The sequence below is a fragment of the Calypte anna genome, chromosome 4 (genome assembly GCF_003957555.1).
Source record: "Calypte anna isolate BGI_N300 chromosome 4, bCalAnn1_v1.p, whole genome shotgun sequence".
NCBI classification, from domain to species: Eukaryota; Metazoa; Chordata; class Aves; order Apodiformes; family Trochilidae; genus Calypte; species Calypte anna.
The window spans coordinates 11187673-11309568 of record NC_044247.1 but is presented as its reverse complement, the minus strand read 5'-3'; the positions used below and the strand labels follow the sequence as shown (position 1 = coordinate 11309568).

General features: G+C 44.8%; 4 protein-coding genes across 5 annotated transcripts; all 4 read left to right on the top strand.

Moving 5' to 3' along the window:
• The first annotated feature begins 250 nt into the window (after positions 1-250).
• On the top strand, positions 251-32028 carry SH3BGRL (SH3 domain binding glutamate rich protein like). Its single transcript, XM_030449159.1, has 4 exons — positions 251-505; positions 21905-22090; positions 25402-25482; positions 29380-32028. The coding sequence occupies exons 1-4, from the start codon at positions 461-463 to the stop codon at positions 29410-29412; spliced, it is 345 nt and encodes a 114-aa protein (XP_030305019.1). The 5' UTR covers positions 251-460; the 3' UTR covers positions 29413-32028.
• A 3546-nt stretch (positions 32029-35574) lies between these two features.
• LOC103528410 (uncharacterized protein CXorf21 homolog) lies at positions 35575-39017 on the top strand. Of its 2 annotated transcripts, none has more exons than XM_008493742.2 (2): positions 35575-35746; positions 37365-39017. In XM_008493742.2, exon 2 carries the CDS (start codon positions 37413-37415, stop codon positions 38328-38330), a length of 918 nt encoding a protein of 305 aa, XP_008491964.1. In that variant the 5' UTR covers positions 35575-35746; positions 37365-37412; the 3' UTR covers positions 38331-39017. The 2 variants fall into 2 exon arrangements, with proteins under 2 accessions (XP_008491964.1, XP_030305015.1); XM_030449155.1 differs by lacking the exon at positions 35575-35746 and adding an exon at positions 37161-37211.
• Positions 39018-47451: 8434 nt separating this feature from the next.
• Positions 47452-67032, top strand: LOC103528411 (sodium/hydrogen exchanger 2). Its single transcript, XM_030449400.1, has 12 exons — positions 47452-47728; positions 48821-49284; positions 49682-49932; positions 52999-53216; positions 54910-55106; positions 57237-57326; positions 58512-58582; positions 60002-60166; positions 60846-60960; positions 62109-62243; positions 66278-66344; positions 66890-67032. The coding sequence occupies exons 1-12, from the start codon at positions 47452-47454 to the stop codon at positions 67030-67032; spliced, it is 2193 nt and encodes a 730-aa protein (XP_030305260.1).
• A 7458-nt stretch (positions 67033-74490) lies between these two features.
• Positions 74491-88189, top strand: LOC103528339 (transmembrane protein 182). Its single transcript, XM_008493655.2, has 5 exons — positions 74491-74760; positions 77252-77369; positions 79577-79675; positions 82004-82141; positions 87158-88189. The coding sequence occupies exons 1-5, from the start codon at positions 74608-74610 to the stop codon at positions 87385-87387; spliced, it is 738 nt and encodes a 245-aa protein (XP_008491877.1). The 5' UTR covers positions 74491-74607; the 3' UTR covers positions 87388-88189.
• Positions 88190-121896: the final 33707 nt, after the last annotated feature.

The window sequence follows — 121896 nt, the reverse complement described above, 5'->3', positions numbered from 1 at the left end:
CCTCCCCGCAGGGCCTGGGGGCCACCGCGCTTCCCCGCACCCCCCCTCCCCGCACCCCCGTTCCCTCAGGCGGCGGCCCCGCCCGGACCCCCGCGTCGCCTCAGCGGGGCTTCCCGCCGCCATGGCGCTGCCGCCCCTTTCCCCCGCACCTCTCGCGTGGTTCGTCGAGAACTCGCCTCGCCCCTTTCTTTATTCCTTTATTATTTATTTATTTTTTATTAATTTTTTTTTCTTTAACCATTTTTTCCCCTCTTCCGGGAGGCGGTGACGGCTGGGCCGGCAGCCCAGTGAGCGCGGCGAGGCGGAGCGAGGCCTCCCACAGCCTCCCTCCTTCCCTCCCCTCCCTCCTTCCCTCCCGCCGCTTCAGCCCCAGCCCTGCTCCTCGCCGTGCCGCCCGCACACACCCACCCTGCCCGGCTCAGCATCCCGCTGCTCCCGCCGCCGCCTCGTCCCCCCCAACATGGTCATCAAGGTCTACATCGCCTCCTCCTCCGGCTCCACGGCGGTAAGGGAAGCTCCGGGAAAGTTGTACCGGGCTGGGGGCAAGGGTGGGTGCGGGTTTCCTTCGCCCGGGGATGGCGGGCTGCGGCCGGGCTGCCTGAGGAGATGTTTGGGGGCAGCCTGAGGAGATGTTTTGGGCTGCCCGAGGAGAGGTTTTGGGGCTGCCCGAGGAGAGGTTTTGGGGCTGCCCGAGGAGAGGTTTGGGGACAGCCCGAGGAGAGGTTTTGGGGCTGCTTGAAGAGAGGTTTGGGGGTGCCTGAGGAGAGGTTTGGGGCTGCCAGGCTTCTCCCCCCTTGTTGGACACAGACAGAAGCAGCCAGCGCTTGCAGGGAGCTGTGTGCTGCAGCTGGCCGTCGAGAATAAAATGTAATTTCTAGGGTGATTTCTTAGCTTGTTCGTGAGTTCTGTGAGCTGCTCCCACACCCGGGATGGCTTCAGCAGCTCCCGAGTGGGTGGTAGGCGTTTGCACCCCTCATCCTGTAAGGGGAAGGCAAATCCAGCAATGTTTGTGGGGTGTTCTTTTGTTTGCTTTTTTTGTTCTGTTATTCTTGAAGTTTATTTCTGGATTGTGTGTTCCCCCCCCCTCCATCTCGGTGTTGGGTTTGGATGAGTTTAGTTGGTGGCAGGCGTGTGTGGCCACTGGCCGAGTAGCTGCAGTTTTTGGCCATGTGGGAATGCTGAGTTTTGCTTCTCCTGGCCCCAGCGAGTTGTGGGCAGAGCTCAGACAGAAGATTGTGCTTTCCCGAAGCAAAATGATAAATGGAACAAAAAACCTGGGGGTTTGTGCTTAGGTTCAGATGTAGATCAGAGCTCTAGTGTCCTCAAGATTCTCCAGTTTGTTTTGGATCTGTGTGAAAGATGCTTGGAGTCTAAAACCCAAGGGATGTTGTCACGCTTGGGATGAATGTACTGGAGACCTACAGAATGCCAGAGATGCAGAAAATGCCACCAATTGCAGTTAATGGTGAGTGACTTTTACTGTAAGTGGGTAAAGAGCCTGAGCTGTGGCTCTGTGATGATCTTTCACGTAGCTCGGGGCTGCGTGCTTCAGGTGCAGGTTCCCAAACTTTCAGAGGAAAGTGATATATAGAAGATAAAAAAAAAAACCACAAAACAACCCACACTGAATTCTTCTCTGTTGGAAGTCTACGGTCTTCAGCAGATAAAATGCCCCGTTGGGAAGCTTTTCTGGTGATGCTGTAACCCCTCGTTTAGCTCTAATGACAGAGACTGAGCCCTGCAGTGACAGAGTGCAGATGGCACAGGAGCCTGCGCCTTGGGTGGTCCTGCTGTCCCTCTCTTCCTCTGTCACTTTTGTTAATCTTGATGTCAAGGCTGACACCGACGTGCTGCTGCTGGTTGTGAAGAGCAGATGATTTATCTGATGCTGCTCTGGAGAGTTGTCTTCAACTACTCTGGAGGGTGATTTCATCTACAAGGGGGGTCCAACGGGTTTTTTCTGCTGGGTTTATGCAAAATGATGATCTGGAAGGAAAGAACCAGCCAGTAGCAGATTGAAAAAGTAATTTTTCCTTTCTAATACAACTGTGAATAGGTTTCAAGTCGACTGATTCTGTTGCTATAGATTTTTATCTGTGACCTCTTAATGGCAGCTATTGATTTCTGCCTCTCTGGTGATACCAAGCTCCAGGGTTGCAAGCAGTGATCTCAACCCTGACTGTGTTTTCCTGTTTCTGAATTTAGGCTTTTAATTATTAGCTTAGTGGTTTCTGTGCTGCTGTCTCATCCTTGTGGGGATTGCAAGGCTCCATTCTGACTAAGTGCTGCCTTTCAGGCTTCTTTGTGCATCCTTGCCTCTGGAATTGGCACATAGCATTGGCATAGTCTGTTTGTGTGGAATTCGAGTGTAACGCTCACATAATTGCCAGTTTTATGACATATATATACATATACACACTCATGCCTGTGTCTAAAGCTAGTACAGCTCAAGTAATCTTGTAATGAGCAGGAATTGCACATTCTCAGTTTACTGAGTACATCGAGGGTGTTTCTGTTGGCAGGCAGCAGCTGAGTACCTCACTGAGTAGCTGTTTTCTTTCTGGTATAAGAATTTAAATTGGTGTTTCAACCTGAAGGAAGGCAGAGAGGCACTGATCTGGAGGGAAATGTGCTTGGTGGGAATAGGTTGGGGGGGGTGTCTTAAGCCACTGGTGAGGGCTTTGCTTGGTAGACCAAGCTTTTCTGTGTGCTGAATTTGAAATAAACCACTTGGGGAATGGAAAACTGAGAGCAGAGGAGGTTGCTGCAGAGAGATGGAGTGGAGTCAAAGCTGTTTCCAGCAAAGTAACTGAGCTGTTTAACATCAGCCCTGTAAACAGGGCTTTCACTCCTGCTAAGTCAGTGTTGCAACTGCCAGTGACACCAGCACTGTGTTTATTTTGGTTTCTTAAAGGCTAATTTGCTTGAGTAGAAGCAAACCAGAAATAAGTATGAAATCTCCTCCTTCCTAGAAAACAACCACCCTGTTTCTGTAAGTTGGCAAAGCTTTTGTGAGACTCTGGAAAGCATCATCTCCCACTGAAGGGAAAAGGGGTTGAGCTTGCTTCACACCTCCCAGCCTGGGGCTGTAAGTCTTGGAGGGTGCCCAAATTTTGTGGTCTTTTATTGGCAAAGTCACACTTTGTTATGCAGTATTATTTGCCACATCACAGTGTTTAAAATGTTCCCCTGAGGCACAGTTCTCCATGGAGTTTATACTCAGTAGTATGTATCTGTGAGGAAAAAATACCTTATGGAGCAAAGGCATTTTTACAAGGAAGTTTCAAAGGATTTTTGGTGAAGTTGACTTAATTCTCATGTATGTGTCAGTCAGAGTTGGGGCATGGGTGTTTCAGTGACTGCTGAGCTGCCCCTTGATAGGTTTTCCAGCATGAGGAGTTAATGCTCAGCATTATCTCTGGTTTGTGTTATTGGTTGGGAACTCCTCTGTTTATTTGTACTTGATCCTAGGGTTGGCTTTATAGTCTGTGTGGTAAAGGTAAAAGGTGATGTTGGCTTGGGGTGGTTCATTGCCATGGTTCTCATAAACAGAGATAACTGAATAAACTGGAAGTTTATAGTTAAGGGCTCACCCAAAATATGATGATTGCAGTCTTGGTCTGGCCTCTTATTTGAAAACCACCCTGAAAATCTCAGTTCCATCCTTCCAGCACTGGTTCCTGCTGCATTTGGGAGTCTTGAATGGAAAATTGCCTCTACTCTTTAATCTTTCTCAGTCTGAGTGTTGTGCCAGTGAGCTGTGCGCTGGAGCACAGGGAGATGCAGGGGATTGTAATTATGAAGATGAGCTGTAGGTATCAAACATGGGAATATCCAGGTGTAGTTTCTGCCCGGGAGCCTTTCAGCATGCTGTACAGCTGAGTGCACGCTTTGCCTTCCTGGGAGACAGCGTTGGGGGCTACAAACCTAAAATGACAGATCATGTTCAGGAGCACCCAAGCATTGACTGGAGCAGGGGCTGCAGAAGCTGGGAGAGTGGTGACTGCAGACTTCTACTGGAATCCTTCAGGAGAGAAAACGAGGAGAGGCCACAGGGTAATTAGACTCTTGCTCCTGGAAGGAAAAGAATAGAAGGAGGGAAGAAGCTGAGACGCACAAATCCAGTCTGTGATTTTCTCCCTTAGCATTCAGGTATTGGATCCTTCTCTGGGTAAGAGGTTGCCTCGGTTTTCCTGCAGCACCAGAAGCACTTGGTGTGTGTCTTCCTGCAGGCAGTTGGATTACCAGTTTTATTGATCCCGTGTGGAAAGGAGCCAGCTGTTTAAATTCTTCTCAGCCTTACTAATGTGCATTTGTTGCCAACAACCACACCGGGCTTGCCTACGGACTTTGTCCAAGAGAATTGTGTCTGATCACCCCACATCTCCTTGCAAGCTCAGGGAGAGCATGGATGAAACCTGGAGGCTGTGGCTATGGAAATGCCAGCACTGGAGATGGTGAGCCGAGCTCTCCCGTGGGCTGCTGCCAGTGCTGGGGGCTATGGAAACTGCTGCATCAAACCTCTGGTGTCCAGACTGCTCCTCAGAGCCAGGCATTTCATGTTTGTGGTTGTCAGCCCATGCTTCCATCTCTCCAGGCTCTCTCCCCTCACTCGTTTTGATGGCTGCAGGGGTGGTTTTCCTTCCCCACCTCCTGCTGTAACTGCAGACATGGCAAAAAATAGGAGATGATCTCCAGAATCTGTGTCAGAGACCCATGCTACACATCTGGCTCACTGCTGTTTAGGGATGGGGGTAGAGAGGAAAGGAAACTTCAGTTTATTTTTTTATTCCCAAAGTTAGGGATGTGGGGAGGTTCATGTTTTTGTTGTATTGTTTTCTTGCTTGGGAAAGGATCTAGGTCTTCTCCTCCCCACCTACTAGGAAATGAAAAGGAAAGTGGCCTGTGGTCTGCAGAGTAAATGTTTTCTTGCAATTACTCTCTTGTTTTTCCCCATAGAACCCAGTAAGGCACAGGACCACTTTCTGGTGCTTCTGATGATATAAAGCCAGTGAAAAGTACTTTTTGGAGGCTTACAGGTTGCAGCTGAGGGAGAAGAGCAACTGGGAACTGTGTAGTCACTAGCTTTGTTTCTGTCTCCCAGCTCTGGGAAGGCTGGAGCTGCTTCATCCTTCTGAAGCAGTCGCAAGTGAAGTAATACATGGAGAGATAGAGATTGTACAAAAAGAACCCCTTATATTTTGCATTTAAGTTTATCCAGAGCCTTCTCCTCTGCTAATCACAACAAATGCAAATATTGCCATCTTCAGAGAGGCTGAGAAACTCTGGGAGCTTTCTGTTCGCGGTGGCTTTGAGGTTTGTGAGCAGCGTTTGCTTTGCCGTGCACACAGACCGGTGGTGCAGGGCTGGAGCCTGGCCCAGGGCAACCACAGCCACAGCAGGAGGGGCTTCTTGGCAGCCAGCATTTTTTTATCAGCCTGTATCTCAAGTGTGCTTTGGTTCTGCAGCTCCCTTCAAGGTTGCAAATGTGTTGTCAAAGCCCGGATGCGTGCGGTTACAGCTGGGGTGGCGGAAGCCCCGAGCAGTGGCAAGCAAAGCGTTTTGGTGCTGCCGAGACATTTCCCTCGGTCCTGATGGCTCTGCCTCTCACTGCGGGAAATCCTAATATGAATCTTTTAGAAATAGTCCTTCTAATATGATGCAAGTTTAGGTAAAGGCACGTAGTATGGGGAGAACAAGCTGCATCTGTAGTTTAAAAACCAAATCATGCATGTGGATGTGGTTTTGGGATACTTAGCTCATTCAGTTTATATATTCTAGGTGAGAACTGACTTGTTGGTAGGCTTGGTATTGGATTTTTAAAACCCGTCTCTTGTGTAAACACAATGCACATGAAGTGCTTCTTGGATACCCAGGTGTCAGCCAAACTTCTCTCAGCAAATGGTAGAATTGTTCTGAATAGAGCTCTCAGGGTGGAAGACAAAAACACGTAACGTGAATCTTGTGAGGCAGTCAGCTAGGATGTGTTCCATCTGCCTCCTGGTTTTTGTTTTCTTAAAGCCATTGCTCAAAACCCTAGAGAAGTCAAATGTTTTTCTTAAAATATTACACTCAAATATTTGATAGCAGCAGAGATAAAATTTGCTGCAGTTGTTGCATAGTTTTAGTATGTCAAAAAAAAAAAACCCAAAACATTCTGCTGTGCTTAAATATAAAGAGTTTTCTGACAGCACGAGAGAGATGGTTTCCCAGTTAAGGCTGGAGAGGCTTTTTGCTGAGAATATTTGTAGATTATATACACAGGTATGGTAATGTTTATTTTGAGATGGTGTATTGAGATTGTGTCTTCTTCATGTGCTTCTTGGGGGGAAAAAGGCAGACTTTGGGTAGAAGCTGAATGCCATCAGCTTGCACTCACTTGCTTGAACCCTGAACTGCTCAAGGTATGATCCTTACAGTGCTGTGTCAATGCTAAGTGCCTCTGCTTTTTTAGTAAATACTTGTAGAGTTGAGCAAGTAATTTTTCTTTTCCTTCAAGGCATTAAAGTAACACATGGAAAATTCCTTGAGAAGTCAGTGAATTGGGGGGAGTGTAACGTGGATGCCAAAACTCAGACAAATGTCAGTAAACAAACAGTGATAGATTTCATCTGTTCACGCTCAAACAGAAACTGAACTATTCCTGTATATGATAAAAAGGAGAGCTAAGGTGCATCTGTCATAGCCAGAGATGGATGAGCTCTGCATTACCCAGCTGTTCTTCATCCAGGAAGTTCTCCAACTCCTGAGCTGCTGCCCTGGAACTGCTGATCTGGCCCTGATCACTGATCTGGAAACCCAAACCAAGTCACCAACGTGTATCAATATTGCCCTATTCAAGAATGTTTCTCCTCAAACAGGAAAACAGTGTTAGCAATGTTTGTTTAGCCCCAATCTCATTCAGGGGGGACCCTTGGTTTATGATGAAAAGGATTTTAACTGTAATGCCTATCTACTCTTGTCCCAGAAAAAAGCCTTTGTCCAGGAGCATGTCCTTTCCAGGGCAGCACCTCCAGCTGACTGTCAAGCCCTGATTTCTGAACTTTGGAGGTTGTAAAGGGGTTAAAGTTCCCAGGAGCCAACATGAAGGGTTAACATCACCCTGGGGCCTGACTAACCTTAGTGCTTGCTGCCTGGATGCAGCTGAAGGAGTCTTTGCATCCTGACTTACAACCCTTCCTGGTGGGCTTGGTTTCCCAGTGAGCAGTGGCTGTGTTGATTGGAGTTCTTTAATTACCTACCTAAAGTTTAGGGGTTTTGAGCTCTTTTTTCCATGCATCAACTCTGCCCCCTTTAAAGGTGCTCAAGTATAAAATTTTAACTACAACTTGTTGAGAGACTCAGGGTTTGACTTGCTAAGGTGTCAGAGTGAAGAAAGGAACCGAAGGCAGCAGTGGTTTAGAAAAGGATCTCAGGGAAATCTGGAAGCTACAAGCTCTCTTCCTGGGCTGGACAAATTGATGTTATTCCTTGTTAGACTTTCCCAGCTGACATGTGGCCAGAGAGAGAACCAGACAAGAATCCCAGGGCTGTTGGGAGCAGAAAGCTGTGCCTCACAGTTGGGTTATCTGGAGCAACCACTGAGTACATGAATCATGGGGAGCCCTTCATACTGAATCCCTGCACTCCACAAAGTTTTGGACAAGCTTTGGCCAGGTTAATTTTTTCCCCCCCATAAAGAAGCTAAGCCACTGTAGGGGGTAAAAGGAAAGGACTACTTTATTTTTTTCCTTTTGGCTTCCATACTTGATTACACACCAGTTATAGGAACCAGATAACAATCAAGACTTTGGAATTTATAGGTAGCTTTGGCAATAAGCAGAAGTGTCCAGGTCTAGGCCCAGTTATCAGGAGATCCTGCAGATATGTGAGCTCTAACCTGGGAGATCTGGAAAAAAGGGGAGGTGACCAGGCTGCTGGTGAAGTGGGGTTGCAGAGTTGTGCAGGGACACAGCTGCTTGCTGTAGCTGTCCCAGGTGGAAAAGTGGGAAGAAATAATCATTGTCCTGTGCAAGAGTAAGGTTTAAGCTCAGTGTTTGGCAAAGAGGTCTTGGAGCAGGAAGAGGTAATTCTACAAAAATATCCTATGAGCGATCATAGACCCCCAGATGTCAGGAATTTTTGGGGTGAGAGAGGGCAAATGGAAATAAAATACCATTGTATAAGTCTGCATCTTTAATAGGCTGGAAGTGTTGTCTTTAAATGATATAAAAAAGAGAGGAAAATACTAAGTAGGGTGAGGTGATCACTTTAGTGGGAAATGGGATTCTGTAGCTGAGCAAGAAAGAGCTGAAAAAGTAGGAAAAGTGATAAAATCAAGTCAGGCCTGGGTGAAGAAATAGGAAGTGATTGTTCATAACTTTTCTTAATGTAACAAGGGGGGGAGAGCAAGTGAGCCTGGCAGGTGGCAGGTTCAGAATAAATGAAGCACTTTGTTTGACAACATGGAGTTTAATGGAGAAACTCCTGCCAGAGAGCCTTGTGAATGGCAGAAAAATGCCTGAGCTCAGGAAGCAGTGAGACAAATTAAGGAGGAAAGTCTATTAAAGTCTATTACACATAATCACTACACCTCTGACTCAAACCTGCAGATTATTGGAGTCTGAGAAATGCTCACGTGGTGTGAACTTCAACCTGCTGGCTTGCTCTTCCCTGGGATCTCTGGCCACTGGAAACAGGTAGACAAGTGTTGGATCTGACCCAGTGAAGCTGTTGTTCTCTTCTGGGCTGAAATTTGGCTCTGCTCCTAAAACTACATTAGCATTTTACATTGAAAAATGTGAGAACATGCCCAAGAAAAAAAAGTTTAATGGAAAAGAGTAAAGAATGTAGGTGTTTTGGGGTGTGCTGGTTTGGTTTTAAGTTGGTAGTTGTTACAAGTAAGACTCTGGATGTTGAGGTGTACTATGACATCTTATCTGTTTTATAACTAATGTGACTGAAAATCTAACCTCTCTCTGCTTTCAACTCAGAGATGCTGTGAGAGACTGTAGATACGGGAGAACTTTCAACTATGTGCCCTGCATCTGAGAGACCAGAAAAAAAGAAAAAAAGAATAATATTCCCCTCTTGATTTCCTTCTGAATAACTGCAGTTTGGTTCACTCTGTTTTCTCTTGGGTGGACAGGGAGGTGTCAGTGAGAGCTTGCAGGAGGGAGCATGGCTGCTCTGCATGCAGCTCCTCATCAGTGTTTCTTACATTCAAAACATCAGTGTTAGGTGACAGGGACAGCAGGTGACTCCAAACCAACAGCATTTTGCAGCATGAACAGCAGATGCTGGCATAATGCTGACCTAGGGAATAAGGTAGGTGTATCAGAGCCCCTGCTGCCTTAGGCATAGGCCAGAAGATGCTGGCAAAGCTCCATGTCAACAGCAAACAGGCAGCCCCTGGGGAAAATCAACAGTTTTCACATAAACCCCCATTTTTATGGGCAGTGGTTTGCAGGTTCAAACAGCACATCTGTATTCACCTCCTGGGATCAACCTTTGGCTGTGCTAATGTCACCAGGAGGTTTGCCATGGACTGCAGCAGGACAAGATTTTACTCCTTAGGAAATACTTAATGCCTCTCATCCCAGATCATTCCTCTGCACGGGGTGCAAATGGACTCAGACAGAGCAGCAGCTGCAGAGCAACTGGCAGAATGGAGAGCAGCAAAATAGCTCTGGGAATGAATTTAAATACATCCTAAACCTTTTCTCCGTGGACACAGATAGAAGTGAAGTTCAAATGAAGCTGATTTATGGATAATGGATGTAGGGTGTTAATTTTTTTTGTCCCTAGGCAGGAAACAGTGTTTGTGAGGAGAAAAAAAAGGGGACAATTTACTTGTTGGTGACCTGATAATCCTGATTAAGATATAGAAATTCTGCCCTGTAATGCAGATAAGCAAGTCTCCTGGTTCTGGTGGCTCAGTCCAATAAACTTGGGTACTTTAGCAATCTTTCTTTAAATTTCTGCCTCCTTTCATGCCATGGAAATGCACCAGCAGGCAGCTGTGAGAGCCTTCCTTCCACTCACAGAAGACTGAGTCTTGGGTCATGGGTGCTGCGAAGAGATCCAAGTAGGTCCATAAAGCTGCCTTGGGGAATGTTCCTTCCAGGAATTGCCACCTGGATAAACTCAGGAGCAGCTGGTCAGCCTGCCCAGGTCTTCCATGTGATGATTTGGGACCAAAATTAGCAGCTTGGAAGGTGTCAGGGTAGCTGTCAGCTCCCACTGCCAGCCATGGAGCATCAGGCTGGGACTGAAGAACATCAGGGGAATGAGGCTATTTTGGCTCTTTACCAGGAGGCCTGGAGAACTCCATCTGACAGTGAATAAACAGCTGGGGGCCTTAATCCTTTAAAAAATAAAAGGCAATGTGGATTTGCCTTGGTTTCTGATTGTGGTATGCAGATGCTGGGGCTTGCATGGAGGCAGAAGGAAGTCACCAGTTTAGAAAAAGACAAAACCAAGATAGCACAAGTGATCTAAAAAATTTAGTGTGGGGGTTGCAAGGTGCCCTCCAGGTCATGGCTGTGTCAGTGGCCATGCCTGCCACCAGGGCTTGGGCATCATCCAGATTGTGGAATGTAAGGTTGGAAGAGAGTCCAAGGGTCAGCTGGTGCAACCCTTCAGGTTGGTTTGGTGCTGTTGGTCTGGGCTGGAAGGTGGCACTTCCCTTCTGGCTGCATCAAAACACTGGCTAAGAGCAGCTTCCTGATGGATAGGGCCTTGCTGTGCTGGAAAATGCTCTGGTTTTTTAAATTCCTGTAAAAAAATGCCTTCAGGATGTCTCCTGAGAACTCCTCTTGAGAGCAAGCCCCCAGGCCTTGGCCTTCCTGTCTTATTTGCAAGCAGAAGTTGGCCATCTCCTGTATTGCTTCAGCTACTGAAAACATTTGAAACTGCGATGTGGCCACTTCCTGGGAGGTTTCAGTTCTTCTCCCCCTTAAAGACACATTTTCTGCAGTTAAAATATTTTGGCCAGGTCTGCATTAAAATAAAGAGGAGATGTAGGGCCCCCAGGGGGACAGGAACTTGAAGTCTTACCCAGGGAAATTAACTGGTGAGAAGACTGATGCCAGTACAGACTGTTGTTCCCTGTAGTTTTAAACAGAAGTCATCAAAAAGACATTTTTTGCTAAATAATGTCTGTGGTGTATGAGTTCTTTGAGGATAGAAACTAATACAGAACAGCAGCACCTGGATTGGGCGTGGGATCCTGGTAGTTATATTCCATTTCTTCTTAAAGTAGTTTTTTATTTAAAGCTAATGAATGCTGGCAGTATAAAGCAGTGAAACAACAATTAATGCTGTAAACCTTTAGGCTTGTCAGTTAATGAGTCTCTCTGTGTGCTAAACAGACAGGAAATAACCTTCCTTTCATTGCAAACCACAGGAGCCTCCTGCAATGCTTGCCCATGCATTTAACTCCTTTCCTAACCAAAGTTCAGCTCCTGTTGGCCAAACAAACAAAAAAATGTTTTCCCTCTCTACTCTCTTTGCTGTGCTGGCTCCTCAGCACCACCATAAATCCACAGATTTTGGGAAAATCATTACAACAGCAGCTGTGTCAGTGAAGCCCCTGAACTGGAAGCTTCTGCTGAGCTGTCTGTGGTGTGTGGTAATCCCAGGCTCTTTCCTCAAGCTGCTTCCCCAGGAAGTGTTGGCCAAGTGCTGTTCAGACCATGGAGCTGGGAGGTGGCAGGGTGGGAGCTGTTGGAGCTGACACAACACCACAGCCACCTGTGTGTAGTTGCTGCCAACATTACATGGACAACAGAGACCTGTCCTGGAGCCCTCTATGTAGTAACAGCCAGAAATGATCCCTAAGCCAAACAAAGTAAATAAGCAGTGATTTGGAAAAAAAAAAATATTCCTGCCAACTAACATCTTAGGAAAGGAAGCTCTGAGGGGCAAAATTGTCCAAGGAGTCTGTGACAGAGTTAGCTTAGACTTAAAAACTTGTTTTTTTTTAACTTCCATATAGCAAAAGCTTCCATTTCCCAAAACTTTTTCATGCCTCAGGTAAGAGAGCAGAGTGAGGTGCTGGGGCTGGAGGGACACCAGCAGCACATCCAACAGTGGTGCCAGGAAGAGAGGTGTTGCTGGAGCCTGCCCTCTGCTCAGCTCCTCTCCCAGTTGCCCATGGAGCACCCCAGGGCTGAAGGAAGGAAGCAAATCCCCTTTGGCACAGCTCACCCGGCTGGCACTGCTGGGAAAAGGGACACAGAGTGGTGGCAGGGAGCCCCCTGATGAGTGATGGGGAGGGGGAGCTGGTGGCTGTGGGGCTGCTCCAGGTTGGGGGTGGTGGTTGGACATTTCCCAATGGGAATGGAGGAGTTTCAGGCACTTGGTACCAGATCCGAGCCCGGGGATGGCATCGGGGGGGCAAATGGGAAGAGGTTGCAGGAGGTTTCTTGAAGCTCAGTCCTCTGCCCTCCCAGCAGACAGCTTGAACACCACCGGTGATTAATGAGGCAAATTCGTGCCAACAGGTTTGTTGTCAGAGTTCTGCTGTCCTGCAGCAAACATTGCTCGGATAGGAGGAGTCACTTGAGCTGCTCTGGCTGATCCAATCACGAGTTCATTCCAGCCCCGGGGCAGATTTGTTGAGCAGGCGTTGGGCTTTGTGGCTTCTTCTCCCAGGTAGAGAAGCCTCGGAAACCTGGTGCTGCCTGCAGGGCACTGCAGCCTCTACTTCCCTCCTTTGTCAGCTTTCCCTGCATCAGGAGTGATGGAGTTTTATCCTGGCTCTTGGAAAGGTGGATCTCTCCGATTTTCTTTAACCCTTCTCAGAGTTGGGATGCAGGGAAGCCCAGCCCCGCTGCCAAGCTCCACGGCTGCTGCAGAGAGAACTGCCTGGGGTAAAGGAGGAGTTGGTGTTCTGCTGCTGCTTTGTGCTTTGTTAGGGATAACCCAGATAATGGAGCCTGTATTCCAGCACTAGGAAGCTGTCTCTCTGTTGGTTTTGGACCAGCCCAGCAGTTTTCAGGCTTATGAAAGTCAAATGCCACGAAATTGGCTTAGAAAATTGCCAAGGGTCAGATTTATTTTGTATTGTAAGGGGGGTGTTTTCCCCCTGATTGTGATGGGTCTGGGGGTCTGTGGGGTGGTTACAGCTTTGGCTTTGCATCACATCAGTGTTTCTGTGCCTCGTCATCTAAAGCAAGATAAGAGGAGGCTTAGGTCTGGAAGCTTGATTTTTTGCAAGATCCGTTTATTTTGGCTGCCTTCAATAGTGTAGTCATAAAAGAAACTAGAAAACAAATAACCCTGAGGTGGGAGTTATTTGCACTTGCAAATCCTTCCTGATGCTGAATGGAGCAGAGGCCTGAGACAGGAGCAGCTTGAGGCCATGGTTAGAGACAGTATTGCTGGGGAGAGGCAGTCCTGCATCCCCTGCTTCCCTCCCAGCCTTGTGCCTTTCCCTGTGCTGGCACAAATGTCTCCTTCTCAGCAAGGGGAGCTGGCTTGAACACCCCAAAACACAGCTCTGTGTGACTGGAGGAGTTTCTCCATCTTTGACTTCCATGCACCCACCCCAAGTCATACATATGCTGGTGCAAGAAGGGGCCAGCACATGCTCAGAGAGCAGCCTTTGGAGCTCAAGAAAGTGCTTGTCCATACCCCTAATTCACCCAGCTGGAATGTACATGGGCCCAGTTATGAGCTGGTCTTCCCTAGTGGTCCCTCTGGTGGTTCCCCAGAGGAGGAGGTGAGGTTGGAGCAGCCTGGGCTGAGTCCCTGCATCTGGAGGATGGGCAGGGTTTGATGTTTGAGGGAGCTGGGGGTCAAGCTGGTGCCCAAAGACACCAGGCTGCTTTAGGAGCAAAGTTGCTCCTTAATCCAGCAGGGCTCCCTGTGGGGCTGTTTGCAGAAATCCCGAGAAGGGAGGAGGGAATTCTGCTTCTCCTGGAGCCCCGGGGCCCTAGAGCAGAGCACTTGGGGGGTAGTCAGCCAGCTCGGTGTTAGATCAAGCTCAGCTCCTTGGTTTTGAGAGAGGACACGTGTAAGTCTGACACTCCTGAAGGCAAACACCTCACCCAGTGCTCAGCAGCTGGAAACTTTATTTGCATTGAGTGTTTTTTTCCCTGCTCAGGCTGTTAGGTTGGCTCCAAAAAAGAACTGAGTGAGGTTTGGTGCCTCTTCTGGCAACAGCTCTGGTGCTGCCATCCCCTTCTTTTGACTTCTTGAGGTTTAACTCCTCCCCTGCCCCTCTGCTGGGGGTCTTGTGTGTGGAAATGCAGAGTGGAAGAAGTCTTGCTGCTACCCCATAAGCAAATGTCTTTATTTTTTGACTGATGGGGGAAGCAGTATCTTAAAAATCCTGGATTAAGATCTCTGAAAAGAAAGTTGTGACTGTGTAGATATTGTTTGCTTTGGAGACCCAGACAAATAATCCTGTTGGGCATCGCTGTCACTTTTCACAGAGCTTTAAAAAAAGAAAAATCCCAAACAAACAAACAGAAGCTAAACTCTTGATGTCTGGATGGGATCTGTGTTTGCAGAAGGGACTGATGGTCCCCCACAGGCTCTGTTCATCAGCCAGTGCAGTACCCTGCTGAGGGGTATTGTGATAAAACCTTGAAATAATGTGGGGTTTTTTGATTACTTCTGGACTTCTAACAGGTCAGTGCTGCTCTGGAGAAGAGCCTTGGCACCCTGACTTCTGCCTAACTCTGTTTTGGCATTAGAGGTTTGGACTTTTTTTTTTTCTTTTTTCAGCACTTTACGGACTTGATAGAAGCACATATTCAAACAGTAGAAGAATGTTTGATTTCTTTTTTTGTTTTTTTTTAATGTGAGAACACAGATACCCTGGCCACATGCATGTTGCATCTGATCTGCATGGCCATCCAGAATGCTCCTGTGAGTTTCTTGCTTGTGGCTGAGCTGGGCTCTGGGCAAAACAAGGAGGATGCTGCTGATATGGTACAGGAGCCTTATCAGGCCAGGAAAAGCTAAATGAGTGACTGAAAAAAGATAAATACTGGGGAGCAGCCAGTAAGGAGGAGAGGTAAAGGAGCATGCACATTGTCCCCATCCTTTCTTTGAAGCCAAAAGAGAAAGATTTGCAGAATTTGGTGGCTCTAGTAGGAAAAGAGGTGTGTTTTCAGCTGACACAAAACCATCTTGATGTACTGGAACAAAATCTGGAGTATATCATATGGTACTTTTACATGTTGTCTGTAGGTGTTAAACCTGGTAGGAGCACAACAAGTCCTTGAGGAGCAGGTATGAAAGGATGGACTCACCCCCTCCATTCCCTCCCTGCTTGGATATTAATTATTAAGAGCAGAATTTGAGGAAAGCTGTGATAATATGTTGATCTTTAGGGTGTCTTCATAGAAAGCAAACTTCAAGCACATTGAAAAGAAATCAAACCTTCATTAGGCAGTGCTGCTACTGCTGGCTGCCAGAAGCTGGGAAGATATAAATAAGGAAATGTTACTTGTCCTCATACTTGACTAATGGGTAAAGGAATCTGCTTTTGGCCACTGTGTGGAGAAAAGTAGCTCAACAGACATTCAATGTGATGTGGCAAGCCAGTTCTGACCTATTTATGGCCTTTTAGTGTCTTTCTTATTAAAATTTGACTGTAATAGAGCTTCAGTAGGCTTGGCCATCTTGCATGGCTGGCAGAAGAGCAGCATCATTCAGCAATCCTGCTGCAGCACTGACCTCCAGTCCTGTGTGGGCTTCAGTGAAAAGAGTCCCATACCACTGGAGTCCAAGTATTTTTCACTTCATATCATGCAACATTATAAAGATGAACTTCTTATAGATCTGCTGCTGTCAATTGCTCATGTGGTTATGCCCCCAGCATGATTAAAGGGCTACTCCAGCCTCAAGGTTTGCTGGCAGGTGGCTGCTTTGGTAGGTACCAAGTGACAACCCCTCCAAATCACCACCCAGTGTAGCTGCAAAGAGCCTTTGGCATCCTCTTTCTCAGCAGTTGCTTTTCCCTGGTCACTAGGAGCCAAACCTCCACTGGGGATCTTATTTTTTTTCTTTTTTTTTCTGTCTGTGTCAAAGTGTAAATAAAAGTGAGTGGATGCTGAGTCTGTAAGAGTCTCGGGCTCTGTTGAGAATCCCAATCCCCAGGTCTTTAGTAGCCAGAGGTGAAATCAACCTTTATGTTTGGTTCTTCTGGTAGGAAAAAACCTGTTGACCTCACTTTTGGGTTGGGTTTTATTGGTGTGGGGCTGAACATTTTTTAGCCTTTGGGTAGTTGACTGAGTGTGCTTACAATGGCATTTTAATCCATAAGGGAAGCTTTGCTTTTTCTTCCCACAAATCAGCTTTTCCATTTATGTAACTTTCTGCCGTTTTCTGGAGTGGGTTGTGGTCTTGTTTTAGACTTTGCCCTTTGTTCCAGCCATATCCTTGGCTTGTGCTGCAAAGTCTGATCCATGGTGTGGTACCTTGTCCCTGGATAATACCCCACTGCAGGCAGCCCATGTGCTTCCAGACCTGGTGCAACCTCCAGGTTATGATGCAAAAAGCTTTTACAAGCCTGGATTTGCCCTCCAGCCCTGCTCTGAGTGGTAGATTTGTAGCTTTTCACCCCAGGACTTTTTTCTGCTTTTAAAAAGTGTCTTCCAGAACCTCACATAAGGAATGGGAATGGAGTTGGTTCTCCCTCCTCTTACCTCCTGGCCTGGCACAGAGTGCCCAGGGTTGGTGGGTGGCAAGAACCATGGCCAAATAAACAAATTTTTAAGCTATTGGGGGGCAAACCACAGCAAGGGTACATGTTGGTATGCCAGCAGCTTTCCCAAAAGGCCCTGGAGGGAGAGAGTAAGTACATATGGAGCCCATCTGGCTGCTGCCTAATTTCTGCAAAAAAAAACCCAACAAAAAACCCCAAAAAAGCAGCACAAGTACAGTGTGAGCTTTTCCAGCCTTCTGTGTTTGATTTAGGTCACATAAGTTCACGGTGGTTTGGCTCTATTTGTCCTCAGTCTCATTCCTCACAGACAGGAGGGAGAATGATGGGGTTACTACATGTAAAGCTGGGCTGAAAATATCCAGAACAAAGAAGTGGTTTGAGTTCTGTAATGATAATTACCCAGACCTAAAAATAGGTAAATGTTCTACCCAGCAGAGAGAAGGAAAAGTGAGGCAAGAATCTCTGGGAGGCTCCTCAGAGTCAGGCTGCAAAGCTGAGATCAAGCAGCTCGTAGCTGTAGGTACCTACATGTGTCCCACTCCTTGGCTACCATTCCCAGGAGCTGGTGGCCACCAGCACCACCAGAACTGGCACCTCTGAATTTTAAGGTAATATAGGGGGGGAAACACCATACTGGCTTGTTCAAACAAATAAAAACATATAAAAATTGGCCTTTTGGGTGTTACAATAAAACCAGAGAAAACTCTGGGGGAGCTCAGGGCCAGGCCTGTTTGGAGGTGGTTTATTGAAGTGTTCTGGGGATGGAGACCAAGCTTAGGGGCCTCTCAGGAATTTGTGACATTTAAATGCCCAGCTCAGCTGCTTTGCTGCTTCACCCCTACCAATTATGCTGGTTGGTTGGTTTTTGTTTGGTTTTTTTTTTTTCCCCAGTGAGTAAAGATTGGGAGTAAAAGAAAAGAATGAAACTTTGGAAACACAGAGGGTGAAATGATGCAGGATTTTCTATCAAGTTTTCTGCCCACTTTGGGATTCAAGCTCCATTTCTGGTGGACTGCCACTTGTTGGCCAAGTAGCTCAGCTCTTGGCAGCTGTGACGTGGTTTCTCCTCCATTTCTGATGTCATCCACTGGTGGGAGTCTGAGCACTAAATTTAACTTCTGGTCTGTGTTCAAGCAAGGGACTCTACTTGTTCATAATTTTAAACTGTTCATTTTCATAATCTTATTCTGTGCATATGCTGGGTTGAAAATTTTGTGTTTCATGGTTGGCTTGGAACTGGAAAGGCAGGGAATCTTGATACACAAGGATATTTTTTTGAAAAAAAAAAAAGTGCTGGAAGAATCAGTCTCTTAAGGTTTGTGTAGGTTTTGTGTGCAGGAGGTGACAACTTAGTGGTGAGGTTGCCCTGAACCACCAGCCACTTGCCATAGATTTCTGTCTCTGGGTCATAACCAAGTGCCAACAGATTCCACTTGGTTCAGTCTTTCCCTTCAGTGTTACCTTAGGAATGTCAGCACACAGGATAACATTCCCACTCACCTGGGTGCTTTGAGCTGCTTTTCCCCACTCTGCGGGGTGAAGCCACCTCTGAGGCCAGTGTTCCCCCAAGCAGGGCAGTGCTGAGCTCCAGCAGAATGCAGCCCTCCCCCCTGGAAATCCCAACTCCTCCCATCCCTCTGTCTCCATCCCATCTCCACCCCTTCCTCTCTCCATCCTCTTTTCCTCACTCCCATCCTACCCGCAGCCTCTCGCAGGTGGCTCCCCATCCCTGCCCTTCATTTCTCTGCTCTTCTGGTCTTTTCATGGCCATCCACAAGTCCTCCTGCCCCTCCAGTGCTGGACTCTCAGCTCCATCCTCTCATTCCCAGCTCCCCATCCTGCAAAACGTGTCAGGAACGCTCAGGATAAACAAGGATTTGGTCTTTGCCAGCTGCGAGGAGCTGCAGCTCCTTGGCCAAAATAGCTTCAGACGCGAGGGCTGCTTGTGTAGGATGAGGTGTGGGATCTGGAAAGGAGCTGCATGGTGTCCATGCCCCATTTAGACAACTGGGAGAGAGGGTTGGTTGTTTTTTTTTTTTGGAATTAAGTGCTGACATGCACATCCTGAAGAAAAGCTCCTTTTCCCAAACATGGGCAGCAGGAACCATCTCCCAGGCTCTTGTCCTGAGGAGTGTGTCTGCCCTTTTGAGTAAGACAAAATCCCCTGAAGCGGGCGGCTCCTGCTCTATTTTAAGCACTTCCCTCCCAGTGGATTCCACTGCAGGAGATTCAAAAAAGTTTTCTAAATAAAATCCCATAAAATAACACAATCTGGCAGCTTGTTGTCTGTTCTGCCATGTTTCTCTGGAGCATTGGAGGCTTTTGTGTCAGTGATTTTTAGGATGATCGGAAAACTTATCTGAGGAGTTGGGGGAAAGAAATCACCTCTTTATCTTCCAACTTGCTTTTTAAATTTGGCCAGAAAACTGAGATTTCAAGCTAATATTACTCATGCATCAACACCAACTCTTTGCTTTTCTTTCCAACTCTCTGGAGAATTACCTCCTTTGACCACAGATGGACTGAGAGAGCTCAGCTTCCACACGCTGCTTTTTCTAGCAGGAAAAAGATCACATTTCCAGCTTTGCAAGCTCTTCAGATGCAAGCAGAAAGGGTTATCTGCTGCAATAGCCCTTTGATCATGAGCTTGGGATCCATTTGTAGCTGAAAAAACAACCCAGACACTGTCCTTGCTCCATAAAGTTGGGAGAAGGAGTGAAAACAGGCAAAGTGGCAATGTATAGCGAGGTGGTTTCCATATGTGTGTCTGAGAGGAAACCTGCATTTAAGTTCTTCATATGAAATAATGGCAACATTGGGTGGTCAGGGACATCTTCATGTTGAGGAGCACCTTAATGGCTGAGGTAGTCCACCTCCATCAGCCTGGGTGCTGCAGGAAGGACTGGGCATGTGGAATCTGCCCTGGAAGGGTCTGTGCTGGAGATGCTGTGAGGATGTGTGTATGGGTAAGGAGGCAAACTAATAGTAAAAATTATTTAAAAAATAAAGAGAGGTCTCAGGAGATCAAAATGCTAATTGCTGTGTAACTTAAGAGTTCTTGTTTTGGGTGGCAGAGTGTATGGTTTAATAGTACATTGGGAAAATACTATTTTATTTTTTTTTTTTTAAACTGTGATGTCTCAGTGTATTGTCACTAAGCAGCAGGTTTTGGAATAAGTTAAGGCTAAAAAACCCTATCTGGAACTGCAATTCTAAAGTGGTGGGAAGTGGTTAATTAAAATACAACTAGTTTTCTTGGAAAAAAATTAAATCTATTCCCAGGTCAGTGTGTTGCCTTAGATACTGACCCCAGGCAGAGGGGGTTACAATTACCAAGACCTTTCCCTTATTTGACTCCCACAGAATAGTTCCTGAAGGAAGTGCTCACTTTTGCTTTTTATTTTCCCAGAGCTGTGTGTCATGAGGGAGAAAAACTTCCCTAGACTGCTCCCTCCTGCTGAGACTTCTGTTGTTAAAGGCAGGTGAAGAAATCTCTTACCTGCTGAGGGATGTTTTGTGACACAGCCTGCAACACAAATCGTTTCCTCGGGGTGGCATTGGCTTGTCCATTTTCAGTTATTTTTAGCTGTGATGAAAACCAGCTGATGGCCAGCAGAGTTCTGCTGTCTGAGGGTACAGGGCTACCTGGTGGTTGGGTTTGCCAGCTCAGCTGCTGACTTTTGAGGAGGAATTGCCGTGGGTTTTGCAAGCCCTTGGGCTGGCAGCTTCTTTTATCTCCCTCAGGAGAGCAGGGCTGGTCCCTTTGCACTGAGCTGAGATAGAGGCAGATTTATTTATCCAGGTTTTGTTTTTCCTTTTGTTAAATCACCCCACCCAAGGTTCCTTTGGCCTGGTTCCCTCTGGGCCATGGTGGTGCAGCCAAGACCCCAGAGGAGCTGCAAAAGGATGAGTCGATGGATGCTGCAGGACTCCAAGCATCTTCTTCAGCTCTGCTCACCCACACCCCTCCCCACACTAACACCTCACACTCTCCTGAGACTCAGGGTCCAGCTCTGTGCCTGGGGGTGTGAGCCAGGGGTGCAGGCTCCATATTTGGCTCTCGGCTGGCTGTGCCCTGCCCTTGGGAGGCTGCTGGAGCTGCCTGGTTTCCCCTGGCCATATATGGAAAGGCTGCTCGGGGGAGCTGACCTGAATTAGAAGCAGTGCAGCATCTGTATGAGATGGTGCTTTTGTTGCTCTAAGCTAATTAGCTTAAAGCCAGGCCTTGGACTGGCTTTGTAGCCAAGAGAGTAATTTGAAAAGAACAGATTTCCTATTAAATCCCATTTAAAAATACAAAACAAACAAACAAACAAAAACGTTTGCCAGGATGTGCATGGTTATGATTTCCTTTATGGTGGTAAAGTTGTGCAGAGGAAGAGCAGAGCATAAGCAGAGGACCTCTCTATCAGGAAGTCAGTAACTTGTATTTGACAGTAATAAACACCACCTTTCCCAGAAGAAGCCAGCACTGCACAGATCCTGCTTTTCACTGGGGTGTTGGACACTGGGGCTGGGCAGCATCAGGGGTGGGATCTCACTCAGTGCAGTCAACCCCCCCAAGACCACTTCTTCAGACCAGCAGGGACTGGGGGTGTCACAGCTCTCCAGAGACCATGCCTGCCCCTACAAAACCCCAGAGCAGAGCAGAAGAGGGGATGGATTATTTTTTTTTCCCAAAGAAACATGAGCCAAATTTTTTTGGGGTTTTACTGCTACTGATGACTTCATATGATCTCTGTCAAGAAGTCCCCACAGGGAGGTGTGTGGCCTCATGAGAAGGACAAAAACCTGGACTCTGGGGAGGATGGGTTTAGCTGTCCCATAGCACCCATAGCACCCATAGCTGCTGGAGGGACATCTGTCCCTCCAGCAAACTTGACTGCACCTGAAAAAATTCAGTGCCCTGAATTCCTTGTCAGGGCTGGAGAACACAGCCAGCCCCTGCGAGGGCACTGCTCACACCTTTGCTTCTGGTTCGAAACCTTTAAGGTTCACAACAGTCCCATGTGCACAGGGACAGTGACTTTAGATTTCAGCCTCCTCATTTAGATAGGAGCCAAGTCAAGGCTCAGAGATCTGATTCTTTTAGAAGCTGCTTTATTATTCTCAGAATTTTCTTACTGCTTCCATTTTCACTCCCTTGTTTCTGCATTGAGATGCATTATCAGGAAGAGACAGTTTGACGGAGCTTCTTTGCTTTCTCTCCCCTCCCCACCCCCATTTCCTCTTTTGTAACAGATCAAAAAGCAGCAGCAAGACGTCCTAGGTTTCTTGGAAGCCAACAAAATCGAGTTTGAGGAGAAGGACATTGCTGCCAACGAGGAGAATCGGAAATGGATGCGGGAGAACGTCCCCGAGGAGAGCCGTCCGGCCAGCGGGAACCCTCTGCCACCCCGGCTCTTCAACGACAGCCGCTACCTCGGGGTAAGAGGGACAGGTCCCTAGCTCCATCTCTCCTTCTCCCAGCCCTCTCTGCAGTCTGTGCTTTGCAAGAAGGGACTTGGCCAGCTGTAGGTTCCAGTGTGCAGGGTGAAGGGTGTGGAAGGTGTTGGGTGTTCACTCCGCCTCTTGGATATTCTCGGAGAGGAGAGATATTTCAGTTTTGCCACAGAGGAGAGGTCAAAAGCTGGACTTCCAGATCATAGAATCATAGAATAAGAGGTTGGAAGGGACCTCAAGGATCATCTAGCCCAACCCTTTTAATAGTATTGTTCATAGGATATGTCTCAATTCAGAGAATCATAGAATCTTTCAGGTTGGAGAAGAACCTTGGACAACAATTGTCCCTACTCTGTAAAGTTCTCCTCTCAACACCACAACCAAATGGCCCTTAAATTCATTGTATTACTTACTGGAATGAGCCTACCATCACCTTGCAGTGCACACATGATTTTTTACCCCTTCTTATGCCTCTGAAAGGTGACAGGTTTTTTATTCTGATGTCCCCCAGGATTGTGAACTCCATTCACAGAAACCTGGCACTGTTGCATCAGCCTTGTGTTCTGGAGCAACTTCAGAGATCTGTCCTGGCTGCATGGGCTTTGCCAATATTTGTAGATCCCAGATTGCTCTGTAACCTGTTCATCTTCCAGAATAAGTGTGTTCATCTGCAGATGTCTGCCATGACCATAAATCAGTTTTCTTATCCTTCTTGGGATCAGTTTTTGTGTACTGCTTGCAGAACGTTGTGCTCCACTTATTCCAGTGCCCTGAACAGATAAAAACTTGTGTTGCAAATATGATTCCTACTTGTAATTATTTCAATGCTTGATCAAAAGTAAGTTGCCCTGCAGCACTTCTACTCAGCAGACCATGCTTGAGTGATTATTAGATTAACTGTTAATTTTATTTTTAAAGCTTAATATCTTCTGAAAAGGGCTCATAGTCTGCATTCCTCCAGTACTGTGCGTTGGTTTCTAAGTTGTTTTGCAGTCTGGTCCTGACCTGTGAAGTCTGTAAGTCAGAATCTGCCAGTTCTGGACCTTTGTGAGGTGATTCTGTGCCTCATGAAAGAAATTATTGTGCCAGGATTTTTTTTTCTTGCTTGTAATAAAAGCAGAATTTGAAACAATATCCACAGTGAGCTTGGGTACCATTTGGCTCTTCAAAATTTTTACTGACTGTGGCTGTGACATGGAAAGAGGTTGGTTTGGAGTGATCAATAGTTGTCTGCAGCTGGAAGCTGGGAAGGGGGCAGTCACAGAGAGCTGGAAATCTCTGTTCAGTTTTGCTTTAAAAACAAACAAACAAAAAATAGAGTAAATATTTTTGTACCGGGAGGAAGTTGCAACAGTATCACCTTTCTCCCTTGGTGTTCCGGTGCATTAGGGATACCAAGAGTTCACTGGGCACTTGTCCTTTCTCAGTGAACTGTTGCCAAATTTCTGCTGCAGCTGTGCACAGCAGGATGGGGCTTTCCTCTGCAGCACCCTGGGACAGGAGGAGGAAAAGCTGCAGGCACCTAGGTCTGGGTGCTTGCTTGTCAGAAATGCTTCCAGTGGCCCCCCAGCTGCCACCCGTGGCAGTTGTTCCTGCCCTTATTTTGAGGAGAGAGATGCTTCAGAGCAGCTGTGGGTTTATTTCATCCCCTGAATTTTGATTGGTGTCACTTGGAACTTTGGAAGTTGGGCCAATGTGTGCAGCTGGGTTCAAGTTACTCCAGCTTTGATTCCAGGAAGGGAAAAGTTAATTCCGTGTCCACATGCTTGAGTCTCTTTATGTCTTTATCTGATCCACCTCAAGCACGGCCTTCCCTGTGTGTTGCAGCTTTTCTGGCAGGGGGATCAGCAAACTGAGTTTCCTTGGCCTGTGCAGAGCAGAGAGGCTGTAACTGGAGCTGCTGTGCAGGCTGGCCTGAGCCCTGCTCCTCAGCCCCAGGCATTCCTTTCCTGGTAGATGCTTCGAAGCAGGCTGCTGGACTATGCACTAGCAAGATAAACACCCCCTTTGTTATCAAGCAGCCCCAGCACTGTCAACAGAAGGGCTTCAGGGAGGATTTAACATCATCAAACACATTTTTATCAAGCCAGCACCCCAATGCTACATGTACAATAATTTGACATCCTGGATCTCTAGGCTGTCTGAATCCTCTGCTCCCTCTACTTCTCTTCCAGCTGCAATGGGCTCTTAGAGCTGCCTCTGCTCTGCTTGTGGACTCTTCTCAGAGCTGTCTCTGCTCTGCTGTTTTCAAGCAGCTTTTATTATTTCTTAGGCTTTTGCTTACCAGACAGACAGGCATGAGAAGCAGCACTCCCTCCCTGACTTCAGCCTGAGCCTGCTCCCAGCTGCTGCCCTGCCTTGCTTTCCTCAGCCAGGGCATCAAAACATGCCCCACAAAGCTGGAGGAAGCTGGGACTGTTGCTTCAGTTAAAAGGGAGAGAAGGAAAGTCATCAGAAAGTCATCAGACAGATATGTGCTGAGTTTGGAGATGGGAGGGAGAGAAGAATGTGGTAACTGGGACAACGGGGGGGACTTGAACAAACCTCCTGGGTCCATTTGGCAACTGTTGTTGCTGAGCCACGAGGTGGGCTTTGTGCCTGCTCTTCCTAACTGAGCAGACAACTAAGCTGGGGTGTTTGTCCAGCACTGAATTCTGCCTCACCTGTAACAAAGGGCAGAGAAGGAAGCAGTGTTTTATTGGGTTCACCTTCATTTTCCTGGGAGCTGGCTGGGTGTATGTTCAGAGCAGCTGCAGTGCACTCTGTGTGCAACCAACAGTCCCACCTGATTTTCCTTCATTTGCATCAACTATTCATTAATGGGAAGCATGATAGGGAAGGATGCATTCTCAGTTTATCAGTTCAATTTAAACTTTCAGCAGGTGTAAGGGTTACACAGCTGCCATTACTGATCAGTAGTTGGTAGCAGTGTTTCTGATGACGGTGCCTGCTCCTGTGGGAGGGACATCCCTGCCAGACCAGTGACAACTGCCTTGCTATGGAGGCTGTCCTGTCCCTCTGGGGGACACCTCACAGCAGCATCTTGTTTTCTGCAGATACTGCAAATACCTGACACAGATACTGGAACTCCCAGCTCACCACTTTCCAGACAGCACCAACCCTGTGCTATCACTGCTAACAGTAAATACCTGGGGCCATGCTCAGAAGTTTTCATTTACCCACAGGAAAGGGTTTGCTCGAGGTGGGCTGGGGAACACACCAAACTGAGCTATGATCCTTGCTGACAATTCATCTTTGTGTCTTTTATTTCCCTCTCCCTGGCTCCTGGGGTGCAGGACTACGAAGCTTTCTTCGAAGCTCGCGAGAACAACGCTGTCTACGCCTTCTTAGGCTTGACTGCCCCACCTGGTTCAAAGGTAGGTGTGTACCTCCCTCACAGGAAACTACCACCTGTGTTTTACACCTTGTTTTTCTCTGCTCACAGTCATGTCTTCTTACCTGTTCTGTGGTTGCTCCAGTCAGTCCACGCATTGTGCTGGTTTATTTGGAGGATGCTGTGCTATCTTCTAGCAGAAAATCTCAGTGTTGAGCACAAATGGTCTTTTGGTATCCTCGCTGCAGAGCTACCTGACTCTTTCTTAAGTCAATGGAACAGCTTTTGTGGCTTTAGAAAGAAGAGCTGGGTCAAGTTCTTCACTAGTAATAACTGTCTCTTGCCACTGGAATTATTTTTGTTGTACTGTCTGGGAGCAGGTGGAAGAATTGTTCATATTTGCACTGAAGAAGGCACAAGATGTCTAGATGGAAAAAAATTGCTACAAACCCAAAGAATTATTTCAGTTCAGTGAAGAAACAATTCATGTGAGGTTTTGATGAGATTTTTGTACTAGAGCATACCTTGACACCAGAGTCCTTGTTTTTAAAATAATGTTCTCTTGCTTTGGAGAGATTTTTTCCTCTAGCTCGTTATCTGAAGCCTTATTTTCCTTCGCCAATTACAAACTGGGTTGCTGCTTTGTGGATGCATTGGGCTGGAATTCTCCTTTTGATTTTGATAGGATAGGACAAGCTGCTTTATACGTTTCATTTGACAGCAGCAGGATCCTCCAGGTCACTTCCAGCTTTCGTGTTCCGATGGATAAACACGCAGCTTCCTTTCAACTTTATTCATGTAGGAGTTAAAGGTCAGGCTGTGCACAGCACTAAGAGACCTAATTTTAAAGGTGGATGGTGATCTGTCAGGGATGATCATTACAAATTGTGGGTCAGACTGAAGCAGTTTTGGGAGCCAAATTAATTTCTGGCAGTTTCACTGATGTGGGTGGGGTAGTGAGGTAAAATTCAGCCTGGTACAGAGACCTGCAGAGAGGGAAAGCAGTGATACGTGCCCAGCTGCACACACTAAGTCTTGTTTCGGTTTTTTGGAACATCTGCACAGTCCTGCACAAATGAGTGTGCAGGGTGGAGCCAAGGAGGGAGCCCTGAAACCACAGGATGCAGGAAAGCCTGAACGTGTTCCCCACAGCCCAGGTCTGGGAAGGGCAGTGGAGCTGGAGAGCAGTCATTGCTGTCAGGAATCAGATCATCTGTCTCTGTAACCTTTATGAACATCACTGCTTGCTTATCCTGCCAGACTGCAGAAGCAGCCTGCACAGCTATCAGTTGCTCTGATGCTCTCCTCAGCTAAGGGAAAAGGTGAGTTTTAAAAGGGAGGAACATAATGCAGTGCTGCTCTGCTGCAGCACGGAGAGATGCAGATCAAACCTTTGCCCAAGTGACCTCGTACCCAGTGAGTTCTGCTGTGCTCTGATTTCTGGTTTCCATCCTGCAATTACATGATGTCAAGTCAAGCTGATTGCCTGCTACCAAGGAGGAGAAACTGATTTGTAGATGCTGAAATTGGCATTTAGGGCATAGCTGCCTGCAGCTTGGCTGTGATCTCATAGTTAATGACTTTACCTCTGCCTGTGTTGCTACATCAAATAGAAAGAACCTGAGATCCACCCGTGTGCAATTGCACAGAGATGACCTTGTCAGCAAACCTCATTAAATATCATCAGGAGAGATTTGGAAAGTGGCTTGATTCTGGACACAAAGGTCCAATGTTAATGCTGAACAAGAGGCTCAGAAGTGAGCATGGGAAATGCAAATAACTGTTTAGTGAGCCCTGGTGGGTTGATTTGTGCTTTGGGCACTCAGTGTGTGAGTGACTGACAAACCCTGGGGAAGGGGAGGCAATTGGTTTGTCTTAAATATCCCTTCTTCTTCCCTTACTTGTTGAAGGACTGAGAGCATGCTCAGGGAGGGGGCTTGAGGGAGAAATAAGAAAAAGTGTGAAAGGGGACTAGTGTCAGATCTGAAAAGCTGAGCCAGGTAACTTGCAGGACCATGCCCAGGGAAGTGGAGTTTGACCTTCAAGACAAACAGGGTAGCATGTTTTTGGAGTTATTTGTACCCTCTTCCCTGGAGATGAGGGAAATACCTCTGCAGCTTACCACTGCCTGTTTTGAAGGTAAATGCTTTGTCCTGCATTTTCTATCAGAAAAATAACACAAGACCAAGCTAGATGTGACTTCAGTAGTGGCATTGTTCTAAAGCCAGGGAACCATCTCCTCTTTGTCATGACTCAAAGAACCACTCACCTTTTAGAGAATATCAGACATCCTTTTTTCTTTTTCTTTTCCCCAGGCTTTGTAGTCCTCTCTAACCTTTCCTTCACTCTTCACCTGTCTTTTCTACCCTGCTGCCCTTGCACGAGCAGCCTGGGTGCTGTGGCCTCCTGGCTCTGGGTGCTGTGGCCTCCTGGCCCTGCTCTCTGCCCCATGACAGAGGAAGGAGCAGCAGCAGACCTGAGCTGCTGTCCCATCAGGGCTGTTCCCACGCCCTGGAGTTAAAAGGCAGCAGGATGGAGAAGTGCTTGGGCTGGGAGCCAGGAAAACCCCAGTGATCCACCACATCTGAGATAAGGGAGATATTCGTGGTACTTCCTGCCCCCCGGGCTGGGCTCACCCCCTGTGTCCTCCCTCTTAAAGGCTTCTTGCAAATTCTCTGCTTGGTCTTTCCTCCTCTTGTTCTTTATTTGTTTAGCATCCTGGCTCAGGTTCACAATGATGTTGTTGTCTTCAGTATTTTTCTGCAAACAAAAGCCAAAGCAAACAACTGTTAACATAAAAGCTGAGTTTAGCCAATGTCAAATGTTTTCCTTTAAAAAGCCAAAAGCCACGCTGATCAACTTGCAGTGCTGCTGGGAGTGCTCTGGGTCTAGGTTTTCAGGCCATCTTGCTGCTAACAGGTAATGAAATTAATGTTCAGTCCTAAGGACACTTGTAGAAACCATCAGCTGAATGAAATGACTTTTGTATTTTTTATCTTGTCCTTCTGTTCCCACTGATCATCTTCCAAAGGCTGAAAGATGCAGACTCTTTGTTTTTAATGTTTCTTCTGAAACACACATATTTTTCATGTTCACTCTGAAACATTCAGCAGCTCCTTCAGCCCAGAAGCTCCATGGGAATGTTTTCATGTAGCCAGAGGCATGGGATCTGTCCCAGTCCTTGTGGTTTGGGACCCTGGGCCTGGCTGGTAGGAGCAGCTCTGTCCCTGCTGCCATATGTAAGGGGTGAGTGTCAAGGAGATGGAGTTAGGCTCTTCTCAGTGGTGACCAGTGATAGGACAAGGGGTAATGGGTGTAAATTGGAGCACAGGAGGTTCAAGTTGAATATCTGGAAAAATTTTTTTACTGTAAGGGTGACAGAGCCCTGGAACAGGCTGCCCAGGGGGGTCGTGGAGTCTCCTTCACTGGAGACATTCAAAACCTGCCTGGACACGTTCCTGCACGATGTACTCTAGGTGGCCCTGCTCTGGCAGGGGGGGTTGGACTAGATGATCTTTCGAGGTCCCTTCCAACCCCTAGGATTCTATGAATCTGTGATCCCCAGGACCCAGCTCATGGACAGGTCCTCTCCTGGAGCATCTCCCAGCTGTGTGTGTGGCTAGGGACTTTTTTTTTTTTTTTTTTTTTTTTTTCCTTTTTTTTTTTGATGGAAAGATTTCTATTAAATAAGAATTCCTTTTCCTTGGAACCATAGTTTTCAGATAATCTCTGAGCTCAAAATAGTTCTTGTGGCCTAACATGAAGTGAGGGATAACTCGTTACATCTGATCTTCTTTTGTTTAAAATTTTTATGGTCAAAACTGTCTGTGAGCAGAGGGTGGAATATTCCTACAGGTCCTACTTGGGTGCCTGGCACGAGTATGTGTAAATTGCCACATTTCACCAAGCAGTAACGTGTCATTCTCCCCTGTTTTTCCAGGAAGCTGAAGCACTGGCGAAGCAGCAAGCGTGAATTTCAACTGCCTTAAATGTTCTGTAAAGGGAATTTTCCACAGCTTTTTATACAACAGTACAATTGTCTCTGCTTCAAGAATTGTAGATGTGATTTCTAACAATCAATTGGTGCTTGCAGCATTCACCCGACGTCAGACAAATTTGAACACAGGATGAAAATGTGAACATAAAGGTAGAGAGCACAGAGTGTTTTACTCCAGAGTTGTCAGCATAGGAAACGGAAGCAATTAGACATGAATGGTTTTCACATAGTTTAAACTGTCTTGGCAATTTGTCCATTTTCTGTAAACTTAAGAAACTATTTTAATACTAATACCACAGACTGGGTTATACATACAGAACCAACTTATTTAAAACAAGCAACAGCATCTAAAACCTTGTCAGATACTGTAATGCCTGAGCTGCCTCAGAGCTGTGACTGAGTCACACAGTAATTTTTCAGTGTCTTTTCTGGTTCCAGATGAACCCGTAGGTGGGATCGTGTCGTAAAGTCATTGTAGTCACTTCTGAAAGTTACATTTGTTCTTTTTGTAGAATGGATATTTAAGATTTGTGTTGTAACACACTGACTGTACAGATGATAAAAGCAAAAAAAAAAAAAAAAAAAAAAAAAAGCCGTGTATTTCTCACTGAAGGGATCCGTGTGGGATCTTTTGACAAAGAGAAAGGGATTTGGGCAGTGGGCAGCCTCTCCCTTGGCAGGTTGGTGATGGCAGGAGCTGTGTGCAGGGTTCAGTGCACACACCAGTTCCCAGGTAATGTTGCAAAGAAGCCAAACTGGCCAGAAATGGCATTTCCTTACCTGTGTAAGGGTGAAAGCCTTTAATGTATTTCTCTACAAAAATACCAGTTCACACTGCTTAGAGCATTAGGCATCCTTTTGCATGTTTGAGTAGTTGCTAGATTCATACACTATTTTTTCAAAAGAGGAAATAAATGTTTGAATAGCAAGAACTGCTGTAATTACACAAGACTTTTTTTTTTTTAAGGTTTAAAACCTTTTAACTTTTTCCTTTGTTATTGCCATATCATCAAGCCAGCACAGGAACTGCAGATCCATGAAAGTGTCTCACATTTGTGAATTTACCACGTGCAACATGAACCTGTTTTTTCTCCCTGTGCTCATGAAATAGTCTGTATTTCTTGGCCATATTCTGCCAAAATACAAATAATTACAAGTGCCCTGGAGCACGAGAAGCAGGTTTTAAAAGTGTAGGGGTAAATTATGCACCACATAATGTACTTATTCCCCCAAAGCATCAAAAGACAGTAGGATAATTAGTCTTTGCAGTAGTTAGAGGATCATTCTAACAATAGCTCTGCACACTTTTGATTTTATTTGCTTTCTGGCCCTGTCTGTTTCCTAGATTTGAAGTCTGGAATTAGGAACAGGGTAAAACTTAAATTTTCAAAGATATTGTAAAGCATGGTAATTAAATACTGTCCTCACCAGTTTTTCTTTGAGGCTTTTGCCCTGGTCATTGCAGCTCAAGATTTTGTCATCGTTGTCTGCAAGAGAAACCACAGCCACCTGCTGAGCTTCTCCAGAGCTTGGGGGGAAACTTCCACAGAGTGAGTAGGATAGAGCATGGGGACAAATTGGTTAAAATGACTTTTAATTGATGTTTTAGCTGCTCTGATTTGGGAGCTGGGGAGTCAGTTTGAAGCTCATCCTTATAGAAGCATCAGAAAGGGTAGGGGTAGGTGGATGTTGCCTTCCCTCCAAGACTCACACATCTGTGCTTTTGCATTAACAAGTTTTTTTCAGGAATTACTGAACTCGGGTGAAATGTAACATCTTTTGGGGATGGAAGATATGTCAGGTTTGATTTCTGTTGTTCACTCTGATTCCCTCTTTCTGAAGTGATTTTTCTTTCTTAACATTGGTGTCATCTTTCCCTGTGTCTAAACCAAGGGTCAAGGTTTTGAGAAAAGTCTATAAAAAAGTCTACACTTCCGTGTATACTTTGTGGGATTTGACACACAAGCCACTGTACTCGTGCCAATTTGCTGTGTTTCCTGTGTAAGGAAAGGAGGGTGTGAGTTTTCTGAATTAGAGTCATTATTTTGGTGAAGCTGGAATTGAAAGTTGCTGCCAAATTCTGTCAGTTCAGCGACCTGAAACATTCTGAAACGAGGTCAATCCCTGGTTCAGACGGTCAAGAAAATTGCCACGTTTAAGAAAGCAAAATCACTCCCCTTGTCTGGTCCCCCACCCTTTCCATATGGTAGCTTTCAAACTGTATCAGCATTCCTGAGGGAGCTCTGTTGAGACAGACTGAATTATTTCTTTGTCTGGGGAACAAGACACCAACACAAACTGAAAAATACCCCAAATATCTCTTTGTTGTGGGACTGCGTGGAAAACTTGCATTCATTTTGATGCAGATATCTTGCATGAACTTAGGGGTGCTAGGAATGTGTTGCTTATATGCTATTTTTCTATTTCTGAAACCTGTGTTGGGTTAATGATGGGTGCAAGAACCACGTTTGTTCATTTCTTTATGGTTTTTTTTTCTCCTATGTAGAAGGTGAGCGTTGAGAGGATTTAACCTGTATATTAACCATTCCTGTATCATTCCAATAAAGTTGTTTTAGAAGCTTTCTCACACCACTGACTTGTTTGCATGATTTGTTCACAGTTTGAAGTGGAAAGAAGTGGATTTTCCAGGGGGAAAACACTGCTTTATTTTAAACCTACAGGATCTGGACAAGGAAGGGAGTATAATGCATGTCACCCCTCCTGGGCTGGAGCTCTCACCTCCACCAACTAATGAGTTTTAATTACTTAGGATCCACCTACACCAAATCGACTTTGGAGTGTGAGGAGAGCACTGAATGTACCTCCTAATTAACCTGCTTTCCCAGCCTTCCCCATGATGGTTCCAAAAGGGAAGCAGGCAGAGCAGCTCAGCCTCACCCTGCACCTGCAGAGCTCGCCTGACAATCTCAGTTGCTTTTTTTTTTAATGTGTAATTAATTAGCTTTATGCTTCTCACAGCAAGGGAACTGTGTAATTTAATATTCGTGTTGCCAGAGGGCGGTGTAGGATACATTTTTCAACTAAAAGTATTCATTGTTCCCATCTCCATTTGCCTGGGAGACCCAGCAGGGACATTTTTTTCAGCTTCACATGCTGGTTTTGCACCACCTAGAAGATCTGGGGAGCTGCAGAAGATGCTTTCCCAGCCCCTAAACTGCAGGAGGATTTCCCTCAACCCCAGACTTCAGTTCCCATCCTCTGAAGTAACTTCATTCTTAACTTAATTCTTCCAAGTGGGGTTTGTGAGAAGGCTGCTTGCTCACCAAGCATCAACCACGGTGAGCAACCAAGGTTGGAGCATCAACCTTTTTCTGTTTGTTTGTTTTTTGGTTGGTTTTTTTTTTTGAGCTTTCAGTCCCATTGCTGCCTTTTAATGGTGTTTCCCGCTGTCTTGCAAACTTGCCCTTCTTTAGTGTCTTAAAAATGGTCCCTGATGTGATATAAAAAGGTTTCGGATGCTGTTCCTCATTAGAATGAATCCCATTCACTTTCCCTTACTTTCACCGGGCTCTGACTGACGGACACACCGCACACCCGCTCCCGCAGTCCCTTAACGCCCACCCTCCGGTTCCAGCAGCTTCTCCCTTCCCCATCCGCCGTGCGGGAGGGCGGGAGGCAGCCGAGGAGCCGCCACCGGCCCCGGGGCTCAGCCCGATCCCCGGCCCCGCCACACTCATGGCGCCCGCGGCTCCTCAGCGACCGCCGCCTCGCGCCGTTGCCGCGGCAACCAGCAGCCACTCAGCGACAGGCCCGAGCCCGCCCCGTCCTTTCCATTGGCTGATCTTCTTGTCAGTCAACCCGAAGGCCCGCCCCCTCCGGTATTTAATCCTCGGCGGGGCCGGGCGCGGCGCAGTAATGGAGCGGAGCGGTTCGGGGGGAGCGGTTCCGTTTTCATCGGCATCTGTCACGGCCCCACCGCCAGGAACCTCACTCGGAGCACCCTCCCGCCCCCCTTCCCCAGCTTCCTCTCCACAACCTCTTCCTCGGAACGGCGCGGCCGAGCCCTGGCAGCCTCTGCCCCTCTCGGTATTGAGTTGCAGCCCCGGGCTCCTGAGCTCGCTACGATGGTACCGCCCGGCAGCTCTGGTTCGGGGGTCCGCTTGGGTGTCTTCCCTAATCCCCCCCTCCCCTTGAGCCCTCCCCTTATCCCTCCCTTCCCCTTACCCCGTTGCCTCTGCCCGCCCCTCCCCTCCGCCGCTGTGTAGCGGAATTCGGCTGCTTCCAAAACAACCTAAAAACCCCACCAAAACCATAAAAAACAAAGCCCCAAACTGTGTGAGCTCCTCGGGTAGGTGGGTGCCTTCCAGTTGTACCCAAAAACCCTCCTCGAGACGGTTAGAGGGGGGTCCTGGGGAGCCGGGGGGTGGCAGTGGGGTTTGGGGCTGAATGGTACCAAATGGGTCCAAGGAGGAACCACTGGCCCAGGAGGCGATGAGGAACTGCGAGAGGTGGTGAAAAGTGCTTTAAGCTGATGGTTTAAATGGGAAACAGGAGCCTTGCAATGGTTGTGCTTAAAAAACAACAACAAACAAACCATCCCCACAGCAGTTAATGCAGGCAGTCCCCATCCCACTCCATCTGAGCGTAAAGCCTCCGGTTTGGGCTGAAATCAGGGATTTTGGTGGCATGCTGCATGGTGATTATGTACAGGAGTCCACAAGGATGTATTATTATTTTTTTTTTTTTTCCTTATATAAATAGTTAAATTTTTTTTTCTTTGTGGTAAGCAGTCCTGCTGCTGTTCCTTCTGACTGCACTCTGTGTTCAGCTTCTGAAATAACTTTGGGTTTGTCTTGTTCTGGTTTAATTTTTGTAAATATATAATATTTTTATTTTTTTTTTTGCTAAGAGTTTATTGATCCAAAGTTTCTAATTTCCTTGGATATCAATGCATTTGCCTCCTGAGCATGACTGAAATAAAAGGCGATTTGTTTCTAGTAACTCAAAACTAATCATCGAACTTAATTTCTCCCTCTCTCTGTTGCTCTTGTGTTTTGGTGAAGCAGCCACACATAAACCACGGCTGCAGCTGGGACTGATTAGGAGCTCGGTGAAGGTTTAAACTGCACGGAATTTGAACCCCTCTGCATCCTCTGAGCTTTGGTCCCTTCCCAGAGCCAGGGGCAGGAGTGCTCTGGTGAAGTCCCACCCACATCCATCACGTCAGATGATGAAAAACGAAACAGCCTTTAAGTATGGAATTAGTTTTTGTATCAGTTCGGTGGGATTTCATTCTGCCTTCGTGAAAGCTGAAATCTTTTGTGGAATAGAGGAGGGAAGAGGAATAAAAAGTCTGTACTGAGCGTGCATGGTCATAGTTATTTCAAGCCTTGCATTAATCAATTTCTAAGGGGTATCATTATTTTACTGCCAAAACTCGTTGAATGATGGGTTGCAATCAATATGTTGCTGTAATGTTATCTGTACACTCTAGTTTTATTTTACATTTGTCTCTCACTCCTATCATTACACTAAGCCACTAAGCAGTGTCTGTTTGAGAGCTTTTGTCTAGTACTTGGAGGAGATTCAGCTTCTGAGGTTGTTTTTTAATTAAAAAAGAAACAACATGGTAATTTAGAAAAGAAATAATCAGAAATCTCTTCCACTGGCTCTGTGGATGAGCTGAGATTCAGCCTCGGGGGGAAGGATGCCTCTGACATGAGCCAGGGTCATTCCTGAGCCCAGAGAAAGTGTCCGGGATGGGTGACACCGAGCCTGGCCACAGCTGCTTTCACTGAGCCAGCTTCTCACGTTTGGGCTTTAGAAGCAAACGCTGTTTCCTCAGGACCTTGATGAAATGAAGGTGCCAGAGGAAGGTCAGGAGACTTTAAATGCAGCTCTTTGCTTCAAAAGGTGAGGGGGATAAATTGCATCTGTAAGGCGGGTGGACAAGAGCCCAAAACTGGAGTTCTGCAGCTGGAAGTCTTTGGTGGGATTCAGTTTCTCTTCTGAGCAGCCTGGTGAAGTTGAGGCACACTTGAGAAGCTTTTGTTGTTTGTAGATGAGGTATTACTGCCCTTAGGGAGCCATCAGCCTTGCCCCAAGTCAGAAACGTCTCCATTCACTTTTTTTACATCCTCTTTTACATCAGCTGTCACGTTGTATCCAAAACCCACGCAATTTTCCAGGAGGGTCACTTCTGTTTTTAAAGGGAAACAAACAAACAAAAAGAGGAACTAAATCATGTGCACATCAGGTTTTTTCCACACTGCCAGCAGTGAAGGAGGAGTATGTAAGGACACATCTCTTGCAGCTGCTGTGCTGGGAGAGTTCTGGGCTACTAGGACTGGTAAGTCTGGGCTTTTTTTGCCTTTTTTTTTCTCCCTCTGTGTCCTGTTTTTCAGAAGAAGATCCAGCAAAATCTTAGGCTGCCAAGTGCTCCCTTTCAGAAGTGACACTTGGTTTCTCAAGTCCATTAAGTGCTTAAGAAAATGCTGCCCTGCTTTGCAGGTATCCCAGTTCCAGTGTTAGCCTCAGCTTCAGGGAGAGAAAGGTGCAATTCAAGCTGAAAAAGGATCCCTCAGAATTAAAAAAAAAAAAACCCAACCCAAGCTGTCGTGCTATGAAGGTGTGTAAATTTAGGAGGAAAGTAGGAAATTTCCATCTCTCAAGCAACTGAGTTTGAGGATAGCTTTCAGGAAGGAGTCCTGAGATTAAAAAAGTGACCCAGTGTATTGTGTTTCATTGCAGAAGGAGGCAGCCAGAGCGTGTGGTTTGGTTGCTGAGAGATGGAATGAAATGAGTCGAGTGAGGAGGATCTTTCCTGTGATATATCAAATATCATATTAAATTTGCAGAGGTTTAGTTTGTGGGGTGAGCTATCTAGTGACTTGTGTGGTATTATTACTGATGGAGAGTGGCAGCACTGTGAGAAATATTGAGCTTTAATTGCCTGTGATAAAAGCAGAGGTTTTGGGGTGTTTCCAGCTGCATACCAGTGTGTTCTGTTCTTTGGGAGATTTACTATGCATCCCTCAGGAAATCTGCCCCATGCCTTGCCTCCCAACTGTTCCAAACCATGTGTGGAGGTACCTGAAGTATGCAGAGATTAAATAAGTTTTTTGAAGCACAGAGGAGTTTTCTTTCTCATTCCTCCATAAGAGGGTGTAGATGCTATTTTCCTCAGTGAGTTTAGGTCAGACATGTCTGTAAATGGAAAGATTTCCATTGATTTTTAGCAGTAGGTGACTTGGAAAGGAAAGCTAAGGAATCACTGAACTCAGGGGATCATTTTGAGGCATATTGGCTAACCTGTAAGTATTCATGTGCATTCAGTAAAACTGTGGAGCCTCTGGACACCCAATCATACTGCTCACTGCTTCACCACTGGGGAAGACAAATTCACTATTTATGTCTCTTAAAATAATCATTCAGAGGGATTCCAAAAACATTTGTATATGTGAACTGCATTTTGGGTCTGGTCCTGAAGAGCTATCAGCATCTTCTGAAGCTCCTTGACACCTCATAGGAGGGCTCAGGTTACTTCAGGTTCTACCTCTAAGTCTGAATTTGATTTTTATTTCCTTCCTATGTCACCTCTTTACTTATTGTTGCCTTTCAACAGAAAAAAAGTTGATTTGCAGCTGGTGGTAATGATATAGACAATTTACAATAATTTTGCTGCTTTTTACAGTGTGTATGAGCTACCTCAACTAACCACAGGGCAGGAGAGAGCCAGGAACAGAAGTGATATTGCAGCTGAAGAACCCAGAACTGGTTGAATTCTTGACAGTCTATAGAGGTTAAAATTATAGGTAAGCATCTAGGTTACTGTTTACTGAAAAAAAAATTATAGAGAAAAAGAAAAATCTAGAAAAAAAAAGCCTTATGAAAAGTGCAGTATTTATTTTGAATTATTATTCCTCATTGTCCAAATATGTTTGAGCAACTCTGCCTTTCACTGACAGGACTAGATGGAGCCCTGGTGATCAGCCTCTTACACACATTTTATCATCATGTTGGCAGAAGGCATCTTAGCTCAACTCATATATCAAGAAAGCTGTCGTCAAGATAAGCCTCCCAAGTCTCAGCCATCCAAAAGGGATCAAGAGGGAATCTGGAGAGAGAAACTTGTCGACAACCCCAAAATTAAAGGGTTTGCTGATGGACCTGAGAAGCAGGATGAGTTCTCTGCCGGAAGTAGCAAAATGGAGCCTGGGCACGGCGCTCAGTGGAGAGGCACAGAGGAGGCACCTGCAGAAGATCAGAAAGTGCCAGTTAAAGGAACCATTTCAACACCTTTGCACATCCCCAAACGAGAGCAAAGTCTTCAGCAGATGGATTTGTACAGATCCTGCTCGTGCATCAGCATTTATCAGAACTATCCTGACCTGCACATCAGGGGAGACCGGGTGGGGGATTCAGGTTGTGTTTTGGACCACGTCTGTGATGAGCTTGCTGAAGGTCCTGTTTTGCTGTCTGCAGATATCCCTCCAGGTGAATCCCCCCTGTGTGAGCATCCCCAAAAGCCACCTGTAAAGTCCCTGTCTGGAGAGGAAGCTGGAGAAAAGAGCATCATGCTCTGGGAGGAGCCTCTCTCAAACTCCATGCTCAACAAGTACATGGAAACTAAAGTGGCAGAGCTTTATAAGCAGCTTTTTGAAGAAAACTTGGCCAGGTGTGGTTCTGTCACAAACCTCCTTGGGTGCAGTTGGATAAGGAATAACCTGAACCAGATCAGCTTTCAGCTCTCCCAGGAGCAGAACATAGAAGCATCAAAAGCCAGAGAAGTGCTCTTGCACTCTTTAGCTTTGTTCAGTTTGTGTAAAACTGGTAATAATAATAGAAACAGCTCTGAGTTCAGTACTCCAGACTTACAGATCTCCAACCCAGCCTGTGTGAGGAGGAGCTGCAGGATGCAGCTGCCATCCTGACTGATCTGCTGAGCTGGGGAGGTGAATCACATCTGGGTACAAATTATTTCCTCCAAGGATTAAGCAGGGAAGTGGAAATATTTACACACTACAGACTTTTTCAAATAAATATTTTAAGGCTTAAACCATGCTTTGTTAGCAGAGGAAGTCAAGTCAGTGTTTCCTTTTTTTCTAATATGGAATTTGAAGGAATTTCTCTCAAAACTGCTAGTGAGCTCTGGTTTTATAATGCACCTGTCCTCCTCCTAAGACTTAAGCTTTAGGAATAATTGCACTCAAATCCCATCAGATTTCCTCCTGCAAGAAAAATCAGTCCAGGTGTATGCTGGTAAAACTTTCCTCTAAGACACTGATCAACCCTCCAGCCCCTCAGGAAAAAAACCAAATTGTCTTTGATGGACTTTGGATTGGGCTGCATGCTTGAAGCCAAACTTTTGGACATCCAAGGTCAGATTTTGCTCCAGCAAAGCTTGAACACATTGGCTAAGGAATCAGCAGATGGAGATGTTCAGGACTCTGGATTCTTTTGTATATCCCTCATCTCTGATCCCTGCATGCAGACTCTGCTATTGCAGATGTGCTCCTTACTGCACCATGAAAAGACAGGTGAAGGAGCTGATCAAGACTGTCCAAGCATTTAATTTTCTGTGAAAAGATGGTTTCCTTTTAAATAAATCTTTACCTCTTTGATGAAATCCATTCAGCTTTCTGCCAAGATGCTGCTGTTTTATGTTCCATTTGTGTTTTTAGTGAATGAACTTTGCCTTTATTTCCTTGGAAGTGAGGCACCTGCAGCCCCAGCAAGTTGAGGTGGTTACACCATTCCTGAACAGGTAGTGCAAGCTTTCCTATTTTTATTTTCCTATTTTTTATTTTTATTCCTATTTCCTATTTTTTTTTAAATTGAAATGCAGATTTTGAGACGAAAAGCTTGTAACTTATAAACCCTTTTTCATTCCTTTTCTGTTCCAACTTCTGCAAGTAAAACTGTTGTAAGTATTGCAACAGGAAACAAATTCCTGTGTTACCACCGTGAACTGATAAATGAATCAGACTGTTGCCTGGGCTGCAGAATTTTCCTCCTAGGAAGGACACCTCTTTCCTGCTGCCATTCCATGTATAGGATGAGTTAAACAGCAGGGCTTCTGGGTGTAACTTGCTATGAAACAACTCAAGTTGAACCAAATTCTGCTTTTTGAGACACAGCTCTTAAGCTCTGGTGTGTAATGTGTGTTTTACAAACCTTTGTCAAGGCTCTAAGAGAATATGAAGCATCTTGTGATCTCTGGGTAATAACACATCAAATGCAAAGGTATTTATTTGTCTTTGTAAATCAGGCCCTTGAGGTCTGATCAGTCCTTTGAAGAGATCAAAGTTGTTTGGGTTCTGTGGTTGTTTTTTTCTTTTTATTAAAATCCAGCATCTTTAGTTGTTGGGCTTTTAAAAAAATCATCTCTGAGCTGGCATTTGTAATGAAAATCTCAGTAGGCTTGCAAGAATACTTCTAAATATTGAGAAGATCTTAGTTCATAAGGAATTAATCTTGAAGTTCCTAATTCATTTAGCTTATTAACGAGTTGAATTGACTGTAATCTAAATGCTGGGGTTTAGAGTTAGAAATGTGTCTGCTTTGGCCTTTGCCAAGAGGGAAATCTGTAGAAAAAAAAGTGTGTTGGACCTAAATAAACTGTACCTCTGTAGAGACTGCACCTTCCTGGCCGGGGCTTATTTTGGAGGAGGAGGAAGAGGAGGATGCTGCAGTTTGGTGACTGGTGGGAGCATTGAGCATCTGCTCCTGAGGGAAAAGTGATCTGGGTGGTCAAAAAAACTTTCTCCTCCTAAAAATGATTGTGAAAATATAGAGACATCTACCCAAGTAACTAAGACCTAAAGTTAGGATCTCATGCCCCAGCCCGTTAACTGGGGTGGGGTATAGAAGGTGACTGAATCTACTGGGCTGTGTAATGGGGATCTTTACATGCCAGGTCAAGGTTTCCCAGTTTTCTGATATTTAATGAATAGTCAAATGATGATATCTAGTGGCTGTTTCCTTTAGTACATTTTGCTTAGGGTTTTCAGAGGTTTACAACCATTTTGCAAATAAATCTCAAGGTCTGCCTGTCTTTAAAGGGAGGATTGTTTCCCTCAAGAAGGATTCCTCAGGTGAGAGAAGGAACAGTTTCTACCAATTGATGTTCTTACTTTCTGCAGGTTAAAGTCAATAAAGATGGTAAACCAGTTTCCTTGCCACTGGTTTAGACATGAAATTGGAATGATGATCTTTTCCTCCTCTTCTACATGCAGGTTTCCAAAATGTAGCTGTTTGGTTTCAATTAAGCTAATTTTTTGCCCCAATAGAATCTCACCACTTAATTCCTTCCTGCATCTCCTTGGAGTTAATTTATTTGTGATAACCCCATCAATCTTTTGGGAATATAAATCAGTGCCTGGCTGCTAACAAACTCTGCCACCACCACATTCTGGTAACCTGGGGGGTTTTATGTGGAAATAAAAGGGTTTAGTATTGACCTCTGAATCCTGAGTGGTCAAAGCCTTTCCTCCTTCCATCCTGTCCTGGGCAAGGATTGCAGATCCATTCCCCCTTCACCTTCAGTGGAGCAAACGGGGGAATTTGTGCCTCAATCAGCAGCAGCACTGCCCTGAGCTCAGCTCATGTCACTTGCACAAAACCCGCTGGAGGTTTTTTTTGTGGACTTCATTTGGGGCTGTCTTTCAGAGAGCAGCAAACCACAGCACTACTGTTATCATCTTGTTAAATTGCCATTTCTTGGGAACAGCCTGGCATCTTGCCACTGCTCCTGGAATTTTGTTTGCTGATGTTTTGCTCAAGTGCTGCAAGACAGGGGAGCAAAGGGCTGAGGAGCTTCACTCGATGGATGATGGTAACTGCAGGAGAGCTCTGGCTTTCAAACCCCCTGCAGAAGCCCTAAGACTCCCAGGGGATTTCCATCTCTCACCCACACTGCTTCTCTTGGAGGGTAAGTGGAAACAGCACCTTCCCTAAACGTGGCTGCAGCTCTGTAAAACTAAACCATGCAGCTCTGAGCCCTGGGGAACTGCTCAGCCCCCCAGCACTGCTGCCCAGCCTGGCCTCAGGTGTAGATTTTGGTGGCAGCCCTGCAGCTGACCCAAGCCCAAAGAGTGCTGCCAGCTCTCATTTCCCTCTGCTCTTTCCGTGCCACTGGAAAGCCCCAGCTTTGTAGGGGTTTTGTTCTTTGAAGCTGAAGTTCTCCCATGAAGACCCATGGGCTGGCTCTGATCCTTGCCTCCTGCTTTTCCATTTGGCTTCTCTGCAGACTCCCAGGTCCTGCTGGAGGAAGCTTCATGGAGGAATCCCAGATCCTAAGGCATGGGGTCTGCTTGGAGTCCTCTGGGACAGAACTGCACCCACAGAACGTTGTGTAACTTCTATTTAGGAGCCCTTAATGCTCCTCCAAGTATTTCCCTATTTGTGCAATAATATAATTTCTTAGTGTGCCATGGTGATGGGTGTTTTTGTCCTTATTCCCCATCTGCAGAGGCTGCACACTTCTGCTTTTTACTGCCAACTCTATAAGGACACAGTGGTCATTATTCACTTGTTCTGTCCCTTGCTTAACCCTCTAAAGTTGATGATTTGATAATTCAGTAATTACTAGTCTGAGATGTAACCAGGTTAACAGCAAAGAGTGAGAGAAAACCCAGATTCAAGCGTGCTTCTTCTCTTTTTGTGTACATAAACTGTATTACTCCTTTATTCCAAAGGAATAGCATTTTGAAACTTAGTGAAACAGGGAATAAAACTGCAAATTAACTAAAAAAAAATTGACCTAAAGTTTTGAATTAAGAGATTCCATTTGTTCTTATTCCTCTTTCCTGCCAGTTGAACGACAAAAAACCTTTCCTGGAACAGAAAATGAAAACTTGAATATTCAGTGTGCAAAACTTAGGCAAGTCAAATGGCAGAATGTTATGCAGAGGGATTTGCAGGGTGGTGTTTGAATGCTTGGGAAGGAAGCTGGCAGAGTTCTGACTCCTTGTGCTGCCCTCAAGCCCGGCTGTGGCACAAAATGTCCAGGTCACTGATCAGGGGCAGTGCCATTGCTTCCCAATGGCTTTTGGGTGGATTTACTGAATATTTTTATTTAACAAACGCAACCTAGGATGGAGCCACTTCTTGTGTTGGTTCCACAGAAAGAAACCAAAGGCTTCAAGCAGCAGCTGAGGGACTCCAGAGGAGGTAAACTTCTCCTACCAGTGCATCCCCAACCCCCCTGGGCTACCTTGGGGTGTGGGGATGTTCAGGGCATCAGGAAGCCAAGAAACAGGGACTGATTTCCAGCCTGAGTTAAGTCCCTCAATGAAAGTACCCACATCATCAGTAAGCACACAACCTTTAGAAGGTGGAATGTGCTGTCTCCTCTGTCTGAGGTGCAGAAATATTGTGCTTCTGTCTGCTGGCTCTGCTACAACTTTCTCATGAAATCTTCACAGCCCTGAGTTGGGTTCAGGGGTCACTGCACTTTGCCTCCTGCTGATTCCCAGAGTGCATTTTCCTCTCTGGCTCTTACTTTATTTTGGGTTTACAGAGCTATGGTGACCCTGTGACCACTCTGATATTCAGTGTTTGGTTTGTCCAGGCTTGTGTGTTTCCCCAGTGGGTGGTTGGCAGTTTGAGCAGGGGACAGGAAGAGTTGAGTAAATGCAGAAAGTGGTGAATTAGAGGAATTCCTTCATTCCTCCCCAGGCTGATGTGCCAAGAGCAGCACTGGAGAGGAACCAGCTGAGATCCCTCACCCTTCCCAAGAAGGATCCTTGGAAGTCCTATTGGTTTGGGCTCCCAGCTGGGAAGAAACTTCCATGTCATGGTTGACTCCTCTGGCTGGACTCAGCCTCTGGGTGTCTTGATCTGGCACATTGTGAAGAAGTGTGACCTGGAGACTTTTTGCACAGATTTAAGGACCTTAATAATCTAAAAACAATTAGTATTAAAAATATTATTTAATGGAAGAAACCTCATAGCCCCACTCGAATGTAGCCTGGTTTGCAATTGCCTGTGTTCTGGATGTGTTTCAGGGGATTAAAAACTTGAAGTTTGACTAAGAAAGTAGTTTTTAGGTGATCAAAAAAGGAGGAGTGAGTTGTTTTATTAATGCCAAGGTACAGGCTTCTTAGGTTAGAACAATGAAGAAAAATATTAAAGGCAATTTAGTTTACAAGTCATCTGGGCAACTGCTCAAAGTGCTCAGGGTGTTATTAGCAAAAGCAGAAAATCCAAACAGAAATTGGTGCCAAATGATGGAAATGACACCCAGCCTGGGACTGCCCTGTAGGAATAGTTTAAGACCCTGTTAAGACTCTGTTGGGCTTTTGTTAAATGTAAAATTATCAGTCTGCAAATCTGCCTGGCCAGGGCTGTGCCCAGGTTGCTATTTGCAGTTTGGACATCAGGGAATCTGCAGGGGAGTAGGGAAAGAGAGGATGTGGAAAGCAAGGAGAATATGGATCATTTGGATTTTTCTAATACTGATCTGGGAGGGACTGTTTGTCCAGGTCTCCATTTAGGCAAGATAAAGCCATCAGTGATCAGTCTGTGCTTTTGAAGTTGAGGAAATGTTAAGCAATGAGCCACAAAATTTGCATCCTGTGTCGTGTACATCTTCTGTGGCTTCCTGGTGAGGAGAGAGAGCGTGGCCAAGGAGAATGTCTTCTTCTTTTGGTTTATTCTTTACTCATTTCTTATTAATACTGAATTCTCTCCATGCAATTTTGTTCAAACTGTCCTTCAAACCAGATTTTTGGATGAAGTTCCCTGATATTAAATTAAAAATGCAGCCTTGCCTGGGCTCTGTGGGCTGCCTGGGAGTTAAGCAGCCCAGAAAATCACCCAGCAACACAAAGTTTATTTCTCAATATATTCATGACTTTGGATACATGGAGAAAAAACCCCCATGCTGTGGCTTTCAATTTTAAGGGGTTTTCCATTCCTGCTGTCCAGAAGAAATGTGAGGGGAATCCTTCCCAGCAAGAGAAGTGTGAAAAGGGACTTGGTCTTAATTTCAGTTCCAATTAAACCTTGCCAAACTGCTCCTTTTCTTCAACTGTTTTCTGTGTTTGCTTGCAGACTCCCTGGAGCTGGGAAGAGATGCAGGGAAAAGATGAGTATTTTCTGTGCAGTCCTCCCTGGGGTATTAAGTTGGAATAGTGAAGTGCAAGCAAGGAGGAGGAAAAGCTGGGAAATAAGGTGGTAATGTGTGAAAATAGGAGCAGAATCCATTCTGCTGGGAAGGAGCTCACAGGAGGCTCTGGATCTGAATTTGTGCTTGGTGTGAGGGACGGGGAGGGAACCAAACTCCCATCCAGGCTCAGCTTTTCTTAATTTACCTGTGGAGAAGGATGATTTTAATGAAATCTGTTGGCTTCCTTGTGCAAAAAAGTGAAAAAGTGGAGTTAGGGTATACTTAAAGGTGATTACACATCAGGAGAAAAAGGCTTCACAGCTTTCCTTTTGCTCTCAAAGCAAGGAAAAATAATTTGTTGCCATTGATTTAGGAGTTAAAACAGTGAATTTGACCAAACTGCATCCTGGTCACTGCTACCAATGCTCTGTTCTTCTCTTGTCAGCCCAGCAGCAGTACCTGTCAATACCATTATGGGGATCAGACTCTAGTCCAGGAATCCAAATATGCAGGAAAGCACAATAAATGAGAAAAAAAAAAGACAGCATATCAATAAACATATGGTCAAATGATACTCATGTTATAAAGGGGCTCAATACCATCAATAGACATTACAAGAGGAACAACTCATGTTCTGTTCCCATTGAACTTCAGAAAACATTTTGGCTTTTGCTTTATTTATAACTCATATGAAATGAACAGTGATCCATAAAGTAATTTATGGGAAGGAGCAGGCTTATTTATCTAGAAAGCAGGAGTTTCCAGATCTTAAAAGAAAACCTGAAGGTTCTCATTGGTATGAAACACAATATCCAAAATGTTTGCTGACATTTCTTCTCCTTGCCCAGGGTGCAGGGAGGTGGTGGCTGGGCTGAGAAGTTCTGAGGAGCTTTTGAGGAGCTGCTCCAACCTTTGCAGGGTGAAAAACTCCTTGCAGAGAGAGGCTGAGCTGAGCCATCTGCAGGGATCTTCTGGCAGGGCTGTGACAATCATCACAGAAAGGAGCAGAAAAGAAAGCAAGTGGAAAAAAAACCAAAACAGCTGCAGTGTCTTTTGCTCCCAGAGAGACTTAGTGAGCAGTTAAGGTCAAGAAGTGTGTTGCCTCTCTTTCCACTTCACCCCAATGGCCTGATTTTAGAAATTAACTTTCTATGAAAAATGGAGCCTATATTCATGTGGTCTTCTCTGTTGACATCCCTCAAATACTGTCCCAAATCTGATGGCTTTTTTTTGCTTTGGTTTGGGTTTTTTGGTGGGTTTTTTTTTTTTTTGTCTGTTTGTTTTGTTTTTTTGTTTGGTTTTTTTTTTTCCATTATCAAATAGATATTGATTCCAGGCATGAAAACATTTTCCAGACACTGCTATTGAGCACCACCCTGCAGATCTTTTTTCCACCCAAGACACACATAGTTCACTTTTGGCTTTAAGTACATGTAAGCAAACATCCACTTTCTTGCAAATATCAAACCAGATTATTGGAAGTGGGGGAAAAGGGAAGTTGGCAAAGCTCCTGTGCCTTGCCACCACACTGGAACAAGTGTTCAGAGCCCACGTTAACCAAATATTTCAACAGAAAGAGGAAATTTGATGGCTGGACATGCAAACCCAAGCTCAGAACTGCTTCCACTGCTCTTAGCTCTTAATTCCTTAATTACTTCTTACTTGTGGTTACTTGTGGTATTCTCCCTTCTCCAGAGTACCAAGGGATGCTGTCTTCTCAACACTTAAAAGCCCACCCTAAATTCAACGTGACCATAGTGAAACAGAAACAAGTCACTTCTAGACTATCACTGCATCCCTTCTGTTTCCCCAAATTTATCCTCCTCCTGCTTTATGAATCGGATGAGAAGGAGGGAGCTCACGTGGTACTGAGAGACCCAGGATCAGTGTCTGGGTGATGTTGGGTTCTGTCTCTGCAGCAGCAAAGTGGGTCACCAGCTTGTTACCAGCAGCTCAATTTGGGTGTCATTTAGACAGCTGAAGAGAAACAAAGAGGCCATCGATCAGGCTAGCAACAGCCTGGGGCCTCCATATTTTAATTACATGGGTTCTTTAGACCAAATTTCATCCCTGTTGAAAAAACATCAACTTAAATGAAACGCCACAATGGAGGAATTTGGGACAGTACGGGTTTTTTTCTTTTTCTGTATTATTAATGCATCCAACACAGCTGCAGTAACTTTTTATTTTCCTGCCTTTCCAGCTTTTCTAAGCCAGCTCACTCAATTTTTGATGTTGTTTTCAAGTGGTGAAGAGAGATGAAGATAACTTTTCCATGTTATGGGGGGAACCTTTTAAGCAGCTGTTGGAACTCCTTCCAGTACAGGTGACGTCTCTCTGGGGTGATGATGCAACTGGGTATGTACCCTGAGAAAGCTGAGTGCTTTGCTTGGTTTGCCAGATAGGAACTGTGATTATCAGCAGTGCTGCTGATAATTAAACTTTCTTGTGATTCCCTGGACAAATCCAGTGGCACCCACTGGAAGATGGGCCCATTTCTGGATGGTGCTGGGTGATTTCTGGATGTGGGACGTATCCCATTCAAGCCTGGCTGCTCTAGCAACACTGAGGATTTTATTTTCCCCTCCAAGAGGGGTTTCTGAGAGACTGAAAGCCAAAATAAACCCTCAGGAGTGAGGACTGAAGTGCAGCTTGTGTCCTTCTCAGGCACACGGTGCCGTTGGTCTCAGCCAGAGACACAGGAGCCACATCCACAAGGAAGCACCCACAGGAGGAACCTCTGCCTGTTTGGACACGCTGTGCCAAAGGGTGCAGTTCCCCAGGATGTTATCCCAGCTGGAAACAAATGGATCAGGGAGGAGAGGCAGTGTGAGGCGGAGCAGTCACAGCAGCTCAGGCAACCAGGACGAGCTGAGCTCCTGTGCCACCTCCAAGCCCTCACCCACAGGGAGAGTGGGAGCAGACAGCACCCAGGAGGGGCTATGGAGGGGCAGGGATCAGGGTGCCGAGCTGCAGCTCCTCTTCTGGCCGTATCCTTGCTCTCCTCTGTCCTCCAAGGCACGGGGGTGAGGGCTCTGCAGGGCTTCCCAGCGATGCTGCTGCCAGAGGATGGGATCGGGGAGAACTTCAGCTGGGCAGCTGGGGATGCCCAGGGCAATGGCTCTGCAGAGCATCTCTTCTTCTCTCCAGATTACCAGCATGTCCAAGTCCCCTTTGAAATCACCCTCTGGATCATGCTTGCATCCTTGGCCAAAATAGGTAAGGCCCCTGGAGAAGGTGAGGAAGGATGGGGGGCTTCGTGGGGATGGTGTGGGCAGGGGGGGGGGACACTTTGCTTCTCCAGTCTTGGACCCGAAAGTGCCAAGTCCTAAAGGTGTAGATAATGTGTGCCAGACATGCTGCAAGCATGGAAAATAAACACACAGTTGCATTTTAGGTTGGGAAGTGATGGTTTTCCTCCTACAAGTTCATGCCTCTGCAAGGCATAAGTAAGGGTAAATTAATTTTGTTTTCTTTCACTCTTCCCCCCTCCCCCTCCAGGGATTGGGATCACTTCTGTTCAATTCATCCTATTTTTAAAAGTTTATTTCCACAGAAGGGAGAAGTCTCTTTGATTTGTTTAGGGTAGAATTTTTCTCAGATGGGAATGGTCTTTTTATTTCACTGTTCTTCATTTGATATGATGAGATCCCAATTCTATTACTAAGTGTGAGGACATAAAAATGAACACAATTAAAAAAAAAAAAAATTATTCCTATTCTAGTTCACTTTGTTTCAATTACTCTCTTATAACTCCCCCTGAGTACCTGTGGTGGTTGTCAGGATCTCTCTCTAACATTGGATGGCACACAAAGCTGACTTGATTGGACTTTTTTCAGTATTTCCTTTATCATTAAGTCTTATTGCTTAAATAATATTAAAAGTGGCACTATTTATAGGATGATTTTTGTGATTTTTTTTTAATATATAGAATCTCTGTTGTAGCCCGCTGACTGGATTACAGCATAAATAATTCCAAATCCTTTTTTACTTACGCAGATTTTTTACTTTTGCTATTTGTATATAACCTAAAAATGTATCTTTAACCTTATGCTGTGATGAAACACAGCCTGACACAGCAGTAATTTCAGAGAACTTGGTATTTTCAGTCGTCTTTCAGATTTTCTTGACTATTTTGGATTGAGTGACTTCCCTTTGGTTGTGTTTATTACAACTCATAGGTGGGGGCACGGGGAGCTTCCCCAAAGAGGAGCTGGTTGGGGTTCTTCAGCCACTTTGGGCTGGTAGCTGATAAACAAGAATAAAATAAGATTAAAATAAGAAGTTTTTTCTCTCTCCATTGACTTCCAGGCTTTCATCTGTATAACAAACTGCCTTCTGTCGTCCCCGAAAGCTGTCTATTGATATTTGTAGGACTCATCATGGGGGGAATAATCTATGGCTTCAACGACAAGTCACCACCTGTCATGGACAGTGACATCTTCTTCCTCTACCTGCTGCCACCCATTGTCCTCGATGCTGGCTACTTCATGCCCAGCCGCCCCTTTTTTGAGAACATGGGCACCATCCTGCTCTACGCCGTGGTGGGGACCGTATGGAACGTCTTTGGGATCGGCGTTTCCCTTTATGGGATCTGCCAGGTGAAAGCCTTTCTCCTGCAGGACATCTCCTTGCTCCACAACCTCCTGTTCAGCAGCCTGATCGCCGCCGTGGATCCCGTGGCAGTCTTGTCTGTCTTTGAGGAGATCCACGTCAATGAGAAGCTCCACATCTTGGTTTTTGGGGAGTCCCTCCTGAATGACGCCGTGACGGTGGTAAGGACCCTGCCCTTACCCCCAGTCTGATGCTCAGAGGGAGCTGGTGGAGCTCCCATCCCTAGGGGTGTTAAAAATTGGGTAGATGTGGTGCTGCTTAGGGCTTAAGGTAGTGTAGGACTGATGGTTGGTCTTGATGATCTTGGAGGTCCTTTCCGACCGGGATGATTCTAAAATCTTCTAGCAGAGGACTCCTGGTCCACTTCCTTGGCCTGAGTCTGCTTTGTCTGGAGACAGAAATGCATATGAGTGTCTCAGTATTCCTTTGGTAGGATCAGGCTGCTGCCCCTGTGCTGGCAGAAATCCCAGCTGAGGATTTTCCTGGCATCGCTCCGTGCACCCACCTCTGGTGGGTATCTTGTTAACAACTCTTTTTCCCCTTTGATTTCCCCCCCAGGTGCTCTACAAGCTGTTTCGGTCTTTCTGTGAGATGCCAACCATCAAAGGCGTGGATGTCTTTGCCGGAGTTGGGAAATTCTTTGTGGTTGGGCTGGGAGGTGTTTTGGTGGGTCTGACTTTCGGGATGACCGCTGCCTTCACCACGCGCTTCACCAAGGACATCCGTGTCATCGAACCCCTCTTTGTCTTCCTCTACAGTTACCTCTCCTACCTCACTGCTGAAATATTTCACCTCTCGGGGATCATGGCGTAAGTTTGTCCCACTGTCTCATCTCATTTCCAGCCAGATTTTATTTATTTTTTTCTGGCTTGTATCTTAAATTTTAAATCTGCTCAGTTGGAAAGCTGTGGGCGGCAGCAAACGGGGGGAGGAGGGGTCTAAAAGCTCACGGAGGAGCTGGGAGGTGTAACCCCATTTCATGCATTACACAGTTGCATGTCAGTGGTGATTGCTGCTGGTTGACATCCAGATGTCAACCTCTGGGCAAGCTTCAGACAGCTGAGCTGTTTATGTAGGTTACTGAGGAATGTTTATGTGAGCTCCATGGTTTTTGTTTGGAAACCCTGAACGTCCAAGCAAGGAGACGTCTAGTGAGAGGGTTTGGCAGAGCCAGAAGAGGCTGTTGGCATATTTTGTGATTTTCCATGTGTGGCCCCATCAAAGCTAACATTTGAAGAGCTGCAAAGAGTGCTAAATCAAATCCTCAGAAAGGTTTGGTCTGAGTTTCCAGCATGTCCCTTCTAGCACCCTCCTCCTGGTCTCCACATCCCATGCACCAGCCAGCTTTGGGTGATGGAACCAAGTAAGGGATGGGGTGGGAGTTGTGTATCTTCTACAGAGCTGAAGCCTGGAAATTTTCCTGCTGTTTGGGAGTGAAGGGCTCTAATGGAGCTTTGGAGGTTCAGACTTACTGCCAGAAGCAGCTTGGACACAGCTCGTGAGGGTGTCATCCACCACCTCTGTCTTCAGAAAGATTTGAAGCTGAAGGTGTCTAGAATCAAGGTTTCAAAGGTTATGAACCCAAACTTCTTGCAATTCACTGCAGCACAGCCAGTTCTATGCACCCTGCAATCTAACCCTCATTTTAGAGCTCTGCAGGGTTTACTCTGTGAAGCTGTAGTACAACCAAGCTGTAGTAACCTTGGGCAGACCAGCACAGCCTGAGTCCCACCCTGTACATATTCCCACCTTCTGTGTTCCCATGCAACTTCTCAGATCAGCAAAGCAGAACTATTTCTTTCTGTAAATCCCATCTTTCACAAACTGTAATTTATGGATAATGAATTAAATTATTTTTTTTTTTACTGGGTAGGTCTTTCACTAAAAGTATGATGGGCCAAATCCTTCAACTTTAAGAGAGGTAACTCTACTTTCTGCTTATAGCTAAGTGAGTATTTCACTTGCAGAGCAGGTGTTGAGAAAAAAAAATAGATAATCCTAATGGTCAAAGAATTCTGGCCTGGGAAAGCAGAGCCATCTGACCCCAGGGATTCAGTCCCTCTGGATTCTGTGGGCTGATAACTGTGCCATTTGGTTCTCCTGCTGGTGCTGAGGATCACAACCATTTCACATCTCCATGAAGGCTCCAGAGTGCACTCCAGCAGTAAATCTCTTCATAATGAAGATAAAAAGAAAATTAAAAAATTAAGTGGGGTGCCAGCTAGGCAGGGGAGTACCTGGGAGATCTCTTTTAAAACTAATGATACTCCTTTGAGTAGAAACCATTCCAGCATCTCGTGGAGTTTGTTTCCTCAAGTGGTTCATGGGAGCAATATTCTGACTTTACTGAAACCAATTCCAGCTCTGGGAAGAGGTAAGAGAAAGCCTATTTATAGCAGTGTAAAACAGAACAGTGAAATAAATACTCTGCATAATCACCCTGGAGGAGAAAACATTCAATCCTGATGGTGCCTCCTTCTATCAATCACAATCTACTGTACCCATTATGGGAGACATTTTCTGGTCTTCTGAATAATGCATTTGTTTCAACAGCAAAACCCCAACAAAGGCAGCTGGGTCCTGTGCTGCTGCTCTTCTAATTGCAAAATTAAAAATGCCTTTTTCTATATATATATATATATATAGTTTGATTTTGAATGACTCAGTCATTTATGACTTTGTATTATAAGAAACAGATCTTGGAGGTTTGTTTCTTTGAAAAAGAATTCAATTGCCAAAAAAAAATCAGTTCTTTGTAGTCCAAAAAAACAAAACCCAAAACCCAAAAAACTGTGAATGCAACACAGTCCACTCAATAGTTCTGCAAATGTTTTCGTTGTTTATTTTGTTTCTTTATTTTATTTTATTTCTGTCTTGCCCTAGTGGCAGTGCCCACTTTTGAAGCTGTGACAGAACAGGTCAAGTTTATTCCCTGTCTCTGAATCTGGTATGAAGCTGTGTCTTTTCTCCAAGAAGTGCTCCCAAGCCACATCTCTGGAAGTCACTTGCCCACAAATATTTGTTGCATTTCTTAGTTCCCAGAACTATTTCATCTACTATTTATTGAGGCAGCCACAGCAACAGAGGAATTTATTATTGTCTTTTTAGCCTGTTGTTCATTCCCCATTACTCTTTCTTGCTCAGGGCTCTGTACAGCAATAGAAACAACATTTCTGGGCTCATTGTGCAGCCTTATGAGTGTGCTTGAATTTTTATTGTCTCCTGGTTTCATGAAGTCAATGGCCTCCTAGTTGTGCCCAGATGATGTACAGTGCAAATCTGCTCAGGTTTAGAAATAGACAGTGGGAGGTGTGTTGTATGCCTGAGTTTCTCCAGATTTTGAATAGCTTTGGTCCTTTGGGTGAAGAAGTACAGCATTTGGGCTGCTCTAAGCAACAGGGGTTCTGAGTCCTCCAAGAATCAGCTGTAGTGGCCAAGTATCAACTAAATTCAAAGGAATCCTGATTACACATTTCTCGTGCTGAGAAACAAGGCTCTCATGCCCTCAAATGTCTTCTCTCATCCAGACAAAAGAAGTAATGCTTAGGATGCTAAGCATGAAACTCTTCAGCCCAGATGGATAGGAGTTTGGCAGAGTTAAAGAGCTGCAGCAGGAAGAGTTGGGTGCAGTTATTTGCAGTTCCAGATGGGGAGTTGTTTATCTTGTAAGAAACCAGATTCAGACACTCTGGTCAACCTATAGAGCATCTTGTGCTCCTCTTGATATTATTAGACTCATGTAGGAAGCATGAGTACCCTGTGAGGTGTCTGCAAACATCTAAGACTTGATGAAACCTGTTTTTAAATAAATGACAATGTGCCAACGTTGGGTGCCCAGGCAGAAAACATTGATTGTCTTGTTTTCATTTTCTCAGCATCGTTGCCTGTGCCATGGGCATGAAACGCTACGTGGAGGCCAACATCTCTCTCAAGTCTCACACCACAGTCAAATACTTCATGAAGATGTGGAGCAGTGTTAGTGAAACCCTCATCTTCATCTTTCTTGGAGTTTCCACCATTGGGGAAAATCATGAGTGGAACTGGCCATACATTTGCTTCACTGTCATCTTCTGCCTCGTTTGGAGAGCACTGGGTATGGTGAGATGAGAGATTGATTGATTTATGGGAGTGAGAAATGTGATGCCATTAAATGGGAGAATGCTCCTGTCCCCAGCATCATCCTTCTGTGCTCCTTCTGTACCCGTGGTCATCACAGATGGGAATGCAAGGACTGGACCAGAATACACCATTGATCCTCCCCCTCGTCCTCCAGCACTGGCTCAAAAACAAGTTTTGGCTCTTACTGTCATTTCTTACTCTCTGCCCTCCCCACAGGCAGCACTGGTGCTAAAAAGAAATTCCCATGACATCTGTTTCATTGATCCCTCTTAGACCCTCTTTGATTCCCAGGATCTCCTTTTCCATTTCAGTGTATCCCTGTCCCTTGGTATCTTCACAAGATGAGAGATTTGAAGCACACAGCTGGGGGTCAGGGAGCTGGGTGGCACCTCTGCCTCTGTGAGTTGACTTGCAGGGATTTAGGGGATTTAATTCCTAATGGGTTTGTCTCTAGCAGCATCCTTAAGTAGGAAACTGGAGGAACCTTCAAAGAGCTGTCCCTGGAGATGCTGCTTTGCTCATCTTACATCAGGCTAGGTGAGAACTGGGGCCTAAAGTGGAGTTGAAAGGCAAAAAATATGACAATGGTCTGGTCCTTCTCATGAACTTTGGAGAAGGACTGTGAATGTCATCATTGCCCAGCACCAGGGAATTGCTGAGGATGGCAGGGACCTCTCAATGTCATCTGACCTGGCTTAGGCAGGCTCAGCTAGGCAGGAATACATCCAGACCTGGGATTCTCTCCATGGATGGAGAGAAACATTGCAGTGTTTGACCCACAGTAAAGAAGTGACCAAGACTGAACGATTACAAGAAAGTTAGGCATGAAAATACTTTCCTGATAATTGTGGCTGAAGATAATCTTGAGATCAGTTCCAACAAAACCTGAATCCTGCTCCTGGAATAGTCTTGGATTCTATTTTTGTGGCTTGTAAATGACCAGGGGAATATTTGCAGTGGTTTCACCTGTGTCCCCAGTTGTATCTTGTGCCCATTTGGTGTTTGGAGAAACTGCTTCCCTGTTGCCTCTGACACTGTGGAGTTAATTCCAGCAGTTCTGAGTCCCACCTGCTCATTTATGGACCTTTTTATAGATGCACTCTGCCTGCCAGTATAACAGAGCACACATTTTGACAAAGAATTAGAGAGCTAGAAAACATTCCCTGGGATTTATTGTTTGCAAACCAGTGAGTCAAAGGGAGTGACCTCAGGTTTGACAGACACCTCAAGAAATTGCTCAAATGGGGTTGGCCATGATGAGCAAGACAGAGCAGAGAGGGGTTTGGGAGCTCTTAGTCCATGCCAAGGTTTGGTTTAGCAACTTTGCACCAGAAATGTGCTCAGAAAAGTGTTTCTGAGCTGTGCATAAGTTGAAAAGTTTTATGAGACTGAAGTGGGTTTTCTGGTGTTTGCTCAAAGGGGGAAAAAAAATAGTTCTGAGTGAGTTTGGCTTTTTGTAGCTCAGGAATTCTTCACTACAAGAGGTAAAGAGCAAAACCAGCACCCTGACAACCCCCTGCTCTCCCAGCAGATTCCAGCCCCAAACTGGGCAGCAGGTTTTTAGGGAAGGAAAGGAACCCCTCTTTCCTGTAGAACCCAGCACATGAGGAGGAATTTGATCCCATTTCTCTGTTTGATGTGCTCCCATCTTCTTTCCTGTTTTCCAGGGGTTCTTGTGCTGACTTTCTTTGTGAACAGATTCCACGTGAACACCATCACTGGCAAGGATCAGTTCATCATTGCCTACGGGGGGCTCCGAGGGGCCATTTGCTTCTCTTTGGTTTTCCTGCTTCCCGAATTTCGCCGGAAGAAACTTTTCATTGCAGCGACCACTGTGGTCATCCTCTTCACTGTCTTTGTGCAGGTATGGCAGCAGGTGGAGAGGACCTTTTCTGGGCTATTTTTTTCTTTTTTCTCTCTCTCTCTTTTTTTTTTTTTTTTTTTTTTTTACCCCTCTTTTCTTTTCCCCTCCCCCTTTTTTCCTCCCCTTCTTTTTTCTCTTTCTCCCCTTTTTTGTTTTCCCCTTTCTCATTTCTCTCTTTTTTCCCCTTCCCCCTTCCTTCTCCCTCTTCCTTCTCCCCCTTGCTTCTCCCGCTTGCTTCTCCCGCTTGCTTCTCCCCCTTGCTTCTCCCCCTTCCTTCTCCCCCTTCCTTTTCCCCCTACCTTTTTTCCTCCTCTTTTCTTTTTCCTCCCTTTTTTTCACCTTCTTTTCTTTCCTACTTACCTTTTTACCCCCTTTCTTTTATTTCTTCCTCCCCCTTTTTTCTTTCCTTCCCCCTTTTTTTTTTCTGCCCCTCTTTTTTTTTTTTTTTTTTTTTTTTTTTCCCCTTCCACTCTGCTTTCTGCTGTGTTTTGGTGAAGCCCCCTCTTTTCTTCTTCACCCCTTCGTCATTAGCAACTCTCCAGGTGTGTGATGGGGAGAGATTTCTCCTCCTCAGGGTGATGGCTGAGGAGCTGCTGTGCTGGGAGGAGCTGCTGTGACATCTAGTGGTGGCAGCATCCCTGCAGCCAGGGGTGTCACAGCATCCCTGCAGCCAAGCCTGGTTAATCATTTTGAGGAGGTTGCCTGAGCAATTGTCAAGTCCTCAGTGCTTCCAGGCACACCTGGGTTTGTGCCATGTAGACCAGAAAGTCCTCCAAGGAGCTGTGGGCTTGTCTGGAATGTCACAAACCCCCTTCTTGTCATGGTTCTGCCTTTCAGTGTGGTTTAAAAATGAAATACCAGGCTCCCTGTTTGAAGTTCTCTCTCTCAGCCCTATTGGCCTCTGACCTCTTCTACAAAACTGTAGCAAATTTGGTAATTGTGAAGAGTTTTGGGGTTTCAAATTTGTTTTTTTTAGTTGCTGCTTATGGTGAGCCATGAGCTACTGGGTTGCTGGTAGCAAAAAGAAACTTTTGTGAGCACTGATGGAGCTGCCAGCATCAGGGGATGCACTCCAGATGGGTTATCCCTGATGGGTGAAGGGACACAATAACACCTCAGGGTCTTGTGAAATGACCCAGGGTCTGAAAATGAGCTGTGGGATTCCTGTGGTGCTCCTGAGGGTCAGGAAGGGCTGAAGGAATTCAGGTGCTTCTGGTTTTGGAAGTCCTGGACACAAAACTCCAAAATGCTGCTTTAAAATGAAAAAAAACCCAACCCAAAGCAAACGATAAAAAGACTGCAGCAGAGTATCCAGTGAAGGAAAGAGACCACACTGCATGCAGAGTATCCAGTGAAGGAAAGAGACCACACTGCATGGCCACTACTTAATTTTTGTGATACCTGTTATTGCTCAATTTGTGAGTTTTATGTTGTTTACTCTGAATAGCTGTGCATTTTTTATTGCTATTAGCTATTAAAGTGACACATTAATTGCTCCTGCAATTAAAAATGTGTACAGCTCTCCTCCCTGCCAGCATTTGTGACATTCAGAAGGCATAAACATCAACTACTCCATCATTTTTGCTGTAAACACGTCCCAGAAAAGTCATTTCACACCCAAGCCAGACTAAGAAACGCACTGAGCTGCCTTTTGAAAATTCTCTGACGAGGCTGAAAGGACATTAAAACTCTTCCCTTGACCCTTCCCACCAGGTGGGTACTTGGGTGAGTAAACTCAGCCTCTGGTGGGCCATCCAAGCTCCTTGGAGCAATGGTGTCTGACACAGGATGCTCCAGGAGTGAGCAGAGAAATGCTGGCAGGGGCCATGGGCTGAGCAGCCTCCAGCACCATCCTCCTGCCAGGCATTTCAACTCTGAACATATCAAGCCCCCTCCCAGCTACAAGCAGCAGCAACCCACAGGTTTACCTTGAAATTATTGGGGTTTTGAGATGCCAGATGAGGAGAACTGAGCCTTTCTCCTCTCTGCCTGCCCCCAACCCCAGGCCGGAGGGTGAGCTCCGGTTAGGAATACTCAATGTGCAGAAAGGTTGATTATTTTTTTTTTAATTTTTTTTTTAATCTTTAAATTTTTTTGGGGTGTGTTTGTGTGTTTGTGGCTGTGCTGCAGGGAATGACCATCCGTCCTCTTGTTGACTTGTTGGCTGTCAAGAGGAAAAGGGAGAGTGCTCCCACCGTGGGAGAGCAGATCCACATTCGGGTGAGTGAGGGATCCCTGAGCTTCCCAATGAGCTCTGCTTTTAGCAGTATGGTCCTGCTGAAGTCTGGGGAGATTCCAGGGACTCTGCAGTTTTACCTGAACCTTTCCAGGGTCAGAGTTCTATGCAACTTCTCACCCATGGGTTGTTATTTGCATGAACTGAGCCAGACTGGTGTTGCATTTGCTGAAAGATAATCACTTGCTAAAAAGTTTATATTTTACTGTAACTCCAACTTTTCTGCTTCTTTGGAAAGAGGGAAAGAAAGAGAATGAAACCTGGTTGCTTCCACAGTTGTGATTTTTTATTTTCCATGTGTTCACCAATCATATCACCACCATCAGTTTGGATTTGAAAAATAACTGTACCAAAATAAAAAAGAGAGGATAAGGTTAGGGTGATATTGGAGGGAACCACTGAAGTGTCTCCTCCCTGGAAGTGTTGAAGACCATGTTGGACAGGGTTTTGGGGAACCTGGTCTAGTGGGAGGAGTCCCTGCCCATGGCAAAGGGTTGGAGCTGGATGATTTTTAAGGTCCCTTTTAAACCACATCTGAGTGTGGAGGGGCATTTGGCTGCAATAGAGCAAAGCCCTCTCCCATCTTAGAGAAAACAATGTGGGAAATCACAGAGTTTTAGCTTCTAGGTGGAAAAATCAACTTGCCTGGATCTTTGATTTATAATAATAGTAATAGTAGTAATAATGATGATGATGTTTTTGTATAAGGCACAATATGGCCAATGATTTAATTTAGTGGGAAGTGTCTTTATTCAGGTCAAAGCATCATTTGTATGTTATCTACATCTATATATCCTGAACATCCTCATCTCCTGAGACAAATTGTCCTCAAACCCTCCAAATGAGCATTTCTTGCTCATCAAATTCCAACAAGCAGGCCATGCAAAGCCACCAGCCCTCCTGCATGGATCAGGAAGAATCCCACAGGGATTCTTCTTTGCTGGCATGGACCTTGCAGCAAGCAACCCAGCCACTCCCTGTGCTCCAGGAGCCTGGGATACATGTGGATGGCTGGATGGGGAATTAGCCTGACATCCCCTCCTCTTGTTTACCAGCTCTATGTACTGAGCTGAAAGCATCTCCCAGTTTGTCTGCTGGCTTTTGATGTTTGCTGGCTGAATTCATCGTGAATGCAACACGTGTACAGCAAAATCCTCTCTTCTCTTTAGTTCTTGGATCATTTGCTGGCTGGCATTGAAGATATATCTGGGCACTGGGGACAGTATTACTGGAAAGACAAGTAAGGATTTGCCAAAATACAACTGTGTGTACATGTGTAGAAAAAATCCCCAAGAGGCTGGTTTCTATTCCACTGTGGGCAGCTGAGCCTTGTTCATCCTTATTCATTCCCCACTTGCACGTCGCATGTTGGACTTCACCCTAAAAACCCTCCTTTCTCTTCTCCTAATGCGTTTTTCCTTTGTTGTCCAAAGAAATCAGCTGGGAATGAAAAGCACAACACAGCTCGAGGGGCTGCACTGCAGGCTCTCCCTGTCCTGGCTGTGAAGGAGCTGAGGACCTCAGCCCAGCCTGTGGAGAATTAACATGAAAAATATCTGCTTGCAGCACTTGGAAGGGCAAATGCTTGTTGTCAGCTGACAAACTATAGCAGATCTCTACAGCTTTCCCTAGCAAAGCTTTTCCTTAAAAGTATTATTCCATACAGAAAGGGTTTCATTAAGTATTGTCCCAATATTTAAAAGGTGGCTGCAAGGAAGATGGAGACTCCCTATTTAGAAGGAGTCCCATGGACAAGCCAAGGGGCAATGGGCACAAGTTGCTCCTGAGGAGATTCTGATTGACTACAAGAGGAAAACTTTGTCCCCATGAGGACAGTCAGGCACTGGAATGGTCTCCCAGGGGAAGTGGTGGATTCCCCCACTTTGGAAAGTTTGAAGTTTCAGCTCGAAGGGTGCTGAGACACATCATATACACAGTAAGAAGGGTTGGACCAGATGATCCTTGAGGTCCCTTCCAACCTGACATTCTGTGATTAAGTTCCAGCAGATTGTACACAAAAAAGATTTTAAAAAAAATTACAAATAACAGAAGATATACTCATAGCAATCTGCCAGGTTTAATTCCTTGGCTGGGCAGGCAGAGATGCAGCTAACTCCCCAGTAAGGACTCATAAACACAGCTGGCAGGGAATTCCTTAGGAATGCCAGCACTTGGAAGCACCAGAGGAAGGTAGGGGAATGGCTGCTTCTGAGGAGCATCCTGGCTGCTTGTGAACAGGTCTGTGACCAGCTAACAGCTCGAGATTGAACATTATTTTTAATACCAGCTAGATCTTTTCCAGTGTGCTGCATTTGAGCGGAAAGCAAGAGAGAATGGCTTAAAGGGGAATCTGGAAGTGCTTAAATCTGTTGCATCCCTTAGGGATACTGCATGGATTTGCAGTGCTCCTTGTAGAGTTCACGATCAATCTGGCACTTTGGGGAGTGTTTATTACAGCTAGCAAAGTTTTAGCATCATAGCTCAGGTACTGCAGGGCAGAAATGCTTAGGGGCTGACCTTTTGGAGCATCAGTTTTTGGAAAGAAGGTGGAGGGATACAGGGCAATCATGGACCATGAACCTGCTGGTTTGCCCAGGTCCAGCTAGGCTCTGGGGAGGGGTCATTGAAGGAGGCTGAGCCTATCTTGTTTTGTTCTCAGATTAGAGTATTTCAACAGCAAATACCTGCAGAAGCTCCTCCTTCGGGAACACAACCAGCCCAAGTCCAGCATTGTGCTGCTCTATGAGAAGCTGGAGCGCAAACACGCCATGGAGCTGGCAGAAACGGGGCAGCTGGGGCACGTCCCAGCCCACCCATCATTCCTGTAAGTGTCCCCCTCCCATCAGCCTCTTTCCACCACCCCTTCCAACCTTCCCAACACAGGGAACAGCTGTGAAAAACTTCTGCAGACTTCACTGCCTCCTCCGCTCTTCCCCCGCTGGGCCAGGAAGGAGCAACGTGGCTTGGACACATGCAAAGCAGAAGGGATTTTAATACCTTTAATTTTAATATTTAATACCTTTATTTTAATATTGAATACCTTTGCTTCTAATTTAAAAATGTTCAGGTGGATGAGCAACCTGCTGCCACGGATGAGCACAGTTTCTGATCTTGCAGATGGTAGGGAGAGGCTCATCCCCCCAGTTACGCTGCTTGGAGGAAGAGGCTCTTGCATTGTTTTTTGGTGGCTTTGCACCATTTTGTGTACTGAAGGAGCAAACCATGAGAACCAACATCAGCTGAGCCAGCAGGGTCAAATATTTGCATGGCAGAATGGCCATCTGATCCCTCACAGAGGGTTCTGCTCTGTCACAGCTCTTCTGCCCACCCAGGGGCAGGGGGATGGCCCTGCTCTGGGAGCCCCTTCTACTGGGAGCTCCAGCTGCAAGGAGAAGTTGTTTCTGGTCATCTCTCCTGGTGCTGGGATCTGAAAGGGCTTCTGGGGGGCATCACTTGTGCTGCTGTGCAGCTTCTGAAATAAAGCCCTCTGGTTTTCTCTGCAGCGGCAATGACAGGACTGTCCTCACAGACAAAAACCTGGAGGATACTCTGAATCTGGATGCCCTGGAACACTTACAGGAAATCTTGGCCAGGAACCTGTACCGGATAAGGAGAATGGTAAAACTCCCCCCTCAGTCTGGGCTTTAGATGCCCAATAACAAAAAGTTATTGCAGTTATCCTCCCAGCCTGAGCAGATGTGAGGAATATTTACAGAGTTACTCATGATGTCTCTTTGTGAGCAGAGAAGAGTTGGCTGTGTGAAGCCAGAGCCAGTTTCCAAGCCAGTGGCACAGTTCTGTTTGCAGCATGACAGCTTTTGAAAGGTTCACCCAGTCAGCCTATAATTTCACAAAGTATTTTAGGCAGCAGTATCCAGAACCAGAAAGGAGAAAGGAGGAGCACATGGATCTTCAGACATGCAGCTCCAGCAGCTCCTGGTTACCTCCAAAGCAGGGATGGGGTCAGTCCCACCTTGGATATTTTTCTTTTTCCCCACCTAGAAGTGAGCAGAGTCAGAGAGCTGGGAGTGAGAATTCCTCTGCAAACGTTTTAAATCCACTTGCCATGAAACTGGTGCAACTGGTAAACAGCACAGAAACCACTTGCTGTTTACAGAACAACTCAGGAATAATCTGCCTGAGGTTTTATGCAGCACCTTGGACTCTAATTACTGCACACGTGGAGCCTTATCCTCCAAATCCACCTAAACCTTTGTTTTAGGGATTACACACGAAATGCTGAGTCCTTGGGGATGCAGTGGGGGTGGGCTCAGCACAGAGGGATCAGCCCTCCCCCCCCCTCCTGGCCCTTTGCTGAGCCAAGAAGAGAGAAGGCTGTGAGGAAACCTCTGGAAGCAGTGTATGGGCTGAAGCTGGAGCCACAGCTCCTGCTTGCACTTAACCTAACCCCAGCCTCACCCCTTGCAGCCACAGAGTTATTCCAGCTCCCACTGATGTCATGGGAGGTTTCATTTTGGTGAGTTTACACCTTTTACAGCAGGATTTGTCATTCCTGGTGCTGCAATTTCTGTACAGAGGTGGGGCTGGTATGAAATATTGGAGTCCCATCTTCCCTCCTTGGCATTTTTCCTTCCATTCTCACCTCTCACCCTCGGGTAGGTCACTTGATCCCCCTAACTAGGCAGGATGGTGGTTTCAGAGGGGTGAAGGACCCTGGAAGATGTAGCAGTGAAGGGATGGTGCTGTGGAGAGGGCTGGTTCCACCTCCATCTCCATCTCCTCCATCTCTCTGGTGGGATGCACAGGGACCAGCATACAACAGGCACACCCTTCCCGGGGACTCTGAACACGTGGAGCATGCCCAGGAGATCCTGATCCTCCGGCACAAGAACCTCTGGATGGAAATGAGTGGAAGTGACACTGCCAGCTCTGGGAAGGAGGTAAGAGAGAGTGGGGGAAGCTTGGACCTGCAGAGCCCACTCGTGGGCTGCAGTGATAGCAACTTCTAGCAAGAGTATTCTTTATTGCTGGTATTTCCTTTTAAAGATAAATCCTGTTGCCTTAAATTAAAAAAAAAAAAAAAAAAAGAAAAAAAAAAGAAAAAGCCTCTCTCAATCCTAAATATCATTCCAATGAGTAGGAAATACCAAGAACAAAAAAATCCCAACCCAGCTCCTGGCAAAGCCCTGAGCTGTCCTGCCATGTCCCGCATGTCGTCCCCTGCTTTGGGAGCTCAGGCTGCCATCCATGCTTGGAAAGTTATTTACTGAGCAAATGTTATTAATTGGGCTTCAGTCTGCATATCCAGAGCTCTGGTTTTGCCATGTTTTCTTTTCTGGGAGATTTTTGTTGAAGGCAGGAATTTGGTTCACTCATTGTCAGTGGTCCAGAGGGACTGTAAATATTTGAAACTGTTTGGTGTTTTTTTTCCCCCTCCCCAGCTCATTTGAAACTACAGAAGCATTATTGTGATCTTTCTTATTAATTCTGGAGGTGAGCTTTTTGTTTTTAAAAGCAGCTATGGCTCAGGGCAGACTTGAAGAAAATAAAAATAGGGGGAAATGTTGCACACTGGGTTCCTGGGAGAACCACTTTGAGTCCAAGTTTAGTGCTGGCACAGCTCCACGTCAGTTCACATCTTGAATTAGAGGAGAAACCAGATCAATACAATGTGTGTGGCTGGTGAAGACTTTTGGTGACATCTTTGGAAATCAGCTGGGCCAACATTACCCTGTGGAAAGATGAAACAGTCCAGGGACAGCAAACAAGGAACGAGCTTGGTCTTATCAATTCTTCTCATCCTCTGCAAGTCTTATTCTGGAGGAAAATAATTCTGCTCCCAGATACCCAGGTGAGCAGCAGGAGCTGCTGAGCCAGCTCTGATTTTCAGCCACTTCTCCTAATCCTGGGTTTTGATGGCTTGAGCTGGAGCACTGAGTGCAGAATGTGGTCTCTGACCTGGGCAGCAAGACTCCATCACTAAGGAGAACAGAATGACCTTTTGAGAAGACATCATTTGTCTTTCTTTATTTAGATAGTAATTTTCCACGACAGCACAAGGACTCGGGACTTCCAGGGGCTTTCTCCCAGTCTGATTTCTGTGTCCACCACCCAGTCATTGAGGAGCCCATCAAGTAAGGCAGGAAGGCACCAAATGCTGCTGCTTCTTAGCCCCTCATTCATAGAAAGGTGTTCAGGCTCTTGCAAACAACTTAAAAGATTTAATGTGATCATTTACATGCTGATTGGTACTTAGGATGCAAAATAGATAGGGGCACTTTCCTGTAGAACATTTGGTATAATTAAACTTCAGGAGAACAAGAGCAAACTCGGGCTGATTGTTGCATCCTCTAAGGACATTCCAGCATTAACCCTCACGCTGCTGCCTCCCCTTTCACTGCTACCCCTGTTAGCAGAACATTTGGTAGGAAAATGGGCACATTTAGGAAGATCCTTTCTACTGTTATTTCAAATGCTTCCAGCTGGCCTTTCAAAGGAGAGAGTATTTTGAGGGGCAAATTGCAGAAGCAGTAGAATTCATGCTCTCTCTCTCTGCTGACTCCTGAATGGTGGCTATTGCTGTGAGAAGAAATAAGAGTATGCCCCAAAATGACAGGATAATGTTCTACAAGAGCCCTGGAATATTAGCAGGAGGTGGGAGGGTGAGTGAGTGCTGTGTTGCTTCTCATGGTAGGAGGACAGGTTGCAGAATTTGTCAGCAGAAAGAAGGAACACTGGGCTAAGAAGTAGATTTCAGTCCATGAAAAGCAGCTCGAGATGTCACATTTTTGGGAAAAAAGCGACTGAGCCACTGAGACTCAGTTTCAGGTCGAGCTGAATGGCATTTTCCTGTTTAAAAGAGAGAAGAATGAGGAATGTAACTGGCTAGTGTGTGAGTTTCTGACTGTCACATCCTCGATCTTTCCCACTCCCAAAGGGAAGGGGTTGGCATTACAGGTTTTGAGTCAGCAAGAATAAATTCGATGCTCTCCTACCACGCATTTTTCCATTCTGCATTTCACCACGAGATGGAAGCATTACAACTGTGTTAGCAAAACCCAACTGGAAACCCGGGAGCTGTGAAACAAACTTCAAGCCAAGGGCCCCTGGGAGCCCTCGGGTGCTGATGAGATGCCTGAATGTCTTCTCTTGCCGGTCTGTTTGGAAAAAGTTTTGGTGGTACCTTCCATCACTTGGGTGTTCTGAGCTGAGGGAATAATTTAAAAAATCCTTTTGGGTCAGCAGCAACGCTGCTTTTTCTGCTCATTCTCTGTCCGTGGTTACATTTTTCTTCTTTATTGAAGTTGGTTAGTCCTTAGCTAGGAAAATATTGGAACACTTGAAGCTCAGTTTGATTCATCTAATAATTTATTAGGTGCTGGTTGGTCATTTCCCCCTATATCAGTCCCCACAAAACAAGGGATTTCTGGAAGATCGTCTATCTCTAGGTGCTCCAGGCTGGCAAGGAGCCAGGAGTGAAGTTCACCTCCCCTGAAGGCCAATCCATCTCCTGCCAGGTCAGTGTGTAGAAACCAGTGGCCTCACCAGGACATTTCAGCCAGGATGAATCACTTCTTCCCGTTGACCTGCCTGGTTTTAGATGCTTTGGGGCACCTTTAGATGGCCTTTGCCCTCAGAGGGGTGAGAGATGGCTCTTGGGCTGCAGCAGAAGCCACTGCCAAGAGAGCAAGGAGGGAAGGCAGGGAGAAGCAGGAAAAGAACAATCCCCATCCCTCCCTGGCCAGCACTGCAGGTTAATTGAGTGACACCAGGCAGAAAACCCCTGGCAGGGCTACGAGGTGACTTCAGGTCTGAAGCCTAGCCCAGAGGATTAGCTCCCAAACTCTCTATTTCCAGCAGAAAGTTTGCCTTCCTCTGCCTAAGGACAAAATTCCAGCTGAAGGCTGCTGCTTCCTGCAGCCAGGCATCGTGCTGGCTCTGAGCACAGCCCGGATTTTGGACTTGCCTTATTTCAGGCAAGGATCCAACACAGATTACACCGGTGGGGGGGTGGTTTCTGAGACCCGGGATGGCTTTGATTTACCCACCGAGATCCCAGAAAATCCTTGCACCTGTAGCCGGGCAACTTGCTCCTCTTTTCTGCTGCCAAAACAGGAGTGGGTCCCCCCAGAAGGAGCAGCTTTGGAGCTGCCTGTGAGCCATGTGTGTAAATGACAAAGTGCTTTGGGTCATTGTGTGGGAGCCTTTTCATGGAGCACACTCTGAGAATTATTCAGTGCCCCTGGGAATGGCTTTCCAGGGAGCCGGGAGCTGCTGCGGGAGCCGGGAAGGCTTTGTTATGAAAATGGTCACTGAAAAGTGGGAACAAGGGACGCAGGGCATCGGTCCTCGTTAGGGGAGGGAGGAGAAGGCACCGAAACAAAAGAGCAAACCAAGCTGGGAGGGGTCCAGAGTTATTTTGGCAGGCTGGCTTTCTGGATCGAGGTGCCAAATCCCAGCTGTGTAAGAGGCTTGCTCCCAGGTGACAGAAGCAGCCAATGATTCATTGTGCTACTTGATTAATTTTATTTATTTTATTATTATTATTTTTTTTCCCCGAAGGGTGGAGATCAGCCCTGGCATGAAAGGCCAGGGAGCTGGTAGTGCAATCTCCTTACCTGCCTCCTTGGCCTACAGCCAAGGTGAGAAACATCCCTGTCTTGGGGCTGGGCTCTGCCTCCCCCCTCTCCTGCCCTCTGCTCCTCTCACTCCAGGGCTGCTGAATCACTCCAGGGCAGCTCAGGCCTCTCCCACCAACTCAAAAGTTGGCATCTGTCAATATTTCCTTCCATCCCTTTGGTCTGTTTTTAGCAACAGTTCTTTTTGATTTTTTTTTTCCTTGGCAAAAATAAAGCAAATGGAAACAGAGTCCTTGGGGATGGCAAACGGCTTGTTTATGAAGCAGGAGTGTCATTAACAGACTTGTTAGCAATCTTCATAAATGCATTAATGTGCTTTTCTCCCTTAATCACAGAAAGAGGACTCCTACTCAGTGCAGGGTGACTCCAACGTGCAGCTCAAGCCATCCCATTCCTTCTCTGGTAAGCTGGGGAGCTGGTGGGTGCTGGCAGGGATCTCCCACATCCCCATGGGATGTCCCCATGGGTGACAGAGAGGATGTGCTGAGGTCCATGGCGTGCCCTTGGTGGGGCTGGGATCTGGGAGAAAGCCATGGCAAACCTCATCCCCAAAAAGCAAATGACCCAGGAGCTCTTGGTTTTTGTAGAATCATCATAGAAGGGAAGGGACCTCAAGGATCATCTGGTCCAACTTTTCTTATAATATCATTTATCTGAGATGTCCCAGCACCCATCATAGAACTTTCCAAAGTGGAGGAATCCACCACTTCCACTGGGAGACCATTCCAATGTCTGACTGTCCTCATGGGGAAAAATTTTCCTCTAGGTGTCCAGAAATCTTCCCAGGAGCAAGTCGTGCCCGTTGCCCCTTGGCTTGTCCATGGGACTCCTTGCAAACCCGGAGTCTCCATCTTTTTGCAGCCACCTTTGAAATGTTTGCTTTGTGCCTGCTGACCCTTGAAGGAGGTGGTTTCTCATCCAGCTTGGTGTTGTTTCTCTTCCTGCAGCACGGGATGCTGAGAAGGTCCAGGAGGGGAAACAGAACCGCTCCAAATCCGTGTGTGCCATTCCCCCAGGGCAGCCCAGCAGCACGGGCTGCGGGGAGAAGGAGGATGAGGCAACAGGGAAAGAGCTGACTTTGGAGGGGTAAAAGCTCAAGTGATGCTGCTGGGTCTGACTCTGGTTCTTGGATGTTGTAGATAATGTAAATAACAGAATGCAAAGGACAGCACGGGGAGGGCAAAACGTCCCGAGGGGTTTGCATCCACACGCCTGCTCTTGCTGCACAAAACTGGGGTTTTCATGGCAACCAAGGAAAAGATGCCCAGCGGAGCACCAGCAATGCAAGGTTGTGTCTGAGGGAGAGCTGGTAAGAAGCATCTAGGAAAAATTAGTCTCTTTAGGCTGGGAAAATTGCTGAGACTGTCTTCAGCTGCAGGAAAGGTGAGATATCTGATCTGCTCATCATTCAGCAGTGAGAGACAAAGCAGCAGGAAGAATTTACATTCTATGTTAGGAAAACTTGATCATCTTAAGGAGAGCTTTCTTAAGTGATGGACCGTGGCACCAAGGCAGACAGCAGGAACAGCACAAGATCCCATCTGCTTCTCAGGAGCTGCTGGATCCTGACTATGAACATGACTCATGTGAAGCCCCAAGCTAACTCATGGAGTTCAATAAGGTGATGTGTCTTACTGGAAGGACTGTCCCACATCTAGGCACAGTTCTTTTAATGAAAACTTATTCCTGTTGGGTTAAAAGGGGGAAATACATTCTTACTGATCATTAAAAAAAAATTGTTTAAGAAAGGGTCCATCTCAAAACATCAAATAATGGGGAAAATCCAAATCTGGTGGTGCCACCGGAAGAGTGTGCCAGCCCTTAGGCAGATGTGCAAGGCTTGTGCTGTGGCTGGGTGTCTGCAGGAAGCCTGCCAAGGTTCCCCAAAAAACTCTGCTGCAGGGGCAGAGGAGAATTGAAAGAGTGTCCTTAGAAGATGCAGCAAGGAGAGGGACCCAAACCTGGGGAGTGGCTCTGCCAGGAGAGGTGCCAACCCCTCTGCAAGGCAACTCCAAGGACAAGACCTGAGGACGATGGAAATCTCCACATTTGGGGAATTGTCCTTGGGACTCCAGGTGAGTTATCAAGCTTTGGGATTCTTGTCCTTAGCTGAACCCAGGAGGGTTTGCAGTTTCAGCACTGCAAACGTCAACATTTCAATTTCTCTTCCCCTTCCTCTGCCTTGAAGGATCCAAGAGGGTTTAATTAGAACAAGCAGCTCTTTCTGAAATAAAAAAAAGAAAGGAAACTGTAGGAATTCATGTGCTCCACTCAATGGTATTTTTGGACTTCCAGAGCCAGTCTCCTGTGTGTAGAAATGCTCCATTAGGAGACAATTGCCTGGGACATGGGAGCTTTTAATTTTAATTTAAAAACACCAGTTTCATTTTAAACTAAAGGCACAAAATTGTGTTAATTTGCTTGGCAATGATGTGGAGGTTTAAACAAACTCCTTTACAGTGTCCTGACAAAAGCTCTTGTAGCTCATTTTGACTTGAAGGCCACCACTGGAATCATTCCCTGCAAATGGAAATTGGTCCTTTTAGCCTTATATGTGTATTTTGTCTGTGGCTATCCATATGTGTATATATTTACTGATAGTAGTATAGGTCTCTTCTCATCTCTATAACAATTTTGATTTGTTTCTTAGTTTAATCCATCTTGCATGGGAGTCACTTGGGTTTGTCTACACTTCATTTAGCAAGCTGCCCAGCTTTGAAGATGCTATAATATTACACATGTACTCCACTTTTATCTCAATTAAATACACCTTGTTATGAGATCATCTAAAGGTTATTACTTCCCTTGCATCCATGTGTACAAGTGAAAAAACACCATAATCTGGAAGCTTTTCAGCTTTCTTGACATCTCCTCTGTTTACCTGCAGTTTGATATCCACAGTGTTTAAAACTTCTGCTTAACTTCTGCACAGTAAATAGCATAAAAAGATTGGTCTTTTTTATTCCATACCTGGAGAGCAAAAAGGAAAACAAATCAAGCTGTTTGTCAAGGACTTTTAATCAAGTTTTTTAAATTAAGGATAGAAACTTTTTCATTCCTTGGCCAATTCTTGCTAGAGCTTGAGTTCATGTTTTTCTCATTTTGGGGGGGCTTTTTGGCCCCTGGACTGTCTTACTTTTCTCCAAACTATCTGGATGTCTCCACTATCTTTCTCTTGTACAGCATCCCTCATGCTTCTGGGGACTTAAATAATGATCTTTTTTTCATTTGAATTTCACATCATATAAAAGGAATTCTCTGCAATGTTGTTATGGGTTACCAAGGTCCTTATCAAATGGGGGGACTGTTTGGGCACGTGTAAGTTTTTTTGTAAGATTGGATTAGGCAGCAGAAATGGAAACATCAAGGCACTTCAGATAACACAACTGAAGCTTTATCTGATGTGGGGAAAAGGAAGAAAAGACAATTTAAAAAAAAATCATAAATTTTTGTCCTGCTTTGCCACAATCAGGACTCATTTTGATGCCAGGTTATCCCAGATGTTGCTCAGCTCTAGCTGTGCAGCTCAAAGCTGCCCCAGGTTCCTGCCATCCCTGTGTCCCTCTGCACACCCACTGGCCTGATCCTGCCTGGATCCCAGCCCATCAATCAATCCCTTTTCAATCCCCAGTCACTGCTTTGCAATGCTGGGACCAGAAATACCTCTCTACTCCAGCAAAAATTTCCTTGAGCTGCAGAAAGGCAATATTCCATGTACATCCTTCCCCAGTGAGTCACTCTGCCCCAGATTTAACCTAGATACTATGGATTATTTTATAAAGACATTATTTACAAGACATAATAGGACATTTACAGGACATAATAGGAAAAGCTTTCATGAAATATAAGGATATTTCAAGTTCCTTAGTGGCCAAGCCCTCTGCCCAGTGTGTATTTCAGCCCCAAATACTTTCTGATAATCTTTGCTGGTATCCAGTGTTGGTGGTCTTAAAATTCCACAACCCAGTGGAAAAGTGTTAAATGCCCAGAGCATGCCTAATTAATTATTTGCAGGTTTTTAGTCCTTTATGAAGTGTTAAAACCAGGGATTGGGGGGCTCATTGAATATCTCAAGGTTTTGTGGAAATAAATTGCATCAGTTGGGTTCTTTGAGTAAGTTCAGAGAGTTATTGCTCAGTGTTTACTCTGGAAGGTTGCAGGAGGCTTTTGAAAATGAAGGTTAAAATAGGCAAAAAGTTACTAATGCTGGGGAGAAGCTGAATGGCAAAGTGAGAGCCCAGAAAACCATCAGCAATGTCTGAGCACATTCATCAAAAGCAACGTTTGCAAGTTGAGTTATAAATCTCCCTCACAATTCCAGGAAGCATTTGTGGACTTTTTAATTTTATTTTTCTTTTTTTTTAAAAAAAAAAATCACACTTTATTTTATTTCATAACTACTTAAGGAGTTTTTATTGGCTTAATCCTGGAAAGTACTGGAGACATCCAAGAAGCAGGTGAGGCAAAATTAAGGGTTTTTTTTTTCTTGAGATGGATCACTGGGGGTATTCAACCTCAGAAGGAACATGAAGGATCTTTCCATGTCCCAGCTTCTGTGCTGTTTCCAAGAGATGTGTAGATGGGAGAGATGAAACAGGAGCATGTGCTGGAGATGAAGCACTGATTAGAATTTTAATGCAGAATTAAAAGGGCAAATGCTCATGTAAATACCTCTTCCTCTCCAGTCCCACACAGTTTATATCTGGGGGGGTTTCTCTTTGCAAAACCATCCGGCCATGTTGGTGGCATTTTCAAGGCAAAGTTGAGTAGGACTTGTGTGGTCTGGGTGGCTTTGTTCTCCTTGGTTTCTTCTCATTGTGAACTTTATGGAGGCAAGAAAAAAGGGAGAGACCTAGAAGAGGGATTCACCCCTTCTACCTAAGGGAACTCTGTGTGGAACATGTTTCAGAGCAAGGCAGCTCAGCAAGGGAAGCTTCAAGACAGAGGGACTTGGGGAAGTCACTAAAACCAGCCCTGTAATCATGTCTGGTTATAGAATAGAAATAAATCCTCTGCTTTCAGCATGAGAAAGTGAAAATATGTTGATCTGATTGTTTTTTCTGTAAGCGTGGATCAAAACACAAAAAATATGGAGAACTCAGGGGGTGCTGACAGAGGCTTTGATCATTTAACAGGTAAAACATTGATTCTGTGAAAAATCAGGGCTGGTCAGCACCAGCTTCTTGCTGGGCTGTGTCTGTGCTTTGGAGCTTTTGGGCAACAAAAATCACTCAGGTCAGTGAGGTCACTAAATCAAGGTCACTGAAATTCCCAGAACACTGAAATTCCCTTTCCTTACCCCCAGCTCCTGGTGATGTTTGGGGTACCACTCTCCTGGGATCTCTCCACTTTCCTTTTTCAAATCCACATTTTCTGATGAGTTCATCAGCAAATCCTTTCTAACTGTGGAGGAAGGGACTTGGGCTGGAATGATTTATTGGTGGCTTTCTTGCCATTTCTGCTTTCTTTTTTCCTTTTCTTTTCTTCTAGTCTGTGTGTGCCTTGCCTATTAACAAGGCTGCCTATTGCATTGTATAAAATCTATATGAACAAAACACTTGCACAATAGGAAACCAGAGAGCTAATTTACACTTTGAAACCAAAATGGGTCAGAATCTTATATTTAATAAAGATGTTTTTTCCTGAAGAGTAAAGGAACTGTTGGGGTTTTTTTGTTTTTTTTTTCTATTAGTCTAGTTTGTAAGACTAGAAAGTCTTATGAAAGAAGTGTTCCTATTCTAAAAAAAAAAAATTAATTTTATCTACTTTTTTTCCCCAAGCAACAGGGAAACAGAGAAACCAGGGGGTTGCAGAGGTTAGATGTACCCTGGGCAGGTGGAGCTGAAGGAGTTTGCTCCTCTGGTAGACCCCAGGAGGTGTCATCATCTTCTGGGCTGGCTGGATCCAATGGGTTTGATGTTTAATTAGAAAAAATCAGCTGAATAGAAGGAGATATGAAGGGGCTGTGGACCCATCATACCCTCAGAAAGCCTGGGTGGCTCAGGCACAGTCTCATTGTCCATCATGTCCAAGAATTGTGGAGATCCAAATGGTCCTGAGCATGTGCCTGGGGATGTGCCAAGGAGAAGGCAATGCTGGCTGCATGGAGAGAGGTTTTGACCTTGCAATCTCAGTCCCTGTCCCCCAGCCAAAGAATTTGGAAAATGTTTGGCTGGGCAGGCAGCAGATTTGGGAGGAGCCAAGGCTGAGCACCAACCCTGCTCTGCTACAGCCACCCCAGGAGCTTTTTTGCCAAGAGCACTCTGCTGAGGACACCTTCCAAATGGCAAACAACACAAACCTGCATTAGCATGAAGGCAGCAATGCCAGGCACAGCTGGCTGAAACACCCACAGAGAGAAATGTGCAAAAATGCCTTTCTAAAAAATTTTTTTATTACATCCTCAAACCACGAGTGCCCACTTTGCATTTCAATGGAGTGCAGTCAGGCTGTGCTCTGCAGAACTCCTCACTGCAGACCCACTTCTTGAGCTCCTGCAAGCTCCAGGATGGAGATCACAAGACTGGACAGTGACTGATTTTTCCTTGTCACAGGTTGAAGGGGCATTCCAGGTTAGTTAAGTGGTGACTGATTGAAATGACACTTGCTGAAGATGAAGGGGGTGGCAGATGCATTGCACTCTGTATTTAATCAACCATTTTCTGTTCGGCAGGAAAAGGTCAGCTCACTGCAGCACCTCTTGCCTCTGAAGCACCCCGATGGCTCTGAGCAGGGTAGGTTCTTGCTGGGGAGAAAAGGGATGGTTCAGCAGGCCAGAGACATCATCAGTATTTTCACTGACCTGAAGAGGGACTTGTACCACAACTCTCCCAGCACAACCACTGCTCCCTGTTTGAGGGCCATGCAGTGAGGTTTCTACCAGCCCAGAGCAACATTCAGCCCTGCTGCAAAGACCTTCATCCCCTTATACAAACATCAGAAGGAATGATTCTGTTTTAGCAGCCAACCAAGATGTAAACCTAACCTCTGAGACAACCTTCTGGCTCCCCATTGCCTTTCTCCACCACGCCAGGTGTGAAGACACCTTCTCTCCTCCAGGGACTCTGGCCCCTTGCAGCCCCATTTTGGCTCTGAGTGGCTGTGTCTGAGGGTCTGTGGCCGAGTTTCAACCTTACAAGTTGGTAACAACCTGGCCCACCTTTTCTTTCCCCATGTGTTGGTGCAGGGACTCCTCTGGACAAGGATCTCTTTTCTGGATCCTATGGGATGTCTCAGGTTAAACCAACAGCATCTCTGCCTCTGCAACAGTGAGGAACAGAGGTCTGATGGATTATTTAGAAGCTATCCCAGCCTGCAATATTTAAGAAGGGAGGATGCAGAGGCCAGAATATATTAATGTAATCCCAAGCCTATTGTGCTTGTAGAAGAAGAGCAAGCACATCCATCAGTCCATATGCCTTAGCAGTTGGCTAAGTGTGTAGTCAAAGTTTTACCCAACCCTCTCCAGTTTCCCTTAACCAGTGTGCAGTTCCTCTGAGCTACCCATATGTTCACAGTTAACTTTAACTATTAAACTGATTTGGAAATTAATTTGGCATCATAAAATCCCAACGTCTTCATCTCTCCTCATTTTTAGAACAGGCCCTGACTCAGGCTAAGGTTGGGAAATCAAAACTTGAATTTTCCCTGTAATTTATATTTCCTCCCACAGCCTCCTGGCATGTCACAGGAATGCACTTACTGCCCTACAGAAATTGTGATTTTCCTAGCCTAGCATCCCATTCCTGGCAGTGATCTACAGTAGATGCTCCAGCAGAAGACAAAAGCATTTGGAATGAAATGACAACAAGATTCCAAGCAGAAACATCCTCATGCCCATGAGACTTCCTTCCCTAGGAGGTGGAAGGGGTATGGATGCTCTTCAGTGCCAGGAGAGAGCTCATCCTTCTACAACTGCAGAGCAACACCCTCCCAGCCCATCAGTGTGAGCCACCTCATTTAATGCTCCTTGTCTGGCTAGATGTGGACCTGCCTGATCTAAACATGTTTGCAGGGGCTGACTGCCTCACTTCTGAGAGGTCTGGAAGATATCACCCATGTTTTGCTTTTAGGGCTTGGATCTCTGGGGTTTTTTCGTGTGAAAGCTGCAGTGGTGTTTTGTTCAGAGGAAGCAGGAGCTGAAGGAGATGTGAACTCCACAAGTGCCACTTCGGCACTGCTCTGGTGAGGATGTGGATAAAGGTGCCTCACAGCAGTGGATGTGGAAACTGCTGAGTCCATGATGTGGGAAAGATCTTTGAGCTCAGAGCTGCTCCAGCCATGCAGAACCTCTCACATCAAATGAGTTTTCAGAACCTTTCCAGTTACCCGAACAGTTCTGCATGGTAACTACTCCTGACCTGCTGACACTGCCTGGCTGGTGAGGCTCAGGGCTTCTCTGCCCCTTTCTTCTGAAACCAACAGCCATGTGTTTATTTGGAAATCTTCCTGCTCTGTCCCAGCAGTGATTTGTCATCTCCCCTCATGCCGCAGCTGCTTGGTTACAACGGGTCATCTGCTTTTCTTAGTCCTCTCCCCACCACCCTGCTGTAACCCACACCAGCCCGGAGAAGATCCCAAAATAGCCCTTCTTTCCTCCCTCTCTTCCAGTCACCCTGCAAACTTCACTGGTTTTCTTCCTTTCTGATTTCTGCCCTGCTGCCCCATGAAGGTTGGCATCGCTGCCCTCGTGGCCGGGATCCTCGCCGGCTCCGGCGTCCTGCTCTTCCTCCTGGCTTTTGGGACTGACTACTGGCTCCTGGCTACTGAGACCTGTGGTGTGTTCCAGGGTGGGAACAGCACTCTGCAGAGTGGGGAGGTAAGCTCAGACATCTTCCCTTACTTGGGAAGAGCTGATTTAGCTAAATACTTCCCTTGAAAAGCAACGCTAATGCTTTTAATTTGGGCACTGGCAGTTTTTTCACCTGTGCTGATTATTTGTGCTCATCAGAAGTGCCCTGCTGATGTAAAACCTGGGCTAACTTAAAAATCTGAACCACACCAACTTTTCCATACTATGCAGAAGTTGGACTGAAGTGGAGCACATGTAGGAAACATGAATTCAGCACCTCTGTCACCTGGCGGCTGCAAGCATTAGGGAATGAGAGGCAGAAATGTAGGATTTTACTTGCTGACAGCATTTGCCTCTAAAGACAAAAGATATCTCCTGATATTTGGCATTAAAAGATTTCTTTCTGTGTAGTTTCTTCCTTTAAAAATAGTTCATATTTTGAAGTGTAGGTCTTGGCAATCATTTACATCTGAAGTGATGGGAGTACAGCACAGACAGAAACCAAAAGTGAGCACCAGACAGGGAGCAGACAAGAATCCCTGCCCTTTAAACGAGAAGAGATATTATATATTTAAAAATTAATATATATTTATAGGATTTTAGTTAGCAGTAAATGTAATTTCTGAAGGACAATTTGATATTTTAGTGCTAAATGCTGCTCTCACATGTGAAAGCCTCCTTAGCCATGCTTACTGTTGTCTAACTCTTCAATGAAGTAACAGCCAGATCAGTTCCTTCATCCACTCTTCAGAAATGTTTTTGTGCCAATCAATGTGTGGTTTCGATCAGAAAATGACAGGAGGACCCTTGTTGTGTGCAGACTTTTTTGTTACTTCAAAGTTCAACCCAATTAAGTTTGATTTTTCTCTGCTGTGGTGAGTCACACCGGGTGAGCATCATGATGCCAGCAAGAAGTGTTTCCTTTCCTTCCAGAATCCCAGAATTAAATGTAGGACACTCTTTGCATCAGTCATATTTCCAAATGACTTTTTCTACTGAAAAGAAAAAAAATAACCATCAGGATGGGAAAGCTGCCTGGCAGGAGACACTATGCTATTTGAAGCAGGTGGCAAAGCCCTGGAAGGGGCAGCCACGGCTGGGGAAGTGCTGCTCAGTTTTTTGTGCACTTGGGAAATGACAGTGTTTGTAGTTTCAGATTTTTGTGAGTTGCTGTCTTTTAAAAGGGGGACACTGAACCACATGGTGTGAATAAGAATCTTGGGCTTGTCAGAACCTCTCTTGGCCCAGTGCTCCTGTGCCCATCGCCAAGGCAGAGAGACTTCAAAAGCACTGGGTAGAAACAGAAACTGCTATTACTCTCTCCTCAGAGCTATTTTTTTTCTATTTCAGACTCTGTTTCTATTATTTCTATTTCAGTTGTGTGCAACAGGCTGTGTTTTTTTCTGAAAATGGCAAATCCTGTCCCTTACAGATAAGGATGGGCTGGAGGAGCTGCCCAGCAGGGATTAAATGTGCAGTAGCAGCACGAAGTCAGCAGCTGTCCAGGTGATGAAGTTTGATGTTACCATTGTCATAGTTGGTATTTTTATCCTAAAAGTAGGAGAAGCAGGTCCTGGAAGTTGTCATAACTCTTTGCAAAAAAACTTGGAGGCAAGGGAAGTATTTTCTAGCACCTCCCCTCAAGTCCTGTCTCTTTTCTCCAGTTCCCAGGATCCAGTCCTGGGCGGAGTTTCTTCATCCTCTACAAAATCTGTCACGTCTCCTTTACCAAAAAGTATGTGATAAAGGCAAAATTGATTTGGGTCTAGTTTTAAGAAGCCTTTTGGTAAATTGTCCCTTCTGCAAAGACCTAAACTTCATGCTGATAGATCTGCTCTGGGGGTAGAAGTAGACTCATCAAAAAGAGAGGAATTGTCCAAATCCTTATCCTGGTCTACAAGAAGACTGGTGTGGGCAGATTAATTCATCTCTCATTTAAATTTAATGTTAATTTCTACTGGGCTCAGCAGGAGGAGAAAAAGGAGGAAACCTTTGGGCTGGTGATTGGAAGAGGTCGGAACGCGGGGAATGTTGGAGCAGGGCTGGAGCCAGACCTTACGTGGGCCCTGCAGAGAAGCAAGGACATCTGAACACTTGCATTGGGTCATGCCTAAAATTGTCTACCTGGTATTCAGCCTGCCTCAAGCTGGTTACAACAGCAGTGAAATTTATTTAAGGAACATGTTTAAGAAGCTGGGTCCATGCTCCCCAGCATACCTGCCCAGCTTCAGCAGCCAGTGGTTAAATTTAAAGACATTAGAGAGGAGAAAGTAGGTTTTTTTGGTGAAGGTCTGCAGGAGGATTTCTTATCAGGATGTTTTGTGGCTCTGAGATGGCAGAAAGTCAAGGGCAGCATCTGTCTCTGTGTTGCCCAACCCTTCTGAAGCCAACTCAAACAACAGCAGAGGAGAACCCCAACCAAAAAATGAGAGCAACACCTGCCTAAGCCCCAAATCCCCACTTCTCATCTTTCAATCACAGCCACCCCCATATCAACCTGGGCTTCTTTTCTCCACAGGCTGAAGTGCTGGCAGAGGAGAGGAAGGAGATTGTCACTTTCCACCACGAGGGCTTCTTCTGGAGATGCTGGTTCTTTGGTGAGGGGCATCCTGAGAGCATCTGGACCTTCTGGTACAGTGAGTATGATGCCAGGGCACCAGATCCCCAATGATCCCTCATGGTTTGAGTTGCAAACAGGCACAAGAGGGGCTCCCAGGGGTGAGGAAGTGGTTGTGTACATTTTTATTTCTTCATTTTTTTCACTCTTTATCAAAAGCAAACTTGGCTCCCCCTTTCTCTGCTCTTTTTTTTTTGACTTGGACTTTGCTCTCAGATGGTTGTTTGGAGAAATGTAGGAACCTCTAAATGCCTTTTGAAACACACAAAGTCTTAGGGAGTGGTGGCCTCCTTGGGTGTTCAGGACCTCTCATGGTTATATCCCTTCAGCACACAAGACTTAGGGTTGTTTTTTTTTAAGGTCTTGCCCCTTTTGCATCATTAAAATTACATTTAATAAGTCTTCTGGTAAATACTCCATGACTCAGATTTACAATACTGTCTCTTCTGCAATTCCTAAAACTTGTGCTGACAGATCTGGTTCTTTATGTGAACAAAGAGATGGAGGCAAAATATTTTTTTTGTTCTGAAAGAATGAAAAAAAAAAATTGAAGTAGAAGGTGAAACCTGTTCTGAGAGACCAACTGGTGCCAACTGGTGTAAGGTTTTGGTCCCACCAGAAAGAGCAAAGGAGTGAAACCACCCCCTGACACCCTGAGCCAGCAATGGTGTTAGTGCCTGGTGGGTAATTAGAGAACAGCTTTCCCCTGGGGTGCCCCAAGCCTGGAGACATATCAGGGATTTAAAAAAGGAGATTTTAATAAGTTCTGCAAAGGTTTTGAACATTGCAGAAGCCTTGACCCTGGGCTCAGGTTGGCTTTGGTCTGCTGGAAGCTGCTCACGTGGCAGCTGATGGTGTTGGAGGGGGTTTGGCTGGAACTCGTGCAGGTTCCCACAAGAAATTGACTTTGCTGTGATTGAAATTTCAGATGACTTTGCTGTCCCCCAGTCCCTTCCCTGTGTTTCCTGTAAAATCTTGCAGGAGCAGTTCCTGCCACTGTTCAACTGAGCAATGTTGAGATTTTTTTTTTTTTCTGGGAAATGTTTTGATTAAAAAAAAAAAAAAGGACACGTTTGAGAGAGAGGGTTTGCTGTCCAATCACATTATATGGGAATAAATTCTATAATATAATGTTACCTGAAGTAAAACGACTTTCTAATAACTGGCAAATTTGTATTACTTCAATACTTTAGGTATTTATTATAATAGGATTGATCATGGCAAATTAATTTGCTGCTCTCGTGGATGTAATAATTAATTCAATAGGTATTCCATAGTCAATTTAGCATGAACTAATGTCCACCTATTATAAAGTGTTCCTTTGAGCTGGGGAACATATTTAAATAAGTGGCCAACCATTAATTAATTCATTTAACATTCATTCTATTACTGTTAATCATGATAAGCCTCAGTGGTATTAATATTGATGGGGCACTTCCAGCCTAATTGTGTTTTGCCTCCTCACAAACTGCAGTTCTTGTTCTGGTTCCCAAATTCCTCTGCCCCTTTCAAAGCTGTTTCTGGAGGAAAAGAGCAATGGGAATAGTGTGAATATTTACACTGCTTTGAGTTGCTCCCTCTGTCACCATTTATGCTCATGTCAGGCTCAGGTTGTGGAGACCACAAGGTGTGCAGGTAGCAGCCTCAGACTCTGTGATGTCTCCCCTCTCTCTCATCACTTTTTTTTATTTTGTTTGTTTTTTTCTTCTTTTCCTCATTTTTACCCTCCTTTCCTCCTTTTCCTTTTTCTTTTTCTCTTTCTTTTTCTCTTTCTTCTTCTTCTTTTTCTTTTTCTTCTTTTTCTTTTTTTCTTTTCCTTTTCCTTTTCCTTTTCCTTTTTTATTTTCCTTTTCCTTCTTCTTTTTCTTTTTCTTCTTTTTCTTTTTTTCTTTTCCTTTTCCTTTTTCTTTTCCTTTTCCTTTTCCTTTTTTATTTTCCTTTTCCTTCTTCTTTTCCTTTTTCTTCTTTTTCTTTTTTTCCTTTTCCTTTTTTTCCTTTTCCTTTTCCTTTTCCTTTTCCTTTTCCTTTTCCTTTTCCTTTTCTTTTTTTAAATTGTCTTAATTATTTTATTTTAATTTAATTTTCCTTCTAAACAGGATTCCCTATCCTTCTTCACTTCCTACCCCTCTACCTTGAGTGTTTTGCAGGGATTTTCCAGATACTGTGATTTTGCAGGAAATAAAGGCAAATACATTTTTTTGTTTGTTTTCTGTTGTTCTTTTCCAGCCAGCCAAGCACACCCCAAGTTCTGCATGCATGGTTACCTCTTCCCACTGCCCATTGCTCTTGGACCTTTCCCACACCCTTCCTATGACACCACAGCAGGTGGGTTTCCCTCCTCCTCCCCCAGAGATTTACCCTGTGTGTGTGTCAGTGCTGTCCTGGGAACCAACATTCTTGGGGAAGCTCCTTCACAAAGTGATTTTTCTCAGTTAATTATCCCAAGCTCTGAGGACACTGAGATGGTCTCCCACATCTTCTGTCCCCCAGAGCCAGCCCTGCACCCTCCTGCTGGGTGCTCCTAGAAGCAAAGGAGGATGTTAAATCCATCCTCTCCTTTCTCCCACCTTCTTGCTTCCTAGGAGGAGGTGGAGGCAAAGGGTTTCTGCTCCATGGCCAAATCCAGACCCTGTGGGCAAGAAACCCAAAGCATTTCTCCTGGGCTGCAGCCTCGTGGTGGTGGTTGGGTGCTCACTTGTTTCTAGGTTCTGGCTTCCTGGGGTTGATTTGGTGCAAGGTTAAAACAGACAAGCACTGGAAAAAAAGAAAAAAATCAGTGAAAGACCAAATCTTGAGAAGATCCAGGTAAGTGTCTGGTTTGTTTTTAATGCACTGAACCCTACACAGTTGGAGAGATCTCTTTTCAACAAGTTCTCTTTCTTTAAATTTATTTTTTATTTATGTTTCTCTACGTTTTCAGAGTTCTGTAATGAATCAGCTGCTGTTGGGAATTTTAATTTGCCAAATTGGTGGCAGCAGCACGAATTAATTCAATGATCTTTTTCTGAAATGAATTGATTTCTTTAAATAGTCTGCATCACTCCGTGTTGCCTCCGGGGAGCTGGGGCAGGAATACTGCACAAACAAACATCTTGACCTTTTCCTTAGCCTTTAGCAGTACCTTTTTAGTTCTTTCTTTCTTTACTTTTATTTATTTTTTTTAATGAGGAACTAATAGGAAAAAAAAAAACCAAACCCAACAACCAACCACATTTGTCAGTTGAAAGAGGGAGGGCAAGGCCATTTCTTTTGCTGTGCAGGATTCCTGCCTTGGGGAAGATGCTGTGGTGGGAAATGGAGATGAGAGACTGGTCAAGGGTAGAAGGAGGAACCCTTTGTGGCTTTTTGTTTTTTGGTGTTTTTTTTCTGCTTAGAAGAGGCAGGAACTCTGTCTAGTTTCTGAGTGAGCTCACTAAACACATATTTTTTTTCCCATGCTAAATAAAGGGCTCTGGAGGCATCTGTCCCTGCCTGTCAGCCCTGGCTATCAAACCTTCTCCAGCTGCTCAGCAATGTGTGATGGGACAGGGGGTGCTGGGGACAGGCTCCTGGCACCCATCCTGCTGTGATCCCCAGGGAGCTGAGGATGTCTCAGCACCCACAGCTAGGGCACCCACCCCTCTGCAAAACCTTCAGAGCTCTGCCTTGAGCAGAAGCTTCTGCCATGAATGTTCATTTTCCTCCCAACTAGTCCATCCTCATATGCAAATGGGGACAAACCAGGAGGCAGCCCACGAAGAGGGGATCCTCCAGCTATTACCTGTTCCTGAGATAATTCTGCCTTATCTGCAGCCTCAGAGGTTCCCTGGGAGAAATGGGTGCTGGGAGGTTAAACATGAAAATGAATTCTGGGGTTTTGGAGAGTTCAAGATACTTATCTCTCCCTGAGTGGCTCTCCTGACAAAATGGTTTCAAATGAGTAAAATGCATCTTCTCTGGAGCATTTTCATTTAAAGTGTGAATCATTTCAGTGTTACCCACTGGCTCGGGCTCAGCTCAGGTCCTTTTAACCAGTGGACAGGCAGCAGGAGATGGGGTGGGCTGAGGGGAGCAGGGGAATTAGGAACTGGGAGGTATCAGGGGTTTTGGCTGATGACCACCACCTGTGGGCAAGGTTTATGGCATTGACTTGGCTACTAAGAGATTTAAATTAGCAAGCTAAGTCCAGCCTGTGGGGTGGGATGTGATGGACACAGTCTTGCTGGACTCTGGCCGCTGTGGATGCCTGAAGTCCCAGCAAACCTCCCCAAACCTGACGGATGGAGAGGCCATTAATAGGGGGAATCATAGGCTTCTCATTTCTCTTCAATCCCTCCAATAAAAACTGCCTTTATTCAAAACCAGAAACCTGGCACCTTCTGCAAGTGTTAATTAAAATGGAACAAAGGTGTGGCCTGAGTTCATCTCTCCAAATTTCCCCATTTTTTTTCCTCTGCCCTCTGCTCTCTGGGCTTCCCTGGCAAACCCTCCCAGTCCCTTATACTCATCCCAGTCCCACCATTCAGGGCATTGGCATCCATCCTCAACTTGCTGCTCTTCAGTCTCAAAGCCCCATCCATCTCAAGCATCCTCACAGGTTGTTGCAGGAGTGAAGTGTGGACTTCTGAAAACCACTTTTTCTCCCCTGATTTTAATTTTTTTTTTCTTTTGCAGTGTACAGAGGCTTCTGGACAGCATTCATCATGCTGGCTGTGGCAGCTGGGCTGGTGGGAGGTCTTCTTCTGGTCTGTGGTGTGCCCTTCGTCAACCCCCGTGTCTACAAAGTGGGAGGGGGATTCCTCCTTGCCTCAGGTGAGCTGCTCAGGGGGGTGATGGGGACACATGTCTAACCTAAACCTCCTCTCTTTCAGTTGAAAACCATTACCCCTTGTCCTCTCACTGCCCTTTCTGGTGAGAAGCCCCACTCCAGCTTTCCTGTAGCCCCCTTCAGCTATGGGAAGGGTTTCCTCGGAGCTTTCTCTTCTCCAGGCTGAGGAAATCTCCAGGATTTCCCTCCTCCTCCACTGGAAACAAAGCTCTGAGCTCAGTCAAGCTCTAGCGAGGCATTTCTTAGGCCTAAGGAGGTTGGGATTTGGGAAAAAGACTTTTTTTACTCCCCTGTGCAATACAGAGGAGCAGAGCCTTCGATATCAGCAAGGTTCAGAGAATGGTTCTGGTTGGGCAAAGCCTCCACCAGGTACCAGTGATTGATTCTACTGAGCAGTGTTGGCCACTTGGCGTGGGTCTGTGTGTTCAGGTCACCCCTTCTACTGAGACTGGGGCTGAAGATGTGAATCCTCCCAGTTGTGCCACACTGGCTGACTCCCTCCTTAACCTCTTCAAAGCACCTAGCTTTCAGTCCACATGGAGAAACTGGGACCAGTCACCTTCTGACACAGGGAAGATAAATCAAATACCCTGAAAAAGATGTTGAGTGGTATCAGATCACTGTAGTCCCTTCCTCCTCCCCCTCCATTCCCTTGTTTTTGTATTTCATTTGCCTACGCCTTGATGAAGAGGCTGGGGCACAGAATGTGACACTTCTGATCACACATCACATAAACCTCTTGGCATCAGACAAAGATGCTGCTGTTGAAACTGAAGTTTGTATTAATGCAGCTTCAATCTGAGCAGCAATCATTTTATTAACTGTCATCAGGAGGAAGGAGTTCAGCTGGAAGAGGCTTCCTCTTAGATTTTCCATCTAAATGGGGAATTCGAAGCTATTACAGCATTTCCAGCATAGTTTGCTGAGGTTTTCAGCTGATTTATTTATTATTATTTGTTGTTTTGAGCTGGGATCCCTGAACTCAGCCCTCTGGCTCCTGCTTGGCACTGGCCTCCTGATGGATTCAGGATGGATCCCTCCCTGGTTATTTGCTCACTCTCCTTTCTAAAAATATTTGGCACGATTGCTCTAAGCAGTAGGAGCAATAGATTGAACAGCCTCAGCTCCCTCACCACCCTTTTTCCTTCAGATAGCAGGGTTGGGAGAGATGAGGTGGGACAAAGAGCATCTCCTCATCATGGCCTGTGGGGCAGTTTTAATTAACCTCCTTGGCAGAAAGCATCCCTCCTGGAGGACGTGTGAAAGAGTTGGCAATTTGTAGAACAGGAATGTGGGCTGGCAGTGGGATAGTGAGTTGGGGCACCATGGCTGGAAGAGACCCTGGCTTCTCAGGGCATCCTCTAATGCAACTTTATCCCATCCAGAACCTCCCTGCAGCCCACACCGAGGTCATGGAAGCCCAGGTGTGGGAAATAGTTGCAAAATGATGCAAAATACTTGTCACTGAGAGGCTCTACTGGGGCAAATCTGGTTGATGCCATCATCTTGAGGAGCTGTGGTGCCTGGTCAGTGGGGGAATTCACTGCCTTAGGGTTAAGATTGTTATCACTCAATTAGATTCCTCAGGGTTTCCTCCTCACCCTAATTGCCTTTTATTTACTGTATTTTTATCTGCCCACCTGCCACCTGTCCCAACACACGGAGTGCTCAGTGGGTGGTGGTTTGGAGAGCCCTTTCAAAGGACCAGAGCCATCTCCCTCCTGCTGGGTCACTTGGGAAATAGAGCCAGAGCCCATCCCACATGTGCCTGCACATCTCCAAGCCATCCCAAACCATTATCCCCACCAGCCTCCTCCCCAGAGCATCCCCAATCATGGGAATGGGGATGGTCTGATTTGATGGGGTCTTCACCCAACCCCAAAACACATCCTGTGTCTCTGCTGCTGATGCCAGGCTCATTTCTTAGATAGAAAATTAGATTTTTTTTTTCATTATTTCATTTTGCTGCCCAAGGCAGGAAGAAACCTCTCTCTGTACATAAAAAGTTATTACTGGTGGGAGGCAGAAGATCTCTTTCTCCTGCAGCTGAGACTAAAAGTCCCAAAAAGGAGGTGGTAAAGTGAGACTTATTCACAAGATGAAAAATCCAAAAGGAAATAACATTTTAAAAGAAAAATGCCAGATGCCTAGATGGGCAATGGGGGAGTGAAACTTCCTGATAATTCTCATTTTGAAGAGTTTGCTAATGTCTGAAGGTGTGACAACTTTTCAGCACTTCCATGACCACCCGTGAGTGTTCCAAGTGAGCATTTTTCTGCTGCCCTTTCTGTGCCTCTCCCCTCCTCCTTTTGATTTTCTCTTTCTCACCAAGGAGCTGGTGCAAATCCCAGGGTCTCCTCACCACTCACCTCTAATTATTCCAGGGAAGAAGGCTGCTTACCTTACATTTTCTTGTCATTTTCCCTGAGTGTGAAAACATTCTTAATTTAGATGCCATGGCAGTGCCATCACCTCCAGTACCTGTTTAATAATAAATCCTTCCAGGAGAGACCGGGCAGGGCCAGGGGAGGGATGGTGTCCCCATCCTCAGCTCCAGGTCAGCTTAGGGATGCTGTCGCCTGCTCACAGGGCTTCTCTGCACCCTCCTCAGTAGGATCTGATAGCTTTTAATCTGATTTCTTCAACAAACAAGCCTTAGGAAGTCTAAATTGTCCTGGGATGATCCAACACAAGGCCCAGGGTTGGCTAAAGAAAACCAGGAGAACTAAAGAACGTAAGACCATACCTGTGTCCTCTTCTGCTGGTTTCTTTTTTTTTTTATTTGCTTCTCTTTCAGTAGGTATTATAAGTTAATGAAATAGAAATTGATCTTTAAAAGAGCGCTTTTCAAGGTTCAGTTGCTATCTAATTAATTTAATTTTAAATTACATCAGTAATAACCACTTAATTGCCTCCTTATCAATATATTGTATTTCGTAAAGAGCATGTGACTATTTAACCACCCCAGCCTTGTCTTAGAGGAGAATAATTGGTATTTGAAGCACACGACCAGCATATTAAAGTCTAAAATATTTATTTGTGCATTTGATTTCAAGTGGTATCAAACACTGAATGCACATGCAAATGTTACACCAGCTGCTGTTTAACTCCTCGCCTGCCTCTCCAGCACCCACAGGGACTTCTCCATGGAAGGGCTGGAAAGAAGAGGATGTGGTGACCTCTGCTCAGATTACTCCAGTTTTTGGTTATTAAGATGCTATTTGGGGCATAGGAGGCAGTTTAGTAGATTTGGCAGCATAGGACAGGTTCTAACACATGGTGGGGACCTTGAACCCCCTCTTCCTTCACATCAGTCTGATTTTTGGTACGATTTGTGAAGTGGAGGCTTCTCACAGCAGATGTGTTTATATCCAATAAGGGCAGAAACACACATGAACACTGATTTATCTTCTCCACCCAGAGTTTTAGGTCCCACCAAGGCTAAGGAGATCCCTCAGGGTCAAGCTCTACCTGAAACCTTTTAGCAGGGGAGTTGGAGTGTGCAGTCTGTGAGCTGCCAAGAGGAATAACTGAATATATCACAAGCTATCTTTGATCTAAAAAATTGCAAGGGGAGAAATGAAATCCACCAGAAGCCACAAGGCATCTGCAGAACTGTGTGGTGGTTCGTCAGCTCCATTCCTTTTGAACCTTTTTGCTCCTCTAAAGATATTATAAACTCTGCTGCATTTCTTTCATATGTCTGTGTTCATGTGTCTCCATGTTATATGGCAGCATTTAAAACCAGCAAGGTCCTAGCTGGGAATTAGCCAGATCAGCTCTTACTGAAGTGCTTTCAGATCTGTCATCACACCATCATGATCTACTTTGGGAATGTTAAGGGTTGGAAGGCAACTCTAGAGATCATCTCTAGGGATGATCTCATCTAATAGATCACCATATTTTAATTTATGCTGACTTTAAAGCCCACTCTCCATATTCTGTAACGTGACACAGTAAATAATATTGAGGCCACTTAGTTTTTGTCACCTGCTTCATGCAGGGGAGCTGGACCTGAGCCTCCCACCACCCAGCACTCTGGATTCTCTGGGAGGAGCAGACCCACATTGAGCAAGATGCTGATGTTGAGCTCATTGCTCAGATCCAGCGTGGCCTCAGCCCTCCTCGTGGGGAGGGCAAAGGGGGCCTCACTTGTCAGTGAGAAGACTTTCTAGCCTCTTGCTATAAGGAGTAATTTATAAGTAATTTTTAATAAGTAATTTATAAGTAATTAAAAAAAATTCTGTTATTTAGTATCTCATGGCTGCATGCCTTTTCTGCTCTATTATGTGTTATTTCTCTGCCAAATAGCATCATCTGTCCTCCTCCTTGTGTGCTTTAAGCCTTGGTTGCAAAGCTTCTGGCAAGGAAGGGGACCCACAAGACATGGGGGGGACCCACATGAGCTGCAGCAGCTCCTCAAGGCTGGGTGGGCTCCACCTGCCCTGGTGCTGGGGGACAGGTTGGGTGCTGGGTAACACTTGCCACCAGGACTGGCCCCTGTAGCTTTGCATGCCTGGTGGGAATAGGATCTGACACTACTTGGAAAGGTGGATCAAAAGAAAGGGGAAAGTCAGTCTCAGTCTCAGCTTCTCACCCAACTCAGAGATATCTCAGTTTGATTTTTAATATCTGCAGATATTAAAAGTAAAAAAGGAAAAGCAACTCCACCTTTAGCTCCCTGCTGTGAACACCAGCAGTGTTGGTGATGGTTTCTCCATGGCTGCACCCAGCTGTAATGAGCCCTTGGTGGCCAAGACACAAATTGCCCATGTTCCTGCAGCTGAGCAGGAGATGGTGGCAGCCACATGGGTCTCTCCCACACAGAGTGGGCTTGGTTTTCATGGTAACCCACAGAGCAAGGTCATTCTGCAACTCTGAGCTGTCATGCAAAGGACCTGCAAGAAGAAATGGAAAAGTGCTGCCACCTTTCCTCTCTTTTATTTCTGTGTTCCGCCTGCTGGTTGGAAGAATAACTCCTCTTTGTGCCTTTTTTCCAGGAAGCTTATTTCTCCTGCTGGTGTTTCTCTTTGTGATGTGGAAGGAATTTGCTGCTGATTTTCAGAAGTACATCCTTCTGGAGAGGAGTGAGAAGTGCCTGGAGGATGTGCCCGTCCATGTGTACTACGGGTGGTCCTTCATGTTCGCTGCAGCAGGGGTGCCTCTGGTTTTACTCTCTGGACTCCTCTTCTACCTGGCTGGCAGAGACATTATGAAGTCCATGGAATGAGATAAAGTCAGAGAAGGCCTTCAAGAAAATTGGTGATGCTTCTTGTAATGAAGTTTTGAGGACCTTGAGTGTTCTTGTAGCTATAATTGGCAGCATAGGTGCATGATTCCCCTGGCCCATAGCTGGAGGCAGGGATAGAGCACTGAGCATCCGACCTCTGTCAGTCCCAAACCAGCCCTGGCTAAAGGTCCAGCTTCAGCATTTTTGGAGACATTCAGACATATCTATGGGTTTTGCATCAGTTTTCTCTGCAGCCCAAGGAAGAGCCTTTAATTCAGCAGAGCTGGACTTTTACAGCGTTCCCAGCATCCTTGCTTCTTGTAAAAGGAAATCAAATCTGGCTGCCACGGTGGAGGCATTTTAATGTCTATTTCTGAAAAGCTATTAAGAAAGATTTTTCTTTTTTTGTTTTCTTTTTGTTTTAGCTGCCTCTAATTGACATCAAAGGGCAGCCATTTTAACAGGATGTCGGGAAACATGAGAAACCTTTTTTTTTTTTTTTCCTTAAGAGCTCCGATTCTGAAGACCTAACCTACCTTTCCTCAAGCCAATAAACCAATTTCTGTGGCATGAAACCTAACAGGAATTAATTAGTATTTCTTTACAGCACTTAATATTTTCTCTGCACATGGGGATTCACAACCCCAAAACTGGAAGATGGCCAGAGGTGGGGGAAAGGGAGTGGGCACAACAGCACTGCCAACATTTATTTTGTTTCTTAGGGTAGACCATGAGACCTACAGATGTAACACCAAAACCAGCTCCAAAAAGACAAATTAAATACCATTCAGATGCCTTCCAATTGCTCTGGTGTATGTTGTCTGACAAAGTACACCAGTCCCACCAGGAGTAATGCATGCTAATTTTATACCAAATCATCGAGGTACTGCAGGTGAAGTGATTCATCCCGTGTACACAGAGGTTTGTAAAGACTCTTGAGAAATGACAAAGATTTGATCTTGTCATGTTGGTTTTTGGTTTTTTTTTTTGTTGGGGGGGGGGGGTTGGATCTCAATGCTTTGAAGTATTTCGTGGGGCCCTTGCTTGCTGAGCTCATTAGCATAACTTTTAAATCAAGCTTCCTGAAAATGCACACTGTTCCCACGAATGTCATCGTTTGAGTTAAACCTATATCTCCCAAGCTTTATGTCATGCTATTGACTCAGTGTGGTTAATTAATAATGTAATGTAAATCTCTTCTCCAAAGCAGTGAAGCTTGTTGGCAGTATAAAAATGTTTGCTAATGCTCTTCCTAAAATATTACTCAACTCTGGCATTTCTTTCCTTTTGGAGCAGGTTCTAATTATTCTTTTACAAGATTCATGGCATACAGAGAGTGAGAAATTGTAATTCCCACATGTAAAGATTAGTTCTTGCATATGACTAACAGGCTGGGTCTACACTTCTTAAGCAAAATTCACACAGTTTGCCCTTAAGAGAAATTTTTTTTTAATAGAATTAGTATATGCAGGTAAAAATAACGCTGGTTTTTTTTTGGTTGGTTGTTTTTTTTCTTTTTTTTTTTTTTCACAGTGAATAGATGTTTCATGACATTTACAAATATACAGATATTTCAGTGTTTCATTTGGCCATTCTGAACTCTTTTTTTTTTTTTTTTTCACAGTATCTCCTTGGGTTATGCCTTGTGCCCTGCCAGTTCTTCGAGTGATAATTTCTCACTATAAATTCCCTTTGAATAATTTTTGTCATTTAATTATCTATTCAGTGTAGAGATGAACACTTATGGTCACAAAGAATAAAAGTATATAATCCAGGAGCAGAAGAGGTCAAGATTTACAGTCACTTGCCTTTCAGTGATCCCATAAAACAATCCAAGCATGCAGGAATGATGATCCCATAAGAGACACCGGGGCAGAAGGATGAGAATGCGGCACAAAATCCATCAGACTTATTGATATCAGTGAAGCTGAGGATCCCTGAAGTTGTGAATATAGAAGTGAGTTTTATATTATAGAATGAAATATTTATTAACTTTCTCCATCTGTTCTTTAAAAAATTTAGTTTAATGTCATCAAGGCATTTATGGAATACATTTAGCTTAATCATGGATTCATGCCTTGGGGAATAAACCATCCCTGGAGACTCGCTCGCTCTGGATTGGCTCTAGAGCAAGCAATAGTTTAAAACTCCATCATTCTTTTGCAAAATACATGGTTTTGAATCATTGTTGAATATTTTTTTAAGGTATTGAGCCTACTCACAACAATAAGGACACAGAGAAAGAGATTCTAGAGTAGCACAATGAAATTAATTTCCCCCGCTGTTAATACGCAGCATTGTCAGCCAGAGGAGTGTTGACCCAAAGCATCCTTTTGTAGGACTAAAGAGACTGATTCCTCAGCTCTCCCATTTCCCATGAAAAATATAAGCCCAGTAGCAAAAAAATCTAGTGTGAGCATCATCATTTCTGGAGATTAAAAAAAAAAACCCAAGCTGATGGACTCAGCGGTGGGGTTGGAGATGGCGGAAGCCTCTGGCTCTTTCATCTGCTGCATGTGAAGAAGTTTGATGAAAGGATATTACAGAGTAGTGACAAGGACCTAATTCTGATCCAAGTTTTGTCATTATAAATCATGAGTAATTCCAAAGCCTGCAGTAGACCCTTATCTCTGTTAAACATCTGTAAGTCAGATCAGAACCGGGACTAATAAATACATTCAAAAATGCATAATTAAAAGAGTGATTTCACATCACTCTGATGAATTTCAGTCAAGGATTTCTTCAAGGATGCTTTTTCCTCACATTAGCATTTGACGTTAGTAAGCAATGAATAATTCCATTTTTTTCTTTCCAACATCTGGGACACTTCCTGCTTTCTTCGCTACTTACTGAACACTCTGCAGGAAATATTAATGAATCTTGGGTGTTCAACACAAGCCTTGTGGATTGTGCTCAGGAGCCAGTGTTACGTAGCAGAAACTGCATTTCTTGAGATTAAGAGGCTTGATTTTGGTAAAGGAAGATACTGGGAAGTGTGCCAAACCTCTGGGAATTAAGGGCATTTGGGGAGTTCACCCAAAAACCCCAAGCCCCTGCAGCTCCTTTGGTCAACTTTTCCCTCATTCCAAGGAGACAAAAAATAATGATAAATTTTTTAAAGGGATGATTCTGGAAACTAGGATGCCCTGAGGATGGGGAAGTTTTGAAGATGAACAACAGCCCTGAGGAGGGATGGACCAGGAGACAACCATGATGTGAGGGAACTTCCCACTGGTGCTGGTGGGAGAGGGCACAGAGACTGTGCAGCAAATTAGGATGGAAAACAAAATTAAAATAAGCAGGGAAATAGGAGCCAGCTCCATGCTTGCTGCACCAGGCTGTACCTTGCCAATGGACTGAGTCAGATTGGCCAGAGGATGTTTTACAAGAGTGCACAGCACCTCAAGCCTATAATCAATAAGCTCTACATGCTGCAGCACAAAGAGCTCTTATCTGAAATACCACTTTGAATTTAGTGAATTTATTTAATCCCCGATGCCTGCAGAGCATCAGTCCTGTCTTCGGGTTTAATTTATTTATTCCAGTTATCTATTTTTAGGCTTTCAAGCACTTGACATTTGAGAAGCTGTTTCTCCATCCCCCACCTCACCACTTCCTAAAGAAACATCTGAATTGGAAAAAACTCTATTTACAGAAATGTATTTGTTCCCTAATACATGGATCACTCTTCCTCCTGGGAGCCACAGCCCTGTTATCTACACCCATAACCATGCACTGAACAGATCAGGGAAAAAACTTTCACCCTGCCTGGTGTTACTAAGTCAAGGCTGGACATTTAGTCATCTTCTCTCTTTCTTCTGATCTTTCTTATTCTTCCTATTCCTACAAACAATCTCTCCCCTTCTTAAAAAGAAAAAAATCACCTATTTTTTGAGGTCAGCTCAAGATACTGTGGTGAATTTGGGTTGGGAATTGTTCTGAGAGCAGGTGATGCCCTTTTCTTCTGGAACTTAATGTTTCCCAGTATGATTGCATAAACCCTTGGCTGGACCCAAGAGAAGCAGTGGTTTAAGTGGTGTGACTACTTAAATGCTTACTGTTAAAAGAAATAACAAATGAAAAAACCAGCCTATAGACATTGCTGTGATGGTGTAGTAATGATTATTAGCAGAGCTGTAAAGAATGCACTCTAATTAACCCAACCAGTAGGTACTAAATATTTGGTTATGGAAGAGTAGATTGAAGCTTTAGAAGCTTCAGAGTCTGCAAAGAAGTAAAAAGTCTTGCCTGACCTTGGCTGGCTGGGTTAATGATGGCTTCATAAAAACTAAGGAAAAAAAAAAAAAAAAAGAAAAGAAAGTATCACCAAGGGCAATAGTGTGAAAAACACAGGGTTAATTATATTTTCCCTCTCCATTTCCAATATTTCCCTGTGTGGTTTCCATTCAAAAAAGCAACAAAGACCAAGGAGAAAGAGCCACTCCTCAAACAGGGACATTACCCTGGTAAAATAGATCACCAGGCCTCAGAAATCTATTTTTAGGTTCACGGAAGGTAAATTTTTCTCCATTTCAGATGTCATTTGAAAGCCTTCCTACTTTTCTTCTACTTAAAAAGCAGCCCTTGGGAGAAGTCCTTCACCAAACCACTCAGAAATGCTGAGGAAATAACAGAGGTTGGACTCATTGCTTTAAGGTCTGGGAGTTGTTTTTTTTTATTATTATTACTGATTAAACCTCATTGGTTCCAGGCTGTAATAATTGCAGTGCATGGGGAATAAATCCAGCTCGTTCTGAAATAGAGAAATTGATTTTGAATGCCAAAAAAAAAAAAGAAAAGAGAAAAAAGAAGCAGGGAAATGTAACAATTCAGCCACATCAGCCACCACATTGCTCCTACTGCTGGCTGAGGTGGATGCTGCCTCTCAAACCCCACTCAAGGGGGTTCCAGACTCAAGGTTGTTACCTCCTGAGTTAAAGAATCATCTCCAAAGCCCAACCAGGACTGAAAATTCTTGCACTGAGCTTTCCTCACATCCCCAAGTCACCTTCAGGGCATTTATGTCACTGCTGGGCACCTCCCAGCCTCGGGGCAGCCCCGGCCCCTTTGCTCCTTTGGGTTTTTCTTGCTTTCCTGGTTGTGCTGTTTCTTCTCAGCCTTCAAGGGGTGACCACTGGTGCCTGGGAGAGAAAAGGGCGAGTGAGTCCTATTGGCAAAATGAAATAAATAAACTGTTTCAGCCTCTCTGAAGGTCAGCAGAGAGTCCCAGCTGCACCTCATATGGGGGAAACTTTTTATTAGGGACTTTCCAGTGCCTGAAAAGCCTACAGGAAAGTGGGGATGGATTTTTTCCAGTGAGAGAACGTGGGGTAATGGCTTAAAACTGGAAGAGGAGAGATTTAGTTGGATCTTAGAAAAAAAATCTTCAATATGAGGGTGCTGAGCACCAGGTTGCCCCCAGAAGCTATGGGAGGGGTCCCTGCCCATGGCAGGGGATTGGTACTGGATGATATATATATATATATATATATATATATGAATGATATATAAGGTCCCTTCCAACCCAAACCAGTTTGGGATTCTCTGATCCTCAGGATGATGCTGAAGTGAGCCCAGCTTGGGCAAAAGGCACCTTTGGTTGGGTGCTGGTGTTCCCACCAGGTTTTCTTCTGTGGGTCAGGAGCTCCGCTCCATCTTCCCCCATGCCCTGAGAAAACCCACACTACCCTAACACAAACACACACAGGCAGAGACACTTTATACATTAAATATATATAAAACCAGGAGTTTTCACTGCAGAGAGCCTCTGCCTGTGCCACAGACACTTCAAAGGCTTCAAAGCAGAGGTGCCTGCAGCAAGGGCTGGAGCCCAGAGCAGAAATCCTGCTTTCAGCTGACACTGAAGGTTTCAGTATCTTAGGGCATGGAACATCTTTTCACTCATTTGAACATAACTTAATTGGGAAAAGAAATAGGAGGAATACATTGAGATAATTTTGAAGGTGGTTTTGTTTTGATTTCTTTTTGTTTTAAACTGGAAAATGCTGTTTTGAGATTAAACCTACCTTTACGTATGTATTTTTAATCAAAAATACCTCCAGTGTTCAGGGAGGGGCTGCAGGGACCTGGTCTTTTCAGCCATTTTTCTCTCTTTTCCATCAATCCCAGCACTGTCATTCCAACATTTCTGCTCCGGGGAGGGCAGCAGCTCCAGGCTTTCCTTCTGGTGCCACTTCTCTGTGTTAATGCATTGGTTCTGCAAGCAACAAATAGATATTTTTAGTAATCCACAAACCAAAATGCTGTCTGCTGGGTGGAGGGATTCCCTGCCCATCATGGATCAGAGATGAAGGCTGATGCAGAGGCAGCTTTACAGCACATGATGCTGCCCATGGAAGGGTGAGACATTTTTGCAATTTTTTTTGCATTTTTAAAATGCCTTTAAAAAAAAAAATAAAAGCACTGAAAAAGTAGAAATACCTTGTTTTGGGTAGACTTGGCCTGGGAATCTTCTCAAATACCTGCCTATCTTGTTGCTGGCTCAGAGTTAACCCTGCACTATAAACATTTCAGCAAAGAATACTCAAAGTTTAGACCTCTCTTTTGGTTTTTTTTTTCTCAGGTTGCTGGGCACCCAGGAAAAGGAGGTGAGTGATTTGTGCTTTTTGGGTGTTTTGTTGGTGGAACAGGTAAAGATCCAGCCAGGACATGTGGCTGCTGAAGTTGCTCAGCTCAGGCTTTGGGACCACAGTGGAGCTTCCTTGAACTAACCCAGAGCAGCTCTGAAAAGGAGACAAGTTAGGCAAGCTTAAAGCCATCATTTAAATAAAAATGTAACCATTAATATTAAAATAATAACACGAATGATTAAAAGAGAGTGAATGGATGAATGTGTGAGCATCCCAGGGTGAAGTGAAGAGGTCCAGGGCTGCATCCTGCCCTGCCCATAGCAGGGAAAGGAGGCCCTGGAGCATGACTTTCCTCTTCCTCCCAGCCTGACCAGAAGCCACCTTATCTATGATTCCATGTGTCATCCCTAACACTCTGCTCACTGCCTTTTAGGCCAAAACAAACTCTTGCTTAGGGAAAATCAGTGGAGCATCAAGCCTGCATTGATTTAATTGATTGAGAGCATCAGGCTCTGCCCAGCATCTCCTCTCCACTCCCCAGCAATATTCATCAGCTCCAAAGATAACAGAAGGAATAAAGAGATATCTTCCATGGGACTCAGAAGGCAGCCCTTGGAAAAACAGAACTATAAAATGACAGTGTATTTTCTCTTTCTTAGCCCTGGCTTTGCCAGCAGGCACCAAGCTCAGGCTGTGAAAGTCCCCACGGAGCAGGTTGCCTGCAGCACAGTGAGGAGGAGTTCAAGCAGGTACAGCCAGGCTGCCCCAGCTTTGGGATTTTACCTGCTGATTTTTAGTAATTTTTTTCTTCAGAAATACTGTGGAAAATCAGAGCTGGGTCTCTGGCCAAAGCAGCCACTGAAAGAAATAAGGTGGCTAGGACAGCAAATCTCATAGCTAGTGGATTTGGGGTTTTACTTCAACAAAGCTTCCTAGTGTGCAATGCCAGCATTCACCATTAAACATGGGTAACCATGACAAAGGGGGCCACAAAATCTTGTTGGGGAAGGCAGGGTTGCTGGACCAAGCCTTTCTAAACACCCCAAAGAACTCACCCTGCTGCAGCAGCTCAAATTCTCCAATCAAATCAGACTAAAGAGTCTTCTCTCAACTCCATCCTTCCTAAGGTATCCATGTACTCCTAGTTTACACCATCAAGAAACCATTGGTGCTGCCTTACCTGCCTGGGCTTGAGACCAGCCAGGAGGGCAACATCCAGACTCAGCTCTACCTTTTGTCTTTTTGAGAGTGAGTAAATCAGAGAGTAATAATCAGAGAGTAATAATACTCCAGCCCCCCTACAGTAAGCAGGGACGTCAATAAACCAGGACCTTCCTGCATCTTGGACCTTCCACAGTTCAAGCAGATGGGGAGGGGGGGAGCTACTCCAGGGGAAGGTGGCCATGGCTTTCCAATGGGTGATGAAGAGATGGGGAACAGAAGCAGAGCTTGGGCTTTTCTTCACCTGCCCTAAAATTAAATGGAAAAAGTCAGGGCAAAAAGCTGACTTAATTTAGCAGCCAACTCATCAGCCAAGCAGTGCAGTACCTGGTGAAGGGTGCAGTGATTTCTAATGAGGGATTATTCAGCTAATCAGCACCAATCAACATTTTATGATCTTGACTTAATATTTAATATAATGTTAATTAGAATTGCTTTTGCCACAAACTGTGTCAAACCCAAGGTGTGATTTGGCTCCCGGTGGTGCCAGGTGGGTTCTGGGATGGGGATGCTGCAGGAGGGAGAATCTCTCCCTAAAATCCCACCTGGCAGCACAAGCCAAACCTCCCCACTCACCTCCCTGCTCTGTCTGCCTTGAGTTGTGATGCTAATTAAGTGGTGGTGAGTCTCTGGATTATTAGAATGGAGTTTTTATCTGACACAAGTACCTTCCAGCTACAAACAGGGGAAGTTCATTTAGATAGGAATAATTTTAGTGGAAGTTCATGTGAGCACAGTTCAATGAGTCTGAAATATGTTTAATTTTTTCTCCCATCTTTTTAAAATTTTTTGTTTTGTCTTTCAAAGTGTACGAGGAGGCTGCAGAAAGAATCTCAGAGAATCTGGACAATATATTTCTGTGTCCCCCATTCCCCCATTTGCCTGCTCTAATTCCTTCCCCTTTACCCACAGAATTCTGAGCGTGGTGTTGGGGAGCTCTGTCATCACAGAAGACTTTTGGTCAAGGGGAAGATGACATTTTAGAGCATTCTTTTTTTTTTTTTTTACATAGCTCTTTGTTTCATCCTTTTATGACCTAGAAAGATCCAGAGCTCCTGCCATCCCCCAGTGCCCATTTACTTTCTGATTTCCAGCATCCCTGGGAGAGATGTCCTAGGAGGGGCACTGCTCACTCCAAAACTTTGCAGCAAGGGACTGAGGGAAAACCACATTCCCCTCCAGAGACCCCTTCCAACTCTGAACCTCCCACTGCTGCTCTGGGTACATCAGAAGCTGCTTTGAAATTCAGAGCCCCTGGTTAAAACCAGGAAAACCAAGAAGGGTGTTTTGTAGGAGGCAGTGCTTGGGCACAAGGACTTACAAGGGGTTTTTTGAAAGAAGAGGATGTTTGAATTCCTCCAATGAGTTTCACCTCTCCTGCAGTATACACTTCCCTTTGATGGATTCATTATTCCCAATTTGCTGAATAGCATTTATATAGTAAATAATTCTCTGGCTGTAGAGGGAGTGTTTTGCTGTAATTATTTAATGGTCACAATTGAAGCTTTGCTGGGTAAATACTACTCCTAAAAAAATCTAAAATGCAAACCCAAAGAAAACCCAGAATGTTTAATGAAATAATTAACACCCAGGCAATTTTTTTAAATATCCTAAATGGTCTGTAAAAACATACCAACAGTAGGGTGCTGGTTCAGACACCTAATTTAACTAACCTGCACCTTCCCCAGATACATTTCCAGCTGGATTTGGGCTCTGCTCCCCATCCCATCTTTTTCCAGTCTCCTCTGGGACTAATCTGGGGTCTTCCCTCCCTTTTCAATTAATTGTATAGCAGGTCCTACTTGAAAAAAAAAATCATTCTGATTTGTGTTGGTGGGACAGTTTAGCTTGAACTTGCAATGCAGGGGAGAAACCCAAAAACTAAGGTGAAGGTTTGGGGCTACACCTACATGGGAAATTTCAGCCCAGTGCCAGCAAGTGGACCTGGTGGCTTTGTCCTTCCAGCAGTGCCAGGGGCAGGAGAGGAAAGAGCCCTAGGGAGTAACAGAAGGGGGGAGAAAAGAGGGGAAGAGTGGAGCTCCCCCATAAAAGTGGAGCTAAGACATCACATCCCAATGTAATGACATCCATCCTCTAGGTACTGACCAACTAAAACAGCTCTGGGAAGTTTTTATTTCTTTGTTATGGCCTGAAAGCACCAGAAAGTAAAATTTATCTCAAAAAAAAAAGCCTCCAGAATAGCAAAAACCAAGTAACACCCAGGCTGGCTCCCCCTTCTCCCCCAGCCCTACCTGCTCTGGTGGGTCAAACCTTTTCTCTTCACCCTGAAGCTTTTTCCATGGATTTGATCTCCAGGCTCCTCACCTGCAAAAAAACCCAACCCAAACCAAACCAAGACAAAACAAAAAAAACTTGAGCTAGGAGACAAGGTCTTTATAGCTAATGGCAAAGCCCATTGACTTTCAAATGCAATCTTGGTTGTTTATTTTTTTTCTCTATAAATCCATTGTGTTGCAACCTTGTTTACTTTCTCACAGCCCCCATTAAGTTAAGTTAATATTACCATAGAGGAGATTAATTCCACCCCCCCAAGCCCACAGAAACACCTCCCATCTGAGTAACTTAACATCACTGGAATGGTAATGTAAAAATTATACCAGCAGAACACCTCTGGTACCACTACCTCAGGGACTGATAGGTGAAGTCCTCTAAGCCATTAAAGATCTTATAACCTCTTGTTCCATATGTAGTTACAGATGAAGTCTTATTCCCAGAAAAGGTTAATTAAAGCCCATAATTCCAGGATGAGCTGAACATGACGAGGGGCTGGCAGGAATTTCTCCCAAGCGCAGACCCTGACACTTCACTTAGATAAAAATTAACCTCCTGTAAGGCCCTGGAAACTCAGCTTCTCCTTTTGAAAGGGGATATTTATCAAACCTCCACCCTCTGTGCCCCAGCTCATGTAGCAGGAACCTAAAGCACCCATTTAGAACTCTGCTCAACATCTGGAGCACGCCTGAGTGGCCTGCAGAGACGTGCCACAGAGGGGTGGCATTTTGTGCTCCTGTGTATGACAGTTCCTGAGACTGACTGGGTAGTTCAAGGAGACAAGATCTCTTCTCTTTTAAGGAGAATAAGCAAAGAGCACCCAAATCCATCCATCCTGAATTTTAAAAGAACACCTGGAGTGGGTTTCCCACTTCCCAGACGGAGGAGCTGTGCTCTGCTGTTGGCCAAGGGAGTTGGAGCATCTTCAACAACCACCTCCCAATGTAATGTGTAATTAGGGAGAAGAGCTAATGAACACCCCATGCAACCAGCCAAGTGCCTCTTCTAACACCCCCTCTCTCTGACAACGTTGCTGGCAGGAAGGTGACCCCAGAAACGAAACTCAGCCAACACCTGGAAGGTGTTTCGGTGGGAAGGCTCCCGACTCAGCAATTTCTTTTTAGGTGAGAAACGAAGGGGGATGTTCCACCAAACCAGGGAGTCCTCAGAAATCTCTATCCACACGTATTTGATATAAAAGAACAGCTTTGGAGGAGACCACCAACCTTCAAGCTGGGTTTTTGCTGCCTCTCTGGCTTGCTGGTGGTTGGAGGGGCTGTGATAAGCGCGGCGGTGCCGGGTGCCACCAGTGCTACCTAAAAGCAAATGAAACTGGCATAAATAATTGTGCTGTAGAAAGCCTTTCTGTTGCACCTTGCCTATCACTGACAATTTACATATCTTAGGAAAACCTTTGTCAGCTTCTGTCATTTCTGCACTATTATGTGCCTTTCTGGATAATTACCAGTTAATGTGAAAAAGCAGATGGAAAAAACCTTGAAATTTCTGATAGAGAATCCTCAAACCTCTCCCCTTATCTGTGCACAGCAGCTTCCTGATTTCAAAAGAAGTTTGAAAACCTTTGTTAAAAATGTCCCTGATTCCCAGTTTGAATGAACCAAATGACATTCAGCTAAAATTATTCAGCTTTTTTTCCACAATTAAATTCCATTATCGTGAACTGACAAAGTAAAATGGAAGGTCTCTTAACTAATGTGTTGGTTGTTTGCTTGCATTTTTTTTTCCATGGTAGTATTGTAGAAAGCTGTGTGAAGTAGAAGGAGGATAAACAATAACTGTAACTTTGCATCAATGAGTGGGGAATTTTTAGACCCTTCATTATGGGAAAGCACAGAGGTTGCTGGGGTGTTTTCCTCTTCCTTCCTCTCCCCCCCCCCTCTTTTTTTTTTTTTTTTTTTTCCTCCTTCTTTTCGTTAATTCCTTTTTCCTTCACAACCCCACTGAGACTGATTGGCTATTCCACCAAACTTAAGGAGCAGGGAGGGTTTGGTTCTGTAGCCCCAGCAATCCCTTCCTACAGTCCCAGTGTTGGCCAAGTGCAGCCACTTCTCCCTCTAATGAAGCAGCAGAATCCAGGGGAAATAATTTAATTTCAAAAATATCATTTCCCACAAGCTGGGGAAATTGTTCTGGTGTTTTCTCAATTGGTTTTTCCCCCCTCTTCTTCTGACAGGTGTAAAATGAAGCAGTCCATGAGCTGGGCAGCATGGTTTGCTTGCATGCAGGGTGATGTAAAGCACAAAGAACCCTTAAATCCACAGGGCAGATGACCCTGGTGTGCCACCTGGCTCTGATGACCAGAGGGATGTTAATTCTAAGCATACATTAAAAAAAAAAAAGGAGGGGGATCTTTCTGAACATAGATGCTAGGAGTTTGCAGTGGGTTTTCTGCACAAAATCTCTCTAAGTGGTTGAGTTTTGATCTGCCAAATATTCCCTCACTCAAAGGCAACAAACCCATGCAGATGCAACCATATGCTGCCCAACTCTAGTTTTTTTGTTTGTTTGTTTGCTTTTTTTAAGCACTGCAGACTTCTGGCCTTCCCAGGCCCTTTGGGCAGCTGCATCTTTACTGAGCCATTTCTGCCCAGGAGCTCAAAACCAGCTGGAGAACCTGGAGGAGGTGTGTTGGAGTTAGGAGAGCAAGGAGATGTCAGCCTGGCCATGGCAATGGCTCTGGAGAGGGAAAGAGAAGTGGGAGAATGAAAAACCATAAAGAGAGACTCATTCTTGTTGGGACATCTGGTGTCCCATGTGCTGGTGGCATCCGAGCAGGAGCAGAACCTGTCCCTCTGCATGGCTGCCCTCAGCCCAGCCCCACTGAGAAATCTCTTCTGATGAAAAGAAAACTACATAAACAGTCTAATGTGAGCCCCATTTCTCTGCAGCTCTCAAAACACACTTTGAAATAATTAAAAAAAAAAAAAAATAAATATACATATATACAATTAAAATATGCTAACTCCACATTGTGTGCTTCACCAGGAAAAAAAATCAAACCTTTTTCCTCTTGAGGCTGCCGAGAAGGAAAACAAAGCTTTAGTGGTGGTGAGGATCACTCTAACAGGAGATAAAACCCCTTGGTATCAGGGTGTTGTATCAGAGAGCTCTCCAGATGAAGCCTGTGCTCTGCTGTCCTGCTGCTGCTGCTGGAGCTTCTCCTCCTGACTGGCATTTAGCATCCCCAGCCCCATGGGATGACATTTCAGACACTGATTAAAATCATTGTCTTTTATGGCAAGGGAAAGTTTGTTCTTCAAAGTGAAGGAGATTAAAAAAAAAAAAAAAAAGCTCTTGCAAAGAGTGATGAAAAACAGATGAATAAAAACAAGCAAAAAGGGGCCTAATTCCATTATTTTCAATTAGCTCTTTCATTTGATTTCAGTCATTTGCACTTGTTGCTTGTTTTACAGCTCTTATTGTCCAGCATTTTATTTCACACATCTAACAGTATTAAATCAAACTGTTTTCTAGTCTTTGCCTTTCTTTTGAAGCTTCTTGAAAGTCTGAAGCAGGCTTAAAAAACCCGCTATGAAAAGCAAACTTTCATCTCTCTGCAGGTTATTTGTAATCAGACCTTTCTCATCAAGGGCTCATTTCATTTGCATTTGGGATCTGGGAATTATTAAAACTGTCAATCCCTCTTCTTAGAAATATTTCTTGCCCAGGCTTCAGGGTTTGGAAACTTCAGTATCAACACCAGCTGGAGTAGGAGATGTGGTGCTCCTGGTTGTAAGTACTCACACATAGTAATGATGCAGTAAGGCTCTTTACTTTTATTCTCCAGGACATCATACTTGATGCTGCAAACTCCTGTTGATTCTCTGCTTGGTTCTGGATGGGTGGTGACTCATGCTGGGGTTATGAAGTATAGGGATGTGTTTTATCCCCATATTTGGGATATAAAATAGTCTGGTATTAAAGGGTCAATATTTCATACCCATGGTAAATCAATTAATATTGCTGTGGATTTGGGAGAAAGTAACTCAGCTGTGAAGCTGTGACAAGTTTCTCATCTCAGCTGGAAGGCAACCACCATGCCAGGCTCAGGAGGAGTTTTATGGATCTCCAGGTGAGCATCTTGCCAGCTTCTTTCATTAAAAAAAAAAAAAGAAAAAAAAAAAAAAAGAAAAAAAGAAAAGAAAAAAAGAAAAAAAAAGGTACTGTTAGGTCTGGTGCCTGTTATCACTGAGGACCTTGTTATTTTCTTCAGCTCTTCTGAGCTGGGAAGAAGCAGCAGCAGTGGCAGCAAAGCTTCAGCAGTGGCAGTGACAAGCCCAGAAAGTGCTGAGTTACTTTTTCCTTTTCAGAATGCAAAGACTTTTTAGAAGAGGCTTTGTTCACACCCAGGCTGGAGCTTCCTCTGCCATGGCTGGGTGGGTAAGAGACTCAGGTGTGTAAGATGGAATCAAAACAGGAGCTGTAATGAGCTTGACTGGCTTCATCATTACAATTTTCTCTTTAAATCTTCTGCTCCCAAGTGTTATTCTCTCTGCCCCTTGCAGATCCCACCAACACAGCCCCTCAGTTACATGCTGTCCCACTCAGTGAGTGGTTCCTTTCCTCTGTGCTCTTAAGATACCAGCAAATGTCTTCTCTAGCTCAAAAAAACTACATTAAAAAATAAACATCTTCATCACATTTCCACTTAGAGAAGCTGTAAACACAGAATCCCAGGATGCTGTCAAACTCTTGATTAACTCCAGGAGTTTTGAAGTCCTGTTGGTGGATGTGGTGAATATAAAAGAAATAAAAACCAAGACACCAAAGGCTTTTTACCAGATGACTCAAGCCAGACAGCCTACAGGCTGATGGATCCTGGTTCCCTAATAAGCTCTTGCTCCTGCCTGGAAATATTTGGAGTCCATCCTGTGACACCCAAGTGGGCAGAGCTCACCCCCAGGCAAAGTCACCCAATACTGCCCAGATGACAGAAATTTTTGTCTTGGGGAATGCTGATCACATTTTTCAATATACAAATGATAATTCAATGATTAAAACCCCATCCTTCACCAGCAACAGCTGCTTTTCCTTCCCTCTCCGTTCTGCAGTGACAAATCCTGGGGCCCCTCCTCAATCAGCACAGAGACAGCTGAGAACACAAAGTCCTGGTTTATTACCCTTCAGCATAAACTGATTTTTTTTTCATCTTCTCTGGGAAGTCACAGCAGCTTGACACTGTTCCTGCAGGTTGCCTCTCAGTGCAGACCAGGACCTGATCACTACTATTAGGGTGAATTTTAAAAATACCAAGTAGTGGGGACAGAGAGCACTGCAGGAGCCAGCCCACCTTCTGCAGCATCACAGTTTGCCAAAATGCCCACAAAAGTACTTCCAAACTTCACATTTTCACCACTTTGACACTTGCTACTGGAAGGCAGAGTGAGGCAAAACTGGTTCTGGACAAGCATGGCAAAATTAAACCTTCCTCAGCAAACCAGCCTAGGGACTCACATCCCTAAGTGTTTGCAAAGTTTTCAGTGGCTTATTCTGGTTTGGATTTTTGATTTTTCCAGTGTTAAAGGAGTCTAATTATCTGCCAAGAAGGTGGAAACGCATCACAGTCATGCTGCTCATGGCTGGCTACAGAGCTGGGCTGGGTCTGGAGAAGGTCAGTCCCTGAGTCTCACTTTGATGGAATCAGCCAAAAATTTGCCTTTTTTTCCCAGGGTTGAGCTGAGTGGGAGCAGGCAGAGGAGGTTCTTTTCTCCTCTTGTGTCCCTCCCAGGGGGAGGTGTCCCACCCAGAGAGATGTTCCCCAGTGGGTGACATCCCACTGCAACCCCCCTGCAGAAAGGAGAAGCCTTTCAAAGCAGAGCCAGCCTTATCTCAAAGGCAGCATTCCTGCTTTGATCCCCTGATGAATCAGGATGCCTTTGCTCTCCTCCTTCACCACCACCTCTCTCTGAACAGGAAAAGCCTGCAGACAGAAGACCTGGCTGGTTTAAGACTGACAAGAGGAAAACCATGGTGGGAAGCAACCTCCCTGTGCCACCTGCAGGTCCCTTTCGTTCTCCCAGGTTGTGCAGTGGAATTCTTTCTTTTTTTCTTTTTTTTTTTTTAAAGGATTTTTCCACGATGGGAGTTTTAGCAACCACAGAACCCATCATGCTGCTGCAGGGCACAATGGGTTCACCCAAGTTAATTCCACCATGAGCAATGTTGGGAATGTTACCTTCTCCCCAGACATCCCCAGCCCTTCTGTTTCATTCCTGCTCCCTCCATAAAAAGGCTCTGATTCAAACTGTGGCTCGTTGTGTGATGCACCAGGAATCCATGCACCCTGGAATTTTCTCTCCTTCCTCCTCTTCCCTGTGTCATATTCAGTGAAGTCTCTTTTATTGAACATCTGCTGGGTACCCAGTGAGCTTATTCAAACTCGGCAGGAAAGCACCTTGGCTCCAAAATAAATTAAAACAATGGATGTGCCTCTGGCCAATAGATCATTGGGTGGGAGTGGGGAATGGAGGTTTGTGGATATTTGATGGGAAGTTTATCACTTAAACGGTGAAAATGCAGCACTTCAACATATGGATCATTCAGAGCTGCTTTCCTTTCCCTCCCCACTTGAAGGCTCTTTGTGCCTTTAGAAGAATTAGAGAAAATGAAGAATTTAAAGAGGGCTGCTGGCGAAAAGCTGTTGTCAAAGAGTGGAAAAGCAGAAGCAGGATGCAGGGATGTGGTGGGACTGGAGGTGGATTAAATCATGTTAGTTCAAGGGGGTGCAAGCAAGGAGCAAAGTAGTGAAATAAACCAGGAAAGAGGGGACTGGAAAAAGAGAATTAGAGAATAAAAGTACAGAAAACCCTTCTGCAAGGTCCAGCTCTTAAGACACCTTTAGGTATTTGACAGGGCCACTATCTGTCTGGGGGTTCACACCCCTGTCAGCATCGTGATGTGGAAACCCCAAATGTGGGCTGTGATGAGAGTTTTAAAGCTGACATAACCAAAATGATAAATATTATAAATAATATTCTACTGCCCACGCTGTGCAGACATCCAATCCAGAACCACTGAAACTCTTCAATAGAACACAGCTTCTTGTCAGAATCAGCTGCCCCAAATTTCTCACAAAAATACCCCTCTATTCTGAGATTTATCAATGAGACTTTGCAGCTACATTTAAAATATAAATTATTACCTTCAGTTCCTTTAGTGAACTTAGTCCAGTAGTGAAGCAAGTTGACTGCAGACTGCCTAGAAAATTAAATATACATGTAGTTAAAATATATATAACAATGTATATACTATGTATTATTATATATATAAATGTAGCCTCATTAAGGATATATTTTAAAATAAACAATTATAATACAATACCTTATAGTTATAATACAATTATAATGTAATATAGCATAATTAATATTATATAAATAGAGCTGCTACCCTGGGAAGAGGGTTATGATGAAATCATAAAACCACACACACACCCCAAAATCAAAGCTTCCAGTGACAGAAAACAATATGGGATGCACAAATGGAAAATCCATGTTGCATGGCATTTCTCTCCTTAATGGGCTATAACCCTGAAAAGACAATATGGCAAGTGTGATCTTTTTCTCTCTCTCTCTCTTTTTTTTTTTTTTTTTTTTTTTTTTAATACAAGAACTTCACCTCTGTCCTCTCCTCCATGGTTTTTCCTCCTGGGGATGGTAGAGCTACCCTCAACCTTTTAGGGAAGCCCTTGTTGGATGGTCATCTCTGCTGGAATCCCATCCCTGGGAGCATTCCCACCTTGGTAGGGCAGCACTTAACAGTCTCTTACCTCCTAATTAAGTTTGGCCATGGTTACACTGCTTGATGATGATGATGATGCATAAAGATTGAGCTCTCCAGCCCTTGGTGCACCAATGTCCTGCTACTGTACCCTGTTAAAAATGGAAACAACAATGAAGTCTCCAATTATTTTATATTTGCCTTGAGCCTATGAGAATTCATCATTTTATGCAGTGTTACTACAGTTCATTGGCTGATCATCTACTGAGGCAGTAGCAGTTATCCCCAAGCATCCTATAGGTGTTTTAGGTACAGAGATAGCACCCTCTGTGGAGAAATAACCCATGATAGCCCCTGACTTACAGTTTGTTAATTTAAGGAGGACAAAGAAAAGCAAAGAGTTGCTTTTGACTAAAAAAAAAAAAACTTGCAGAGGGGCAACTAAAATTAAACCCAGCCTGAGCTCTGCAGTGTGACCCTGCAGAAGGGAAGTGCAGGATGACAGCAGAAACACAAAGGCCCAGGCTGATCTTCACAATTTGATTTTCTTGAAAAATTGATCAGAGATTTGAATATTAATTACAGATCTTGGCTCCCCGTCAGCAAGAGACTGAAATTCTGAGCACATCCATTTTTCTCATTGATTTTGGAGAGTTTGCAGTTTGCAAGTTGTGCACAGGTCACTTGCTCAACCAAGAGCCATAGCAGAAAAGGCAATGGTCACATCTGCTGCTGGGGGCTCTGAAGGGCAGATGAATCCTTCAGCCTGGAGCAAAACTTAAAAAAAAGCTCACCTTGATGCAGTTAGAGTGCTGGGAAGACCTTATTCATGTTTCAGCTTCCTGATATGTGGAAGAAACTGCTGCTGGCTCAGCCCAGCCCTGCCAAGGCCACCAGCACCCCATGTCCCCCAGCACCACATCTCCATGGCTGGAAGCCCCTCCAGGGATGGGGACTGCACCTTCCAGAGAGAAATTGTCCCCAGGTTCCAACCCAAACCTCCCCTGGCACAACTTGAGGCCGTTCCTCTTGTCCCATCCCTTGTTCCATGGGAGCAGAGCCCAACCCCCCTGGCTCCAACCTCCTCTCAGGGGGGTGCAGAGAGCCAGAAGGTCTCCCCTCAGCCTCCTCTGCTCCAGGATCAACACCCTCAGCTGCTCCTAGTCCTGCTCCAGACCCTTCCCCAGCTCCATTGCCCTTCCCTGAATGCTCTGCAGCCCCTCAATGTCCTTGACTTCAACTCAGATAAATCACAGAGGTTGAAGCCAAGGTGTTACCACAGGTATATTATTTATATCCCCTACTTCCCATGCACACCTGATTTTTAGTGTACTGCTTCCTCCAACTGCCCCCTTTTTTTTTTTTTTTTTTCCCAGCAATGCCTGCAGGAGATTTCTGAGCAGGTCAGGTTATTTAACAAGAAAACATCCTAACAACCAGCCCATCTTTCCAGGCTCGTTATCCTCAGTGGTTTATGAGATCTATAAGCAGCAGGACATGGGCAATAAACTTTCTGACCATTTATCAGAGGTTTTACCACTTGGGAACTGCTGAGCACTTGGTGTCCCCATGGGGTGAACGTGACCAGGGCTAGAAGAACCATGGACACCCCTGACCCCAGCACAGGCAGCAACCAGCATCTCACCACAAGCTGGAAGCCCTAAAATACACCTCCTTTTAACCACTCCATGTTTTTTTTTTTTTCCCCCTAATAAGACAGAGTCTTGGATGTTCATGGACTGCAAGAACCCACCCAGAGCTTTGGGGTGGTCTGACCCCACAGCTCCCATAGGATCACAGGATAAATCCTGGTGGGATCATCCCAGCATTTTCCTGCTGGCACCCTTCTGCAAGGGGTGGGTGATGGTTTGACAGCACATCCCTGCCTGGTGATTAGAACTGGGACCTGCCATTAAATAATGAGCAGGGTGATGGAGAAAATATAAAATGCCATCCCTGGTATGCACAGAGGGGTTGTAAATCCAAGGTGAAATAGTAAATCTCCAAGGAGTTACAGAAATCCAGATAGCTACCCTGAAAGAGGTGCATTTATTGTGGTGCTACAAGGTTTTTCTCTTATCTCTAATTTTATAGATCTGGGCAGCTGCAGCAGTCCTTGGATAGGGTACATATTTGAAAATACTATAAATTTCCCCTCCTGTTTACTTCAGATTCACTGGCACACACTGTCTTTACTATCTCCTGGTATTTTATGCCTCAGTACTTGGAGAAAAAAATGCTTTGTTTGCACTAGATGTAATATGAAAACTCTCTCTGACATTTAAACTTTAGTATCAGTTTGCCTACAGTGTTAATATCACTGCAACTGCTTATATGGATTAAATTGCCTATAGTATATAATGCCAAAATATGAACATAGCACATTTACTGATTCAAGCCCTTGAAAGAATTATTACCATTAAAATATTTAAGGTCACCTTTACAAAGGCAATAAGTCAGGAGGATGTCAAACAGAGCTCTTCAAGCTCCTGGACTGGTGGAGCCCACTGGGAAAATGATGGTTGATTCATTGTCACAAGGGGAACAGGGGTCTGGGGACAACTCTGGGGTCACTCCTCTCTGGGGAAAAAGGACTAGGGGTGTCTGATTTGATACAGGGGGACCAGGGATGCCCCACTCTTGGGTGTCCCCAGCATGAGGTGTGAGCCCCCTGCAAGGTGGTTCTCACCCCCGCTCCGGTGCTGTTGAGGAGGTCTCAGCCTGGTTCCACCAGCTCCTGCAGGAGGAAAAAGCAGCAAAACCTCATTTTTTGTCATTCAAGTCAGCTACAGCAGCTCGGGGTGCCCTCGGGAAGCAGAACTGATGAGTAAGAAGATGCCATTTCCATGCAGTGGCTTTTCTGTGCAGAACAGTCTATTCATGCCACGGGTCTGGTTCTGCAAAAACCCTTATTGAGGTCAACACAATTTCCTGATAATTGAAGGCAGTGGAAAGTTTTTCTGCAGTGAGAACTGGCAAATCAAAACCATCAGACAATTCTTTTTTTTTTTTTTTTTTTTAAATAATGAATTAAAATCATCCATTATTCTTTCATCTTAAATATTAGGATTCAGCAAATTTCCTGAGAACAACTGCTGTGTAAAACTTTAATCTTCTGAGAATGGATTGGGACTGGAATTGCAAAGCCCAACGTCCTCCTCCTGCCCCACATTCCCTCTTCTCTGAATGTCAGCACTCACCAGCACTCTGTATACAGGGGATACATTTGCATTTATCTATTACTCAGACTTTATTTGTTTCCAGGTGACTGTTTTTTATGTTTAGCACAACCCCCGCAGTGTCCCACCATAATTCACAGCTGAGGGGACAGTCACTCACCATCATTTCCTAAAGCAGATGAGAATACTTAAAGATGAGGCTTTTTAAAGTCCACACCAGCAATTGTATGCAATAATTGAGCCTTTATAAAAAGCTCACCAACAAGAAGGGGTGGGCTGTGACCCTGATCTTCCCAAACCAATGGTTAGGGCTTATTTAACCCCTTCTGCAGGCAGTTTGTCTTAATAGGACTTAGAGTCATACAAAACTAATAATAATAACAACAACAACAACAATAACAACAACAATAATAATAATAAAAACAACCTGCAGGAATTTTTGAAGATACCTTGGAGCTGGACCACCTAACTCCTCACTGGTGCCTTCTGCATTCAGCCAAGTGCTGCACTGATGACTGTCCTGGAATTCCTGCTCTGCTTGACAGGAGACTCCTTTCTTCTTCCCACTGCTGCTAACACCTGGAATTAAACTCACAGTGGTCATTAAGGAAGGGCAGGCCTGTTTGTAGGGATTTCCAAGCCACCTTGCTACTGCAGCTCCACAAGCAGAGGTGCTGGAGGTTATTACCACTTACCTTTTCCATTTTGGGCTGTAAAACTAGAGGGGATTCCTGCCATTATTGCCAGTAAAACATGCTTGAAACTCATAATTTTACTTGGGAGGGGGAATTGGCAACCCACCTTCACTGCACTGAGGATTTCTTTCCATCCCCAGGTGTCTGTTCCCTATCTCCAAGGGACGCAGCTGTGACCGGTGGCACCTTCCATGCAGTCTCATCCCTTTCCCCTCCTGCTGACCTTCATTCCATCCATTGGCTTCTGCTTTTTTGAAGAGAGCACACTTTTCTGGTCTGCTGACAATCTCTGGGGAAAACTGGTGCTTGGCTTCCCCCCAGTCCCTCTATGACACCTCCCAGGCTGGCTTAGGTCCCAGCAAGAGGCATCATTGCCACTGCTATGCACAGACCAGAGAGGAAAATCCCCAGAAGGACAGATAAAATCAGGGACAAGGGGAATGATTTTCCCAAAGGGTTGTTCAGGTGAAGATGAGCTTTTTTGCCCCATCCCTGGAAGTGTCCAAGGCCAGGTTGGGTGGGGCCTGGAGCAACCTGGTCTTGTGGGATGTGTCCATGCCCTCGGGAGGGGGTGGGAACAAGGTAACTTTCAAGATCATTTCCAACCCCAATCATTCATCATTCAGTAGTTACAAAATCCTGGTCAGGGAACCCTGGCTTTTCCTCCTTGATTGGGGTCTTTGTTTAGGCACATCACCTCTTCTCTGAATCTTCAAAAATCTCAACGTTTGGGAGCCCTGGGCACATTCCATTCCCCCCTGGCCATGAGCAGAAGCTCAGATTACACACAGGGATATTGGCCAACAACATTTGTGCTCTTCTTTCCACTTTTGTCATAGAAAGATCCAGAACTTCCTAAAAAAAATACAGTAGCTCCTAAAGAAGATGTCACAGGCTAAGAAGGAGCAGCCCCTGAGCTCCAGCAGATGCTTTGCAGCAGGAGCAGAAGCAGAGTCTGACGGAGCCTTTGCTTCTCTGCCCTTTCAACTGCTCTCCCCATTAGCTCTCCCATTTGGCTAAGACATCTGATAATTGAGCCTGTTAATACTCTGCAAGAGTGACTGACAAGCAGATTGTTGTCAAATCAAGGACCCATCAGGCTGAGGATATTGAAGTTGGCAGAGCCCAAGAATTTACAGCTTTCTCCTTCAGCTTCTCATAATTTACGTTCCAGCCACTGAAGGGAAAAATGCAGCCAAAGAAAATTGATGGACTCAGCATCCAGACAGGACACTCCTTAAACTTCAAATTGCTATTTTATCCATGTGTTGCAAAGAATGATCAATGGGAACCTGTAAACTCCTTATTAATGGGAACCCTGGTGAAGCTGCACCTAACCTGTCACCTCCAGTACTTTGCTGGGACTTGCTGGTGGACACTGGAAGGTTTCCATCTAACATTTTCCCTAAGCCAGTGACTCAATGAGAGTGCAACCACCAAATATAAACTATTTCTTTATATTGCTACAAGGTCTTGGTCCCAAAAAGGTGATCTTTTGGTAAAAACAGAAGCCACTGAGACTCTGCCTCAGCCCATCTCTTGTTGGCTGTGTCACCTCAGCAAATTTTCAGCCTTATGTTTCTTACCAAAATTGTGCCTTAACCAATTGTTTGGTAGTTTCTCCACTACCCATCATGACACCCTGGATGGTCTCCATCAACCAGACAGAGGTGGAAGTTGTTTCCTTTCCAATGCCACCACACACACCTGTAATCACAGAAACACAACATTTAAAAAAAAATTCCTTCTCAAGAAAATCAAGCTGTTTGTCTACGTGAAAAACAAACCAGCAAACTTCCAGATATAAAATGATACTACTGAGCCATAAGCAGAGTTGCTAAAGGGCAGGACAGGGGGAGATGGTTCCCACAGACTCAGGTCAATTTTTAAAGGCTGGTTTTAGAATCTGCATGCCTGAATTCATCATGCTGTCTGCAGATTTATCTGAGTGTAGCATCCAGAACCTAGAGAAAAATACCACTGAAAATATTTTCCCAAGGAAGAAAATCCAGAGAGAGGCAGAAAAATCAATCATTTGCTTCAGCAGTAAAATAAAGAGGAGGGAATAAAGGTTTGGCTTTGCTGGCCAGCCCTCAGCTTGCCTAAGTGCTTCAGTACAGATGTAGCTGTGCCTGGATGTAAATATATATATATATATATTGACTTTAATAGGACTACACACACGTTTCAATAACCTGAGGCTGAAGTACCTTGCTGAGCTGAGCTTTAATATATATTTAGGTTTATTCATGCTGCTTGGGGCTTGTGTCAAGGTCTTTGAAATGATTATTTATTTCTTGAGGTTATTCTACCCTGGTAAAGATGATGCAGAATAGAAAGTCCAGATAATCACACTGCAAAGGAGAAGTAACCTTACTGTCCAAACACAGAATTCAGCAGAAATAAGAAAGGAAAAAAAAAATTTCTCTGAAAAGGCAAAAATCACTCCCTGTCTGACAAAACAAAGCTGTACCCATATGGGCACAGTGTATTATGAAAATAGGAGGAGGAGTTTGGAAATAATGTGACATTTAACCCTTATTTCACCAAACAGTTTCCATTTTACTGTGGAGATCTAAGCCAGCACCAAACTGAATCCAGCTGAGCTCACACTTATAAAGCTGCCCATGTAAAAAAGGCTTTTAATAAACACTACCTCACATTGTTGCAGTGCTTCAAAAAGGACTAAAAAATTGGGTTCTTTTATTTCTTTTTTATTTTTAGAGAGCAACTGAGGTGAACCTGCTTCAAATGACAAGCTTCAAACCAAATGCCACAAGCCCAAGAAATCCATTAACCCTGCTCCTCTAAAACTCATCCTTCAAGGCTTCCCCCTCTAATGCACATTGTTGACAATTTTTGTCTTATTTACCCCCTGCTAAGAGCTGGGCTCAGTTCCAAGAAACTTAAGACAATTGCAGAGAGATGCAGATCTAACATTTTTCAAGTTGACAGCCAAGAGTTCTCAGCATTTAATTCCTGAGACGGAAGAATCTCCAAATCCTTCTCCTGTAATTCACCCAGGAAAACACATCAGAGGCAAACTCTGCTTGTGCAGCCGGAGTGAAAATGTTATTGTTTGATCCAAATTGTATCTTTCTTGGCAGATTTGTAAGGATTGATCCTGGCTGACACTGGTATTTGAACATGAAGCTGAGTACTCAAGAGTTCTTGATAAACTAGCATCCGTAGCATAACTGGAGGCCTTCTGTCCTCAGCAGTGTCTTAGGTAAAGGTTCATTTAATTTACCTCTGGTTAAAGTTTAAGCTTTGGAGTCCAAAGCTTCATTTCTGAACAGCATCATCTTTGCCTTTGCCCCCGAGCAGCAGCAGAGAGTGAGTAAAGGGATAAAGAAGTCAAATGGTTTCATTTACTCAGTTCTGAAACTTCAGCCACTCAACTCAGCTCCCAAAGTTGGGCAGTCTTGAGGCATGAATTCGGGAAGTGGTTTCTTCTCCAGTCAGGAAGCATGAGGAGTCAAGGAGGGATTTTCAGGCAGTGACAGCATCACCACAGCCCCAAAGCCTTGGCTCAGAGACTCTGGGTGCAGAGCATGAACCTCAGGGCTGAGCTTCAGTCAGGGTAGGTCAGGGAAAACCTCACAACACCCTTCTGCTCACCTTGTTTCCTTGCCTTTCTAGTCCTGCTATAGACCTCAAGCCACCTATTCTGGTTCAATGCAATTCAAATGGAATTATTCCTCTTTCTTCCCAAGCCTGGTCAGGTATGGGAGTACCTGATCATTGTGGAAACCACCACCATGCTCTCTGTCTTTTGATCCTGTAGCTTGTATTTATGTCATACCAACTTCATATTCACTTGCAAACCTTCCTGTCTGTCAGCCTCCAGGCTATGGTTAAGTCTCCAATTAATTTTTTTTTCTGCCTGATACTGCTAAGACATGACCTCCCCTGTTCCTCCATACAGCAAACCCTTGATAGGACCTTTTTGGACCTCCAGAAGCCACCCAGGACCAGCCAGCCTTCTGTTTGCAGCAGGTCTCTGAGGAACTGGTTCTACCAAGCTCTGGATGTTTCCATCTCACCCAGTTCAACACTGGGAGGCCAACAGTACCAAACCCACAACCTTGTATATTCATCCAAACGACCCTATACATGTAGGAAGGGTGACCAGCCTCTTCTTTACACCATTCTATAGAAATTTTCCTTTCTTGGAACAGCCACAGAAAATAAAAAAGTGACAGGTCAGACTTCTGATGTGCAGGCACTTAACATTTCCCCTGTATTTTCTTGTACAACACTAATTGCATCCCTGTATTTCACCCCATGTTGAGCTCTGCTTTTATGCAGCACTAACACAGATCAGTGCCAGGCTGTAGCTGAGCATCCACAGGCAGTAATAATAATAATAAAATAAACCCCAAACTGATCACACAATTTTGCAAGCGAGTCCTTAACTGCTGCTGTGGGTTTTAGTCCAAATCCTGTGTTTCTGAGATGCTTTATATCAGCAGTTGGAGACTGTGATTGGCATTATTTCAATATCAGGAGCTGAATTAATTTTCCACGCTTTCCTCCTTGTGCAATTAGGGATCTAGAGGGATTGGAGAGGTGTTTGGTTTTTTTCCTGTGCCTTTGCTGGTCTGCATGGTGCTGTTATCACATTTGCAAGCAGAGATGCTCAGTGTCTCCTGAAGCAGCATCAGACTCAGCTTCAGTCCCTGTCTTATGGGAACAACAAAGTATTTGTAACATTTCTCTAAATTATGGAGTTTTACAATGAAGTATTCAAGGGCCTCCAAAATGTTTTTATTCACTGCATAATCAAATCAAGCCTTTGGTTTGGGGGAAGAGAAAATCAGGATAAGCCCTTCCTACAGGAGAATATAGCCTATCACATTTATCTAGGAGAAACTTGCCCTTATTCCTGGCTTTAGCAGGAGAAACTCTGTCTTCAACAGCTCCTGACTACACAGCTTGGAAAAGGCTGTCCAAAAATTAATATATTGTTGAAAACCTGCCAGCTGGATGCCTAAGCCCAACCTCTGGGACTTCCTTCCTCTGAGGAAAAATAAATATTTACAGTTAAATCAAACCTTAAATGATTTTTTAAAAAAATAATTCTTTCAAACAGCAGTGCTACTGTACAGTGAGAGGATTTAAAAAACTAACTGGTTCATTTTTTTTTAATTTAGAGTTTGATGGATGTACTTTAAGTCCAAGATAAAGTAGATTCAGGCCAAAAAGGTTTGAAAGGTGATCTCTCATCCTGGCTTAGTTCTCCATCATCAGTTAATAAAAATACTTGGCAAGGTATCCAGTACCTGTTGGTCCAGATAACTGCTTTTAGGGGGCTGATCCAGTTCCTAGGAAAACCATATGGGAATTTGACTCTGTCTTAGTGCAAAGTTTCTGTGTGAAGCAGGAGAGAAAGGGCTGAAAGTTTCAAGCCATGGAAATCTGCATCTCTCTGCTCCAGTCAGCACTTGGAACCTGTTCCTGGCCATTTTGGGTTTATCAAATAAACTCTTCATTTCCTTGAGAAATGCCAGGACTTCAGAACTGAATAAAAATAACTCTGGTTTCAGCTGAAAGCCAGCATTTGTCAGAATCCTTCTGAAAAGCCAGTATCACAAGGTGCAAAGGTATTTAAGTACCAGCAGCTATGCCTTGGCTTGCATAACACCCCAGAAAAACTCAGCAATCAGATTGATATTAATGTCTTGATTTAAGCAAATATACTGCTGAAAGAGTGGTTACATTCACCCTTCAGCTCAAGGTACCTTGGCATAAAAAGCAAGATTAACTTCTCTATAAACTTGTTGTTTAAGATCTACCAGTCCTTACTAAACCCAACAACACTGAATAGCTTTCTGTGTCTTCAGCAAATCCCAAGCCAAAAAAAAAAAAACCCAAAATAGAGGGCCCTGAGCTCACTGAGCTAAATGAGAAGAACATCCCATGGCATCTGTGATAAACAGTGTCAGAGGATTTCTGCCTTCACAGTGAGATGGCTCAAAGAATCAGGTGCCAGGGTAAGAACTGCAGCATCTCAGTTTGTTGTTTTTTTGGGTTTTTTTTGCCTTTAGCTGACCACAGCACTTTCATGGTGGTTGGGCACCTCAAACACCCTTTGGTCCTATCAGATCTTTACTAAAACCAAGGCAGGCTTTCTCCTTAGGAGCATGAATGCTAAACTTGGAAATATTTCTTACTGTTACAGACAGGCTCCATCTCCTCATCTCCCAGCAGTGCATTTTCAGAGCAGGGTTGCCACTAAATGAACCTCGTGGATGAATCACCAAGAAAAGGTCAAATTCCACGTCCTGGAGATTTGGAGGACTTCTGTATTTTTCACTCTTGGGTTAAATGATGCAGATTTTATTCTGGTGGTTTCTGAAGAGCATTGATGGAGCTCTGAAAGGTCACTTGACTGGCAGCTTGCTGGGTGCAGAGATGGTTTGTGAAACAGCTGCAGATTTGAAGAATTCATAGAGAATTTATAGAGCTCCTGATGGTTGGATATGGCTTTGGGCAACCACCAGCACAGCTGGATCCTAGAGGGAGCTGAGCAGCAGGAAATTAGCATTTCTCTGTTGGACATGGAGTCCCTCATCCCAAAGACAACGTCCCTCATCCCAATGACAATGTCACCCACCCCAAAGACAATACTCACACCTAGTTCTTACTCCCATGGGCTAAAGCTTGGATTATCTCCTTATTAAATACTCACCATGCAACACGGAGACAAACTGATGTCAACACATCATTCTAGGATGAGAAGAGCACAGCAACCTTGGACCAACCTTGTTGGCCCCCAGCTTGATGCCATGGCAGGTGGGGAAGCTTGGCTTTGGTACCCACCATCACCCCAGTCCCACCAGGACATCACCCTCAGGCTGTGCTGGGTACAAGGAGGTACCAAGACACCAGTAACACCACCCTGGCAGCAGAATAACAAATATTAACCATTTCCAAATGTTTTCAAGTGAAAATGAATGATAGGAAATAGCTGACTACTAGCTGACCCAGAGAGGTTGTAGAGTCTCCTTCTCTGGAGACTTTCAAGACCCATCTGGATGGATTTCTGAGTGACCTGCCCCAGTTTGGGTTCTGCTCTGCCAGGGGGGTTGGACTCCGATCCTCAGGAGGTCCCTTCCAACCCCTGGCATTCTGTGACTTGTCACACAGAGCAGTGTGTCCCCAGGACACAGCCCTACTGGTGACAAAATCTTTGTTGTTAAACACCACATCTGAAAGTAGTTTAAGAATCTGGTCCCCCTCTTCATGCTGACCATTCAGCCCCTTGATGGTTTTGCACCCTAGGTTCAAACCACAGGGTTAAATACTGGGAAAACCGTTTAATATTCATATTCAGATTAATTCATTTTGCTTGCATGGGCAGAAAACATATAATATAGATGTTCTTCTAGAATATAAACGTACATGTGTGTGTGCTGGAGACAAAAGGCATTTGGAAAATACATGTAGAGTTCAATGCTCTCTTGCACAAAAAAAAAGAAATTTCCTGAAACAACACATCTGAAATACCCTTACAGATGTTTCTCTGCATTACCAAAAGGAACCGTCCCCTGAGCTAAAATGAAAATTGATTTGGAAAAAAAAAGGGAAAAAAAAAAAAAAAAAAGCTGAAGGATATGAGTGGATCATCATAATTGGATCAACATGCTCCAAAAGCTTCAGGCTACTTCGACTTCATTTCTTTGCTGACAGCTTTCTTTTGGAATTCTTCAAACCAAACACAAATGGTTTGATTGCAATATGTGAAACATTTGACCATCATATCCTTGACAGTCAGTCTGCTGCAGGGGGGATTTGATAACTGTTGTCAAATTCATAACAGCCAGTCTAATCCAAAGAACCAAAAAAGAAAAAAAAATAAATCCAGGAGCTGCTTCAACAAAAAAAGGAGATTATTAATGGGAAATGACACCCTTTGCAGGAAAAAATATAGAAAAAGGCTAAATTGGGTCTTTCCCAAAGATTGCTACAACCGTTTAGTGGTTCATAATTGGTAAATACAAATTAGTGATGTTTAAACCCACTTAGTTTTCAAATTCATAAACCATGTGAGAAAGTAAAGTGCTCAGTCTGAGCAGGTGCTGATTGATGGACAGGGCAGTCTGGGTAGATCAGAGCCAGAATTTTTTCTCTTAAATAAAAATAAAATAAAGGATTGGAGGAAATATGTTGAGGTGATGAGCAAATTTCTACATCTCAGTACAGCTTCTAGCACTAAATGGATGAAAAATAAAATGGGAAAAATAGGAAAAAAAAGGACAGGAAAAAAAAAAGGACAGGAAAAAAAAAAGGGACGGAAAAAAAAAAGGGACAGAAAAAAAAAAGGAACAGAAAAAAAAAGGGACAGAAAAAAAAAGGGACAGAAAAAAAAAAGGGACAGAAAAAAAAGAATAAAGTCTACTGCAAAAGTGAATCCTGCAACACAAATTGGCAGAAAAGAATTGAAGGCCATTGTGGGTAAACTGATCCCTGGATGTCACTACTGGGTTAAACACCTGGTAAGGGGAGCTTTAAGGAGGATCTGCTTGCTGAAATTGAAGCTGCAAGATCTTTATCCAAACTGGATGAAGGATTTAACTCCTACTCCTGGAAACAGCATTTTAGGAGGAAAGGAAAGGATTGCAACTCAGGAATACAACTGGGTCAAGAAATGAAACCACTGCAGGGAGGTTTCCAACCTCCACCTGTATCCATCTTCTGCCAGGTGTGGGATTCATCACCCCCTGCAATGCAACCTCAGCATTCCCAGGCCTTCTCCTGCTCTTTGCCTCCTTTTCTCCTTGGCCATCCCCACAATAAACAGATTTAACCCAGACTTTTCCCTTACACAATTACTGCTCAGCAGTGCTTTTAGTTTTGGTGGGTTTTGGTTTTGGTTTTTTTTTTGGTACCACCCCACACCCCTCCCTTTCTTTTATCTGTTTCTCTCTCTGGAAGCTCAGGAAGCAAAAGGGATAAAGTCCAACAACTGCCCACATTTCAGTGTCCTGCAAAATTAGAGACACATCTGGAAGGGGTTTTTTGCTTCAGCACAACTTTCTCAGCACAGCTGAGAACAGCTCTGCAGCACAGCTCTCAGCACAGCTCTGCAGCCTCACTGAGCTGGGAAGCTGGCAGGGGTTGCTCCTCCTACCTGAAACACACCACAAATCAGATTCCAAGTGGATTTCCAACTCCTGGAAATCCCCTGGATTTATTTATTTATTTTGCTTCCATTTAGAACCAGGGAATATTCGTTAAGCAGCTATAAAACTGAATTAAAAGGAAGCAATAATATCTGATTATAGCCAAAAAAAAAAAAAAATCCATAATCAAGCATGATCAACTAAGTAATAGAAAAATATTCCAAACACTTCCAAAAGAGGAGTTTTAGCATAAAAACCTTAGTGCTAGGGAAAAAGAGAAGTAATTTGGGGTGGAAATTTGAACAACTGGGATGGATAAATTCCCCTTCTTTAATCCCTTCCCCAAGTACCAAGCATTTTTCTTTCTTAGTGCTAAACTGTGGTGTGATACAGGGATGTGAGGTCACCCATTTGCTGCTCTGCCCCCACATCCCTACCAAGGGACAAAACCTTTCCCATGGCATTTTTGGGGTACCAGCAGCCCCAGCTCCAGCCTGCAGCCCCCAGCAGCACGGACCCACAAGGGATCCAGCACCACCCTTGGGCTCCTGCTGATTGAAAAAGTAGGGCTGTCAAATGGAAATAAAATTAAATTTTGCTATTCCTTGAGAGTTTCAGCCAAGAATATCACCCAGGATGAAGGATGGTAAGGAAGCAGGGCTATAAGAATTGATTTTCTCAAGAAGGCTGGCTGTGCTTAGAAGTAAATTTGGGACTGCAATGTTAAGCATTTGGGGATAGGAGAAGGCCACAACTATTTCTGATGTGATAATGCTGAGCAGTAATTTTATTTGGGAAGAAGAAAGAGATTTGTGGGATGAGCTGATTGTTTTCCTCACACCACTGAGCCATGAGGCTGGGTTGGTGTGGGTACAGATTCAAGCTCTGTGTGCTCATAATTTGCCTTCCTCTGCTCTGCTGAGTGTCTTCTCCCTTTTTTCCATCACTCAGGCTGTTTGCAAGATCACCTTCCCTCTCTCCAATCCCCTTACTCTTTGCTCAGATCACCATGGGATCAAAATGACCTCACCTTGCCCATCTTGGAGATGTTCTGATGGCAGAAGAGAAGTTTTCAGGTACAATAAGGTGAGAACTTCTGACTGGCCTTGGAGGCACCATCAGTTTTCTCTGGGACAACATTTATTCTTACCAGATGGGAACAGAAAGGACAAGGTGGGGTTTTTGCCCTGAAAAGGAGCTGTCTTCATCAGGAAAGGGGATGGGTGTGTGGAAAGCCTCAGCTGAAGCCATGTGCAGGACACATTTGCCAGAAATGGGCAGCAGAAAGGTGCTGGGGGGGTGGGAGTTTTCAGGGAGCAGACGCAGCACATGCCTGGGGTTGCCCCTAAAATATCAGCTTGGTGCTTGGCAAGTAGGGCCAAGGAAACCTGGAGGAAACCTGGAGGAAACCTGGAGGAAACCTGGAGGAGAAGAAAAAGGAAAAGCAGAATTTTGGGCTGGAGGTGCCAAAGAAAAGGGCTGCATCTCAGTGAGCCTGGCTTAGCAATGAGAATTAAATTCTGAATTAAGTTCTGAATTTCTCAACAAGAAAAATGGGGCCTATTTGATGGGTTGTTTGGAACAATTTCTTTACTGGAACTTCTCAAGCATTGGAACAGGCTGCTCAGGGCAGTAGTGGAGTCAGCACCCCAGGAGGTGTTAAAATACCTGGACTTTGAGACATGTTTAGATGGAATGGTGGTGGTGGGTTGAGAGATGGACTTGATGACCTTAGAGGTCTTTTCCAACCTTAATGATTCCAATTTAAAGGTGGTAGAGGGGGTGGGTGCTTGGTGCCAACTCCTCCATCTAAGGCTGGAAAGCTGGAAGATTCCCAAAGCCCAGCTTAAGGCTGTTCTCCCATCAATGGCATAGATGGATGATTATTTATCCAGAGCAATTTATCACTTACATTCTGATGAAAATTAATGAAATTTGCTGATAAACTCTGCTCTGAAATTAATACTGCTAAATCTCAGATATTAAATGTAGAACTTGAGAATCCAGGATTAAAAGCTACGAGATACTTTTATTTCTGTGGTCTAAAAAACCAAACAAACCAAAACCAATGTAGTCATCTATATTTTTCCTAATCTCAGTTAGTTTCCCTCCTACTCAAAATGTAAAATTGATTTGTTGTGCTGGGAAATAAACAAGTGTGGATATATGGCCATGATAAAAACTAATTGGTAAGTAAAAATTAGAATTCAACACACCTAACACTTGGGATGAAAAAGAAAAAAAACAACTTATAAAACATCTACCAAAAATCTACATTTAGAAATCTTATTCTAGGAAGAATTCACAGCACCAAGCTGACTGAGATATTTTGAAGGTACTTGATGGAGATGGAGATGAGGTCAGGTACTGGGGGAGCTTGAGGAAATATTGAGCAGAAATTCAACAAAAGGCTTTTAGGTATGAACCCAGCTCACTTCTTTTTCTGCTTAACCTGTCTGCAGCACCCCAGAAAGGACTTGGGGTTGTTCTCATACTGTAGAGCCAGGATCTGACACCTGTGGCACAGATTTCTCCTCCCTTCTGCTCTCCAAAACTATTTTGGTCTCTGGAGCCCCCCCTCAGTGTCTGCATCCACATAACCCATCATGAGAGGAGAGATGAAAAGGAGAGATGAATGCAAATAAAAGAATTCCTCTAGAACATTTATTTAAGTTCATTAAGGTGTTTTTGCCTTCCAAATTAAATCAATATTTGAACCTGATGCAAAATGACAGCACTTTAGGATTTGAGGAACTAAAGCAGAGAGGGATTTAAAAGAAAAAAAAAAAAAAAAAGGAAAAAAGGCAAATAACCAGAGGTGAATCAAAGCATCTACCAGTCCTGCAGCCCTTAGAGGAAATTCTCACAATGGGTATCAACAGTACCTCACTCCAATTAATCTGAAGAGAGTTTGTTAAAGCTTTCCCTGTTTTTTCCCTGTTTAAATTCAGTTTTCCTCTGAGTTTAAAGAACAAACAGAGTTTTGGAGCCAAGGAAACATAAGCTCTCCAGAGAAAACTATGGTGACTCCAGAGGTGGTCTCAGCAGGCACTATGGAAGCCTGGCTCTCTATCCATAAATCCTGGTGTTTTCCCTTAAAAAAGCAAGAGCAATATAAGCTCAAGATATATAATCTTGAGGTGATTCACCAACCTGAATGTCCCATTGCACTGAGAGAGCAAAGCAAAGGGCTTCACTGGGGATGGGAAAGGATTAGGCCCAGAGAAAAGTATTGCTATAGCAACAAAATGATTTATGAGAATATGTATAACAAAGGCAGAGCCACAGCCACATGAGGGGAAGAGGCTTCTGCACTCTTTAATAACCTGACTCTTCCCTTTGTAATAAAGAAGACTTTGAAAGGAACCAGCCCTGCTTTCATTCCACAATATTGGATTTTTGCAAAACATCACCCTTCAGCATCTCCCAGGCACTGGGAAAACATCCCTCCTGGCCCGGCCAGTCCATTACCAGGTGTGGTCCCACCCCAAACCCCATCACCCCTCTGAGGGACAACCCTGAGGGTTTGACAAAGAACCAGCTTCTCTAGAGCAGGAGCATGGGTGGTAGCCTTACACCCCCCCCCCCCACACACACACACACACCCTGGTTGGCAGCCCTTTCTAATGGATATTTTGCTAATTGCCAATTAGACCACCAGTTTGAT

What these genes read in the sequence shown, in the direction of transcription:
- SH3BGRL (XM_030449159.1), top strand. Translation starts at nt 461, where the DNA reads ATGGTCATCAAGGTCTACATCGCCTCCTCCTCCGGCTCCACGGCG. An exon ending in ACGACAGCCGCTACCTCGGG is followed by an intron (nt 22,091 to 25,401) that starts GTAAGAGGGACA and finishes CCTGGGGTGCAG; the next exon opens with GACTACGAAGCTTTCTTCGA. An exon ending in CTGCCCCACCTGGTTCAAAG is followed by an intron (nt 25,483 to 29,379) that starts GTAGGTGTGTAC and finishes CTGTTTTTCCAG; the next exon opens with GAAGCTGAAGCACTGGCGAA.
- LOC103528410 (XM_008493742.2), top strand. Translation starts at nt 37,413, where the DNA reads ATGTTGGCAGAAGGCATCTTAGCTCAACTCATATATCAAGAAAGCTGT.
- LOC103528411 (XM_030449400.1), top strand. Translation starts at nt 47,452, where the DNA reads ATGGAGGGGCAGGGATCAGGGTGCCGAGCTGCAGCTCCTCTTCTGGCC. An exon ending in CAGTATTACTGGAAAGACAA is followed by an intron (nt 58,583 to 60,001) that starts GTAAGGATTTGC and finishes TTTTGTTCTCAG; the next exon opens with ATTAGAGTATTTCAACAGCA. An exon ending in CCAGCCCACCCATCATTCCT is followed by an intron (nt 60,167 to 60,845) that starts GTAAGTGTCCCC and finishes TTTTCTCTGCAG; the next exon opens with CGGCAATGACAGGACTGTCC.
- LOC103528339 (XM_008493655.2), top strand. Translation starts at nt 74,608, where the DNA reads ATGAAGGTTGGCATCGCTGCCCTCGTGGCCGGGATCCTCGCCGGCTCC. An exon ending in GCACTCTGCAGAGTGGGGAG is followed by an intron (nt 74,761 to 77,251) that starts GTAAGCTCAGAC and finishes TTTTCTCCACAG; the next exon opens with GCTGAAGTGCTGGCAGAGGA. An exon ending in GGGATTCCTCCTTGCCTCAG is followed by an intron (nt 82,142 to 87,157) that starts GTGAGCTGCTCA and finishes CCTTTTTTCCAG; the next exon opens with GAAGCTTATTTCTCCTGCTG.